This window comes from Symphodus melops (assembly GCF_947650265.1).
Source record: "Symphodus melops genome assembly, chromosome: 18".
In the NCBI taxonomy this organism is placed as follows: domain Eukaryota; kingdom Metazoa; phylum Chordata; class Actinopteri; order Labriformes; family Labridae; genus Symphodus; species Symphodus melops.
In genome coordinates, this window is record NC_136708.1 from 8,619,880 (window position 1) to 8,731,302 (window position 111,423).

The 111,423-nt window shown below is 40.6% G+C and overlaps 2 protein-coding genes across 3 annotated transcripts; one reads left to right on the forward strand and one right to left on the reverse strand.

Moving 5' to 3' along the window:
- The first annotated feature begins 4,550 nt into the window (after positions 1 to 4,550).
- Positions 4,551 to 76,322, forward strand: col16a1 (collagen, type XVI, alpha 1). 2 transcript variants are annotated; one of them, XM_079367429.1, is made up of 68 exons: positions 4,551 to 4,678; positions 17,271 to 17,339; positions 17,421 to 17,538; positions 25,435 to 25,558; positions 26,241 to 26,522; positions 27,107 to 27,187; positions 29,828 to 29,896; positions 32,690 to 32,722; positions 38,809 to 38,859; positions 39,114 to 39,146; positions 39,313 to 39,348; positions 39,765 to 39,803; positions 39,939 to 40,001; positions 41,008 to 41,052; positions 41,162 to 41,257; positions 41,527 to 41,565; positions 42,107 to 42,151; positions 42,260 to 42,295; positions 42,376 to 42,498; positions 43,218 to 43,244; positions 43,647 to 43,682; positions 43,888 to 44,013; positions 44,271 to 44,315; positions 44,654 to 44,689; positions 44,792 to 44,845; positions 46,402 to 46,452; positions 46,529 to 46,672; positions 47,582 to 47,617; positions 48,478 to 48,585; positions 48,972 to 49,094; positions 49,181 to 49,234; positions 49,335 to 49,376; positions 49,772 to 49,807; positions 49,886 to 49,939; positions 50,045 to 50,113; positions 50,205 to 50,258; positions 50,649 to 50,675; positions 51,502 to 51,558; positions 51,872 to 51,916; positions 52,077 to 52,148; positions 55,904 to 55,957; positions 56,132 to 56,251; positions 56,521 to 56,562; positions 56,644 to 56,715; positions 56,810 to 56,854; positions 57,958 to 58,002; positions 60,490 to 60,543; positions 60,635 to 60,688; positions 60,825 to 60,878; positions 60,963 to 61,007; positions 61,088 to 61,141; positions 61,224 to 61,259; positions 62,495 to 62,557; positions 62,640 to 62,711; positions 62,804 to 62,857; positions 62,974 to 63,018; positions 64,531 to 64,575; positions 65,135 to 65,188; positions 65,329 to 65,382; positions 65,478 to 65,528; positions 66,593 to 66,682; positions 66,816 to 66,851; positions 66,967 to 67,011; positions 69,926 to 70,120; positions 70,323 to 70,386; positions 70,575 to 70,748; positions 70,845 to 70,922; positions 74,773 to 76,322. In XM_079367429.1, the coding sequence occupies exons 1-68, from the start codon at positions 4,603 to 4,605 to the stop codon at positions 74,964 to 74,966; spliced, it is 4,743 nt and encodes a 1,580-aa protein (XP_079223555.1). In that variant the 5' UTR covers positions 4,551 to 4,602; the 3' UTR covers positions 74,967 to 76,322. The 2 variants fall into 2 exon arrangements, with proteins under 2 accessions (XP_079223555.1, XP_079223556.1); XM_079367430.1 differs by lacking the exon at positions 32,690 to 32,722.
- Positions 76,323 to 77,535: 1,213 nt separating this feature from the next.
- On the reverse strand, positions 77,536 to 96,717 carry col9a2 (procollagen, type IX, alpha 2). Its single transcript, XM_079367668.1, has 32 exons — positions 96,586 to 96,717; positions 95,364 to 95,438; positions 94,250 to 94,285; positions 94,076 to 94,138; positions 92,255 to 92,308; positions 91,687 to 91,722; positions 88,983 to 89,006; positions 88,796 to 88,849; positions 88,606 to 88,659; positions 87,025 to 87,075; positions 86,878 to 86,934; positions 86,723 to 86,776; positions 85,041 to 85,094; positions 84,883 to 84,936; positions 84,353 to 84,406; positions 84,185 to 84,238; positions 83,991 to 84,044; positions 83,839 to 83,892; positions 83,697 to 83,750; positions 82,602 to 82,646; positions 82,431 to 82,484; positions 82,275 to 82,328; positions 82,138 to 82,191; positions 81,963 to 82,034; positions 81,573 to 81,608; positions 81,367 to 81,411; positions 80,935 to 80,967; positions 80,658 to 80,804; positions 80,506 to 80,560; positions 80,175 to 80,363; positions 79,216 to 79,293; positions 77,536 to 78,829 (listed from the first exon to the last, which is right to left on the reverse strand). The coding sequence occupies exons 1-32, from the start codon at positions 96,655 to 96,657 to the stop codon at positions 78,624 to 78,626; spliced, it is 2,076 nt and encodes a 691-aa protein (XP_079223794.1). The 5' UTR covers positions 96,658 to 96,717; the 3' UTR covers positions 77,536 to 78,623.
- Between the last annotated feature and the right edge of the window lie 14,706 nt (positions 96,718 to 111,423).

Genomic DNA, 111,423 nt, shown 5'->3' on the forward strand with positions numbered 1-111,423 from the left:
GGCCCTGCATCCGTACCACACACTGGCTAAACACTTTTAGCCTGTGCTATGGGCCTGCAGCTAATTGCATCATCAGCTTCACTTTTGTGCTCAATCTGGTCAGCACATTTATTAGAAATGTAAAGTCTAGAAAAACAGCAGGGCAAAATGCATTCAGAAGGGCGACTCAAGTAAGCATGAAGGCATCAACTTAAGTCATTACTTTGGCTGTGGAAATCTTTTTTTTTTTTTGAAGGTTCTGTGACTGCACTGACCTGTCTCTCATTCACAACTATTCAAGGACAAGCCCAGAACACTGCCCAGAATGTAAGGCTAGTAAAAACTTGCCTCAGTGGCTCTATAGTGTCTTACAGTATTGCCTTCCCTCGTTTGCAAATGTTCATTGCCTCTTATAGCTGGATATCTGGAGAATCCATCAAGGCCTCTGGACATCTGCAGTGACTTGTATACTCTTAGTTTCCCGCTGTAACAAGCCTTCACTGTGCTCTCATGCTTAACCTGTAACACAACTAAAGTTACAGCAGCCAAGAGCAAACCTGCACATCTTGTGTCCACTATGGATACTACATATGTACTGGAAATGCTTTGAAACCTCCTTGGAAAACATTACTCCAGAAGGGACTAAATACTGGCCAATGTTATCACCCATCTACTCCTTTTTGCACTTTTATTTTTATTTTTAAACAAAGCAAGCGTCATGGTTGTATTGATGTAAAGTTAGTAAGTTGGTACTTTTCAAGTCATCACATTTGTATAGCCATTCATGTTTTATAAGAAGATGACTCTTTTTTTTTCATCAGCTCCCTCTTTCTCCATCTTCTGCTGCAGGTTAAATCTTTAATCTTTGTTCCCCTCTCCATTAGTTGTTGTTGTAATACCAAAGACTGTATACGGTATAGTTTAAGTGACTTCACTTATTGGTTTTGAAGATATTTTTTGAAGCCATAGTGGTGGCAGTCGTTGTGTTAGAAATGCTATTCCAACTTTCAAACACTAGAGTAACTGGGGAAAAGACTTAAGGACTTAACCCTCCTGGCAAACGGCTCCAATCTGTCAGTCACCTCAGCCAAGCCCTTAGTTATGCACACGTATTAATAACTCTTTGGCCTAAAACAGCCAATTTGCTTTTTTTTCCCACTTTTGCATTGGCTTCATGTTTCAACAGAGGGTGCTGCATGAGCCAAACTCTTTGCTCCATAGATTGATTTGACTGATTATCTGAAACGATATTCACGTTCACAGATTCAAACATGTTCCACTGAAAATCAATTGATACCAAAAACCTATCACAACATATAACACAACTTTTGTTTGTGACTAAAGCTTGCAAAAGGAAGTTACCATTAGCACTACCAAGATACTATGCCCCAACCAGCGTGCAGGTGTTGGTATTAAGGCTGAAGCAATGCTGTGCAAAAAGCCCTTCCAGGATGGACATCAGCCTGTGCTTCTTATAGATGGAAGCTTATTTGTATGAAGACATTGTAAACAGATGAACTAAACTCTGGTGTTTTCCTGTCCAGAAGAGCTTCACTTTTTGTTCTATTTGGCTGAGGTCTTCTGATGCAATATAGCTAGTCAAGTCAAGTAAGTATTTGTATAGCACGTTTAAAAACAGCTTGAGCTGACCAAAGTGCTTTGTAGGCAATGCATAAGAAACAAAACCAAAAGTTACAGTATACAGTCCAATACTTAGTGTATAGTTGTCTTTTCTAGCACATGAGTGATTGAAGACAGTTAGATTACAAGTCTTGGGCTACAATTAGATATTGGACCATGGGAATTAATTTGCTGGATGCCTCATTGACATCACACTGGCCCACGTTGACTTACGCAGGAATGGGAATGTGAAAATTACGACATGGCTTCCAGTACTAACTCGAAGACCTGCAAGCATAAACTTAATGTTTTTTTTTTCTAATGGATTGGAGGCATGCTTGTCTTGTGCATCTACTTTCTTGTTCTGCACACCATCTGTTTTCTTAGCTTCTTTCCAATCAACTTTTTGTGAACTTTCCCTCCAAACCTTCTGCACAGAGAATACTTTCTCTGAAGGAGACAAAAAAGTCACAACCTCTCAGACAGATCAGGCGATTGTTTTCATGGCACTGCACCCAAAGCAGTCCTCGCTGTGTGTGTGAGACAGAACTGGGTAGACTTTAAGTGGATACACTGTGAGCGAGCTATCCATCAATCTTCTTGTTGCAGAATGCTGGCAGAGACAGCTGGAAAGGCGGTGAACCCTCAAATAATACATGACTGGCACAGTTATGCTCAGTTCTCCTATTTTAAACAGACGCAAAGCAGTCTAAACAGTGGGCTTCTGGTTCACTGTTATTTAATCACCCGTGGCTTGGTGGCTAATAAGCAATTCTGTTGTCAAGCCATAGAGAGGACATGTTTCATTTAACTCTATTAGAATGTGTTGCTTTAAACAGACTTCTGTTGGGGCTGTTGTTCCATCTGAAAGGAATGGCAATGGTGATAAAATGTGTGACAACAAAAATTGCTACTGAGCACATATTACCCTCTTCCATTGTACGGAAGATGGTATCTGCGCCCTTTTTTTGTTTGTGTATTGGAGCCATAAAATAACTGGCACTGATAGCTTTACTGGGAGTAGAAAACAGGCACTAGTTCAGGACTTCAAACCAAATTCAATTCAATTCAAAAAACCTTATTTGTCCCGGGGTGGGGGGACTCAAGGTGACTCCTGGAACTACTGAGCATTTGTCTTTTCAAGGGAGACCCATTTTTATTGTCAAAAAAAAAAGAAAGAATGGAGGCTGTGTTGTGACTGTCAATGTTGGTAACCACTTCTGTCTGGCATTTGTCCTTCGGCTTGTAGTGCTGGAAGACTTTCAGATTGTGTCACTGCGCTCCTTCCCGTATTTGCTTCATACTCAGTCACCCAATCACTTGCAGGTCCGCTTACCGGGCTCATGGCCAACCCAGCGGCCAAGCCCAGTGTCCTAACCCTGTGTTGCCTTTATCTGCTCTCTCCAGATGGGCGGCCATGAAGCTGCAGATGGAGTACAAAAAAAGGAGAAGAAGAAAAAGAGTAATCCATGGAAACACATATTAGGAAGCCTTTTAAACTGTTTTGGATTAAAGCCAGACAATAATAGCAATGAGCTGTAACTTTTCCTTCAGCCTGTGCGCTCTGGACTGTGATGCATTATGGATTATGTACTGTGTGAACTTTATTATTATTGTGATCATGTGGCATGAAGCCTGTAATAATGGCTGCAGCTTTGGAGTGCTCAAACTCAGCTGTCTCCAGCTTTGATTAACCTTTCACCCAAACAATGGAATACTATTTCTTGCTTGCAGCTGCATATGAAAGCATCAACAATTGTGCATACAGGCAACATGCACAAAAGAGTGATCTTGCTAACCTGGCCTTCAAAGCTAGAAACAAGCAAAACACTAAATAATTTACAATGTGGGGCATGTTAAGCTGCCCCTTTTTTATTCTTGCAGAACACAAACATCCAATATTGTCGTCCACCACATTATCTATCAGCAGCATGCTAAAACCAGTCAGGTCAAGCTAGCTGCTATTCACACCGTGTCCTAAGCCGAGCAGGAAGCGCCACATTGTGAAACCCCCAGGGGAGCGTGAGAGGTCATTTCTCTGGGCAGATGGGACAGGTGTGTGTGCGCAGAGATGCAGTCTGCTCGCCTGACCGCCTGTCTGCCTTGAGGGCCCCGCTGTACCTGTAAACACTGAAGAGTTATGGGGTCCTTGCACATGCTGGGGGGCAAGTCCAGGTCAGCTGAGATGTGTTTATGCGAGTCTGAGTGGGCAGTGTGGGTGTGTTAATGCGTGTGCATGTGTGTATGATAAAAAGGCTCTATGCCAGGGGTCCTTGGAGGCTGAATAGTGATTATTTCGACGTGGCACATATTTTGATTTTTGCAGGGGTGTGTGTGGTGAGTAATTTTTGTCGGGCCACGTGGAAGCATCTGGTGCAACACAAGCGCGGCTCCACTAGTCTCCAGATGTGTTTGTATTTTTTTTTTTTTGGTGTTACTGTCTCTTTGAGTCTGGACCTGGCAGCCTGCATGTAAATGTGTTTACTGTGCATGTATTCGTCTCCTCTATTTTTACAATAGGCATTTGCTTTGTTATGTGTTTCTATTGTCTTAGTGACTTTGAGTTCATTTTCTGCTACAGTCATGTGTGTCTCTACGTAAGTGTACTTTCTCTGAGACAATTACACGCCAGTGTGTGTGTGTGTGTGTGTGTGAAGCAGCTGCCCAGTCAAAGGCCAACCAGATGGACAGGGTAATGACTATGATCAGACTTTATAGTGTTACACTCCTTAATGAGGGACATTCTGCTTAATTCATATGCCACTAACAAAGCCGGCATCATACCACATAATTAAGACATCAACCATGACTGACTCATAAATATACATCAACGTCTACTTAGGAGTCAAGCATAATGCGCAGCTGTCAGCACCGTTAGCAGACTGGGTGGCTTACTGACAGAATGTGGGAAGGATTTGACTTTTTTTCCCCCCTCTCTTTGTTCATCCATCAGCCGGTGGTAGAGGCGAGGAGAGGTGAGGTGTTTATCCGAGGAGTGAGACCATGTGGCTCCTCTGCTCCAGTCTGACGCTGTTGGCCATCAGCTTCGGATCATGTGGCACGCTGACGTCAGAGCAAGGTGAGTTTCCCGTTCGCAAGTGGATTTCCAAAAAAAATGCAATCTTTTGTGATATTTAGAAATAATATGGTGTTGTTATAACATAAGGATTAGTTTGAAATGCTAGGAACTACAGGGAAGGAAAAGGGGAACTACAGTGAGCCACAAGACCACCTTAGCTCTTGGTGGAACTCTAACAGTGCCTAGACAGTGTTCTTCATTGTTTCTTATGAACAAAAAGTAGCGCTTTTTGTCAATCTTGCATGCATGATCAGGATGCATTCAGTGTTGTTAAATCCCACATGTTCTCGACCCACGTGATCCTTGTTGTTTGCATTCAGAATACACAATGAGAAATCTCTTTAAAATCTTAAAAGATTTCCGAGCTCGCTCCCAGCCCTCTCTGGAATAATTAACCAAGGAGACAGAGACGCTCTCCCCGCAGAACAAGCTGGGTCAAAGCGATCAGCGTTCTCCCTGCGGAGCACGCCATTTGCCAAAACTTTCATTAAAGCAGGATGAGCCATGACACGACATTCCAAATGCCTGTCACAGCTGTACATGTTTAACGGTTTTGGCACCAATCACATGCATTGTCTTTTTCAAACTAGACTAAATTACCAATCGTGTGTTTCTCAATAAAAGGAAGGCCAGAGTACATAATGGAGGTTGAGTGTCTAATTCATGAAAAAAAGAGTGCGATCAAACTGCAGATAAAGAAAGATTCAATGTAACCAAAAAGGGCAAAACACTATAGAGCTTATTGTTTCAAAGGTTTCAAACAAAATTATTTAGTATGTAAACACAGGGAAGCACGTTCACAGGAATCCATGCTAGATACATGAGACGTGGATGGTAATGACACATGACAAGGAAGAGAAAGCGCACAGACACTAGCGGTGATGGGACACGGGTTTGACAAACAAGACAAGGGTGAAAGTGTTGAGGGCGATCAGACAAGGGGAGGAAATCTGAAAAGAGCTTGCAAATAAAACAGGAAACACAAAAGATAAGACTAGAGCAGTGCACACAGGGAGAAGAGAAACAAAATGATACAAGAGGGAAGATAAAACAGGCACAATAAAAGCTTAACCCAGGAATATGAAGAGAAAAACACACCAAGGGATTAAAGCAACACAAGGAAACAGACAACAAACACAAGGATGAATGATGACTAAATAAAACTGGAAATTAAATCTAAACACTGAAATAAACTAAAGACAAACAAAAAAAAGCACAAATACATTAACATTTCTAAATGTTTGCTGTGACACTCATGTGTTGTATGTGTAGTTTCACTATTCTACATTAAGAATCGGGACCACGGGAGATACTCTGGCAAATTAACGCATTCTAAAAAAACAAACCAGTCAAATCGTATACAAGCATGCCATACAATGTTTAGCTGTACTATGCCGTGTGCTAACTATCTGGCTGGCATATCATGTGTAGACAAAGAAGAGAATCAAATAGATTCTTTACAGATAGAATACAACAGCTGAAGACAGAAAGGAAAGACGCAGGTTGCACTGTGCACTTTCACTTCTATCAGGATGCTGGATTACCTCTGCTGGGCTTTCAGGTTTTATTTAAATAATTTGATGTACCTGGTGTTAATGTTAGTCTGATTGTTTTTAGTGTTGTCTGTGTATTCTGTGGGGACAGAGGGGATGACAGACAGTAAAGGACTGAGGTAGAATTTGAACCCACGGGCGCGATGAGGACTATAACCTTTAACCGCTATGCTAACGTGCTGTCTTATTGCATCAGACGCGTCTGGAATTAACAGTTCTTACAAATTGGATAAAAATGGAAATGTAAAAAATATATAAAGAACAAATTATATGTATAGACACTGTAATAGTTTTTTACCAAACATAATTATATACCATTAATTTCTCAAAACCCACTTCTTATCAGAACTGTTCTTTTGGAGGCTCAAAGACAAGTCTGAAAACTTTATGAGTATTGTTAGTATTTCAAATGTTCAGTCTTGAGTTGTACAATATGCTTGACTAACTTTCACACTTTGAAGCCCTTTGGAGTTTGACGGACCTGTGTGTGTGTGTGTGTGTGTGTGAATTGTATTCTTGACGGAGGCTGAGTCTACAATGAAAGCAGACTTTAAATTACAGCTTATATCCGTTTGATGCTGGTGGCTTGTGGGTGGCAGGCTGCTTAGTCTGTGGCGGGGAGGCGTATGTGTTTACCATAAGCGGTTTTGTACCTCTTCGTGAACCATCAATCATACTGAGTTTCTGCATATGTCTGAAGAAGAGAAATGAGTTTTTATGATTCCGCTTGTGCGTATATGAGATTGCAAACTTTTTTTTTAAAAAATGATTTAGTTTTTTATCTGTCTGGGTGCGTTTGTTGAAAATGTGCATATTTGCGACAACAACAAAAACAGACAAGTCATCAAAAGGTAGAAAGGTGAAGAGAATGTCTTTCATTGTCTTGTTTTATATCTTTATTTTTGTTCTCTGTGAACTGTCATACTTTTTCATCACACTGTCAGGGGGCCGGCTCTTTAATATCACTCAGGGGGCCGAACAATCCTCTGTATCCCCTGGAGCTCTGAAGGGAGTTTTGTGGATGTGGTGGTACCTCTTGGGAGATCCTTGTCAGAGATTTTCAGATGAGACTGAGTCAGCTTGCAGCTCCCCTGAGTCCCTTCCCCCCGGTGGTTGTAGGAAAGTGCTTTCTCAAGTGCAGCTGTAACATTTTTGTCACACCAAGCACCACACACACACACACACACCTACAGACACACACACACACACACACACACACACACACTAGTGGTATTCCTCTGACTCATCCAAACCGCTTCTCACTGATAATTTGCTGACATTACAGGAGGATCGTAGGTTTAAGTAAAACTAGTGTTGAGCTGGTTGATTGCGCTGCAGTTCTGCGGGGAGACTGGTCTTCAAAGCTGAATTAGATTGCAGAAATTTCCCTCCTTTGGAAAAGTTCTGCTGATCTGGATCTTCCTAAACAGCATGCACCCTTTAAACACAATTCTAAATGTGTAGTTAATGTATTGATAAGTTTGGACTTTGTTTCATGTATCTGTTTCAGCTGAAGTGTGTGATTTGTGGTTGCAGTAAAAAGTCATGCTGTAGTTTGCACAGAAACAGATATTAGAGAAGACAAGAAGCTTATTGCAAAAACGCATTACAGTCCGAGGTTACACGCGTGAATGTCACAGTTTAAAGGCGAAAAAACAACAACACTCGACTCAGCTCAGTAGCAGCAGTCTCTACTCACAAAAAAATACAAAGATACAAATCCAGGCAGACAGTTAAATGGATCAGGCTGAGGAAACGTCCAACATCCAGACTTGGTCAAAAGACCAATATATTGATGAAAAACATAAAAAAAAGCTAAGGGAACATATACTGAGACAGTCTGGCAGAGGGTAGGTGAAAGTGAACTGCTTATTTATTTATTGACATTGGAATCCATTAGTTGTTACCACAGTGAGACCTAGTCCTCCAGGGATTTATACAAGCAAAACATGACATGAAAAAAACAACACAAAAACATAATTAATCCAATTCACAACATAAGTGAAGAAAATGGAAAAACAATCAGACAAACCAATGACTGACAATCCGTACAATTGATGTCATGAGCACATAGATAGTATGTATTAAAATTAGGCTTTTCCTAACCTTAGACAATCAAGTCTCATACACATTCATTAAGTTACATGCAGACCAAATGGATCTGTTTTTTCAAAACTGCATTTCTTCATCGTTTTTTTTAAAACTGATCTTGTTGGTCATCTGTGTTCAATGTAGTGGCGCTGTATTCCAGTTCAACATTTGCCCTATACATAGCAGTTCTCTGTCTAGCATTGGATTTAGTCAGGGTTAATGTTAAACGCCTAAAGAACGCTGGTCTTGTGTCATAATTATGTCAGATATTTGTGTTTAAGCTGGGAGTAGAAGTAAGTCGGTTTTCTTGATGTTCCTTATAAACTGGCCAACCAAGCCTCACGCAAGTTCTCTTCCACGCCGATCATGGCAGCCTTGCATGCATCCATTCCACGCCGTCACCCATCGAGCATCGAACACGACGTGGACAAGACTGTTCTGAGTGAGCTGGATCTTATTTGGCTTCTGTTTCGAAGCGTTAGACCAAACAGTTGAGCAGTAATCAAGGTGAGATCAAACTAATGACTGCATCACTTGTGTTATTGTGATTTAAGTTAATTAATCTTCTAGTTTCTGCAACTATATTGTTCATGTGAGTGCCCATGAAAGTTTTTTATAAATTGTTACCCCCAACAGTTAAGCCTCTTTAACATGCTCTATGGGCCCCCCTTGTAAAGAGATGAACAGCATTATCTTAGAGCATAATGCATAATGCATAACGCTATCTTAAAGCATATCTGGAACCAAATATCAAACTCTTTGTTTTTGAAGTGTTTCACTTAAGCCTGTTTCCCAAAACCCATTCAGAATCCAGCATCAATCATTCATCCACACTCCTTCCACAGAATCACAACGAAGTTACTTGACATTACAGACAGGCACACACACAGCCCAATGACCCACTAGCTTCCTCCTCTCCTGCTCTTTATATCACAGCCCCTGAAGTTGCCACAGGTGTGTCTGAGCAACCTGAGGCTGAGGAGCCACACCCTGGGGAGAATAAAGGATCGAGGGGGAGCACGCCTGACCAACGTCTGACACTACACCTACATTTTTCCATAGACTTTGAATGGTCACACGGGCACAATGCACAAGTCGCGTTGCATGTAGGCATGAGGCGCCTTAACACGTTAATGTGTGAACGCGTTTGCAGACGCTACACCTAACGTGGCAGGCCTTAAAACCCACAACATCTAATGCGGTCTATGCCATAAGATGCAAGGCCTGGCACAGACTATGTGAAATGACATTACAGCGCAAATAAGGCATCATTTTTATCAAACAAATAGCGGGAACTGCACCACTGTCTTGTATGCACATTTTAAACTCTACGGCCGACATAATGTTCAGAGCATGGGCCTGGAGAGTAACAGGGACTGGGCCACTGTTCAGAGACGAGCGGCGGAGAGGAAATGGATCCACTTATTAACAGTAGACCCAACAGGCCTTAATGAAAAATACTAGAGTGGATCCATTTCCTATTTTTTTTATATAGCTTTGGTGTTTTTTTAGAAATACTGACCTCCTGACCTCCCTGGGCCTCTCCTACAGGTTTTAACAGGTCGACCCTCTGAGGGCCGGGCTACCCTCCTTCTTTTAACTTCGGTTTTTATCTTTTAAATACTGATTTTACAGCCTACCCCGCCTCTATGGGATCTTAATTTATTTATTTTACGATTAATGTGTCTCATGCTGCGCTCTTACCCAAACCTAACCCATAACAATTAATCATGAAACTCGTTTCATATACTTCATAATCACTGTAAGTTGGTCAGGACCATGTGTATGCCATGTTCACAATTGTCTTCAAGACGTTTTGAGAGAATTTGAAGTAGCGCAAGTTGTTTCTTCTCCTTCTTTACTGCTGTTTAGCAGTGTTCAGTACTGACGGGTAACCTTCAGACTACTTCGTATGTTATAACAAGCATGCGGTTGAACATCACCGGCAAGAAATGAACTTGAGTATGACACTTAAATGTGGAACTGCTTCAGGGTGAGGGCTGCTTCATGAATGAACCTGTCCTGTCATTTCTACTCTCTAGAATGTGGCGGCATGAGAACTCCTCACAAAAGCAGAATGAGCACGCAAGTGCTCAAAGAATACTGCAGTACAGAAAATGAACAACGTACATACACAGCACAGGAAGCACTCAGCGTTATGAGATGTTCAATCTGAGTTCATTTTGAAAAGCTTGTAAATGTGTGTGTCATGAGTGCCGTTTATGTGTCTGAGCTTTTGATCGTGTAGTGAATGTGGGCCAGAGGCCTGCAAGGGGAAAAAATGGGTGAGCTCATCCTTTAGAAGAGAAGTGTTTTAAGTATTTCCACTGCTGTGTACTGCAATTTTATCTCTGGAAAACGACCAGGAATGTTCTCTCTTGTCTCTTTATTTTGGCCGAAAGTGCAAGTTAGAGAGAGACACACGCTGTCTCCCCCTCTGTCTCGATCCCTCCTTCTTTTTCAATATGTCCCGCTCACTTTGTTGCTTCTCCTCGTTTGTGCCCCACATTTGCTACATGACTCACTTCACTGAAACGTCTACTATGTTAACCAGCATTCCCCTCACCCTCCCTTACATCGCATGTGTTTAATTACTCTGGGGACCTCCATTTCTTTCGCCCTCTGATTCGGACTTTTTGCCGATCGAGCATCCCACTTTAATTATCTCGGGATGACACCTTGCAAAGCACATTCAATACCGAACATACGCCGTTTTAAAAACAACCCACAAACCACTGTCTGACGCTGTAAGCACACCTCTGACCTCTTCTCCCTGATGACAGGACTTTGCCAAGTTTATGCAACAAATAAAAACAGACTAAAACCTCAGAGACTGTTGGTTTCAGGAGACTCACACCACACCAAAGCACTTGCTTATTCATACACGTATGATGTTTCTTGTCATAATGAATGCCTGCTAAGAAGATCTTTGTCATAGGCCTCATGAGAGATTCTATTTCAAGGTCTTACTTTCATGATCCCATCATCCAAGTTTCTCCCTCTCTAATACATTTTATGTGAACACCCACCAAGTCTCTTTACCCTCAAAAGTAACGTTTTTACTTCTTTAAAGACCTGAAACGTCCTGATTATGTATCCTTGGCATGGTGGAGACTTAGGGAGGGGAAACACTCACAGCAGTGTGCTGCATGGCTGCCAGTGTAGCATCATTACCTGCTTTGGCAAGATTTAAACACAACCAATCAAAGAGGAAGTGAACCCAGCCAAGACCATCCAATCTCTTTAATGCTACACGCAGCTAATACCGGGATCCTGGAGTTGCACGCATACTATGTGCTAATTAGCTTGTCAACAAGCAAACACTTTCCTTTGATCACAGCTTGAGAGGGAAATGGGGTTCAAGTTCTGCAGTGTTTCTGCTGCCAAAGTGCCTGCAGTCCACTAAAATCTCCTCCTCACTCCTATAGAAAGAGCTTGTTCCTTTGATAGCTAAAGTTAGACGTGTTTCAAGTTAATCGATCAAGCTGCAGTGCTTACATTGACTCACTGAAGTGGTTGCACAATAGGGATGACATATTTTTGAAATCCCAATTATAGTCAGAGGAATAATAACGCTTTCATGATTATCACAAGTGTTCTGCATTACTTCCACATTTGGGATTAGAAAACCATGAAAATTAAATGTACAGCTGCTTTAAAAAAAAAAAAAAAACAGAAATAAGAAATTCATGAAATAGTCACAGCAAAAACAATAAAATAAAAAGTAAATAGAGAGTGTATTTCTGAATTAAAAGCAATATGGAAAAAACATCTGAAGTTGACTCGCAGGCAAATTGTTTGGCTAAACACCACCATTGGTTTCTGCTAAACATGAGACAACAATGACACAAACGCCAAAACAGCCAAACTTTACATCACAATCTGTAATTATTAATATCTGCAGGAATGCACTCTCTGATTCTGGTTTGGTCCCCCTTTGTGCTCTTTTTTCTTCTTAGCCCTGTTTCTCTTCTGTCACCATCCTCTTCATCTTAGTCTTAGGCAAACCGAACAGAGACGAGCTGTCATGGTTTGGTTTCATCTTGATTTAGTTTTCATTCTGTCCTTAGTGTTTTGTTTGTTTCCTAGTGTTGATTGTTTCCCTTGTATGTTTTAATGTTTCATAGTCTCGTGCTTACTTTAGTCTTTAGTGTGTTTCCCTGTGTCCTCCTATGTTACCTGTTAGTTTATTTCCTGTCTTGTGTTTTAAGTCTAGTCTTCGGTGTTTCCTGTTTTATTTTGTATATCTGGTTTTGGTGGTGTCAGTGTTGGGTTTTACTTTGTACTTGTCCTCAGTGTTTTGGTCTTGTGTTCTTTGTTCCTTGTGTTTCCTGCCTTTGTGATTACCCTGATTGTCCTCACCTGTCTCGTTAGTCTCACCTGTGTCTGATTACCCCTCGTCTATTTCGTCTCTGTGTTTTCCTCAGTTTCTTTTGTTGGTTCATTGTCTTTTGTATGTCGTCGTGGCCTGTCGTTTTCTTCACCCTGTCTCCCAGGATTTTCCTTGTGGTTTTTGGATTTTCTTTGATTTTGCTGGACTTGGTTTTTTTGAGTAAGTTTTGTTTTGCCTTTTTGTTTAATAAATATTTCTGCACTTGGGTCCTCCTCCCCTGTTTTCGTACTTCCGAACGTGACACGAGCAAGCATATTGCTTTTTAAAACTGAAGTTTGTGAGTGAACTAGTGCTGTTTAGTCCACACGTCTTGGTAGATGACCGTGGCCCTTTGCCGAAGAAACATACTGCATTAATGGGAGCATTGGGCTGTGCTGTTGACATGGGGGAGACACCGTTCTCCTTAACTAAAAGTTATCAGACTATTAAATCTATTCTTGAACATGCCATTTTTGGTCCGAAAGTTGCACAGTGTTGCTTTAACAGTCCATCAGGCACAAAACAAATTTGCCAATAAGCTTTTCCAAGGCAAAAATGTTTCCATCCCAATCGGATCGACGACAAAATATCCTTTTTGTTGGAGGGGTCACTTTGTTGGATTTAGCTATGTTTGGTTTGCATGTGAGGATACTAAAGCTCGAAGTCCACTTCCACGTGACCACTATAATTCAGTGTGCCATCTTAGTATTTTTTTACTGAAGTGCTAATTTACTAAAGGATCTTGTAATCTGCAGTTGTCCGAAGAAAGTCGTGCAAAATCTTGGCTGAGTACAAAAGGTCCTAAAATTACAAAAAGTAGACGCAACGCCGTGTTTTTGGTTTGAAATGTGTGAAAAAATGGCTTTAAAAAATGTTGAGTTTCTCTAAGGACATGGGTCCTAGAGTCATGCAGACTTATCACCTTGCAGAGACAACCTGAAGGGTGCTCACCAGAGTGTAAAGGGCAAGTTGGTTTTTGTGAGGCGACAACTTTCTCACCTCCCATGTCCTTCTATTCACGCTTTTCTCATCTTTTTCCATCTCTTCTATTTCCAAACTTCACATGGTGCTGCCTGCCTGCCTCCAGCCAGGATTACTCCTGACAAAGCCTTCATCTCAATTCTGTCTGATGAAAATGGGGTGGTGATGAACAACAGCAAAAGAAGTGGAAAAAAACAAATTTGAAAAAAGGGAAGACTAAGCCCAGATAAAAAGGTAGATCCTTGCATATCTTCACTTCAAAAAAATGAATAAGCTCTTGGTGTATACTGTGTGAATATGCAAGGGACTTTTTTTAAAGGCAGCACTTTCCTTTTTAAGTCTGCAGAGTGTGCCTTTTGTGCTGAGTTAGCAGATATGATTTCAAGATGGACCAGTCAAGTTATAAATATACGTTGACTATGTATGAGGAGAGAGAGAGAGAATGGGGATGAGAAAAAGAGGATGTAAGATGGAAATGTGCAAGCAGCTCAGAACACTTGTACTCTCCCTGCAACTGTTCAGATGTCACATTCAATTCACACAATTTCTTCTTCAGTTTCTCTTGCTTCCTACAGAACAGCTGCTTGACATCACTTTTCCACACCTTGATTTGTACATGCAGACAGTAATAAGCGAGTGGTAAAATATACAGGCTGACATGTGCTGCACTCTGGAATAACTGTGTTTTGAGACCGAGATGAGCCAAAGCTGCAGGGTGTCAACTAATGAACTTGATAATAGGTGCTGAAGCGCTTAATGTGATTCAATTCTTTCTTGAGCCGACTTGCGTGAAATTAAATTCCTTACTCTTGATTAAAGTCAGTTGGATTTTATTGTTTTTGTAATGACATTAGGCCTTCTCCGCTTGTTTTCATGTGATTTCCGCCAAGATTAAGTCAAATTGTGGCTGGCTAAAAACGTGTGGTTCTGTTGTGTACTTCAATGCGTTTCACTCACTCTTATCAAACGTGTGTTCTGAATAACTAAATCAGCTTGAGTCATGATAAACTCAGTGAAATTATTTGACTGTTAGCAAAGCCCCTCAGATATGTTTCTCTTGTACTATAAACCACTCCTTTCCCCCACAGTGAAGTGAGGTCATGAAGAGTCCACACACTGTCGTTTCTGGCAGTGGTGAAGTTAGTCATCTCTTAATCCAAAGGTTGGCAATTCAATCCCCAGCTCAGTTCTACAGGTCAAGTTGTCCTTGGGCACGACACTAAAGCCAAAGTTGTTCCCAAAGGCATAGCCATTGGGATGTGAATGTGATCCGCACTGATTGGCAAATCAACTGAGCACTTAACATAGCAAACATTGCCATCAGTTTTGGGAATAAGTGTGTGAAATGGAGATATATCATGAAGTGCTTTGAGTGGTCTACCAGTTGTGATTCTATGTTTATCTTATTCTGTCTTTTATTCTCTTGTCAGTTTCAGTGAGTTCTCCCTGAAAGAATGGAGCACAATAAATTAATGATTAATAATTAGCTGATTCAGCAAACTAAACTGGTAGATATACTTTAAGCATTATGTATTTGTTTTGGGGCTGGACCTGAACATATTTGGCTATTTGGCAATAAATCATTCATTTTTGGATATTGCTTGTTTTTGGGGTATCTGATGTTCCTATCCTCACAGCGGTCAGTGAACGTCACACTTTAGTTCACCGTGTGCGCCGCCCCCACTTGGTATTGACTATTTAACTACCAACTCTGGGCCCAAAGAAATGGTATTCAGGACAGCCCTGGTTTGTTTTCAGGGAGGTTAACACAAAGGCCATTATTCCTGGCCAAAGTCAATGCTTCTTTTATCTGGGCTTCAAAATGAAATACTGTTTGCTGTTTCTTCTTCATTGAAAAAATTGAGGCTAAGATGTGAAATAATAATAATGTAAAATGTCTCCAAGTGGCTTTTTTAAGTGTCCATCTGATTTAAAAAAAAAAAAAAACTTATGCACTGCTAAGTTTATTTTGTAAGTTTGGTTAAACTATCAAACAACAGTTAAGTAATTGAAATGTTATTTATTGAACATGTTAAAAAGGGACATGTCTCTTCTTGGAAATGATGGGCGTTTTTTTTTTTTTTTGGTTGCTTTCTAGCCAGACTAACGTTGAACAGCTAACTGTCTATAACGAAGACATTTTTATAGGATGTTGCCAGATTAAGCTAGCTAGCCTTTGCTCAGGCTAACTATTAAACCCAATGGCTTAGTTGAAGATGTTCTCTCTGGTTGATATCTTAACCTTTCCGGTGGGATACACCAATTGGGTAAATCAGGTCTGATTCTGATACAACGTTTTTAATTGTAAGCATCTGTGGTTCAAATGAGCCATGAGGTTTTCATGTGTTTCAACGGTTGTTGGAGATCTTTCCTCTTGAAATGTCACCTTGTGATTTCTTACAAACTGCGTGTCTTTGACATTTCCAAGGGAAGGTGTTAGACTCCCACACTGCTGACATTTTCTCACACATTTGACTCTGAAAAAAAATATCACAGTTTGTTCATTAAGTGTCTTTTTCTGTCAAATAAAAACCTATTTTCTGAATCTGCAGTTAGGTATATTAGCTTTCTAGAAATAAACTAATGCAACTTAATTGTCTTTTACTGGCTGATACGTTCAACTGATACATTGGTGCATCTCTGATTTGCCTGTTTTGTTGCGTCTTGTTGAGTGGAAGTAGTTAGTTCCAAGATTATTTTTGTGTTATAGCCTATATGAAGTAAAATGAGAAATTTCCTTTTTTCTAATACAGCAACCCCACTTGTTTATTCCCTCTGGAAATAATGCCAGGTTACATTAACTAACCTTAAGCTTCACCATGAGGCACACATGAATGAATTCAAATACTATACAGATAGCCACATAGCAAAGACAAAATCATTAGGTTGTATTTTTGGCCAACACAGGACACCACCTGCTTTTGAAATATCTGCAGTCGTATTGAAAAAAAAAAAAACTTTTTGAAAAACTGTACCCTGTAGAATGTCTTGCTTGGGGCCTGTCGGTCCTTGGCCCCAAAGAGATCAATTAACTTTGGATCACAGTGATTCACAGGGTCTGTGTCTACCTGGCCTGGTTTTTCAACACATCTCACATCTCGCCCCTGTAGTCAGGCAGGCCGCTCTGACAGGCAACACTTTTCTCTGTAACCTCCCATGACAGGGTGAGAACATATCCATCAAACAGAGGCTACTGCGACTGACAAGCTTGGTGCTAGACAGCCTGTCAGACTGAGCTTTGTTACTTTCTGCACAGTTTTACCCTCATTTTTATCTCACACAATGTGTTTTTTTACACTCCCTTTTGGCTGTCTTTCACCCCAAACGACTCACCTTCTTTTACTTTTGGATCAATACCTCTGTTACTCTCCTGCTCATGTGTGTATATGAAGTTGTTTTTTTCTTAAAAAAAAAAAAACTAAACAAAACAACTCAGTCCGCATCACCAATAAAAACACACATTCTTACATTTGGGATAACTTCTCTAAAGACTTGCATGCTATTTATGTAATCCAATGCAGCTTTCACGTTTTCTTTCATATCTTCACATCCGTTTACTTCCATAACCCTCTGTGTTATATACCCGTCTCCACAGATGTACAGTGCCCAGAATTACAAGTGGATGAGTGGAAGTTTCCTCCATCTGCAAGGAACAATATCACAGGTGAAGAGAATGTGAAAACAGGCACATTTCCATCTCTCATTTTTATGTATGTGGGTGCTGATGAGTGCCATTTCTTGTCAGGTTTCAATCTGGTGAGGCGATTCTCACTGCTCAAGAGTGCAGATGTCAAAAAGATCCGTAACCCCCGTGGACCAGTCATCCTCCGCCTGGGTAAAACAGCACTCCTACGCCCAACAGAGTAAGTTAACAGTTCATGCATTTCACTTGCTTTTTTTTTCTTAGCAACTACAGACAACACACATTTTGCACATACACGCTGTGTAGAGTTGTAGGAGGTACAGCTATACTGTATAAGAGGAACTAAAATACAAGCAAATGTTCTGCTAGATTTTTTTCTGCTCTCATAGGATTATGTGGACAGTGTATTTTTTTTTCCTTTATGCCATGTCTGAACAAAGAGTCCGAACAGCTTCCAGCTACTTAGCCTCTGAACTGACTCAGCCTGTCAGTTCAGAGGCTGCAAACACATGGCAAACCAAACACCAGGGTCAGTCTCTGACTGCATTTCCAGAAGTAACACTTCATTCCCCTCACCACTGACAGTAGCTCGTAAAAGGCTTGTAACAGCGCTTTGGTTTTCCGGTTTTGACCTCCTGTACTTACTGCAAGTAGTTTCCATTCTTTATGAAATGCCTGGTTTAATTGCTCGAGCACTATAGCTATAAGAGTGATGACTTAATTTGCTGACATGATGAAGTTCCTTGTAAAGAACAGCTAAATTAGTATGAATTTAGCTGCAGCATTTCAGAGCCTGAGCTTGTTTTTAACGGAGAGACTTTCAGCCCTAACATCCAACAGGGCACGGCTTCCTTGCACAACATGGTTTTTGAACTTGACATGGTTTAATTATGCTTTTTCATGTTGTTATTATACTGTTGTTGTCTTTAGTTCGTTTTTTTTAGGATTTCTGACAAGAGCTTATTATAGGGGTTATTTGCTTTTCTCAGTTCTGTGAATTCAAGCTGATATTTCAGGCAGTCAAACTTCTTTCTACACCCGTGTTAAAGCGCTTTTCCAGAACTTCTATTACTGAGTCCAGCACTGTGATCTCCACTTGCTTGAAGCCTGTTTTTTTACCCCCCCCCCAAAAAAAAAAAAAACAAACAAAAAGAAAAGAAAACACTCTTTTACATTGGAGACATTTTGTTCTAAAAGTGTCACATATTGTTTGTCACTGGCTCAGAGAGAGGTTGTCCTGATAAAAAAAAGCGAGGAACACCAAAAACTGTCACTTCTCAGGAAATCAGTTTCTTTGGAGCTAAAGAGAAAAATCCAAGATGTTATTGTTTTGCCTCGAACCATACACGCAGAGAGAGAGAGAGAGAGAGAGAGAGCGAGAGAGAGAGAGAGAGAGAGAGGACGGGAACAGGATTCTTTGTCTCGTTTTGGCTAAGGCTTGTTTGGGATTTTCTCACGGCGTTAGCACTTATTAAAATTTTTATCCCAGCGAGAGCGTTGCTGTCATTTTTAATCAGGGAACTATTCTACATTGGTAACTTCTTCTTAACTGAGACGAACGATACTGTTCTGTCTGTTTATTTTGCATCTTTATATACATAGAACATAACTGCCTTATAATTCCCCAAAATGACCGAACAGAATCTAAACGGGTGCATGCTTTCTGTCTCGCTTTAAAGAACACAGACTCAGAACTGCGTCCTGTATTCATAATGGTCTCTGTCTTTAAGTACCTGCTGCAATTTTTGGATTTTTCTTGACTTTTCTGTACTAAACATTTACTGTATGGAGTTTTAGGGGGATTTAGAGAACCGAAAGAGGCGGAAAAACAGATGGAGGATTAAGGGATGTTTTGTAGCGAGGAAGCAAGTGGGTTAAAGGTTTAAATCCAGACAATAAGCGAATGCATCAGGACGAGCCCTCAGGCATGTTCTTTGACTTTTTTTTTCTCTTAGACAGACTGAGAGTGTGTCTGTGTGTTTGTTTGGCATTTAAGCATGTTTGCATTCATTTGTGTGTTTGTGCCTGTCTGCTTACATCTATCTCTGCTTGAACATTATGATTGCAGTTGTAACATCTCGCCTCGGATCTCCCTCTTTTTCCCCTTTTATATAGCATGGACAGTTTGTCCGTGTAACTGTACAGTGCATGGCTCCCATCCACCTCAGGCGCTGTCACTCAGAGAGCCTTTTTTGTAGTCAACGTCAGTGAGGTTGACTGAAGTGTGGGACGTGTGCGCGTTAATTGGAAACCAGCGGTATGCTTTGTATTAGAGGCTAATCCAGTCAGCTAATCCAAGCTAACACAGCAGAGTGACAGGCAGATGAAGCTGCTTCTCTCGCCTCTGTGAGCTTTACGCCAATAGTGAAATGGGCCCCTGTCACAGCAGGAGACATGCGTTTTAATTTCAACAAGAATTTGATTTGATCGCTTCGAGCTTGTTTCTTGTTCTACATCTAAAGGTTTGTTTTGACAGACAGGAAGCTTTTGTTTGATTTAGTGGCATGAGGTTGAGATTACTCGCGTTTTTGACAGAATTTAATTCATAAAATGACTCATATCACACAGCCGAACATACACTATATATAATATGTGTTGCTGTTCTTATCAAGAAAGGCATTGCAACTTCAGAATTATTAAGAAGAAAAAAAGATCACAAGCAACCGAAGATTAGGAGTGCAAAAGATGAGGATGATTTGTTCTGTTCCAAAGTTTGCAGAAAAAATGGCAGAAAAAATCATGTAAGATAAAAGATGTAAGAAGGTAGTAAAGGAAAAGAGATCACAGGGAAGGGATTTTAGGGCTGACCATGTGTTGATGGGGAGTGGTTCACTTGATTGCTTCTGTAGCGAATGCTGAATGCCTGGTACAAAATGTTCAGACTTAATGCACTGGCCCTACAAAGTGACCAATTTTGAACCATTAATAATAATCACAGTAATGTTGTCTAAGTGTTGATGCTCTTTTAAAAAAATGCTTTTGACTGAATCTTCAAAAGCTGCACTGAACATAAAGTTCAGAAGCTCAGTGGGTAGATTGATTGCATTCGGGCATGTTAGAGCACACAGAGCACTTTTTTCTAAAAATGATGAATGTCGTGGTTTCAGGGGTGACAGACGCAAATGCTTCATCCGCTTGTCAAACAGTTTAGTCCAAAACCAAAAGCATACACGATGTAAAGTCTGCGAAAGGATGCAAATGTGGACCCTGGGTATCTGAATGTTATCCCAGAGAGATAAGCACTAAAATTGTAAGTGATTTATTGTAGGGGACAAAAGGAACAAAAAGTTTATAGCCAAACAACAAGGCTTATTTTTTTCGAAATAAAACCAAGACGAGAAACTGAACCACCGCTACCGAGCGGCTGATGAGAAATTAGATTAAAGGGGAGAGCTCAGAAACAGCTGAAACAAACTTTCCAGCACCAGATTTCCAGCACCAACAAAGTCCACATGCAAACGCATAAACGGAGAATTCGCAAATCTTCACTTTGGTTGGAAGTTTTTAAAAGCTTCGTTTTTGATGCCGTAAATCTCCGTTTTCATGTGGATGAGAGGCCAAAATGTAGAAAAATATCTTCATTTTGTGAGTCAGGATGCCTGTGACTGAACTCTCTAATAAGCCCTGGGTCCAGGATGTCCCGAGCAGGTGGAGGCCTCTCTGCCGCTGCCAATGAACTGGAACAGACTGCTTTAAGGCGGGAAACATGGAGCTTGTGGTGAATCTTCATGGAGCGGGGGAAGCAGGAGACGGGCTGTTACACATAAGTTGGATGGGATAGCGTTATGTTCAAACAGAGGTGGCCCCAACAGGATAAATCCACATTAAATTTATGATAGCCAGACTTTTCTGTTAGCAATACCAGCAGGTTGATATTTTTAGGCATTTAAAAGCGAACAAAGGCTGGACACAGTATCATAAAGACATTCCACGTGCACAGAGTATGACTCCTAGGGACTTTAGTAACTCCCTTACACCCTAACCACCATCATGAAATTGACATTTGTGGTTTTCTCTTGCACTGATTAGTTTTATTAGAAATCATGACACTTCCCTTCACATGAACCTTACCCTGCTTTAAAAGGAGTTATTAAATTCTCTCAATCACTAGAAGAAGAGCCTGTTAGCAGAAGGCTGATGTTTAACTCAAAGCACTGCTCTGTTCTAGTACAGGAAAGTGCAGCCTTGCACGGCTCGTAGGATAGATGCAAACTATCCTTGTTCAGAGACTGGATCACAATTTAGCTTAAGGAAGAAGTTCTGTACACTTGTTTTAATGCCACAAAAAGTTTTAAATCATCACAATCACAACGTTTCAGCCAAAGGGTCCAGGAAACAGGTTTTTGATGACTTAAAAGTTGCATTTAAGCAAGTGTGTGGGCCCAGCATCTTCCTCAGTCTGCAGTTTGTGGACTACGTGATGTGTGTATATCTACCTCCTTTTTCCACAAGCCACTCTCCACAGTATTTGAAACCTGCACGATGCTCCAAAAAGAGCTTGAGGGAGAGCTGATTGTGCTGGTATGAATCATAGCAGGGTATCATAAGCAACGCAGTATTACAAAATTGAAATGTTCATGAACTGAACATCCATCCATACTGTTTTTGTGAGTAGGATACGACAGGAGATGACTGTTTTTTACTTTTTCCAAGTAGGTCAAAAGTGCACATATTGTGACAACTCTGAGAAACACTTTTTTTTTTTTTTTACTGATCCTCTATTTGAGCCCCGTTTCTGCTTAGCTTTCAATCATGGCACAAAATGTGTTTGGAGGCGATAGCTTTGACATGATGGTGGTCAAAGGTCTGGGTCAGGTCAGGTCAGTCTCATTCTCATGAACTTGATATTGGTTAAAGTTATACTGTCACTTTGTGGAAAACTAGATGGATGTAGACCTATACTTGACAAATTGGCAGAGGCATACAATTGCAAGGCAGTAAATCTGGTTTATGAAATATGTCAATGTATTTGGCATAATGTAAAAATAGCCATAGGGGAAAAAATGCAAAGTGTACCAACCTTTGCCCACTATAGTTTGTGAAACTATATTTTTGTCTATCAGTTTGGAGCTATCCGCTTTTTAGAATTCCTTCCAGTCAGGTATGTATAATTCATCCAGTGATAGAAACTGAAGGCAATTGATTTGAGCACAGGTAGAACCTTAGTGTAAGAGATCCTATACACCTCTCCAGGTGATAAAACCACATGGGCTTTTTCAACGATAGGATTTCATCTCCCCCTCTTCCTCTGTGCATCTCTGTCTTGCACTGACATTGTTCTTTTTCTCTTTTATTTTAAACAAGAGAGGCAGAAGTAACTTTCTCTCTCGATGGTAGAGGAGATCTAAATCTGTCTGGCCCATACTGAGTGATTTATCTCCTCATTGCATGTTTGTGTGTTTGTATCTATAGAGAAACAAACTATCCAGGTTCTGAATGTAATAGGTCAAGGTGAGATACTTTCAACTCGAAGGTGCTTTGGCGCCCTGCAGCTCATGACCCTTATCGACAGTAAAACAACACAATCCTAAACACTTGTTTTGTTCTTTTTTTAATGTCTGCCTGTCTGTCCATCCTACACACAACTCATCTCCAGTTTCCTATTGTGTACCTTCTTTTCCATGCTTTAATCTTTTTCTCACAGGAGTGCTGTTGGTTAGACATACAGTAGCTGGTGTTGCTAAGTCATTGTATAAGATGTTGTCATACTACGTTGCACTAAATCACATTTTATTAATTTATTTGATATTATGGATATTAATATTTAGAGGTTTGACAGCAATTTTAGATTATGTCTCCTCACTATGATATGATGTTTTTATCCATTCCTTACTCAGAGTTGCTCCATTCTTGCAAGGATTTTTTAAACTAAGTTAAGAGCTCTTTGAGAGGACTCTCAGAATATGTGTGATTATAAGTCTTGATGTCTTTGATTAACTTATTAAAATGATCGCCGATAATGGGAAAGCTCCAGCCTGCTGCAAGTTGTATTGCTCTGCAGGAAGCACCACACAGCAGTCCGGTACGGATCGGTACAGTTTGATTCGGTAAAGCCTGATCCCGTTTGCGTTTCCACAGCCACCTGTGCCCCTTTTGGTAGACATCTTGTAAGCCGGATGCTGATAGCTATGTAATAGCGTCACATGATAGCAGCTAACCACTAACTAATAGATTCAACAAAGGAGAAAAACATGACACAAACAAAACGAATGATGAAGACATCCAGCTATTCATCTACTTTGTCACTGACGTGGCTCATTGTTACAAAACTCAATGAAGCTGTATTTCAGAGAAGGCTGTGTGCCGAAAGGAAAAATAAACGGATGTAAACAATCGGCTGTGTATTTAAACACGATGGGATTGTGTTTACCGCTTTCACACGGGAAGTGACTATTCTTTCGACCAATCGTCGGACAACCGTCGTGTTTAGCTCCACCTGTTAGAGTCTGCTCGATATTCTTGGCACCCCAACGGAAGGGTCCCAAAAAGTAGGACGGTAAGGGTAGTTTATTTTGGGATCTTTCCCAGGATTAGACTATGGAAACGCCAGACCTCTATTGACACATTACACACTACTAGAGTGACTGGACAAGAATAACTGTCACACGCATTGGTGTGCTCTACATTTAAATAAAAGTGTCAAACACAAGTTTAATTCTTTAAGCTGATGATTTTAGTTGTGCCTGATTTACAGTGGTGCTGCATCACCCTCAACAACCTTGAATCCTGCTTCTACCATATGTAATGTTATGCTTTAGATTTAAAGTACACAGATATCCAGAGACAATCGAAAACTATAGTGAGGGACCCAAAACTTCTCTTTCCCTTCCTGTGACTCTCCAGGTCTCTAATGTTTTCTCTTCCTCACCTTTTCTCAAACTCATTCTCTGTTCTCTGCTTTGACGTCTTGTAGTTGGCTGTTTTCCCTTGGATCTTCTCTCAGTCATAAATCACTGTCACACCACTTCCCCACCCCAACAGTGGGAAACCAGCTGCCAGCTTCAACAATTCTGTGTGTATTTGTTTGTGTGTGTGTGTGTGTGTGTGTGTGAGAGAGAGAGAGAGAGATTGTGAGTGTGCAATGAGAGAGAGAAGAAATGGAGCAAGAGAGGATATTTCAATGTTCAAAATTTCGATGAGCCTACATTTCACTGGGTTTGTTTGTGAACCCTTCATCTCCTAATCCATCTATGGTGGGCTAAAGCTAATATGCTTGTGTATTTTATGTGCTTAGATGCCCTTGAACAAAATTGAGGGATGAGGCTTGTCGGACTGTATAAGATACGAAAATGAATGCCAGGAGGTTATACATACTGTTGATGGGCTTTGCATTGTAAGGCAGACTTTAGGCACAAAATGTGGGGAGACAATGCCAGAGGGAAAACAAATACTAACTGATGCTTGCATATGACACAAAAGGATTTTCCAAACACACATGAGATTGCTTCGTCAATGAAGTAACAAGGAAATAAAAGTATTTCAAACCAACATTGGTCTTAATTTTTCAAAAGTGCAATCACATGCATTGTTAGCTCTTTGGCTAATAACTGCACGTCAATATAGAAAGTTTTCACTGTGAAAGGTATCTTCAAAGCCAACACTCGGCGTGTCTTTAAAGAAAAAGGACCCACAAGAACTTGCAATATACACATTTACATCCAATATCTCCTACATCCTCCTATTGACACATTAGTGGGCTCATGCTCAGTTAATTTCACTTTCTTGTATGTGCTAGCTTGTTTAGTCTTGTTTAATGATTGGAGTTGTGTGACAAATATATATTTTTTACATCTTTAAAAGAATACATATTTTTTGTGAATAACGACGCATATTGTTCGAGGGAGATCTGGAAACAGGAGTTGCTTAATAGCTTACTCTAACTGCTATGTGAACATAAATCTAGAAATTAGAAATGAAAACGATTTTATATATATATATATATATATATATATATGTGTGTGTGTGTATGGTATAATATTTAAAACTGATATGGCTTAAACCTCAAACCCAGACCCTTGTTGCAGGTCTTGTAGGCTATCAGAATAAACACAATGTTTCCCAGCTGCCATATGATGGTGTGACGTGTCCCTGACCCTTCTGTTTTCTTGTGTTCCAGTCAGGTATTTCCTCATGGATTACCTGAGGAGTTCACTCTGATCTTCACCCTGGCATTGAAGAAAGCTGCCCTGAGAGACACCATCTACCTCTTCCAGATCTCTGATGAACAGGGGTACCCACAGGTGCAGCTCTCTCTCTCGCTCTCTCTATTCATGCTAGCTCTTCTCCTTTATCTGCTTCTTCACTTTCATTCCCTTCTCTCGCTTTCTTCATCTCTCATCTTTTATCCATCATACCTTTTGTCTACTCATTCTTACTGTGTATTATTTTTCGCTCGCAAAGTCTTCCACTCTCCCTTTCGATTTATTTCCCTTTCGTGACACCTTTTCATTTTTCTCCCCCTTTCATTCCAAGCCTCTTTTGTCCTCTCTTATTCTACTTTCCCTCTCTCGCTCACTGTCTCTCAGTCTCATTCCCTCGATCATCTTCTGCTCACCTCTTTCAGTCACCTTCATTGTTATTCATGTGTGTTACATGATGAAGCACTGGAGTCCCTCCGAGTCCCCATAATCGCTCAGAGTTTGAGAGCAGATTTAAATACTCAATGTGTATGATGGATGGGGCCAAGTTGCCTCATTAAGAGTGATTGATTGGTTGTATGACTTGCGTAATTAATGTCTTTTGCCTTTACTCTAACTCTGCTTATGTGTTCTACAGCTTTTTTAGCCGTTTGCAACGTGTACACATAACTTTCTGTTAATGCCACAGACAGGCAGACTTATTTCTAGGCCTTTAATTAGCCCTCTTCTCCCCTTTTATTACCCTGCCCTTTTAAATGTTCCCTCTCTCATATCTCCATCCCAGCTTTCTGTAGACCTCAACGGCCCTGATGGCACCCTGTCTCTGCGTGCCAGGGGGGCAGAGCCTACCGCTGACCTAGTGAGCTGCGTTTTCTCCGGGGAGGGGGTGGAAGCCCTGATGGACTTGCGTTGGCACAAGGTGGCCCTGAGTGTGCAGCAAGAAGCAGTATCACTCCACGTGGACTGCAGCTCCACTGAGACCAAACCAATAGACCCCCGTGGACCTGTGCCCACTGATGGACACACTATGCTAGGCGTTCGGGCTGCAGACGCTGGATCTGTGCAAGTATGGAAAGTTGTGAAAGAACATACTAAAATAAATGAATGAAAAAAAAGAATACTCTGGTGGTTCTTTGTTTCACAGTGCATTTCAGATAAGAATTTAAAAAAATCAAAACAATCTGTATTCTGCATCTCCTATAAAACCAATATGACCGAATCCAAAGGTTTTTGTACTAAAATCCTACATTCTCCCATAGCATCTTTGCATCTATTTATATTTCTGTGTATATATGTATGCATTAGACTGACGAGTATGTGCTTTAAGAATGTATTTGTTTGAGCCCCATTCAGTTCTAATTTAAAAAAAAGTGAGTGTTGTAACAAGGAGAATGGGCCTGAGGAAAGCCAGGGCTATAAAAAGAACAGAATAGAGCCAGTTAACTAGGCATTTAGTTTGACGATCAATTAACTGGCATACTTGAAAAAGCAGGCAGGGTTTTGTGTAAGCACAGGAAGAGATGTATATATGAAAGCATATGCACGTAAAACATAAACCCCCTGACAAAGAGCTTTCCCAATGCTTTATGAGAAATGGCTCATAGACACATCTATGAAATAACAATCACTCCTTATCCATCTTCTTCCTAGATGGACATTCAGCAGGTGATGCTGTATTGCGACCCCTCGCTTGCCATCCAAGAGGCCTGCTGTGAGATACCTGGGGCACGGGTGAGAGATTGGCAACCTTACTAACTATTTTTGAACCTCTCCTTTATTATTCTATATTATTCAGACCACATTCAACCTGGCGGTAAGGGCAAAGGTTTACTGTTTGGGGAAACAGATTTTTATTTTCACTGTTGTTTCTATATAATTCTTTGCTCAGCTAATTTATGGTTAGCTTAGCATAGCAGACCAAAAGGAAAATCCCTCTACTGACAGCTCAAAATAACATGTCGTGTCAGGTTTGCTTATTGCTTAATAAATGGAAGTAAAAGTAAACAATTCTCCCTTTGTGTTTAATTATTTATTTGCTGGAAGCAGGAACTTTTGAACTTCTGAGGGTTGCCTGGCAACTGGTCCTGGCAAAGAATGAGCCCCAAATAATCCCTCCAAAAAAATGGGAAAATGCCTGCTCAACACACACAAATGTACAAATTAAAGACATAAGTTACAATGTTTTAATTGGAGCGTGCAGGGAGCCAATCTATTTTATCATAAAGATACCAGAGCAAGCTTGATATTTTCTCTATGCTCTTCTCTCTTATGTACTGTAAGATCAATGTAGATTTCTTGATGGAGGTCTTATTGTCAAAATGGGTTTGGCACAGGTTTTAATCAGTGAACCAATCCAAATTATTGGCCTAACCTAGTTCTGACACATAGTTTTGAGTTTGCAAAAATGTTTTTCTGTTGTTGTTTTTCTTTTGAAATTGTGCCCTAAGAGGTTCCCGGGTCCTACCAATTCAAAATAATTCATACTTGCCCCTTTTCCTCTGATCCAGTGAAACATTGTGTTTCTAGCAATCTGGACCAGCTTTAACCTTGGTTAAACCAAATGTGTAACCAATCCCTCTAACTATGACTCACCACTTGTTGCAGCTGCTTTGCAATAAAAGTCATTGAGGCTTGCTGTGTGACAGCTGCCAGAAAAGCTGACTTCGCAGAATCACGATTGCAGCACTTGCTCTGCTTACGCTTGTTAATTAGCGGCACGTTGACTCCATAATTTGTTTTTTCGGTCTTCCAACTAATGTCAAGGGCTCAGAAAGAAAATTAAAGATTACCGGCCATCTTGGATACTGATTTTTAGAGGTGTTTTACTTACCTTGTTGTTAGGAAATACAGCATTAAATTAATATGCCTGTCCTATGTGAGACAAAAGAAATCCTCTAGAGGCATTGTTTAACATAGGGTATTATGTATACAGACTGACTAAGGCTTAGCCTAATCCTATTGTGTGCAAATATGTTTTATCAACTATGGTTTTCTAATTTTGTTTGTACTCTGTGACTGTGACTAAAAGCCTAATTGAAAGTGAGGCTTGCTGCTTCTTGCAGCTTAATTCATTTTCCCTTTTCCTGGGTGTTTATTTTTCCTCTCTCTTTCTCGTTCTTGTCCTCTCAGTCTGTATTTGAAAGGTATTGTTTGTGGGCTTCAGACAAAGCCTTATCAAACAGAAAACACATTTATTGGACCCAAATACAGCAGCAGGTTTCTGTTCGACAGGCACAAGCAGAGCGGGTGATCTTTTAGTTATGGGAAGAATTTCAAACAGCCAGTTCTCTGGGTTTATTTTGAAGCTGCTGGTATTTTTGTACTCAGCCAACTTTTTGTCTAGAATTCTCTTGAGTATCTTCACTGACTTATGTGTGTGCAAGCAGATGTGTTAATTTAATTTTTTCGAATGATTTTTTAAAGAGGGGTACAAATAGGGTAAGATGTTCTCTCAGACGTTTGAAGGTTTAGATTCCTCTGGAGAAAGGACTGAATGTGACAAAACTGAAGAAGAGTTATTCGAGGGTTGGAGGCATACCTGCTGCAGGGCTCCCTCCAAGCTGCATTTAAGTTTGAAATAAGAAGTTTGGGGGCACAAGTTCACATCTGTTGACACTCACTGACATGCTCACACACCCATGAAAGCTAGAGCTTCTCGGAACAGGAAGAAAACAGTTTGTTGTTACAAGCTCTGACATTATTTCCATTCTGCTTCAGTATCATGTTATATGGTGAAGGATGAAAAGCTATGTTGTACAATAATAGCTATTTGAAATTTGACATTTAAGCTAGTTTATCATGCCATACATCCTTCATTCTCAAAGCAAAAAAAAAGTAAACACCAATTTCTCAATGGATGCCACCTTTTACTGTTAGCATCTTAGCTAACATATTTTGCCAACCTCGATGGTAGGCCAAACGTGTGCCATTGCTAATTTGCAAATGTTGGAATGCTAGCATGCTAAACTAAAGATGAGCATTATAGGCATTGTAAGTGCCAAATATCTGCATTTAAGGATTGTTTTCAGTCTGTTAGCATGTGGAAAATGGTATGTAGGCTCGCTCAAACAACCACCTGACAGCATGACAGGGAGCCTACAGCTTGGCTTTCTTTTGTTTAAGAGGTGTAATATGAATATAAATTAACACAACACATACATGATCTACAAAAAAAATAAAAATGTTATTTAACTACCTTTTCTGGCAAAGATTTCAATGTATGGTCAAAGGTGAAAAAAGGAGGATTTTTAAAAGTCCAAATGATGTAATTTTTTACATAATGCCCAATGTACAATTATTAGAGGTTTCAGATAAGAAAACTAAGTATTTTTTTATCCGGTTTTAAATTTTGTGTCTATTCCATTTTTCCAGTGCCCACCGGACACTCCCAAGAACCGCCGTGCCGCAGAGAACGACCTTTTGGAAAACACTTTTAACCAGGTAAATCTGACCCCATCTTTACCTAAATGCACACGCAAGAAAAGATACATACACTAAGTGGTTCAATCAATGAAAAGCACTTTAATCCGGCAAGACTGTGAGGTATAATGTTCAGGAATATTACCCAGACATTCTGACTTCCTTGAGAATTATCAAAACATATGGTCCCCATCAGGCACAGACATAGCATGTACAGACGGAGAGCAGTTGGCCTCAAACACTTTTGAATCTGAGACAGTTTGAATTGTCTCAGACTCCTGCTGTCAAGCAAACACTGGCCTGCAGGACTTATACCAAATGGTGCCAATGTTTTTCATTGAAACGCTGGCTAGTAGAACACTTCTGGTAGCAATTGTTTAAACTGTCCACACACATCGGCGAATAGATGACAAATAGAGCCTCATGCAACACATGGGAGTTGTAATTCCAACAAATTTCCATGGTGTGATTTTTATGGCTGCTTCAACGCTGTTTGATACATGAAGTTCGCCCTGTGTTATGCAAAGGCAATTTATTTTTTGTTTCCATACCCGCTTGTTTCATCATTCATATTAATGGGATCTATATCCAATTATCTATTCATTAGGGCCTCGTGTTTGTCTTGTGGAGTGCTGGTGTTAACTTAGAGCTCTGGCAGACTTCAGGACACAGTCATTAATCCTGCAGATGGTTTCAGCCAGACACACAGTTGCAATAACTCAGGAATGCCACCTCTGTGTTTTTATATCTCTCTCCTACCTGTCATTCTTTTTTGTCCTTATCCTTTGTTATTCTCTGCTGCTGAATGAATTAACAATACTGCATTATGGTCTTTAGCCCATGCACATTTAAGTCCTAATTTCCAATTTAACAACTGTACAGTCTCTGTCTATGCTTAAATTCATATCATGTGAAACAGATGTGACTAAGTTGAGTTATTTCTATTTTTATCTATGTGTTACCTCTGTATGCAGTAAATGAACAATTTAATCCAAGGTTCCAGTAAGTACTCCAGATGTTACTGAGCCTTAGCACTCCTTTCATTAAACTAAGCCTCATTGAGTGATAGCACATTAAGGTCGGCCTACACGGAATGTGACTTGATTTGTGGAAAACATTGAGTGAGCAGAGGGTTAACTGTAGTCATAGTGGGTATGCAGTAGAATTGTATATTTTGTTGTCAACCAACCTGCAAATAGTTTGTCCCCCTTCGATGACAAAGTTGTCTGGTGTTGTGTGAGTCTAAATGTTTGAAAATGAATGAAGTAAACTTGTTTGACCCACAGTATTAACCTTGCTTCTCATGTGCAGTATGCTTGTAGCTAGAAGCTCTGCTTACATAAGCTGCTACTACTGTAGCATGGCACACTTAAACCTCTGTCTCGATTGTCAGTCTGATCAAACAGACCACCACAGCTAACCTAAATGTTAGTTGTATCCCAATACAATATTAAGTGTAAAAGCTTTTTATTGTTATAAAGGGGGTTTGTGTCTGACTACAGATATTTCAAACTCTTGACTTTGCGTAATTGCGTGTGTAAACAACAAGTGTGTTTGTATCCAAGATTCAGTGTTAGCTAATTAGCTTGAATGAATAAATGGAACTAAAAGCTTTCTGAAAGCTTAACTTTAACATATGAGCCCTGTAATGAGTATTTTATCCTAAAACATATAAGAAAGCAAACCTGGATCATTTTGGATCCCTCGTTGGTGTCTAACATCGTCTTTGCTGGCCGGTTGAGTAAGGTTTGGTGCAGAGGTGTTTGTTCCATTTGTGTCGGTGTTTGGGTCACAGCAGTTTCTGCCTTCCCGTGGTATGACAAATCTCACCCACACAGTTTCTTATCTTCCAACACAGAAAATGTATTTTTTTTTCTTGCTTTCAACTCAGCTCCCAACTGAAAGGTCATCTTAGTCCTCAGAAGAACCACGGGCGTGTTTGCCTCTAGTTTTTCTAGTCTGTGTGTTTCTACTTCAACTTTTAAGTTCAAGTCCAAAACCATCTTTCAAATGCCTTCTGCTTTTGCCGAAACTCTTCCTCACTTCTTTTCTTATTACTTGCCACCTTGAAAAATTGTTTACGCTAAGCTTTCCAACCCCTTTTCCCCCTTTCTTGTTGTTAAAATTTTTCATCTGTTTGTAACTCTGTGCACAGCCGGATCCGTCTCTTTCTTAGCCTCTGGGCTCCTGAGGTACAGTAGTTTCTTTCTCTCTCTCCTCTTCCTCTTTCATCGCTGTTTTCTTTATTTACGAATAGAAAATAGCTCTTAATGACCTGTGTGTGAAACCAGTATGGCCCCTACTTCTCTCTGTGCATCTGATGCAATGAAGTGAAATCGAAACTTGGTTTGAAAGTAGAAAAACAACAACTTGCCGATGCCGAAGATGTTGTATAATGTGAATATTATCGAGACTTTCAAATGGTGTTGCTGTCAGTCCTGGAAACATCCTCAAGAGATTTACTGACTGGCTGCCAGTGAGTGTACATATAAAGTAAAGTTTGGAGAAAAATATAGCAAATACATTTCTTGTGTGTTAGCAGAACGAAAGGGATGAAACAAGAAGTCGGTTACAGTCATGCCAAAATGGAAAATTCCAGACTAAGTGATATATTTTTTTGAAAGACCTTCAAAGTTATTGGATTATTTCAGACAGTTTTGGTCATGAAATCCCCCCCCAAAAAAATATCCAATTTCAGACCCATGTGGAGCCAAAAATAGTCGTAATATTTGGGTCATGTTGAGATATGATGTAAAAGAGAGGTAAAAAAAAAAAAAAAACAGGCCTAAAGTTTGAATTTCTTTATGCCAACAGGACATTTTTGCATCCAAGGATCTGGCAGAGAAAGTAAGAATCCAAGTTCACACCAACACATGCACTCATTTGATTGTACAGCATGGAATATAGTGAATTGTGTCAAGTAAGAATAGATTTCTAGGCCAGTGGATCGCACAGTTTTCTTATTGTGACCCCCAAAATGTATTTGCCAGAGACAAAGGACCTCCCCTGTCACTGCAGATGGTTAAAGCCTTTACTGTGGCACAAAGCTGCACACAAGCAGTAATGGTGCTATCCAACAACTGTAATTAGAACAACACAAAATAAAAGCGTTATTTTACATAGTGATTATTGGTTATCGTAAGAAAGGCTCGAGGCAGAATACAAGCAATTACCATGTATAAACTTTAACTTTAATCCTGGCTGCACATCCACATTTATCATAATTATACACCCATGTGCATCATCTTCTGGTGTTGCGAGCAGCAGACACCTTTTTTCTCTACATACTTTTTTCTTTTGTGTTATAAAAAAAAAATGCTTTTTTTTATTTTAAAATGTGTAAATGATTTTGGAGAGCATCGCACATTATACCCTTCACTGAAAGTGTCTCGGGATCCTCACTTTGGCAACCACTGTTCGAGGCATCTAATAGTCACTAAGGCCTGGGAACTAACTCACAGTTTGAAACATTGTGACCTGATGTGTTACGATGCACAATACACAATGATCAAATATAAAATTCCCCTTAAAGGGAAAGTGCAGAGGCAACGTACCTATTTCCTGCAGTTTGTTGTCAGATTTACCTGTTTTAAGTCATCATTCTTATCACCACAGTCTGACATGTTCCTGCCGTCTTCCTCTTCATTTATCAACCTTTCTTTTGCTAAGAAACTTCTGTTCACGCTACCTTTACTCAGGTCAAAAGTGCCACCTTGAGGAGTCATTAGGAAGTGTCGCTGTTATTCAAAATCGGAAAGGGAATCTGAATAGAGAGCCATATTTTTTAAATTTAAATATTCATTTTTGGCCCATGTCTTTCAGTTGTTGTAACACACTAGTCAGGACAACAACATATTTCCAGATTGATGTTTTATTTCCTATCTCCACTGGTAACAGATGTGTCTCCATGTCATTATATCCTTCACATCCAAATAAAGTGAAAAGAAAAACAAGTATGCAAATGGATGGGATTTGTGTATATAAAATAAAAATGTCTCTATTTCCTCCCACCTTGCTTCCCACCCAGTTTTCTGACTGACAGAGGACTGAATTACACCTCATTATGCTCCGAGGTCTCAGTGGGGAGTTGCATGCTGCCTATTAATTTTATCATTCACCCACAATAGGCAAGTTCTGTTCACAAATAGAATACAGAACTCAAGACGCTTCATTATGCTGCTCCTGTGTGCTTACTAAAGCAGCTGGTCGCCTCCCCTGACTTTCTCAATGTAGGTTATTACATGGGTTGTAGCACGCAGCATGCCCTGCCACAGGGGGCATACACTTGTAAAGAAACAAAAGTGACTTATTTTTCCAGAGCTGGAAAAAAAAAAAAAAAAAGGTGAAAGTATTTTTCTGGGCCAACATAGCCATGCTTCCCATTGTAATCCATGAATAGTAATATAACCTGATATCATGCACTTCAACACCAATACCCACACATGTGACATCCAGGCCAATGCATTAATAGTTTAAATGGAGTGAAAAAGAGAAGATTCAGCTTCTCTGCCCAGTCCTAAAACTCAGTCAGAATCCAATTTTCATCACAGCTTTCATGTCCTGCTGCCTCAGCTATTCCTCCATAGCTTCCCGACACATCAGTGGATCCTCTGTTGTGTGAGTCAAAAGGCTCAGCTTTGACAAGCCGCAAGGAATACATTAACACCAAGGGCTATTCCAGACCCACAATCCTACCCTCTTACACCCAGCATGCATTTGAGAAAGTAGCAATTACACAAAAAAGGACATATATATATATATTGCAAATGGAATATTTTAGAAATTACAACACATGCAATGACTAATTTGTGTCGACACTGATATTTCATTAGTGTGCGCTGGGTCTCGCTGCCCTTGTTCTGTCAGTGCTTTTAAGCCAAAGAACAAGGATCACCAACAGGATGCTACTGCCATGAATTCAGTCTCTTTGCAGATAAATTGAACACAGAAGAATACCTACTAAGCTAAGACTAAACTAATCTATTTTAATGACTAATCATACATCACTAATGGCTATCAGGACAAATTTACAGGAAAAATAATTACGACTGATAAATCAATCATTCTTTATTTGTATTACGCCAATTCATAACAAATGTTATCTTGAGACAGGTGACGGAGCTTACTCATGATGGATTAACGTTATCTATTTAATTTAATTCGCCACTTTGCTAACATTTAGCAAAGTGGCGGTGGCAAAAAAAAAAGAAAAAGAAATCTGCACCAAACTGGGCTAGTGTAGGAGTCTTTAGTGCTTTCAGAGCTTTCTGATTAAAAAAAAAAAAGGTTTAAAAATAATCCAACCTGGAAGTAAAAAAAAGCATGAACTAGTTTTTTTCTGCATGCTTTGTATGAGTGGATGTGTCTGATTTGAGAGCTATTAGGAGGTAAAAAATAGGCTGTTCTTGAATGTTTGTTTGAGAGTTAAAGGACATATTTTGACCAAGTAGAACTCCAAAGCCCAGTTTCCAACAAGCCGTTCAGTTCAGTTTGTCTCGCTACAGCATGCATTTTTGTCCCGTTTCCAAAGACTACGCTGGTAAAAGATTGCCAAATTACCAACCCGTACTTTCCTACTTTTTGGTAACCTTCTATTAGGGTGCCAATTACATCGATCCAACACTAAAAGATGGAGCTAAACACTGCAGTCCGTTGATTGGCCGAAAGAATCACCACTTTCCGCACAACAGCAACAAACACAACCTCGTCGGGATTGGCTGTATTTCTCCTCATGGCACACAGCCTCCTCTAAAACAAAGCTTGATTGCGTTTTTGTAACATTGAGCGACATGCCAATGACAAAATAAAATGAATTGCTGGATGTCTTCCATCAATGGTCTTGTTTTCTGTCGTGTTTTTCTTCTTTTGTTGAATTTATTAGTGGGTTAGCTTAGCTGCTATGATGTGATGCTATTATGTAGCTGACGCGACTATCTCCATCTGGCTACCGATGGGTTGGGTTGCTTGTGGAAACGCAAACAGGATCAGGCTTTACCAAACCAAACTGTACTGATCTATACTGGACCGCTTGGTGGAAATGATGCTCAAAATTCCTAACAGTTAAAAGGACATAGGGGGCAGAGATTGAGACGCAAGTATGGACCATGGGGTATCTTACAGTTATCTCAGATGGATAACCAGGTCCAGGTCTCCCTTGGAAAAGAGGTTTTTAATCTCAATGGGACCAACCTGGTTAAAAAAAAAAATAAACCACTTAATCGCAAGCGTTAGATTGGAAAGAAGGAGAACCACATTACAGGATAGAGCCACAACAGGCTCCCTTAACTAATTAATGCACCAAAAATGATCAACTCGACCACTTTGACAACACAAAAAATAAAACTAACCAGCACCCCAAGTTACACACTGGGCAATTGGAATTTAATACACAGAGAGCTCTTAGTTGGTATTTATATGTACACACTGGCAACTTGAGAAAATGCAGAGATAATGAGTCGGCACCGAGCACTGGAGACTCCGAGTATATAAAAGCTCCCCACACCTGGGCTTAATCAAAGGCAATCAGCGTCACACACACCTGATTGCAGTGAGCTGATTCGGTGCTGAAAAAGTGAGTGCCCTCACAGCAGTGGATGCTAGGGCTGATGCCATTATGGACAGGTCTATCATTACATAAAGCCTCTCTGAGGTTTTCTGGGCCAAGCACAATAAGTTCAGTCTGAGTAAGGCAGGCATACGGTGCACTGTGCGATGTTTTCGATCATTTTGAAAATCTCAGATTCAAACAGCACAAGTTAATCGCATGCGATGAAAAGCCAAAGCTCACGATTTATGATTGCCTACACTATAAGAGTGAAATAAACACGTCGGGTCATCAAATCCAGAAGACGACTGGAGACATGCTTTATGTGACCTAACCGCAATATGACTACTTGATCTGTCCCTCTTTTTGTATAGATTTAAATATGCATACCAGCAGAAAAAAAAACAAGAGATTCCCAGTAAATTAAATACAAAAAAGGATGTCAGAAGAGATCATATTGCGCCAAATATAGTTACAGATTTGGATAGTGACAAAAAATGTGATCATCCTGGACCTGAAGGCATGTTATAGTTCATATAACTGATTGGTGTCATCAGTCCTTATTGATTCGTATGAAGCTCCCCCAGCCCGATAAAGAGTTCATTACATTACTGATGACCATAATGGATCATCTTACAAACTAAGAGCAGACATGTTGCTTCAATGAAACCTGGATTGAAATGAGTCACCGGAAACATGCCTGCAACTGAAATCTAGGGTAGCACTGTGGCTGCTTCATGTGCTGTTGGCAATAATGTTGTTTGAATTAAAAACTATGAATTAAGCTGTACAATTACTGCGTTTAGAGCTTATTTTGCTTTAAAAGCAGGAGTGCTAACAACATAATGAAATGCATAAAACTGTTCCAACCTCAGAATAAACCTTTGCTTTTTGGCATCCACATATTTAAAACCTTCATTCATTACCATAAGTCAGTGATGCACATGAGCATGTTTACTGTTCTGTACTAAAAATAGCAAAGTACAAAATTGTCACTACTGAATCATAAGCAGAATAGTAATAATTCACTCATACAACCTTTATGATCAAGTGTATGACATAGTGTAGTGTGTGTTTTTTGGAACAGTCTGAATTTGCATCTCAAAGACGGTGGACAGAGTTTATATTCACTATGTGGATCTTTGTAAGTTTTTACTTGGTACGGTACATGATGCAAGTTGTATTTTGCAACATATACATATAGAACATAGACATATAGAAACATATCGATCAATCCAGCCATTAACTATACCGCTTATCCCTTTCGGGGGCTGCAGTTGGCTGTCAATCAAATGAATTTTCTTTAGTATAACTACATATCACAAATGAAAAATTGGTTTGGGAGCCAAACTGCTCTTTCTTTCTTTCTTTTATAGAGTAAGAAAGAAAATAAACATTTTACAGCTTTTACAGCTTTTACAGCAGTCCAGCATTTTCATTTCCAGTTGAATGTTGGGAATAAACTGCTTAAGTTTTAAATGGGACTACATTAGGTCTTGACTAAGCCCCACGGTCAGACAGGAGCTCGGAAACACTGACTCGTCACTGCAGCCAGCCGAGCCAGCCATTGATAGATTTGTGGCAGTGTGGGGGAGTGAGAGAGAGAGAGAGAGAGAGAGAGAGAGAGAGAGAGAGGAGACAGAATTACACGTTTTCTCTGTGCTGTTACTCGCTCCCTTTGGTCGACTCAGCAGGCTCGTAGTCATTGCTTCAGCATGTACAAACTTTCTGGTGTGTGAAAAGCAAGACTCCCAGAAGCAGCGTGTGTGGACAGGGGCTTGAATTACTTGCATCCACTAAAACAAAAAAACAAAAAAAAAACATGCTTCAGTTATTTATAACAGTTTGGTGTAAGTGTGGGATTTAATGTGTGTGTAGATGCGCTCTCCTGTGAGGAGCAGCTGGCCTTCTCAATCCTGTGCTGTGGGGAATCAGACATTCCTATTGATCTCTATCACCCATGGGAGATGGTGTGTGTGTGTGTGTGTGTGTGTGTGTGTGTGTGTGTGTGTGTGTGTGTGTGTGTGTGTCTACTTGTCCACTTCACATCCTTTTTTACTGTGCACTGTAGCAGCTTGAGATTCAGCACAGCTTAGTTTTATGTTACAGTGCCACCACTTGGTGAAAGCGGATATTACACTGACATTTAAAAAAAACTAATTTTGGCTCAAACACACAGCTCCTTCTGTGAATTTTAAATGCAGTCAACTAATTTGTTTTTGTTTGTTTCTTGTCTGTGTGTGGCTGTCTTTAGTGTGCTGGTTGTTTACTCCTGAATAGGGAAGAGAATGTAAGGATCCTTGATCTTTACGTTTACTTCTTTCCATTGGAACGTCTTCATACAGTGTGTAATCACGTGTTTGTCTGTGTGTGTGTTTCTTTGTTGCAGGTTGTCAATCTCGGTGGTGTTTCTGTCTTGAAAGGGGAAAAAGGAGACCGGGTGAGTGTTTGAAAGACATGTACAATATAAGTTAGTGAGACTAATATCACGGGAATGCTTGATGTCATCACGTGTCGAGACATGACCTCGCACTGAACAATGAAACCCAGCCACATCCACAAACACACTTAAACCTGCACACTTTGATGTGTGCTGTAGTCTTAAGTGATACTGGCTGTAGACCAATCCACCATGTAGCTGAAGTGCATTTTTCAGCGCTCACCCACTGGCAATCATTCTTCTCTCCATCTTAGGGTGATGACTGTTCTGGCTCCCATTCAGGCCTTGTAAGTTACTTTCCCATTGCGTCTCTCTCTCTGTATTCTAAAGGTTTCTTCTTCTGCAGAACTATATTTTTTTTGTCAATTTGGCATGGATGCAAAACACAGAGCTGTAATCAATCCAGGAAGTGGTCTGTTATGAGTCATCCTAACCAAGTGTCTCTAACCTCAGTGCTCACATGGACCCAAGGGCCAGAAGGGAGAGCCGGTGAGTGCCAATCTTCTGCGACAGGTTAAGGCAACACATCCCACTGCCTCCCAAACCAGTGATCCCCACCGGCTATTTAGTTTGATCTTTGTTCAAAACATCCAAGCTCAACATTAATTATGCAGGGGGAATGAGTGTGTGTGTGTGTGTGTGTGTGATATGTGCATGGATTTGCATGTACAAGCGGTTTAAGCAGGTGTGTCTTTTAGTTTGATAATTAGATTCATGTAGGAGAATCTGTATTATTGGAGTATTGCATGCACAATATCGATTGTTTCTAGTGCTTCCTGCTGTTAGCCTACGCTGGTTGCTCGCTAGTCACTGTGTTGTTTGCCATGCTCCACTGGTGTGTGTGTGATGTCTCTTTAGAGTCAGGTCATTGATCTGGTTCTTGTCTCCATTCACTCTCTTCACAGGGATCGCCTGCCAACTGGGCTGAGGCAGCTGGGTACAAGGTGAAAGGTTTAAACTTGCTATAGTGCATAACCAAGATATGACCTCTCAATCGATATCAAATTTCATTTCTCAAACGTATTATATCCACATCTGTGTGACTCACTTTTTTTTTTTTTTTTTCTGATTCTGTTTAGGGTGAAAAGGGTCAGAAGGGAGAGCTAGGCACACAGGGTCTCACAGGTGCTCCGGGGAAAGATGTAGGTGGTTTTTTGTGTGGTTTTTTTTTTTTTTTTTTTTATGCATTCCTTTTTCCTCCTTATTGCTCTTAAATTGTCAAAAAAAATGTCTCTCAGGCATAAAATTTGATTTGGGTTTTCATCAAACATGATGCTTGAATACATTTCTCTCAATTCCTCATATGCTTAAGCGAGCATCCTCTCATAAACACACCAAAAAAACCTCTCTCTCACACACACACCCATAAATATCCACTCACACAGCTGTTTCTTTTTTTTTTATCAAGCTAGGAGCAGATATTCAGTAGACTTACAGAGTACTACTCTTTAAGCATCCCATTGATATCTGCTCTCCCCTCCCTCCCTCCCGTGGCGTTAAGTCGGCCTGTTAATGCCTGTTAGATTAGGCTAGAGCAACAAAGCTTGCACAATCAATGCTGCCTCATTGACTGTTCTGTTAGTCTCGCACACTGGCAGGCGCCTATTCACGACGACTTAAACCTCATAATCTTCCCTGTTCAGCGCCGTGATCCTGTAGACGCATGAAAAGTTTTTGAGGAACAAATTACAACGTGTGTGCTCTCGGAGACATTCCCCTCTTCTTCTTCTTCTTCTTTTTTTTTTTTTTTTTTGGTATCACACACACTCACGTTTAGCCGTTCACCAGGCTAAGTGCTTGTTGGGACAGATGGATTTGGTGGAGCATAGATTTTTTCTTAAGCCTCTCATCCATCTGACAGTGTGAATATGAATGTGCTTGTTGATGTGACTTGAATCAGGCAGGCAGCAAATATTGCATATGCACCACTGAAGATAATACATCTTACTGACTTCACAATCCTTCCTATTTCTGTTTCCAGTTATGAAATGTCAAATAAATGAGGGAACTCTGATGCAGTGTATGAACATGTTACCAAACAGATTTCTCTCATGCTTGTTTGATTAGTCTGTGCTGACACTGGGGAGATCCCTGACCCACACTCATTTTGTTACTTGCCCCTCTCTCTCTCTTTTGCCATTTCCACAGGGTCGAGCAGGGTCAATCTGTGTTGTCGGACCCAAAGGACAAAAGGTCTGTCTGCATTTGGTGGATGAGTTTGGTTTTTTTTGCCCTCAAACTGTCTGAACTAGAACAGTCCAGGTTGGATTCAATCGATCTGTTGCTTCACTTGTTTTCTCAGGGTTTCCCAGGTTCGGTGGGTCCTGAGGGTTTGGCTGGGGAGCCAGGGAAGCCAGGACTTCCAGGCCCACCTGGAATTGGAAAGCCGGGCTTACCAGTAAGTGTTTTTCTGAATTAAAGAAATCTGGAGGTAATGAATGTGCCACTTCATACTGATTGGATGGTGTCATTTGCCTTATTATCTTAATGTCCTTCCAGTCTTCTTAGAGATGGTGTCAGTTTGAACAAAATAGTGTTATTAGCCAGAAAGGGGCACAACTTGGCAGGACTCCTTCTATTGCTGCAGCTCTCATTGTCCTTTACAAAAGCCTGAAAGCATCTTAAGAAAGACATTTAAAAAGTTGTCTGCACTTTTTTGACTCTCAGGGCCCTCCTGGAGAGCCGGGTGGTGCAAAAGGAGAAAAGGTAAGCTCTCTGTCTCAGTGACTCAAAACATCTCTTGATGCATGTGAACATTATCTAGACTGGTGACAAAAAAAGGAAAAACCAAAGGGGAGTAGATAGAATAAACTTAAGAATCTTAATATAGAAATTAAGATTTCATCATGAACTGTTGACTCAGTTTGGAGGAGAATACGCTGATACATGAGATTAATAATTGTTGTTGCTATTAATCAAGAATATGCACAATAACCAGCATTCAACCAACCAACCACTTAGCGGTTTATGAGCCTGTGTCCGTTCTAAAACCAGTGTCTGCAGCGTCTCTAAGTGAGATCCGTCAGCAGCTCCGGATTGCTGTCGGATGCTCCGTTCAGGATCACTGCCCATGGTTCAGGCCACACGTGATCCACGGACACACAACGTCACTGTTTCATCTCACCGCGGCTGTATTTACCACGCAGGCATCGGCTGGTGGTTATGTGTGACGACGGATTAAGGAGGATTTGATGAGGACGTGACTCTTACCATACTCTTATGATAATGCAGCAATCTGTGTTCACAGGGAGATTCTGGATCTAAAGGAGAAGATGGATCACCAGGAGATCCAGTAAGAGACTCCTGAATGTCTATTGATATTCAGGAAGCTTTGAATCTACAGTGATCCAACTGTGCGCTTATGCATCAAGTTTTAATTATGGTTGTTTTGTTTTCGTAGGGCCCGAGAGGACCAGGGGGGTCTAAGGGAGAGAAGGTGCCATCATTGTTTTTTAATCTCTTGATCTGCATGCCTGTGTGCTGTTTAATCCACATTTTGCCTGTTTGCATCTTCAGGGTGACCCATGCGAAGTGTGCCCCGTCCTGCCTACAGACTTAGTCAACACAGTGGCTCTGCAAGGAAAGCAAGGCCCAAAAGGAGAGCCTGGATCACCAGGGACGGGAGAGAGAGGACCCCTTGTTAGTACAACAGTTTGACTTTAATGTCATGCTGTAATGTGTTCTGAACCTGCCCCGAATGTTCGCGTTAACATTTTTACAATCTTTCTGCATGTTTTATTAGGCAGTTGTCGACACAGTCTGAGCTGTAGCTGACGATTAAACTTCCAACGCGTGTTTGATAATGCATACTTTTTATTTTTCTTATCTCTCCGAGGGAAGGTATGCAGTTCAGTTTTACATCGAGCTTGTATTTTGCCCTTGTAATTCTCACTACACTGCAGCAGTTCAAGGATGCTGTCAAAAGTTTATCCTCAGAGGCAAAGGTCATTTTATTAATGTAATCTTCACACGCATTTCTCCGTCTCTCGGTAAGGGCTGAAAAAAAAACACTGTGCATTGTATTTCTCTTTCTGTTCGCTCTGCATCTCTGCATTTACCCCTTGCAGTTGAGATGGGGAATGATTTGTGGTGGTGGTGGTGGTGGTGGTGGGGGGGGGGAGAATATAAATCTAAAGCCTTATGAGATTTTCTGTGCAACGATTTCCAATAATGTCAGCATCCATCTGTCATACCTGGTTAAGGCCGAAGGAGAAGGAAGGTAGAGCCACAGAGAGAGAGAGAGAGAGAGAGAGAAATGACCTCACTCTTAACAAAGTTGAACTAACGGGACTCTTTCTCCTGGTTCACCTCTGCTCTTCTCTTGTCTTTTCTCTCACCATGTATACCGTGGGCCCCAGGGTGCTGAGGGCAAAGCAGGACAGAAGGTATAGAGTTCCACCTCGATCATTTACAGCTTATGCTTCATTCATATTCTGTGGAAGCGTGACCTATACACACACTTATCTGCATTGCTACACATTCAGATATGCTAACATCAGCAGTGCAGAAGGCTTTCCCCTTAAGCAGATGCAAGCTGACTTAACTTCACAAAGAAAAGAGGCCAAAGTGCACTCACACTCAGGCACATTTCGCACTACTACTCAAAGCCATACCCAATATGCCAACATGCTCAAGCCCATGCGCTGGCATTCACTCCTACATCTGCTTAATAGCTCTGTTGTGTTTCCAATGCCATGTCAAGACACGACATCACAAATGAAACATGTTCATCAGACTAAGCTGGGGCTAATTAGCTTTCTTGGATGTCTCTGTTTTTGTGTTGGCAGGGAGAATCCGGATCAGATGGCGCCAAAGGAGAAAAGGTCACCAGGGAGTCTCTATTAGGCTTGATATTGAACAATTTAGATTCCTTAATAAAGTTGTCAAGTAGACTCTAATTAGTGAGCTAAAACTTTCTTTTATTGCAAAACCTGTACACATGTTTTTAAATATAGCATAAGTTGCAACATGTGGAGAAGTATTTGGAGACCATATTTGATGAAGCCCTTATCTCTCTTTTTGCTTTAGGGAGAGGCATGTTCTGTGTGCCCCACTCTCGGAGAGTTACCCCCTAATGTCCCTGGGGTGGTGGGTCAAACCTTGAAGCAGAAGGGTGAAAAGGGAGAGCCTGGGATTGGTCTGAAAGGAGAGCAAGTAAGTGGTTTTTTGTTTTTGTTTTTTGTTAAAAAAAATAAATAAATAGTAATTTTGAATAAAAAGCGCAACAAAGAGGAAATTGTAATTCCTCTAAACCCTTTTTGAAACAGAACTGCTCCGTTGTCATGAGTTCTTTTGTTTGACTCTAATGGTAGAAAAAAAAAGATCCTAAACTGGACACTTTTGTGATTTTTTTTTTAAACGTCAGCGCCTTCATTAAAATGATGAGTGATTTCATTTTTCCCTCACCACAGGGGAATCCAGGAAATGTAGGACCACCTGGCCTTACTGGAGAGAAAGTAAGCAGCATTAAAAGAAAACGGACTGGGAGGATATGCTCTCAACAGCAGACTAGGCTAAGAGCATCTCACTCAGTAGGTTGTTAAATGGGGTTCTTAACAGACTTCATAGGGAAGATAATCACAGCAGTGCGCTCATTTTAAGGTCCAAAACTGTCTGCCACAGGGATTTTACTCAGTGGGGAACGTATTAGCAGAAAGCTCAGGTAGTGAAACACCTTATTCATCTGACATGACTGCCTGTAGGGCACTCCTTACAATAAAATGTGAATAACCAATTTGATCAATTTATGAAATTCACACACTGCTGTGATTTTTCTGTGTTCACTTGTCTTCAGGGTGATGGAGGCAGAAAAGGATCTGATGGTAAAACGGTAAGTTCAGATTTAGATTTTGGAAATAGAATGTAACAAGTTACACCACATACTGTATGGATTTTAAACTGTGTTTTTGACAAAATGTGTCTCATATGACAGGGAAAACCTGGACCAAGAGGACCAAGTGGCAAGGATGGAAAGACAGGCACAAAGGTAGTCGATTAGAATGGCACGCTTTGAAATTAAGTGTTCCAAAAAGCTCCGTAAATTTTTCTTTGAATAATTTTTTAGAACAATTCCTGATGTTTTGTTTCCAATAAGGTCCTGCAATAGTTAGGAGAGCAAATGCCACATTTTCACTAAGAGTTTAGAATTCAATTGCTGTATGTCATTACAACTATGTAATGGTAGCTTATACACTGGCACTTAAATTGATGAGTAAGTCGGTCATTTTCAACAACATAGCTATAGGTGAAACTGTAATTGTCAATTATCCTAACTTTTATCGTCCCACTTGTCATTTTCAAGCTAGCTAACATGATAGCCTTCTTGGAATTGGTCACCAATACGCTACATACAACAGCTTACTTTCTTTTGTGTTTAGTAAGTCATAAATGACATTTCAAATTCATGCAGCTATTTGCGGGAAGCATGGTACTATAGTGCCGTCACACAAGTTACCTCAGCATAATACTTACACTGACATGTTTGGTTGCACAAGTAAACGCTTTGCTTGAAGTGAGCTAGCTTCATGTTGTTTTAAATTAGCTAACCTTTGTGCTATTATGGGAATCAAAAACATGCTAAAACCGCATCGATCCATTGAATTGAATCAAAATATCTGCTGCATCTTCAGTTTTGTTAACTACAGCGGGACATGAAAAGTTTCTGCTGTGACAGCTGTAGATAGATGTACAGTTTGCTTATTGCTGTTGTCTCTTAAACCAGGACTTTTCTTCAGGCTCTGACCTAAATGTAAAAGCTATTTTTTTCTCTTTAAACTGAAAATGGAGTCTACATTTTCGGATTACCCAGACCAAATGATTCATGGGCATGGATTTTGTGATTTTTCCAGTTTAATATAGAAGTATCTAAAAGTGATGTTTCCTGTAGGCTAAAGTCGAATTTTAATATCTCCAGTTATCCCAGTCTTCCAAAAAATAAAAACCAAGCAGGAATTGAAACTTAGCTGTGAGAGTTTTTAAAAGGACAGAAAAAAAACAAAAAAAAGCAAACAAACCATATTACTTCAGTCCTCCATGACCTTTTTTGTTAGTAACCTGTTGTTTTTAGAATATAATTGTAAGTCCTCCTCCTGGTTTATGAAGCTCTTGCTGTCCGTCTCCACAGCACATCACAGGCATGGTGTCAGTTTTTAACCTTCTGGCTACAAGGTGAAAAATAACCCCATATTTGAAGAACATTAAAGTCTTTTGGAGAGGAATTCAGTATTTATACACTTAAAGAAACTAAAGATCTCAATTTGATTCAAACAACTTCATTAATCCAGTTTGATGCATCTGCTTTTGGAACGGTTTGTACATACATAAACACAGAAAAAGACACATTGACGCACAGACATCAAGTTAAAGCAGAGAGCTGAAACACAGAATAGGACCTAAAAGGAGATTAATGTTGAGCACACTGATAAGTAATCAACCAGACTCAATTTAAACAATGAAATAAAATGTTTTTAATTATGTTTAGGACGTTATGTATTTCTTTGTCTAAGTCCATATCACTCAGGAGTTGTATCTATTATCTCACAGGGAGAGCCAGGACTGCCTGGTCTTGCCACTCAAGGAATTAAGGGTGAGAAGGTAAGCATAGATGTTCGAGTTGAAATTAGCTTCTCTTGGATTGATTGATTTGCAAACTAACTTTCTTGACTCCCAGGGCGAGTGTGGCGTGTGCCAACTGTCCGAGGTTGGAAGTGGACCTGCAGGATATAAAATGCCTGAGGGAAATACCGGCACACCAGGCGAACAGGGCCCTCCAGGTCCACCCGGACCTCCAGGTTTTGGATTTGATGGCAAACAGGTTAGAACACAAAGTTTGATTAGAGGATAACAACAAGCACAAAGATGGCTTATTTAAATATGCTTTTTAAGTCAGGTTATACGTTTGCTTTGCTTGCATTGCGTGCTATGGAAGTAAGACCTGGATGTTGATTGAACGAGCTAAACATTTTTTCTATGAAACTTAACTTAATTTAACTTGTTTTACTAGGTGATGTTTTAATTATAACTGAGGGACTGCAGATGTAAACTAGCTCTGAGCTAACTCTGGTGCAATACATTAAATGGCAATATTTATGTTTAAATTGTACATGGTCCCTTTACAAATAAAGTTAATAATGATAATAATAAATTGTTTGTAATTCAGATTAGATATGAAGGTTCAGATCAGCTCTTAGTGTATCAGAGTGGTACACGAAGCTTCAACTCATTACTTCTCGATAAACATGCCAAATGACTGTGGCTGATAACCAAAACTATTGTAGAACCTGAAAATGTTAAGTGATAGAACCCTTTTGATGGTTTATTTAACGTGATGTATTTATTGATGTATTTATCGCTTACAGTATCAGAGTGATCAGTCTTTATCTGAATTTAAAATATATGGTAAATGTATGCAAAGACACAAATTCCACAAAATGAAAGGAGCTTCGCTGCTTTTTTCTGTCACCAAAGAGATCATCACCATAAGATTATTAAAAATATCCGAGATGCTGAAAGGCAATGCACATTTTTGGTACAGTATATAGACCCATGGGGATTTTCCTCTTACCACTGAGTTGTTTGTTGGGCCTCTATGGTTAGCTTTGTAGCAATACTTATTTTTACCTGAATGGATAGAGGATTGCACATGACTGTCAGATAGCTTTGGGTGTGTGCAGATTCTGAATACCTGTATGCATTTAAAATTGCCTACTGTTTGTTTACACAGGGTCCACCAGGAGCTGCTGGGGTTCAAGGAGAAAAGGTAATTTTTTTCTCTTTAATTTTCTCATAGATTTTGCAAGGAAACGTCAGGTGTCCCTGCGTTTGCCTTCCTTGATCAAGTCATACACAGTCAATACCACAGTCAGTCTGCTGAGGAATTTTAACCATTGCTGGAGCATTTTATTAAAAAAAAAAAAGGGTTATCTTCCAAACTGTCTGCCTTATATAAACGTTTGGATAACAGGAGGGACCAGGCTATTTGGAGTCACCAGTGGCCTTTAGAGACAGTCAGGTCCTCTTAACTAATTTGACATCTACTAGGGCCAAGCATGTCTGCTGAAAAGGAACCCTGCATCTCATCCAAATATATTTTCAGAAAGCCTGGGTACTCTGCTTTATTTCAGGTCACCAAGTCCATCTTTGGGAACACTCACATCCCTTTACCGAAATACAAGAGAAATAAATCTGCCATCAACTGAGCCAGGCTGCTTTAAATCAGAGCCAAGCTCTCCCACAATCACACTGCTTGTCTGGTGCTTGAACTCCAAAGCAGAGCTTGACCTTTACTAAATGTTTGAGTCTGATGCGGTTATCAAGTTCTGGAAGTTAAAAGAAATCAAGTTAAAAAAACTAAAACTTTTAATCGGAGAATACAGCGGGGAATTGAGGATACAATTCTTAACAGAACGTGGTGTGTGTAAAATACACACACCATGTTCTATCAATTCATGTCCTGGTCTATATGCTTTATTTTTAGTCTAGTGAAACGTGCATTGGGTCACCTTATTGTACTATACAAACAAAACGGTTCCAATCTGCTAAACAACGACTTTATAGCACTTCTAATTGTGTAAGCTGCAGTATGTTTACTCGCTTTGCTTCCTGTCATCCATAACCAAGGGGGATCAAGGAGATAAAGGTGATGATGGATTAAACGGAGCTCCTGGAGAACCAGGACTACCCGGAGAGCCTGGTAGAGATGGATTAATGGGTTTTAAGGGAGAGAAGGTAAACAGTGCCTAAAGTGTTGGTCCAGATCAACTACTCTGCATCATATGTTTCCTTTCGTGACTGATTTATGCAAATTACTTCTATCAATTGTGAAGGGGCCTTATTTTTAAAAAGCATTGGTCATGTTTTCTGCACACTACTTCCCTCTTTCCACATATCAATGAGGAAAGAGATCTTTGTTGGTCTTTATTAAATTGTTGGGATTTGGTTTTGATATCTTGTAAATTAGAAGAGATGTCTGAGTAAACTGATCACACCAAAATAAATGGCTTCAAGGCCAAGACATTCATAAATGAAGAATTGCCATAGTCTATCCACACTTGAATTGTTCTTAAAAGGCCCAGGAATCATGGTTTAGATTTATTATTGGTTTTTTTTCCTAGGGTGATGCTTGTACCAGCTGTCTTTCTCAGGGATCTTTGGGGGGTGATGGTGTAACTGTGCCAGGCCCCAAAGGAGAGAGAGGAGAGCCCGGTCCCCCAGGAGAAGGAAAGCCAGGAAAAAATGTGAGGGGAATTGTGTGTATTTACTAATTTATTTACTCTATGTGAAATGATAATAGCTGATGTTTAGTTACATGTTTTCTTCTCAGGGAAAAGCTGGCTTACCAGGTGTGCAGGGGCCTGCAGGTCCCAAAGGAAGCAGGGTATGAATATCATTTCATTGTATTATAAATACATGCAGAGGATTGTGTAAACTAATGCATCACTGACTATTTTTTGTGTGATGAACTGTGCCCCCTGTAGGGAGAAAGTGGATCTGCAGGAATCGGGCTTCCAGGACCAAAAGTAAGGCTGACGTGTCCTTAAAACAACAAACTGCATATTAAAAGTTCATTGTTGACAGCTGATGCAGCTGTGTCAAACAAATAGGCAAACAGCTCCTAAATGTATGCTATCCTGCTATGATCTCAGTAATGAACACCAGGTGCTTCCATGATAAGAGTTTTACTGCCCCTGAGAGGGAAAAAAAAACAAGGTTGTAAATTTGAATCTCAAACTAATCCTGGAGAGTTTTCTCTGATCTCTCCTCTGATTCACTGGGGGATTTTCCTTGTTTAGCTGACATGGCAACCTAGGCCTTACTCCTCAACATCTGTTATAGTGAAAGCTTTATTAACCAAATCCCAGCTAAACATCCTGCATTCCATTTTTTTGTGTGTCTTTTGTAATGAATATCATAGGGTGAGGATGGACAAAGAGGAGTCCCAGGACTTGCGGTAAGTTACCGTTCTTTTTCTGCACTTGATTTAAGGATTTTTTTTTTTTTTTGGTCTAACTTGTGCGTTTTTGTTCAGGGACCTCCTGGAGCCAAAGGATTGACTGGGCCTTTTGGCCCTGCTGGAGAAAAGGTAGCAGAGAGGTCAAACTGGAAATTTTTGTGGAAGTACACAATAATAATATGAACATAAATTATTGTAAATAATGAAACCATGTGACTCCTGCTGCCCTTGTAGGGCTCCAAAGGAGAGGTCGGGCTTCCAGGACCACAGGGGCCTGTCGGCGTTGGAGTAGCAGGGCCACCGGTGTGACATGAATGCATATTTGTGTTGCATATGTATATAAGCATACAATGTCATGCTTTGATTATGTCAAACACTGTTTTTCCCCAAACAGGGTAGAGATGGAGCCCCCGGCGCTAACGGACTGCCAGGAGCTGGTGGCAGACCTGTGAGTTGTCTTCTTCCTTTTATTGTCTGAAGCTTCATTTGCATGTTTTCAAACATTTGCATCCACGAGAGCTGTTAAAGAAATTCCACTTGATGACTTGAGTTGTGTTAGCATCTGTGCAGAGTTTTAATTTTCTTTGAGCTTCTTTGGGAATTGTCCTTGATTTAGGCATAATTTGTAACCAAGGATGTCTGCCTCGATCCATAGCAGAGGCAATGTCTGCTCTCATCTCATCCTCTGTCCCCCTGATCTACACTCAGCCCCCCCCCCCTGTTCTTCCCGTGAGCTTTCTACAAGAACAACAAAGCAAGAGTAACTAAGTGTTTATGTGTGTCTTTGTCTCCTTGTGTGTCTGTGTGTGTGCGCTGTGGTTGTCTCCTTCTCTTGCAGGGGCTTGATGGAGCTAAGGGGGACAAGGTAAGTCTACCGTTTTGTTTGGATGAAGGGATCTGGAGGGGTTTGAATAAATGGGGGTGGAACAGATGGTAATCGCAACGGATGGTTCAACACACACACACACACACACACCTACACACACACCTACACACACACACACCTACACACACACACACACACACACACACACACACACACACACACACACACACACACACACACACACACAGCTCCCCTCAGGGCACAGATAGAGTAGTAGCAGAGGTGACGAGGGTGCTTTTGCTGGCTGACAAGAGTTTTGGGGGCGCATTAAGAGTGAGCATGTGTGAGACTATTAATTACTGCATTTATCAGAGCCACCGGACCACACTGTTACTGAGAGGGTGGGAAACGTGAAGACGAGGTGTGGAGGGTTTGCTTAAGGGTCGAAATACATGTGTTCATTCTGACCCTTCATTAAGAGATGATGTATTCTGTGATTAGCCTCGCTCAGAAACTGAAAGACGAGAAGAAGAACAACCGTGGGCTTCTGCTGTCACACATGTGAATTGAAGTACACCTTACTTGGCATTCATTATAATTTGCCTCAAGTTAAAGTTGAACACTCAGCTGGACTTAACAGACCTTCGCACAACATCGTCATCTCTGCAGTTTTGAGTCTCTTTGTGATGCACTTTTTTTTTTTAATTAAGCAAAACTGCACAAGAGTCCTGAAGGCTCAAAGAGTTTTTTTTTTTGTGTGCAAAAACGAGTTGAATGAGAACTTCAGTTCATGTGCTTCAAATTGTGCAAAGACTACTTTGTCTCTCTTTTTATACAAGCCTTTTTTTTTTGGTTTACATTTTAGGGACTACCTGGGGAGTGCAACTGCATTATCCCAGTGCACAACAACATAGGAGGACCTGTGAGTATACATATCCACACGCCCTGAAACAAACACATGTTGGCATGCAATTAGTTGAATGTAGAGAGTTGTAGCCTCACAACAGGAGTCTGACAACACATTGACTTTTAAACACACTCTCTGAGGGTTTATTAGGACTCCACAGGGGATGTATGGAGAGAAAAAAACATTCATGCCAAGTTATTTTGTCTCTGTATCTTTTGTTGCTTTGACATTTCTTGTGTTATTTTTAGCTTAACACTTTGCAATTTCGGTATATTCTGTTTGTGCAAGCACCACGGCTGCTCTGATTTTGACTACTTTTGCCTTCCAGGGAGCTCCGGGAACTCCAATAAACACTTGGCAGCCCGGGCCTCAGGTCTGATCTGCCAGCCAACAGTCCTTGTCTGATAAGGCTTGGCTTCGTTTGTTTTTCCAAGCTTTGTTTCTCTTGCAAAGTTTGCAGAGAAAAATGACAGAATTCTTAATTTCTGTTCGACTGAATGTGTCTTTTGAGGACATGCATTTGTGTTGTGCAGGGTCCACCAGGACCTCCTGGTCCTCCTGGCCCACCCGGGCCTCAGGGTGTTAACGGAATCCAAGGACCACAGGTAAGAGAACGGGGCAGTAGGCATGTAAGGGGTCTTACTAGATTTCAGTTCAAATGCTGCTCTATCTGCAAAGATGCAGGTTACAGCTTGGGCTTTTTGGGTACTTCCTGTTTAAAAAACAATCAATGCTTAGCAACATGATGGGTACATAAAGTGCATGTCAAAAATTGAGCGATATGGATTTTTGCAGTTTTGTTTAGAATAAAACAGGCCTATAACAGGTTTAAATGATCAATGCACTAACCCATCCACGGCTTCAAGCTTTGGGAATGTTTGTCAAGACATGAACATTTATTTGAAGGTTTGTCTTGAATATTAGAGCCAAACAATTTGTATGGTCGATGAAAAAGTACCAGTTGGATGATCGGAAGTTTTTAATGAGAGCGGACCTTCAAATAAAGTGTCATAGGGACCTCTGATGCAAGAGTTAAATGTTGAGGAAAGGTTTCAGAGATGGTGATGGTGTTTGGATGGAAGAGGTCATGTCTTTGACAAAAAAAAAAAAAGAAAAAAAAAAAAAGGTGCACAACAAAATACTGGCTTCCTTTGGATTCTTGGTGTTAACATTGGCAGTAGAAGGAGCAGGCTTGAAGACTTTTGACCCTGATTCTTTGACTCTGGCTTGACCGCTGGTGGAGGTGTGAGTGGCTCGCCTTTTGATTAGCAGCAAATCAGTTCAACCTCAGTTCCTTCTTTCAGGGTATCCCGGGAAACGACGGGATACCGGGGAACCCGGGTTTGCCTGGCTACAGTGTAAGTAAAATTAGAGAGGAAAGGAGAAGAGTTGGCATATTGACAGACTAAAGATATGAACTAGTGATGCAGAAGCACAAAAAAAAAACTGATTCATGAGACAAGGAAGGTTTTATTAATTCTCGGTGGTCTTTATTGAACATGATAACCTTTAAGGCCACTATTTTATTCATTTATATGAATCATACAAAACTAGTTTGTAATAGAATTTGGTACTTATTCGACCCAATCAAAGCACAGGTCCATTTCATTTTAGTTGAGTAATTCCTAAACAGCTTTTTTATTAAGTCTTGATTGAAGGAGCTAACATTTCTGTGACTCCCCAAATTTGACAGGAATATGAATGAATGCTGCAGACTGCAGAGGAAGGATACAGTGATTCATTTGTAGATTACAATGGGGATGGAGATGAGGCTTGTGCATATGCCTGTATGTGTCATAATAATGGATCTGTACTACTTGAAACATATACTGGAGTTCTCAGACACTGTTTGCATGGACAAAGTTGAAGCCAATTTAGCGTCTGACCTTCGGTCTGTCTGTAATCTCTGAGGATTTTCGGTGTTCTTTTGGAAAACTTAATTTACTCACAGCGAGTGCAAGGACAACATCAAAGTGAGAAACAAGTTGTTGTGTTGAGAAGTTATCTGCGGTTGCTTTCTTCTTCTTTTTTTTTTATATGGTGCCAGTGTTGTTTCTTTCAAGTCTGCAGATGGCTTAATTTCATTAAGGGAAACATCGATGCTGATCTCCAGCCAGCACCCAAGGGGAACTTCACCTTCAACAAAGGAATTAAAGTAGAAGTTTCGAGGGAGGTCCTGGGAAATAAGATTTAGATGGCTCTTGTTGAAAATATGCAGAAAGGTGCTGCTTGTTAACATTTGAAGCAACATTTTAATGGTTGAAGTAACCACAAAATGAACTCTAATCCTTCACAAACTTTGACGCCAATAGAAAAGGTTAATGCCGGAATATAAACCAATCAAATGTGTCCATTTTCTTTTATGTTTCTGCAGCTATTGTGTTAACTCCAAGCGTCAGCATAGATGTGAGGACTCTCAAGAGCTGCTCTGTCTTTGAAAATAACACCTTGGAGTTCAGAGAAGTCAGCCACTGGGACGTCGAAATATAGAGAAACTTGTTTTGAGAAAGGCCTCGTCCCCAATCATACAAGAGCCAATACTTTTCGGCATAAAATAGCCTTTTAGGTGAATGGCCTCAGTTTGAATGATGTCAAATGGCTTTTTAATGACTGTGAAACCAGGCCAGGTGCTATTGACAGGCTCTCTCAGGGGAAAAAGTCCCACTGCAGACCCACTTTCATAGCAAATGTTATTGGGCTTGTAAATCGCACAGTTTTATTTCAGAACTTCCCATAAATAGACAGCTGAACTCCATTGTATTTCCCCCCTTTTTCAGTATCCGGTGTGTGAGTGTGTTTACAGAGTGGTCAGAGATGATTTGGTCTTCTTCCTTTGTGCTCCATTTTTAAGCTCTGAGTTGTAAACATTTTTGTTGCAAACTCTGGACAGAAGTTTCTTTTCCATGAGTTGGAATTCTGTAAAAATTCTGGTGACTATCTACCTATTTGTCAATCAATATTTGTCACAGTATTCTAGTTTAGTGTATTTGTTTATTGTTTCGAGGACAGTCCCCTTCAGTTAACTGTTCTATAAAAAGGAGCAGCTTTAGCCTTTACGGCTAATTTCAAGCTGTGATTGGCAGTAGTCAGCCTAAAATGCATTAGTTAACAGTTAAAATACGTATTGCCGAAGCAAAAGTGAGGGAGACATATGTCACACACAATTGGAGCAAACACAAACAACAACTTCTTCTCTTTTTTCACTGGAGAGCAACACTGAGCGCAAATCAGGTAACCTCCTTTTTGAGCCAGATGTGTGGACATGCTGAATGGCTTCAACTAACAGACAAGAGTTGTCGGGTGTGAGGGCAGGAGTGAGGTGAGAGGAGAGGGAGTGAGACACCTTCAGGCCTTCAATTCAGTGTAAGGAAGACAGCAGAGATGCCATTGGTTTACAACTTCCTAAAGCGCCTGGTGGATTAACAAGTATTGTGTAAAAATAAATGCATTGGAAAATGTATCCATGGAAAGGAGTTTGAGTTGTAAAGCGTCGACTGTGATTTTCCATGCCGGTTCAAGTCAAAGAAACACTGGAAGAAAAGCACACCCAAAGACTTGACAAGGGATAAGAGATATTTTTAGCCAGACGATGTCTAATTCACAGTCAACATTAATTCCCTTAAGAATTCCCATGGCTAATTTACTGTAAGTTTTGAGCAAGGCTGTCAGCAATAACTAGATTCTCACAATTAAGGTCTAAGAATGAATGCTGTTTTTTTTTTTTTTTTTTTTTAAATCAAATTACTAGCATATTATTGTCTCTGAGTTCAACCCTGGATAGGCCTCTGCATTGTCTCCCTGTATCCACAGATGGTAAAGAACGACACTGCGGTGCCTTTGGATGGCTCATTCTATATTAAAAAAAAATCAACACAGCTCAGTTGATGAGTCCAAAGTTATATCCACCTCATGATATCACACACACTTGACTTTTATACATTTTTTTGTTATTTTTATTTACCTTTTGGTTTGTAACAGGTTTCTTTTTCCGTGCTTAAGTTAATTTCGTAATCTTCTATCTACCAGAAGCTCCTGACTTTATTTCCAAATAAAAGCAGGTTTGAATTCAATTGCTTAGAAATAAATGGTAACAGGATATCAAGAAATGGTGGATCTTCTTCTTCAAGGACTTGTTCGCTGTACCTGGATCACACAGAATCATCTGTGATTAATACAGTATGTTTCATAAGAAACTAAAATATTCTCACAGAAGCTTCCTTGCTTGGCAACAGTAAATTGGGAAAAGAAACAGCAAAAAAAAACCTTGCACTTTAGTTTGTCAAATTAAAGAGCTTAGCTGATTTTGATTTTTTATACTTGTGGTCTTAAAAGTTGTATCCCGCCCACCCTTCCTTTCTAGAACCCCACTGGACCGTTTGATCTGCCTCGAGACTCTACAGAAGGACCTGGTGATGTAAGTGCATGACTATGCCTTTTAGGAAAATCTCTCTTTTTTTGCATCTTTTTACATTTTTATGCATGTGTTTAGCCAGTTTTCTGCAGTCATCTTTTGACTGGTGTGTGGATGTATATGTACAAAATGTGTAGATATACATTGTATCTCTCTCTGTGTGTACTACTCACACAGGAGGGCTGTGGTGGTGACTGCTCCAAAGGGTTGCCGGGGGTTCCAGGTAATGCTGGTGCCAAGGGAGAGAAAGGAGAGGAGGGCAAGCCTGGTGTTCCCCCATTGGAGAACTGTGACAGGGTGAGACTCAGCGGGACGGGGAGTCTCTTGTTGGAATGTTTTCAGTTTCCCATGGTTCTCCGAATCCAGAAAAAATAGCCACTGAAACATACAGTGACTGAGTCTGATGTTGTGCTTTGATAAATGCAAAATGGCAACCCCTCACTTTGCATTGAACTCAAGTCTGCATGGCTGGGTGTGTCTATCCGTTCTTTCAGTCCGACATACTGTAGTACCAGCAGTAAAGCATCCGTCTGAAGACTTACTGTGTGGTCTGTGTTGTCTTTCAGTGTTTGGAGAAACTGAATAGAGAGCAGGCAACACAAGCAGCGGTAAGTTGAAACCAAAGACATACATCATTCAAAGTGACGACGTGTTCATTTATTCATTTATTTTTCCTTCTTTCCTCACAGGGTGATCGATCCTGTACAGGAAGTCCTGGAATTCCAGGAACGCCTGGCTCACCTGGAGTAAAAGGAGAGCCAGTGAGTCTGTCACTGTGTCATCTCAATTTCATATTGTTAATGGGAAATGAGAAAGTCAGACCTCATCAACTTTCTTTGTTTTGTTTCAATGCAGGGTACACCAGGAAGTCGAGGCCCATCTGGAATCCCAGGAAGCTTGGTGAGACTTTAGGCCTTTTTAGATTGAGAGCTTCTTTAAGACGATCTTAGCTGGTTATGAAGAGGACTGAAATGAAGTCTCTTTGTCACCTGCAAAAGCAAATGAGTCCATCAGCAACCAGATGATTTGTTTTCAGATATGTTATAGTCTTTTTTTAATGCCTGAAACTGCTGCTGTGTGGTAGTTGCAAAGAGTAGATAATTGCACACTTCCAAAACCGCCCTATTTACATTCTTACGACATACATTTGACTGTTTTCATTTAGTTTCCTTCCTTCCTCAATCAATCAATCTTTATTTGTATCGTGCCAGTTCATATCAAATGTTTTCTCAATACAACTTAGAACAGAGCAGGTACAATACATTACTGATTGTTGTATTATAAGACCCAACATTAATCCACCAGTGCCAAGGAAAAACTTCCTTTAAAAAGCAGAATCTTAGAGCAGAACCAGCTTTGTGTTTAACAGTCATCTGCCGAATGTGTGCGAGACTTTGAAAGTTGAATCGATGTGGGAGCTGCAGGAAGAAGGAGAAAAGTGTGGACAAACAGGTCAGCAACAATGGGTAGGGTAGCTTTATGTCAGTAATAATGCTGAAACTATGTGTAGTATTCGCAGTAACACCTCAGTGCACTGATCAATGTAGCATTAACGCTGCCACTGTAAAGATGATGAAAGGACTGATTCTGTTACATCATAGAGGTTAAAGGTGAGCAGCTCTAATATTCTATTTAAGCATAACAGTCTCATCTTGAACAGGCAACTCAAAAGAGGCTTTTGTTTAACACCAGAATTACATAACCGCTCCTTCTCCTGGAGTACCCATGTCCAGATACTTGAGAGGAGGAGGTACGTTTAATCATTACACAGAGCCCTCCGTTGACACGTAACAAAATGTGGCTCCCACACTCTGACCTCTTAAATACTCATTCATACACACACTCTATATCAAAACATGTACTCCTATTGCAATGCAGGTAGTATTCCCTTCATTTAAATATATTTGATTTAAAACTTAACAGCTTAAACCATTTTAGTAAAAAAAAAAAAAAAGAAAAATCAGCTGTTTTAAACTGTTGTTTTTGCTATTTTTGCTCTACAGGGACCTCCTGGTTTCCCAGGTCCACAGGGCTCATCTGGTTTACCTGTAAGTCTTCATCACACTTTAATCCTCATTTATTGATTTTATTTTGTTCATCTTTTTTTTTTTTAATTTGAGTGGAAAAGTGCCAATATTCTGCTACATGGCAAAAGTCCCAACAGCACCTGAATTCAGATTAGGGAACTGAGTAACAAATTGAAAGTACAGGTTCTGGAATTGATGTATAGTTTGACTCTGTATGACACTTGCAGAAAACTTCTGATGTTTCCAAATGAAGCTGTACGTGTGAAAGCAAGCAGCCACATGGTTCTCCTGCCAGACCCCTAGTATTTTTCTGCAGCACGTCCGAGTGAGCTGATGTGAGAACTACAGCAGGATATTATCGGGAGAATTCAGCTCGAGTCACAGGGAGGAGGGAGTGATGATTATTTGCCGCTGTAATTAATCGGCTACATTGCGTCTTCTGATCTCCAGTATGATGTTCTCTGCTCTTTTTTTGATGTTGTGGTTCCGCCGTAAAGCCCATGTAGCATACCGTAAAGCCCATGTAGCATACCATACCATCTCATGATGATATCGTATTAGAGGGCTCTGTTGCTCCGTCCACATCTTTAACAATATGTGAGTTCAGGAGAATATCCGGAGCAGTCCTGAAATGATCTACAGGAGACATTTTAAGGAATGCATATGTGAAAAGGGCTTTAGATATTTGCTACAAATAAATCAACGATGAACTATGTGTAGTTATATCTCATGTATGTCCGATCTCATCTTTGCACCCTCCAAAGGTGATGAAATGGTCTGAAAACTGTATCATGCAGGAAAAAAAAAGGATATTTATCGAACTGTAGTCTTGAGTTTTCCTCATAATTGTGAGAGTTAGCTTTTGGTCTTAAATCCAGGTTAAAGTTCTATGGATATATTTTCTTCTAGTTGGGTTAAACAGCTCATACAAGGTTGGAATAAATGCACAGTAAATTATTTTTACGTGGCCATTTAATATTAAAATTCAAAACTGCAGCCGTCAAGTATACTATTCTAACAGGAGCATTAAATATGATTAGTAAAGCGCCTCCAGTACTTCAGAATTATTCTAATAACACCACTTGAGAAGTTTAAGCAAGAAATACCTAACTTTGATTGGATATTGCTTTTTATACAGCCGCTTTCAAACCACACAGCCCTCGATCGTAATGCTTTTTTTTTTTCATCCTCCCTCTTTTCATGAAACTTTTGCCACATGATTAAACTGTTTTGTTCTCTCTCTCTCTCCAGTTGTTCAATTATTCCCCCCGTCTAACTGACGAAGAGTGGCACTGCTCTGCGGTCCGATCCCACCCCGTCTTTCCGCCTCCTGTGGAGTTATTGTTTTAGGAGCAAAGAGATGCTAAATGGATGAGCAGTGTGAGCGCTGCATGGAATCCATTTGCAGCGTAGTAGCACTTTACAGCAGCTGTTAGCCTCTGCTGTGTGCGGCGACGTATCTGTTTGTTCTGTTTGTGAGGGACAGAGAGAGAGGCCGTGCTGCTGAATGTATTACTCGTGTGTGTGTGTGGCGGGGGACTTACAATAATCAGCATCTAATTAGTTTCTCCTCAGTGAGATCAGTTTATAATTACAGTCTCTAAATTACAAACCTCAGTAATCACTCTAATAACCAATCACACAACTAAATCTTACATCCAGCAGAGATATTCTCCCTCTTTTGATATTCAATTTATTATTTTGTTCTCAAGAGCGGATTTACATGAATAAACTATTAGCTAAACAGCTAATTATCGCTCTAGGTCGACTCTAATTTCAAATCATGTGATCTCCTCAACTTCTAAAAAACACCCAGCATCCATTAACATCCTTTGATTCACTCACTTACCAAAAGAAAAATGTGTTTTTTTTCCAGCACTCGTGTTCCCTGTGCTTGCAAAAGCAGTTGCTAGGCAACACATCACACACACTCACTCATGTGTAATGTATCTGTCAAGACAGCCTTCAGTTTCGGGGTGCCGTTTGGCCTGGCCGCTGTGCCTTGTGCCCCGTTTTTTTTTCTCAGAGACGAGGGTCGTTGTATCTGGTGTAGGATCTGGTCTGGACTCTGACTTTGAACGTCCTTCCCCTCTCTTGCTCCTCTCTTTCTTTGGCTAATAGTGTGTTGCTTAAAAACTACTTGTGCTCAATTTATGCACTAAAGAGAGATTTTAACTGAATTCGAGCATGATAAAAGGAGAAATGATAAAGAATTAGATGGTGTTTTTTTGCTTAGAAATAAAAAAAAAGGTCTCAAACAACCCACAATGGATCAAGCAGGCAATGTTCAGCCTCAGGATATGGTCAGAAACGACCTAAAGCACCATTAGGTGTAAAGCAAAAGACTAAATCAAACATAGGCAGTCCCAAATGGTGACAGTACGCGCCTGTTTCCCCTTTTTGATATTGACCACGCTGTGTCCTTGGCTCATTTCCACCTCTCCCTCTGGTGTCCAATCACATCCTCTCCTTCATTTTCTAATCATGCCTCATTCCTGTCATCCTCAGGGTCAGCAAGGCGAGCGAGGGTCACCCGGCCTCATCGGAATGAAGGGCGAGCAGGTAAGCATCTGCCAATCAAATTCACAGAAACTATAACCATAAGTTGATTGCTTTCCCCTCTGTTTGACTGATTCTCTGATCTTTACCTCAGGGCCCTCCTGGGACATCTGGGTATCCAGGAACTATGGGACCGCCTGGACTGCCTGTGAGTTGCTCTCACCGCCTCATTATAAACAAACCGTGGCTTTGATAACAGCCTGACAGCTTTAATGGATGGCTAGCTGGGTGCTTTGATTTGTGAAGAAACACTGATTAACTGTCTATGGATGTGTACTTTATAGGGTCTGAAGGGCGAGCGTGGGAGCTCAGGAACAAGTGGTCAGAAAGGAGAATCAGTAAGCCATTTCCATCACTGTAATACAGAGTAAAATCTGTCTACTTGTTAGTATTTTAAATCAGCATTTCCTGCCATTCTACAGGGTTCTCCTGGAAACCCCGGGTACCAAGGATCAGCCGGCTCACCGGTGAGTCACGATAATATCATTATTCATTTATCAACTAGCTCTTGTAACAGAGAATAATGTGAGACATGGTGCGTCTGCAGGGCATTAAAGGAGACACAGGACCAGCAGGGCCGGCTGGTGCTAAAGGGGAATCGGTATGTATAAACACCTTTCCTAGAATCACGAAAAGCAGTTTTAAGAAAACAGATTCAACATCGCTGTATTTCTTATTTCAAGGGTTTCCAAGGACAACCAGGCTTTCCAGGACCACCAGTATGTACATTACCTCTTATGTGTGTTAAATAATCAACCAATTAGGCTTCATATGCATAGCAATTTTCATACAACAACAAAAAATGTAGCACAAAGTGCTTTACATAAACAAAGCGGAAGTAACAAGTTGGCCTCCTAACCCACAATCCCTGCACAAGGTGAAAATAAAACGGTTGTAAATTAAAAGGCTCGATAAAAACAGGAAGGGGTCAATTGAGGAAATGCTTATGTATTAGAAGGAATCACTACAGGTAGATTATTTTACAATAGCTAGAAAAGACGGTAGCATTAATTTAGCTTGGAGCCGCGGTATGATTACAGGTTTTGAGTTAGCTTTTTTTTAAATACTGATAGTCCGTGCTGCCATCTTGATATAATGATGACTTACTATGAGTTTCTGTTTTTACTGTGGCCACAATTACAAGATCACCGACAGAAGACCTGAGGGATGGCGCAATACCATTAAAGGAAGAATGAGCAACTTTTTGATCCACTAGCTAGCTGGATAGCCTTTGACCACCAGCACTGAAAAAAAACTGCTGTTTGGCGACGCCTCAGCTATTCTGAAGCCTCCGCTCTCCTCCACCGGCACACCTGCGACCCCTCTCCACTCGCACAAAGGAGTAATGAATTAGAACGCACGATAATTAAGCACCATTAAGAGCAAGTGTCTGATATAATGGTCCTCCGCTCGAAATGCATTTACCCGTGGCCTGCATTGTTGTGTTAGCAGGCTAATGTTAGCACAGTTTGGTAAAATCATAGCTTGACATTGCACATAAATTGACACTAAATGACCGTGATCTAAAGACACTTAAAGGATGTGACATCCTAATAAGCAGTGAGAAGGCTGTGTTATTCTTCTTTTCTTTAGTCCTTGATTAAAACAGCTTTATACACAAGGCCATCCCTTCCGTGTAAACACGACTCTACATCAGTACAGCTGGCCGGATTCTGAGGTTGTGATTCAGAGAGACATTTGCAGAGGATATACTCTAATTATGCTCTATATACTGCTGATTTCTGCTGTATTTATGAGTTAAATGCTGCACACGTTCTTTAAGAGCTTGATAAACCAATAAAAGCACCCTGAAATCAATTCTTAAACAAACAGGTAGCCAATGTAAATTTAAACTTTGTCAACATCGTCAACTATTTACTTTAAAATATATGTGATGGCAATTTTAACGTCTTAGGAATAGTTTCGGTGATTTTTTATAAACGTGTATTTTTAGGGTCCTCCTGGTCCTGCTGGCAAATCAGGAAGGGAAGGTGTCCCAGGGCTAAAAGGTGAAAAAGTGAGTATTGATCGCTTAAATATCTGGGAATTTGTTGCATCATAAGTTATCATTTTTTGTACTAAAATAATGTTTTTAAAAGGGCAACGATGGCCATCAAGGCTCTCAAGGACCAACAGGACCCCCAGGTTCTCCAGGCTCACTAGGGCCAATGGTATGTACATAATTTCCACTGCAACATACATATCCATGATCTGTATCCTGGCCAAAATCTACATGCGGCCTTTTCTCTATGTGCATTCCAAGGGCCCGCCTGGTATTGAGGGAATGGATGGAAAAGATGGAAAACCAGGGCTAAGGGTGAGTGGTGTGCACACACGGCAGTAGAAGACACATAAACACACTGAAGGAGTATTTACTCATAAACGTGCACTGAAATATTTGACTTTTGACACTGTTTATTCTTTCACGATCAGGGTGAAGCAGGCCCTCCAGGCCCAGCGGGACCTCGAGGAATCCCGGTTAGTGTCACCTCTAACATGACCTGATGTGATTTTCTATCCATGCAGTGTGAAACATGAGAAAAAGACTTGTATGTTAGAAGTACTTCATGGGCACAGATTGTAACATGATGCATATCTTTTTCTTGTCTTTAAGTTTGTTTTGGAAAATAATATGTCTGTGCAGGAAAGTTCAGTGAAGAGTTAGGCAGCTTCAAAAAAACACATTTTTAAAAACATTATCTCAGTTGTTTTTTTTTTTTACATGGACTAAAACGTGTGAATGATTAACACCGAGGGGTTCCAGACGCTGTATCCCTCAAGCCCACGTGGTTCCACTCATTTTTCTTCCAGTGTACAAGAAGTGTTTTTATTATTTGGTACAATTTAACATTTTTTACACAATGGCTTGGCATGAACTTTGGTATATGCATGTTTCCCAGAGGATGAATTTAATAATAATTTAATGAAACTTCAACTTCTGTGAGGCAACACTGGGGATAAGATATTTTGGTGTGAACAGAAATGTGCCTGTGAATATCAGAAGGACTCCTGAGACATTTGGTCCAGATACTCGTGATACCCAGACGATCAACTGTACAAAAAAAAAAAAGAAGAAAAAAAGTGATGAACCGACTATTGTTAAGTGCCACCAGCCGGGCACTAATTCTCAATGTTTCCTTCCAGCACAAATATAAGAATAGCCTTTTAATTAGTCCAATCATTTTGTAAAATATCAAACATTTGAAATACCAAAGACTCCCCCACAGAGTCTGTCTACAGGGTCTTGTTAAAACAGGAAATAATGACGATATTGCTCTAAATATTGGCGTTTCTTTTAGCTTTCGCATCAGAAATGTCCTCATCTTTTTTCACATTCAGTATCTCAGAGAAAACAATCTATAGGCATGCTTTCTGATTAGAATTGTATTGCCATGGCTCACCTTCACTTCCACAAACAGGAACACAGTATGCAAATCAGCCTGCATGACTAAACCTTTTTCGTTCCAAAGCTCTTTTTGAAGGGATGGATTTGCAATGCTCTTTGAATATTCTGAGCACTTGCCCTTCTGTTGCCAGGTTTAAGGACAGATCACAACAGGTGTGATCATATTCACCCGTTCACTTTTGTAGACGATCAAGCATAAAGGTTACATTTTAATGGGCTGTTCATGATATTTACCACTTGTATCCGTGGTCATTACCGACTCTTGTTCGTGTCATTGGTGTGGTGACCCCATTTAAACTTCTAAGCTTCCAGTCCTCCTCTCAGATCTTTCAAACTTTCTGTGGTTTTGCACAGCAAAGGCGGTGATATTCACACCCAGCTTCAGAGGAGAAATGAGAAGCTACCTTTCTCTCTTTATTTCTCTCTCTCTTATATCTCTGCCTCGCTCTCTATATCTCCGTTTGTGTTGTACCCAAGAGCAGGTGTTCAGGATTTCAAACACACGTCTGCCCGTTCCTTGGCAGCCTCCACTTTGTGAATTTTGATACTGTACCAATCACATTCTCTTTGATGTCTCTCCTCAGGGATTCAAAGGGAAAACTGGCCATACTGGCTTCCCAGGACAGAAGGTTAGCCAACAACTCATTGCTTTACCGTCACAGTATGTCCATCTGTTTGTCTCCTCAGAGCTATACTCTATGTAGCTCAAGCATCAGGCCAAGTGGTTTTATTGAACTGATAAATATGAAACTCTTATTGACACGTGTCTGCAGCTTTGAATTGTGTCTCTACCAGGGCTCGAATTTAATCACACTTTAATAATCATGACAAAGTGGTTTCCTCCGTCTACACATAAACACATTAAAGTGAGTTTCTGAAAATCTTGGAAACCTTTAAGTAGTTTTCCAATAAGTGCTTTTTTTTTTTAACGACCAAAAACGTAATTTGAATGGAAAAACACATGACACGCTTAGGTTTTAAACAGTAACACCTGCATGGGCACTTGGCCTTAGTTGTGAAAAACACAAATACATTTGATTAACTTTGGATTCAGGAGGGAGGTGTCACAAACAGAGGTATTGTGTAAAACAATAGAGAAACATGAACTGGGAATTCTAGCTTCTGTTATTGCACATTTTAATAATAGTGACTCTTTCCACTCATTAATCTGCTGCTGCATCCATTTAGGGTGAAGCTGGACCATCAGGTCCACCTGGACCTTCAGGCAGGCCGGGACATGAGGCGAGTATTTTTCCTCTCAATGCTTTAATTCCATTGAATAAAAACAAAGGTGACACACATCCCAGCCCAAAGCATGTACATGTATCATCATCAGTACTAATCTACTGAACTCTAAAACCGTCTATTTCTGACCTTTCCAGGGGGATCCAGGTACCCCAGGAGCTCAGGGACGACCTGGACCTTCTGGCCACATAGTAAGATGTCTGCCCTTTTTAACCTATACCACGTCGACTTTGTCATCATGGTGCGTTGGTGTGAATATTTGTGTGTGTTCACTTTCCTCATTCAGGGTCCTACAGGTCCAGCAGGCCCACCTGGACCTCCTGGTCCCTCAGGAGTGGTGAGACAAACACTCAAACATGTCACCATCATACCTCAACACTTGTTGAATGTGTTGTATGCTGCCATTGTTGATGATTTGAAATACTAAATATTCTCCCCTCACCCATATCCTACTTCATATGCAAGATATATTTATGATTCACTCTTTTATTGCACAGAGCTTCTAGCACTTTTTTTCTTGCAGTATTTTATATTTGTACTGTTGTACTTAATGGTGAATGTGGCTCAGTGATAGCTGTCTCTTAATTGGGAGATTAGTGGTTTAACTTTAGCTCATGGAGTCCACACGTCAAAGCGCCCTTGGGCAACACACTGAACCTGAAATTACTCCCAGGTGTCATAGTTAATACAGATAGGCACTTAGCACAGCATCAGCGTATGAAGGTGTGTTTGAATAGATGAACGTGACATGAAGTGTAAAAACGCTTTGAGTAGTCAGAAGACCAGACAGTACAGTCTATTAGTATTTTCTTACCATTTTATATTGTTCACCCAAACCAGGAGCTAAGTACCTCCTTACCCTTCCTGTTCATGTACAAACATGGCTCTGGAGTTGATACTTGAATTAACTTGTTTTTATATAAATATGGAAATATGGGGAGGGTAGACGTAGCAAACATACACAGACGGGAAGGAAGAGAGAAGTACACTCTGGAGTAATCAGACACAGGTGAGACTCATGACACAGATGGAGATAATCAGGGCAATCACAACTGGAGGGAAACAAAGGCAGGGAGAAACACCAGACCGGATACTCAGAGGCAAAAAACAAAACCAAACAAAACACTACAAAATAAAGGGGTCGAGAAACATGGGGGATAGGAAATTACAGAGTATACAAGGAGATAAAAAAACAATACAATCTTAATAATCAAAAAGAACCCATTAACTCCAGTTGCAACATATACTGAAACAGATAAGGGAAGGAGCTGGTGAGAAATAAAGATATGTGATGGGCCTTAAGAATAACAAGAACACATTTTTATATTATTATTATCTTGTGTGTTTCCGTGTGTATGTAAAAGGTTAAAAAAAACATTTAAAATATCTTCTATCTGCAAGGGAATTAAAGGAGACAAAGGTCAAGCTGGTGAGAGGGGTATTCCAGGAATGGGAGGAGCCCCAGGACCACCAGGACACCCAGGGCCTATGGTTAGTACCACTTAACCTCCATGTGTGTCACCCATTATGAAGCACCTTTAATTAAATATCATTCAAGCTGCTGTCCTGCTGGAAATATCTCACTCTCTTTTTTTTTTTCCTTCCTCCTTGACTTTGTCTTCAGGGTGAGCCTGGCAATGACGGTGCTGCGGGTAAAGATGTGAGTAATGTCTGGGTGTGGTGTCTGTCCCCATTAAAGTATAATAGCGAGAGATCGATGTGGTGATGTTTATATTTCATTCCTTTGATGGATATTTCTTTGGTTGTTTTGACAGGGAGCGGCGGGCCTGCCAGGGGACAGCGGGCAGCCGGGTCAAAAGGTACTGAATCAGGGTGGTACGATGTATTATGTGATAGTGTGTCGTCAAGGCGAGCATCAATCATCCATTACCTCTGAATTGAGCAAGACGCTGCCCTCGTTTCGTTTCTTCGTGCTCGTGGAGGTCGACACACCGCGGTGCTGAAATGCGCGCTTTGCTCTCTCGCCGTTTCTGCCTGTTCAGCACCCACACTTAACACAGTCATCAGTTCACGAACCCTCCCAGACCCACCCACTGACACCCTCCTTCCTCCTCACCTCACTTCACCCCTCGGCGAGCTGGCAGCCAGCCGCCTGCCAGACCTCTGCAGCTATAGAGCCTGTTGGACCTCTCCTAACAGCACTTTAGGTGGATACAATGATAAAGTTATTCTCTGCCTCTGGGATAATGCTATTAAGCAAGAGGAGAGACGCTAGATGAGGCTATTTGTCACGCTGACAGGATGGCATTGTCAGGGTTTTAGCTGCACAGAAGAGAACAGAGGAGAAAGACATAAACGGACTTCTCTATTCTCCGTCCTCTCTGTTTCGAGAGCCACTTGTCTGACGCCGACATGTAAACATTAGACGTCCATTATGGGCTTCTTCATCCCCGATAAATCACTGTTTCTAATGTTTGCGCGAGTGTTCAGTGAATTTAAAATTCCAATGATGGGCTTTTGTCTGTGGAAGTGTATTACAGATGTGGCACAAAGCTGCCTTACAGTACATGCTCACTTCTTATGCTCTGAAGTGGGTAAATAAAAGTCTTCATTACCATCTCAGAATAAGCGAACTATTTGAACTGATAAGACATTTAAGGAGAGAACAAATAGTTGGTCAGTTCTTGTTTCACAGAATAAGATACAAGATTGAAACCACTCGTGCTGCACGTCTCTGTTGAAAAGGAAGCTAGCCCCATAAGTCACTTATCCCCGGCCGTGTCCGAACTCACTCCCTCTTCACTGTATAGTGAACAAGTCATTGTGTAGTGCTGTCCGAATTCTGGGTGAGCGTCGTCATATCCTTTATAGTCCAGCCAGTGTATCCCGCAATGCATTCTGAAAAGTAATTTTCAAACGATGGTCATTGTCCAAGCAATTTTATATACCATCATGCATTGCAGTTTCACGGGCGGAGTTCAGCGGCGTTCGACTCTCTTGATCTCACACTGACGAGACGAGTGACCGGCGTGAGCAAAGAATCACAGTAAAGTTAATTTTTGGAGCATTTTTAATGAAATCTTTGAATAAAGAGTAAGGATCTTTATTTTTAGTAACAGCAGTTTGTCCTCATGATGACGACAGAACAGGACGAGAGTCTGTGAGCAGAAAGAAATGAGTTTTGGTCCGAAAATATGCTTCATCAGTGTATGCAAATGTTTTTGTGAAAACACACATTATAGAAGTTACCATCTCGAAGGTACCATAGAGACAACAATTTCATAAAAACTGGAGAAAGATGTGGAAAGATGCTGAGCACATTTTTCATGAAGGATAATTGAAAGAAAGGAGAACATTGACTCACCAGTGACTCACTTATAGAAAAAAAGAGCTTGGATGAAAACCAGTTTGGGTTATTAGAAACTCTTTGTACACATGAAGCTTTCAGACTTAGATCCAGGGCTGAAAGGCTTTTTAAACCCAAAGCTCCACTCTCACGTTATATAAATAGGTTTTATTTTTTCTGGTTTATAGTCCCAAAATAAAAGAGAACATTTTCTTCTCATACGTTTTAAAGAAAGCAGCATCGGGAGAGGGCAAACGCAATATGTGAACTGTGAGAACACTAAGGAATTGATCATTTCAATTTTACCATAAAGAGTTCAATATTTTCCCTTCCTGGCCCACGAAGCACTAAGAGTTGCTCATATTGACAAAATTCTAAGAAAATTCTCAGAATCATGACATTTTCTAAGAATTTCCCCTCAAAATTCACACTAGAGCCTTTTAAAGTTGAAAGTTATCCAAACAGTGTCTTAGTCCTTTAAAGAACTCTTAAAGTGTCAAACTGCTAGGAGATGTGAGGAGGACTTCTCACAGGCAGAAGAGAAAATAGAGAATTGTTCTTTCAAACATGTCATGAAGATCGTTTTGACTCATAGTTGGGCAGACACAAATGACTTATGCAGACATTTCAATCCATCTGTCTTTTTTCAGTACAAAGTGAGACATGCATGTTGAGTGTCCCGACATGTAGTTACCTCCACAGGTGCATCCAATCAGTAATTAAGGCTCTTTACCTGCTGATGTAATGATCAGCAGGTGTGCAGGCATGTCATTTCAAACATCTTGTGGGTTGTATACTTTTAAAATATATCTTGCTAATTATCACACAGATGATAATTAGTAATGTGTTTACAATCACGTCTGACCAGATTCTGTCATTGACTTTTTATTTGATCCTTCAATGATCCAAGTTTAAAAATACAACATGTCCAACAAGAGAAAAATCCATACATTTTATTACCTTCCATTGTCCAGTCAGAAGGAGTCTACAGATCCATTTCTTCAATCTGAGATAACAACGCTGGTTGTCCAGTGATGGTTAAGTTATTTTCTGCCGGTGTTCCCATTTTAACAGATACACGCATGTCATTATCTCAAGAGCATAGCTTGTTGTGACAACAGAGTCTTTTTCTGGAGATCCAGGAAACAAAACTGCCAGCCATTGCCCACACTGACGAGGTAATTAAAAGCAAAAACAACGCAATAGAACTGGTTATTAAAAGGAGGGTTGAGTGTTGGATCCCCAGCTCCTGCAGCTACGCGTCTGACGTATCCCTGGGCGAGACACTGTCAGCGTTAAGTGTGTATGAATGGGATTAGCAAATACTGATGGCCACTTTACGTAGCAGAAGTGTTTGAATGGGATGGGACAACCTCAAGGACTGTAAACATTGAATGTGTGAGCCTGTGTTTGTTTATCTCTTATAGGGTGAGCAAGGGTCCACAGGCCTTAAGGGTCCTCCTGGAGAGAGAGGTAGACCAGGGCCTCCAGGTGGTGGGGGTTACCATTCAAAGGATGCACAGCCCATGATTGGCCCCGCCGGACCCAGAGGAGAGAGGGGAAGCCCGGGCTCAGACGGCTCTCCAGGAGTCCCTGGAAGTCCAGGGTCACCAGGAAATGACGTGAGAAACACTTTGATAACTTTCCACGCACTAAAGCTGCTCCTTAAACTTTAACCAGCTTTCAATGATTGACTATCTAGCTTAGATTTGAGAGGCGGTAATGACAAATAGTACGATCGGCTCTTGTAAATAATAATTTTTCTAATTATCTACCTTGATTAACGTTTGCCTTTTTGTTTCTCATTTCTCTGCTCTTGAACAGGCTGTAGTCAATTATGATGAAATCAAGAACTTCATCCGCCAGCAGGTCATCAAGGTCTTTGATGGTGAGGGCATGTGCTCGTCTCTGCAAACGGACATTGATATGGGGGATCGTTCACTCTGCAGTTTAAGACTCGAGCTACATTTTCTCCTCCGATGAAAATCTCTCTGTGAAAGACTTATTATATGTTGCTCCTCTGGGACACCTCTGCTCCTGCTGCATTGTTTGTTATTGTGCCTTTTTCCTCCCCAGAGAGAATGGGCTACTACATGTCTCGAATGCAGATGCCAGAGACGGTGGCATCCCCAGGTAGGCCCGGGCCCCCAGGAAAAGACGGAACACCAGGTAATCCTGGATCCCCGGGAGCACCAGGGATGCCTGGACAAATTGGCAGACAAGGTCGGCCAGGAGGCCCGGGACCCGCAGGTCTGTTATTTCGATCACTATCACAGTTCTGCGCTCGTACCGTACTGTAAACTGTGAACACTCAGTGGTCAAAATGTGTGACTCTTATCTTTGTAGGGCCACGAGGACCAAGTGGAGAAAAAGGAGATAAGGGTGTGGGTGAGATGGGAGATGTAGGACCACCAGGAGCACCAGGTAATCTACTGTATACCACTGATCATGGATCCATCCTTTTACCTAAAGCTTTCATCGATAGCAACTGGGGAAACTTGAGTACATGTGTTACACACGCTTAATCAACACAACACACAAATAGAATCTACAAGGTTTGACAACCTCAAGCTAAACCTGTTGTTTGTAGAATAGATCAAATCATTTCTTTAAGTTACACAGAGCTCGGTTGAAGTTAAGTTCAGGGTTCTGTATTCACAAACATTCTCGCTCTGTTGGAGAGGTCTGATGGAAAAATCCCTTTGTGTGTGACAGACATGCGCAATGAGGATTATTTGACCCCAGGCAGGCAGACACGATCAGATCGAGCGTGCACATGGATCCTGATCCAAACGACGATCGATATGAACCACTCCTCTCGATCGGAATGACATTTATTTCTGAATGTGCCCGATCCGATCAGTGACTTGATCATTCGAGCAATCATGAAAACGAATGATCTGTTGGAGGAGAAATGTGCAGACAGGCTGCATTTGTTTTCTATAATGATTTGACTTAGAATTAGTTTCTGCCTTAGCGTTCCTTTTATTTATTTTCATTGTGTGTGTGAATAAGCTATGGTAAACACGGCTATTACACATTCCTCCATCATGTTTCGTGGAGACGCTTTGCTGTTAATTGACGTTGATTTAATACGAGACATTGTAATATAAAACCTTTTTAATAAAAGAAAAAGAAATGCTGATCATGAAAGTTAGCGCTGCAATAACTTTGAACAATCTGAAACCCAAGTGAACTCTTAACGCGATGCAGATGTCGTCAAACAATCAAAGAGAAGCCTATACCTTATATTTTTATTCACACCTGATAATTTCACCTGCTAGAAGGCACAGAGTAAAGATTTTTAGATTAGCTTTTTATAGTCCATTTTATGAACATACGTAGTTTCACCTCGGCAGACTCGCGTCACAAACCTCCGCCGCCGTTGCAATATTATTACGTCGCCTAGTGGAAATGCGGTTTGATTGTCAAAACGAGGCGACCGCCATTCCCTAAGTTCTTTATGAATTCTCCTAACACCTTTCCTTAACCCCATGACGTTTTCCCAGGGTTACGGTAAAGTGGATTATTAAAAGTAGATCAGGAGAGACAATCCAAACATCACTAGTCTGAACTTTCAGAGGAAAGTCTTCGAAAAGATTAGGATGATTTGAAGAATTTTGTCACTTGGAGCAACTTGTAGTACTTTGGAGGCTTCTTGAATACGGCCCAGATTTTTTTGGAGTCTAGATTGTTGTATCTGCAGTTATTTAATAGAGAGCAGATTGTTTATTTTAGGTTTATAGGTTTTTAATGGTTGAAAAAATAATTGTTTTATCAAATGATTTGAATAGGATTCTGATGGTTATATAATGATCCCCTGTGTTCCCCTGACAGTGGGTATGACACAGCATAATGAATTACTCGGTTATTGCACTTTAGCTTCCAACAAAAAGTCTCAGGCCTGTTTTCACAAACTTTCTGAAACTCCTCTCAGAAACCTCTTAACTTCACTTATAAATCCTTGAAAGGAGTCTTCGCTGAGTAATTCAGGAACATTCTTAGCAAGGAAGAGACAGAAACTTTTAACTTAGTGAGGAGAGTTGACTCCACGTTTTTTTAAGAAGCTCTTATTGGTTACTCTAAAACAAATGTAGCTAAAGCCAGTCATAAAATCTCGTCAGACATACTTTAATTATAAATCATTGAATTAACATCTGGCCGATAATTTGTAAGACATGCTTTGAAAATATGTAACCTACAAGATGTTTGAAATAACACGCTTGTCACGTGAAATCACCTGCAGCTGCCTCTTCATCTGCTGATCGTTACATCAGCTGGTAAAGGGTCTTAGTGATTGGATGCACCTGTGGAGGTAACCGCACGCATGTCTCAGACGTTTACTAAAAAATGTCTGACGGACTGAAATGCCTGCACAAATCATTTGTTTCCGTTTTCAGTCAAAAACACTCTTCATGTAGTGTTTAAAGTACATTTCTCTATTTTCTCCTCAGCGTGAAAAACTCTGAAGCCTGTCAGTCTTCCTAACTGCTCCTAATAGTTTGACACCTTCTGAGCTCTTTAAAGGGCTTCAGACTTAGATTCTGAAAGGCATTTTAAACCCAAACCTCAGGTGTGTTATATAAATAGCAGTTTAATTTTGTTCTTGTTTATTGTCCCAAATAAAAGAAAATTGTTTCTTTTCATAGGTTTTAAAGAAAGAAGCATCAGGAGAGACTAAAGACAATATGGGATCTGTGAGAATACTAAGGAATTGATTTTCAAATTTACCAACAGTTTAACACCTTCAGAGCGCTTTTAAGGGCTCAGACAATTTGTCAATGATTTTCATCTTTAAAAAGAATCTAGTCAGAACCTTGAAGGGAAATTGTTCAACAATGAGAGTTTGTCACAAGGTGCAACTTTTAGTACTTCATGAATATGGCCCTGTGTGTCCAACTGCACTGTTGTAAAACACATTGCAGTTATGTCTCCCTATCACACAATGTGCCATTTCTCATAAATGAGAAAAACACTGCCCACACTAACCCTCACATTACTGTTGAGTGGAGAAGCAAAATGGAAAATAGGAGCTTGGTTACTGTCCATGGCTGAAACTTTTCAAGGACAAAAAGAGGGCACCGTGTCTAGAGACATCGCAGTACATCCTAAAGGTTCATTCCACAGTGTAAACTGGGCTTTTGTTTGTGATATTATAGTGGGTCTTTTTAAAAATCCGGCAGCTCAAGAGAGAGCGGAAGTGTTGACAGGAGAGAATAGTGGAAGACACGCAGCAAAGAGCCGAGATCGGATTGGAACTCATGGCCGCTGTGCTGAGGACTGTACACTGCAATCATAGGGCGCTAGCATGATGACCGCTAGGCCTTCTGGCTCCTCAACCAAAAAAAAAAATAAAAAATGGTTGAGTAAAAACAAACTCCCCAACACCGAGAGAAACCTGCAATTGTGAGTGAATATGCAGGGACTCTTGGTTTGGTGTTTTTGCAGACTGACATGAAAACCCAGTGGAGCTGCGCTCACTACCTCTGAAGGTGCGATAATGAGTTAGCGCTGAGCACTGGAGTCCAGCAGTATATATAAGCTGCCCACAGCTGGTCTTAATCAAGCCAATCAGCCCCACACACACACACACACACACACACACACACACACACACACACACACACACACACACACACACACACACACACACACACACACACACACACACACACACACACACTCAGTGAGAAGAAGCTAGAGAAAGTGCACTCCAGGTAACGTTACAATGCAGTATGGGTAATATCTGCAGGAATGCTTTTTGCTTTTCTTGTCTTAGCTTCAATTTATCAAACAGGATCAACCAGACTAACAGGTGGAACAGTTAGACACTTGTTGCTTTAAAGTGCTAAAAAACAATTATTTAATTAATTAATTAATTATCTTTACACAAAAGTTACAGTTCACAAATTGAAAAAAAAAACCTTTGAAACACCAGTAGGAAGAAAGTCAAGTGTCATCTCAGTCTTCCAGGCTCCCCACTCCACATGCAGGTTTTCATCGGTGTGGCTACTGCACCTGTTGTTCAAATTTCTGACATTTGAGAGTTTACACACCTACGCACAGGCAAACGTTTTAAGAATAAAACCTTTTTTCTTGTTCTTTTTCTTTTTGACAACCATGTTCTCTAAAGGGCAGCTGAAAATGTGACATGAACGAGTGAAATTAATCTGTCATTGAACTGCATGCAAGACAGATAATAAGGAAAGTAAAAGGAAATAATAGGAAAGTGCCACGATTAATACAATCCCTCCCTTTTCTGTTCCTCCTTCAGGTGTCCCCGGCCCCCAAGGTTATGGTAAGATTGGACCCCCAGGTCCCGTTGGCCAGCAGGGCGTTCCTGGCATCCCCGGCCCCCCTGGACAGACAGGTTCGAAAGGACACGATGGCCGCTGTAATCCTGGTGACTGTATGAGCCGTCAAGTAGAGTACAGCCCTAAGGGCCCACCTGTCAAGGGCCCCTGGTAAGAGGGCTGGAGGTGATGCAGGAGAGGTGACTGAACCAAAGGGACAACGAAGAAGACAGGAAACCACAGACCCAAAGATATTAAACCTGGCCACAAGATGTAATACAGAAGCCCTTTGTTGTTGAATTGTAAAGATTAACCTACAGATATGTGAGCAAAACCCTGTTTTTATTAAGCCCACTGGAATGAGGCCTGCAAAGAAGCACCAGCAGCACATTTTTATTGCATCATTCTTTTTGCGAGTACAAAATCATTGCTACATTACTGCCTTTGATTGTTGTCTTACCTCTCTTCTCCCTGTGTTTCACTCTTTTTGTACATCTTCAAACAACCAAGGGGAGGTGACAAGAATCAAAATCTATATTAACTTTTCCTTGATTCATTCTGGTCTCTTCGTTGTTTTTCCTTCTCTCTTAATCTGTAGGAGGAGAACATACACAATTATTCTTGCACTTTTCCTCCACTCAAGTCTTTTTTCCTCCTATCTTACTGAATCACATTTAGGACGCATCTCATGCATTTTTAATGTTCTGTCTCAGTGTGATGTGATATGTATGTGAATTTGGCCGCGGGAATTTCCCATAGAAATGTATTTCAGTTCAGTCAAAACAGATGTCAAAATTGCGCATTCAACCCTCTTTGATGGAATTGACTGTCTTGTATATATTTATATTTATATATAGTGGCTTTTTATACTTTTTCAACAGATTCGATAAATGACTATTGCATGGTCAGCCATTTGTTGTTTTATTCTCAGTGGATAGAGTGCAACACAAAAAAAGCCAGAGGGATATGTTTTCAGATCTATAAGCTTTAAAAAGGGAAAACTTTGTTCAGTAACAGACACAATTATTTATGGAAAAAAGATGTTTACCCAGGAAATCCTATTGGCTTTTTTAATTATGTTGCTTAAGTGGATTTTTGTCTAATTTTAACTCCACTCTTTCTTTTGGAAAAGCAGCCATTCTAAAACATTTCATCTCATTGTGTAAACCAAAGAAACTGTTACAGCCATATGTCCGCTTCACCAGGCATTTGTTTAAGAAGATGATGTTTAATTCAGCTCATTCTTTATGTACTGTGCTCCAACTCACTGTGCATGTCCTCACAACTAGAAAATATTCTGGAAAGCTTTACAAAACAATTTTGTTGTGTTGTCATATGACTGTATATTAAGGCTCTTTTTTTGTTTTGTTTTTTTAATCAATGTTTGTACGTGGAAGTATATGGAGTTTTAAATCACAACCACTTTTCGTATCTCTAGTTTAATCAGCAGTTTGAACTTTGACCTTTGTTTATCACAAGCCCAACCATTGGACATATTGACCTTAAGCTGAATAAATGTGCATTTCAAAGATGCAGTATCATTTTTTAATCATTGTCAACCTGTTGAAACACTGGAATGCATCATAGAGAGAATAATCAAACAGTCTGCATGGGCTGAGACAAGTAAAAGGCCAGAGGAGTTTGTAGTTCTTTCTTGATACTTTGCAGGTGCTGTTTTGCAGGTTTTGTAGTTCTCTTTGTTTTGCATCAGTTTGTGGTTGCAGACAGTGGTCTACATTTAGAAACAAAATATGTGAAAGGAGCCGCTGGTGAAAGACGAAATCAGGCCGCTGTGAGGATGACAGCCTGCCCACAAGGTGTGAGACATGCAAGTCCATTCAGCGCAAAAACATGTTCATATTAAGTCGTTTTTTAACACTTTAAAATTAAGGTAACAGTATTCACCATTAACTATTTGCTTATTAGCATGCTAATAAGTAACATACTGGAAGCATATTTTCCATTATAAAGCACTTATTAGTATTGTAGTAATAGTATTAGTATGACCATTATCCAAAGCTAATAAGCTAAGAGCCCTAGCCTCATTCAATGCATGTTCATGCTAAATTAGAACGTTTTTGAACATGAATTATAATCTTAAAATGCTTTGCTCAGTTAGCCCTTTATACAGTAGGAGTAGCATGCTAGTAACAACCTTGCTAATTGTGAACATGGTGAATAGTTTCTAGATTGTTTTTTTCGCATCAGGTTGTTTTGTTCTTTCTTTATGCTTTTGGTTATTTTTGTCCAACGTTGTCATTGTTAGCTTCACACACTTTTGTCTGAGTCTATACAAGGTATCATATCAAGTAACCAGTCATATGTGTTAAGTAACAGTTGGCTGTATTCGTTTCCTCTCTATTATCTCAGCCATTATGTGCCTTGCACACATTGTATAACGGAAAACTTAAGAAGAAAACAATAATTTGAAATCAGAATGATACAAGTTTTTTGTTTCATTATAAGAAACATGCATTTTGAATTTAAACCTATATTATAATGATGTTTTTATTTTTTTATACTGACACTTTCTGGCATCTTTTCGCCTTTGTGATGGAAGACTATGATAAAAGCTGAACATGAGCATGTACTGCTGTGACAGCACAAGCAGGAGTTTATTTACATGCATAATTGACATTTTAAATATTTGGAAGAATAGGTGAAAAGAAAGCAAAAGAAGTTGAAAAAGGTAAGTCAAACTCGAAAGACTGATATCAATACCCCACATGATACAGGAGAGAATGCCATTTTATAAAAGATTCCTCTTTATTTGTCTGGGTTTACCTTAACAGCCAGAAGAAAAAAAACCCTCTTTACAGATGATTATATGAAGAACAATAAATAGCTTCTGTTAATGAGAATAAATCAGTCATAAAACTGCTGACACCCTGTGAAAAGTTGACAGTGGCATAGGAAGCACATTCAGACTGATCCGTCTGGAAAAAAAGTCATTTTATCTGTAGGAACTTTTTATTACTCACTGAATTCATTAACACAGGATTTTTTGTTGCCGCATATCGTAACCCATTTCTTTTTCTCTACATAATAATCAACACACATTTACAAAGATTTACAGCACTGCATTGTGGGAGATGGGAGTGCCCGACGGGATATGCTGTTGCCAGGCAACAAGAAGAACTGATAAAGCTAGTCGTTAGTTTCTAAAATGAGACTTGGGTAGAAAGCGAGGTGGCGAGGGGGGGAATGTACACATGAGGTAAATCAAAGATTTCACTCTAGCTTACACGTCATTTTAACATACAGTACAGTACTGAGTGTCAATTCCAATCATTTATTGTTTGCTTTTGTACACTTTTAAGGCATCAGGTGTATTTTGATAAGAGAGGCAGGGCATTTAAAACTCAAAACATGTCTCAAAAAAAAAATAAAAAAATGCATATGTAAAAGCACAAGTTACCACTTTGTGAAAGAAAAGCACCTTTTTCCCAACACGTTGTTCTCCTCTTAGCTCATACATGCTGAAGTGATGACAAAATTAATCTGTACCTCTCTCACTGCTGCAACAGGGCGGGGATATTTGGATGGGACTGGCACTGACGTCATCCAAAAACACAAGAGAATTCAAAAATATGCGGGTGGCTGTGAGCTGCTGTTGTCATGGTGATGTAGAGGATTAAGATCAGAGTATGTCCCGCCAGTCAAAACTTCGGGGTTCTGAAGGGGGCTGGGGTGTCACTTTTACTGTCCCCACGCCTTCTCGTTCTAGATGTTGTCCGACTGAGAAATGTGGTCTTTCTCCTTTTCTTTATCTCTCTCTCTCTCTCTCTTGGTGTCCCAGGAGATTATGAGCTGGTGATGGAGTGACAGCTCCCTAAACATTGGGTCCTTTGATTGTGCCCGCCTCCTGTAGTCTCGGGGAGGTGTACGCCGATGCGGCCAGACACATTGCTGCCTCGCAGTAGCCTGGAAGACCTGGTGAACCCGCCTTACCTGGACGACCGGCCTCTCCAGCTGCTCCCTGAGGTCCTCTCTCGCCATGACGACCATTCCGAGCTACACCATCAACACCAGGAGGCCCTGAAGGAAGTGGACATTTAGCAGTAGTTTGTACAGTAGATCCATGGTAAAAAAAACCCAAAAAAAACATCTCTGGTTTTGTATTTAAGATTTGGACTGTCATATTATGTACGTGTGCAGAGAGAGAGAGTGTTGTTGTGTTTTTCACATTTGAATAAATGTGTACATTCGAGAGCATCTGTGAAATGACTGGAGTTAATGATGCTTTTAAAATGCCTTTGAACAGCCTTCCTTGAGGTAAGAGCTGTAATGCCAAGTCTTTTAGTTTCTTACTGATTAACCTTCGGTCACTGTTTAATGCTGTTTAACATTCCATGTTTGTGCATTAAGCTTGCACAATCCCATGGTTTTAAAGTTATAGCCTTCCATAACATCCCAGTTCCTACCTTGTATTCCTGGGGGTCCGGGCAGTCCAGGATGTGGTTTACCGGGATCTCCTCTTTCTCCCTTTGCTCCTCTCTTTCCTAGAAGAGAAAACAAAGAGAGTCTCAGCAGAACCGTAAAAAGCTATACTTTCTTATTTACATAAAACATTCCTCGAAACAGTAGCATTAAAAACGTTGTTCCACCCCCAACACCATTATCTTTTAAGCGACTGACAGTCCCCATCACCCCTATAGGCAGGACTAAAGTTTTCCAAAGTATGGGAGGCAAATCAAAGGTGGCTCCAAAGGCAAATGGACTTGGTTGAAGATCTCAAAGTTGTCAGATCAAGTTTCGATGGACCATGCCCTGGAGGACTGGGAACCGCCACAGACATGTGAGGCAAAGCCTTTTTCAGGCGCCTGTCCTGTAGAATAATCTACTAGTTTGGGTTTAGGAGGCAGATACCCGATGTACTTTATGGAGAATGCTTTCATAAGCTTATAGTCACCATTCAAGTCTGTTTCTGTTCAACGTTTCAGTCTATTAAGAAAAAGCTATTATACCTATTATAATAACGGGACAAAAAGTACCATTTAGAGCTGCTGTGCAAGTACAATGAGAAATAAAAGCATTTAAGGAATTCTTTAAGGACTTTAAGCATTAAAGGAAGAAGATTTCGTAAGGATGCACTACAAATGCATATTTTATACTATAATTAAACAGTATTTTAAAGACTTAAACAGTAAATCAAATAAAAAGCCACCAAGAAGAGGGTTTTTAAAAAGTGGCAGTCTCTGATTTGAGAAAAAAAAAAAAAGCAACGAGTAAGTGCAACTCCATTGATCTAAAGGTTTACTCAGAAACTAATGTGTGAAGATTACGTCCATGCTTTTAACAGTCTATTATGTTCTTTAAGAATAACAAAGATGAGGCCTTCCTCTTCTTAATGCATGCTTCATGCTTTACTGTCTAATCCTACCTTTCAGTCCTGTGTTTCCAATCTGTCCTGGCGCTCCAAACATGCCTGGAATACCACGTGCACCAGGTAAACCATGTGGTCCCTGTGGTCCAGGTGACCCTGGAGGTCCAGGAGGCCCAGGAGGTCCCATCACACCTGCTCCACCGAGCACAGCCCGCTTGGCGCTCACCGCTACTGCTGCCAGCCTCTCTGTAACGGAGGAAGCAGAGGCGTCATGTTGATTGAATTACCTTTGATAACAGGAAACTGATTGCTCAGAAGATGAAAGTAGAGAGCTAATCTAATCTCCCATATGGACATCAAAGGCGACTATTCCAGTCTAGACGCTCACCCTGCAACATCTTCAACACCACTTCAATAATATGCTGGTCTGATGCATCACGTCCCTGGAGAAAAAAAAAACAACCATCAAGAAAACACAGTAGACAACCAAATGCAACAATTTGTTTTAGTCTATTTGCATCACTAATGTGATCAACTCACAGAAACTCCATGAATGCCTGGCATGCCAGGTACTCCTCGCTCTCCATTGAGTCCCCTCGGACCAGGAAGTCCTGATGGTCCCTGGTCTCCAGGTTTACCTGGGTCTCCAGTGGGTCCATTGTGACCGCTGTCACCCCTTATTCCTTGCTGTAAGACAAAAGCAGTAAACACCGTAAGAGTAAATACGAGATTGATGGGACAATGATGATGTGGAAAAAACTATCGGAAAAAATAAGGGGAGAAAAGTTTTATGGATGTTTGGATAAGACACTCTCACCTGTCCTTTGGGCCCAGGCTCGCCAGACATACCCTGTCACAGCCAAAAAGAGAAGTCATCATTTTCACTTCATCACTCCATCGATCATGTCCGCCTCACAGACGCTCATTGAGCAATAATTCCAGAATGAATTTTGTAAATGAACGCTGAGAAATGCTGCTTTAAAGAGCCAACGTGCATCATTGCTTCACTGTCATGTAAATAGCTCATCTGCCATCTGGATTATTATGGGGATTTGTATGCAAATTCCAACGCTGACTCTTTCTACTTCTTCACTTCCGAACAGTTAGAACATTTTCTGCTTTATATATCACTTTGCTTTGATGCCTCAGGAGCAAAACGTTTAAACCTTTCGCATCTAAAGCCTGTAAGTTTTTGTTCTCAAAGAAAAAGTTTGAAACCGCTTGAGGCGGTGCCAGTAATGGTTTTTACCTTTTCACCTTTTTCTCCAGCCAATCCTTCAACGCCGGGGTCACCCTATAAGCGACAGAGAAGGAAGAAGATCAAGAGGGGCCGAGAGAGAGAGAGATGACTGAAGGGAACACTTGTTGGTATGGAGCTGGAGAACCACACAAAAGCAATTTAAGATACAAGTCAGACAACCATGTTTTGAAAGGGCAAGGGTTTTTTCTACTCACAATGTCTCCCTTTGACCCAACCTTTCCTTGGAAACCCTGAAAAGAAAGGCAGGTTTAGTAAATGTGGTCAGATTTAGATTTTAATACCATCAAGAAAATCTAAATATACAGTCCAGCTGGTGACACCACATATAACAAAGGAAGAAAGATGTTGTGTCCTCTCTGATACATAGAAAATGAGGACGCTTGGATTATCATTTATATTGCTTATTTATACTGCTCGCCCCATTCTGTGACTTTCTGTGTTTCATGACTTTTATTCATAGGTAAACGCTGCCCCCTATAAATAAGTCTGGGGAACTACATTTTTATGAAGTGTGTTTGAACAGGGGCAATGATGCTCATGTTTGACATTTTACATGTTTTTTTCATGTAATCACAATCACAGACCTTGTCTCCTTTTGTTCCACTAAGACCTTGGGCTCCTGGGACACCAACTGGTCCTCTCTCTCCTTTGTTTCCCTAGTAAGAGACAATTTTTAAGGGATAGTTTTCCTGCGGATCAGATTGTTTATTTTTATCTTACTTGTTTTTTTACATGAAAAAAGTACAAAAAGCAACTTACAGGTTTGCCAACTACTCCCTGTGGTCCGACGGCTCCCCGCTGGCCTCTGTCGCCCTGTTAAAATCAGTTGAGGTAAGTATGTCTGGTTTCACAATTGAAGTTTTTGGTACTTTTATGCAGTGAATCTGTATTTGTACCTTTGGTCCAGGAACTCCTTCCATACCAGCCTCACCAGGAAGACCTGGCTCACCCTTGAAGAAGCCATTTTAAGTACAATTACAAATCTAACCTATTAATGAAATAATTGCAATATCTGAGAAAAGTTGTATTTGGTATATATCTTTATGTGTTACCAGAGGTCCAGATGCACCCTGCAGACCGGCATGACCCCTCGGCCCAGGCTCGCCCTGACAAAGGAAAGGGAGATGCATACAATAAAGGAGTGAAAGAAAGAACAGAAACTTCAAAAAATGATCTGTGGGAAATGAAACATTGTGTCATATATGAGTTGGAAAAAACCTTACTTTAGCTCCAGGTCCACCTTTGGCCCCTGGGCTTCCAGGCAATCCCTACAGACAGACATAAATGGCAAGGGTGAAATGAGTGTGAATCAAAAAAGTACCCATATCAGAGTCTGATCATCAGTGGGGAGATTTGTTTCTAAAAACCTTGGTTACATGTTTCTCTTCTTGTCTTCCATACTAAATTCAAATAAGGCAACAACTCTAAAGACAACCCTGCAAATATGCCTGTACTTTCAATTCTAAAAGTTTGCTTTGTTGTTCATTACTGCTTGGAACACAGAGAGCGATCCTGAATCTATTCAGGTAAAAATTAATGTAAATATTTGTTTTGCGAGCTGGTTGTTGAATGTTGTATTGTTGATGTCTGATAGAATATTAAGAATAATGAATGCATTGTTCACTGCCAGCTGGCAGATACAGACATACACCTTGCAACAGATTTCCTTTGCAGCACATGTCGTGTCTGTGTGTGTGTGTGTGTGTGTGTGTGTGTGTGTGTGTGTGTGTGTGTGTGTGTGTGTGTGTGTGTGTGTAGTTGTGTAATATTATATTGCAGTAGGTTACAAAGCAGGCTAAGTTATGGTGCTTGAGTTTGCAGCAGTGTCACTGCAATGACCACACAGAAGTGTCCATCTCATGCTCCATTACTCTTTGGTTACAATGACATGCACACAAATATACCCCCCCACACACACACACCCCCCCCCCGACACACACACACACACACACACACACACACACACATACACTCACAAACACACACAAGCATACCCACTGGTTTGATTGTGATAAATCACCCTTGGTGGGAGGGAAAACGCTATTTCAAGGTGGTTTAAATTTTAAAACAGCGAGGGTCATAGGGTTGTTGTTAACCTGGATGAAAGCCCAGAAAACAAAACACACCAAGATTTACAGGCGACTTCACGCTGGTTTCCCTCGTCTGCGCTCAGAATTTTTTAAATTGGAGAGGAGAATAGAATGACCCCCTACGTGGTCTGAGTGGCAATACAACAGCCTTATTTGGAGTTGGCTCTAGTTTCATTACAAATGCTCAAGGAAACACATTTGCCTCTACTACACTGAAGAATCACTCACAGCTGCACCCTGAGGACCAGGAGGACCAGGCATCCCAGCTTGGCCAGGGCCACCCTAAGGAGAAGAGCGCAGAAGAAGAGTGAATTGCCATCTTTGACCAAGATGGAAGTTGTTCATAATTTGCATGGCTTGCATCCCCTACCTTGATTCCAGGAATGCCAGGTGTGCCATCCTTTCCATCAATGCCCGGCAGACCCTGGAAAAGTAGGCAAATGAGTCAATGGGCTTCATTTGGCACACTTTCTGAAAATTGACAAAACTGTGCAGGGCACAAACAAAAGTGCATTCACTCACATTTTCTCCCTTTTTGCCAACTGCACCCTGTGGGCCCTGGATGCCTCGACTGCCCTGCAGAAGATAACCAAACCAGCATCAGTGTATTTGCTATGCAAAACAGGATATGTGCCTCCATTCAAGATCTAAGAAAAGTGCCATCTTTTTTTCCTTTTCTATGCTACTAAAAAAAATACATTGGAACAGTCACTTACTTTGTCTCCCTTGTCGCCTGCCTCTCCAGGTGGTCCCTGAGGTCCTTCCTCACCCTGAAGAAAAATAGAGAATATCCAAGGTTCTGTTGGTTCTTGTCTGTGTATGTGCGCACGTGCGTGTGTGTAATCAAGTCTATTTGTGTATGTGAATGTGTTTGTGTCACCTACAGGGGGCCCAGGAATTCCTACAGGTCCGGTGATGCCCTTGTAGCCACGAGGGCCCTACAGAAGAAGAAAAAATGCCATCAATCACTTCAGATCAGAGTGGATGCTAAGTCACAGTAGCTGACTTTTCATTGTGATAAAGGGGTAATTAGCGCTTAACTCACTCCACTAATGGGAGCTACACAGAGAGCCAGCCACTCTTGTTTTGGCACTAAGCCGGGGCGCTAACTTGGCTAACACGGCTAATGTTAACAGTAAGACGGATGGTTGCAGTGGATCATTAACTACAGATGGAAGCACTGCAGACCTAGACAACCCCAACTCATTAGAGGAGGGGAGAGATGTGTGTTAGCATCATTTCCATATGTCCCTATTGCTGGTAATGGATGGTGTTTGTATACTAGGGGCAGGTCTGGTTGTGCCTTCTTGGTGCTCACCTAAGAATAAGAACTACCTTGTATCCAAAGAGAAATAGAACAAAAGTTGTAGTCTGACTATGAACGAAAGAAAAGACGAGTAAATGTTATACTCACAGCTTCTCCTTTAGGACCCATCATCCCTGGATAACCCCTCAGACCCATTGGACCCTGAAAAAGGAAGAAGGTTTAACAGGTTTCGACAAGAGAGACAAGAAATTAGCTCAAGTTCCTAGCTGTGTCGTGTGACCAAAAAAGTTGAAATATCAGCATACCGGGGGTCCTGGAATACCCTGTTCCCCAGAGATGCCCACTTCTCCCTTGAGACCCTGGTGGAGGAAACCAAATGGAACATTTTGATTAGTTATTCCCATTTCTCATTAGTAGAGATGCTGACTGCTCCCAAAAATGTGCACATTCAAACTCTTTTACAAAGCTATATTACGTCTTGGTTTTGTCTACCTAGAGGCTACTCAGGTTGAGCTCGGTCACCCCAAACTAGACAGTAATTTCCTTTCTTGAACAAGTTTGTTATGGTTTCTGCTTAAGGTTTGATGTCTAAACTTGTCTGAAATGGTTACATACAGGTATGTCTTGGGTCACAGTTGTTAAAAATGTAGCTTATGGCAGGCTAAAGCTGGCTGGTTTGACAAAAAAATATAGATATATTTTGAATATATTTAAGGTCAAGCTAGCAAGTAAACAAAACTAGCTGATCAAAAAGCTTTCAAGGTCAAACATAGAATCTACCAGCTCGGCAAACAAACAATATCCTGGTTGTTATGGATGATGTACCAGCTTGATTCGCTTATGATTGTCTTGTGTTATTAATGGAATGGTTTGACTTTGGATGAACCGCTCTAGCTTTTAGCTCAAGTGTTTTGATTAGCTAGTTTGGCATGGAACACCGAAGGATAACGTCTCTGACAATGCAAAATGTTCACAAAGAGCATGCAAGCTATTGATTTTTCACCTATACTAAAATCAAAACTTCAAAGCAATATGGTGATTCTTCTAGGAAGCTATGTAATACAACTTCAACTTGTAAGATTCAAGAGACCTGGTATCGAGCCAGGCAAGCTATTTCCCCCCCTTCTTCCAGTATTCATGTTAAGCTTTGTTAGCCTACATGCACAGTCTGAATACCTGACAGACACAAGGGCAGTCGTTTTTTTCTGGATTAAGTTGGATGGCTGAGAACCGACACAGACTGATGAATCTACAAGTTTATACTATTCTAGTTTTATTTCTCATCCAGCAAAAGATAAATGCTATGTATTTGGGGGACTAATTTATTTTGTCTTGTGTTATCAGATAGTCAGTATTAAGCAATCAAATATACAAAAGTGCCTTCACCATACAATTGGTGATATCCGAATTTTCGTTTCAGTTAAGTTCTAGCAAACAGCTGGTTGCGATGTAAACACCTCATGCTGTGTCTTTGAGGAGAATAAAAGAGAGAACAACCCCACAGTGCAAACTTGAGTCAAGGCAGGTCTCTAAAAGAGTCTGCTGATCTCCCCTCTCTGGGATGAATAATGTGTTGCTTTGAGTGTTTTGAGTGCCTGAGATGTCTTTTGTGGGAAGATCAGAGGCTAATGTCTGAAGCCTGGCTAGCCGCTGTCTTGGAGCCAACTGTGTGCTCATTAGCTCTGCTTAATGCAGTGAGGTGAGAGGGCTACGTGAACCCTGACTCTCTCATTCTCCCCTTCATGTACCTGGCTCTTCACTGCCGCATTCATCTGGCTGTCTGCATGCTGACTGCAGGGCCAAGGCCAGGCCTGACTAATCGCAGCCAGATTAGTGCCAGTCATGTGCCTCGAGGGGCTTCATTAGAGCTAATCCTTGCCTCTGCTGGTCTTGAATGGTGGGTCGGTGTGTGAGACTGTACAACAAATGCATATGCACAGGTGTTTGAGTCTTGGTATTTGTTACTGGTGGGTATTTAGCAGCTCACCGTTTTTCCTATGCTGCCAGGCTCTCCAAGAACACCGGAACGTCCTTTGTGTCCCTAGAAGGCAAAAGTCAGTTGGTTGGGTGTCACAACAATTTTGCCATGCAACACAACCAGTGGTGCTTACTCCTACGGGCCCCTAACAGGCAGAGTCTCACCTTGACCCCCTGCAGTCCCTGCGGGCCTTTAGGTCCTGCTGGACAGTTAAGGGGACACTGTTGTGGAGAGGAGGACATATATGGATTAGGAAAAGAGAAGTCGTGTCAAAACAGTTCAGTCAGAAATAGCATGTGAGGAAATCTTACCTGAAATTCAGCGCTTCCCTCTTCTCCACCAAGGAACTTCCCTGGAGGACCCTGAATAGACAAATAGGTTAATAGAGAAAAATAAGGAAGAAAGTCACCTGGTCACAGATGCATTAACTCCCACAAGCTGAGCCAGCATTCTCTCTCTCTCTCTCTTTTTATCTGCTTTCTTCCATCGTTCCTTCTCTCCATCTCCAGTATAGACTGAGTTCGAGAGTAAAGTATTTGGTTTTGATGTATTTCTGCAACAGTGGGATGAGACATCCCACTGATCTAATGGGGGGGGGGGGGGGGGGTATTTACCCTAGGACAGCACTTAAACTAAACAAATACACTCCCCTGGGTTGGGAACATCACTCTCAATGAGGACACATCCCTGTTCTTAGAACCACTGATCCACACAGGAGAGCACATACACCATTGGACTTGAAAGCGCACAGCTGAAAACTGTTTGTGCTTTTTTTACCACTCACTTTCAGCTGGGACCTACCAGGAAGCCCTGAGCTCCAGCTGTGCTCGGTGCTTTGTTGTTTTGCTTTTCCGCTTGTTTTGCAGAACAGCCACATTTGTAGTCACATTAGTGAGTGTGATGTTGTCTTTGCTTTAGCTTTACACTGTGATCCTAGTCAACTGTTAACTAGATTGATGTTTATTGACAGTATTAAGTCATAGCTTCAGGTAGCTTATAATATAATATTTTTCAAAGACTGACTGTAGATATGAAGGATTTACTTTGAAATGTATTGATGTAAACATAATTATGTTTAAAGTAAACCAGAAGCAGTGCTGCATTGTACGTCCACTATGAAGAACTTACAAGTTCATTTTCAAAAGCTTGCACACAGCAGAAAAAAGAGCCCTTTGGGAGTAGCTTCCTTGACTGACATCATATAATTGTTTATGTAAAATAAATAGTTTTGAGGTTGTATGAACTCTCAAATTACAATGTTGTACATTATTGTTGATAATCTTTCTTTACCCAGTATTATTTGGAAAACTGAGTCTTAACAATGAAACAGTTTCGATCTGTTGGCTGGAAAACATAATAAGGTCTAAATCTTCAAATATTTGAAGCCTAGATAAACGGAAGTTTGACAGATATTTTTGGCTCCTCATAAAGGTTAGCACTACCATGGTGGAAGTTTGAGTTTTTGACATCCCTTTAGGACTGAGTCACCACAGTTGATGGCCTGAACATACTTCATTTAGATCAACGTTGAACATTGCACACTGTTGTAGCTCAAAAAGTCACGTTTTGCTCACTGCTACGTTAACATGTACAAACTCTTTTCGTGCAATAAAAACCTCTCTGTCAAGTTATTGTGATTTTCTCTCCATTTATATTGATGCTTTAATCGATTTAAATGTATTTTCAGAAGTAGTAGAGTTGCTGTTCACTAAGGTTCCTCATTCTGTGTATTATCATTCATTCCTACAACAACAACAATATATTATACTATATAGCAACCCAACCTCTTTGTCTTATGTTTTTCATGGGAATGTTAGGTCTCATTTCATCTTTGTTATACATAGGCAACAAAGCTGAAAGATATAAATTACATTTCCTGAGTGGGCACTTACAGGCTTGCCAGGAGGTCCAGGAAGCCCTGGAGGTCCAGATGCTCCCAACACACCCTAAATGAAGAGGAGATAATAATAATAATAATAATCTGGGAACAAGAAGCTGAAAATATAAATGCTTGAGTACCTGTTTTAAAATGTGCTTGTATGTAATGAATACAGTATCATAAATTAAAGCTTTGTATAATACCTTTGACCCAGTTGATCCAATTTCACCTGGAAGACCAATTGGCCCTGGAATGCCCTATTCATTGACAGCAAGAGGGGAAAAAAATTAAGGCGTGCACATCCCACCAGACATAAAATGATTTCCACACCTCAAATAAAAACCATTAAGGGATACAGGCCTAATTGTATTACACAAACAAGCTACTTACAGCCAGTCCAGGAAGGCCAGGTCCCTGTATGGACAGAAGGGACAAGGGGTTAAATTACTGTAAGACAAGTGGAACCAATCTGTCAAAGTATCAATTAACGAAAGCCAATTAATAACGGCAGCAGTAATTCAGTAATGCATGGGTACAGGGTCAGAGTAAACAGTGCTCAAGAAGTACAAAGACACGGAACGCAATCAGTTTGTGTTTGCTGTGTCTTTTGCTGGGAGAGTTAATTATAAACAAAGTAATGAAGTAAGTAAGCCTTGTTGGAGGGAGTGCAGCCCACGAGGCCAGATCTCCTGTCTCTGTGGAGCGAGGCAGCAGGGTGCAGGAGCAGAGCTCCCAGACAGCACGCCTCCTAATGCTAAACAAAGGATTTAACTAATAGTGCTGCATCCAAGCATGACATTGGATGACTCTGAACTTAATGCTGAAGTACATTGGAGGATATCTGTTGGGTGGACAATGAGCTCCACCAAGTGGATGTAAAAGGTATATGCTTTGCATTTCATTGGATGCATGGAGTCACTGCACTTAAAGATGTGTTGCTACTTTACAATTAGGATAATTGTACAGATTTCTTTAAGGACATTCATAAGTGTTTACTGCAGCAATTAGGCTCATGTCAGCTGTTGGCGAGGCAGGCATTTTTGTTCCAATAAAGCAATACATTGCTTTCCAGAGTAAAAAACACAATCTTTTAGACATAAATAGTTTTCAACAACTAATGAGAGGGAAAAATAAGTCATTAATAGACAAAATAATACCATAAAGAAATAGGGAAATATGATATGAAACAAAAATCTAACTTCCTCGAGTTTGGCAATTAATGATTCATCACTTGCTCTGTCTCAGTCAGATAGAGATTTAACTATTGTTCTTATTGAAATGGATTCTGTAAAAAAAACCACCGAAAAATATCTTCCCACAGATTTTGAATTTGCTTTGTCTGTGACAGCCATCGGCTGCTCCGGAAACCCCCTGCAAGGAGTGCTGTTGTGGCTCCAGCAAACCCCAGTCTATTCACCTTACCACTTCACCAACTGTAAATGAGATAGTCCAGACCAAACATATTGCAGAATATATCCGTATTTGTTTATCTTGCGCTTGTTTTAATATTTTCTTGAGTTTTTTTGTGTGTGCATAAAATAAAGGCCCTTGTCTGCTCCCTTTCACTTAATGTAATACACAATTAAGCTAAAAAATAATCGTTAAATGTATTTATTACTGTAGTGACTCTAAGCATTAAATATAAGATCAAAAAATACATCAATAAATATAACCGAAAAAGAAAAATCAAAGGTACGGTCAAAGTCTGTTTTGTTTAAGCTTGTACAGCCCCCTTCTCCTGCTCATCATCCAAAAAGTACATACTCACTATAGCACATACTGTTCACATACATATGTTCATCTATATCTACACTGTAAGATTCTGCACACTAGCACAAGCTAACCACCGGTGTTTGGCACCTGCCTGTCCAGCAGAAAGCAGATCAACTCTGTGTCCGTGGGTAAAAATTAACACAAGGTCCACCCTTATTTAGGAACAAGCTTTAAACGCCCACATTTTAACTGTAATTATATTTCTCTTTTTAGCCATGACTGCTAGCCATGACTAGCCATGACTGTCTATAGTCATCGTGTTGGACATGTTCCACTCATACAATCAGATATGTGCTGTCATCAGCTGGGAAAACAAAGCCGAGTCAACCAAAACAAAATAAAACTGAAAAATACAAGCAGAGGACATGTTTGTTTTTCTAATTCAGCAGGAGTAATTGAAGGCACATGTTTTATAACTGGTACAGGTTTCATCTTACCCAGAGTGGAATAAAAGACTGTCTTATGGTCTGAATTTCCTCACTGAAAAAGATGCAAAGTCGTTTCATGACGTATTAGGTAAGCGTTCACGAGTGGCTGATGCTGAGGGGTTTGTCAGTCTGTCAGTTATGTTGAATAAGTGCAAAAAGTTATTGTTATTCATATGTAGCAGACATATGCCACATCTGGGTAAAGTAGACCCAAAAGAGGGCACAGCTGGTCAGGCATTCAGGCATGAAGAAAAGGGGACTCGGGAGGTTGCCATATGAAACCAGCTGGGTTGCAATATGTTTGTTAGGAAACTGACAAGGTTTCAAACGAAGCCTAATAGAGCCCGCCATAAGTCATTTTGAAGTATCATGTCAGCCTAATGAGGTACTTTGTTTTTAAACGGTGATACCGCCCCCCCCCCCCCCACCCCCACCCCCAAGAAAACTGACAGTAATTAACTTAAGTCTTCTGCTTAAGTACAATTCAAAGCTATGTGTATTGACATTACTTGCTTGTTAATAATTCTGTCAGCTTTTAGAGATCCTTTATATCCCTAATTCTGCTAGATCTATTTGGAAGAATATCACACACAAAACGATTTGTTATGATGTGACACCACACGACGTAAAAACATAGCACAGCCATCAAATCTTGTCATATCATTTAACAATAGCCTATAATGACATAAGGAAAATTAGTACATAACCAGCAGCTCCCAAAACAACATCTTTTATTGGGGTCATTTTATCAAGTTATAGAGTCAGTGTGTTTAACCCTGCCTTCAAATTGTCCCTCTAAAGTTCTCCTCTGATCTCTGTTTGAAAGGCTGCAAAATTATCCAAAATCAAAGTGAAGAAATCAAAGGCGATAAACGATTTGTTGTTTTACTTACAGGAGGTCCAGGTTCACCACTTGGTCCAGGTTGACCCTAAAGACAACAGGAAAAAACACAAAGTGTCATTCTATAGCCTAGTCTTGCACAAATAAATAATGGTAGCATCACCAGGGCATGAAATGAGCAAACATAACCTCAAAGGTATATTGATGCTATAAAATGTAGAATTTTTGAAACATCATGCCAGTTATACTTGGCTACATCATCGGTAAACATACTCTCTTCCTCAGGTCTGTGCCTCCCGTTTGTTGTGACTAAGGTATAGTCAAAGTTTTTCACGAGTTTTCTGCAAGTATGAAATCCCTAATTCTGTTTATTAAAGGTAAAATAACTTAAGGACTTTAGAAAGATATGTTAATGGAGGCAGCACACGTGTACTAATTCATTTGGGTTTTGTGTTATGCTCAACATCCTGTTGACAAGAAAATAGGAACATGAACCGGAGGCCTTTTTCTGGTCATTTTCAAGAACACCATTACAGGGGGATGTATGTTTTAAATGAAGGTTATTCACAAGATATGATTGTTAACATGGTTTCTGAAGGTCTTTTCAGGAAGTCACTTACCTTAGGGCCAGGCCTTCCAACGGGACCTCGATCCCCCTTTGCTCCAATCAAACCCTGGAGACAGATAGAGAGAGAGGTTTTTTAGGTTGACATGCTCAACATGTGTACAGAAGTGGAATGGTAAAAGTAAAAATAAGCAAATGGCCTCCGAAATAAATCCATCCTATAAGAGGCCTAATCACACATTTGATCGAAGTTGACACCGTTCTTAGAGGTAATTGGGAAACAAAACTGAGGTCAAGATTCCAGAGCGGATTACTGGATAAATCTCTGAGGAATGCATGTGAGTGTATGTGTGTATGTGTGTGTGTGTGTGTGTGTGTGTGTGTGAGTGTTAGCAATGTAAGCATGTGACCACTGACACTTATTACTCCTCAAACGTGGACTGAAACACCAGCTATTATCATTCTAATAAAGAACAAAGAGGCTTCACCAGGTTTACCATTACATAAACTGAGAGCTTAAGTATGGAAAAGCTGTCAAATCTCTTTAAATGACCACTGTTTTCTGAAAAACACTCTTCCTTATTGAAGCTTTACAGGGTTAAATCAACAAGAAATAAGAGGCTTAACATAAGTGTATTAAGCTAATCACTTTTTTCCCCCCTGAAAAACCCATTTATATGACTGTGTTGACAATAAAGCAATAGCTTCAGCTCCAAGGTTCAATGCTACAGAGTCAAGGGAATACTTCTGCCATTGCAGACCTAAACCACTGAGACACGTTATGAATAATTACGAAAACTACTATAACAATTTGAAAAAGCCCAATAAAACAGAACATGAAGAAGGATAGTTTGACACTAAAGGGTTAATATGACTTTAATCTAATCTTTGGTGACTTTATTTCATTTTGTATTTCTCTTTTTTTTTTTACATACTTTTTAAATCCCAAGGCGAAATTCTGTTATTTACACTCTGTTTTTGAGAAATAGGCCAAAATCACACACACATGCACGGACTGGACTGGTGGACATGCATTAGTGCAGAGATGTTAATGCGGGGACGCTTCACACTGCTACACAGGGAGCATGTGACAGAGCTCTTAGGGGTTTGATGCAGTACTCGAGAAGTGACCCGACCCCTCTCCTAAAAAACAGACCAACATCCATACTTTGGTTCACACTGGGAACAGTTTTGTTCCAGACACCACTTGTAATCAAACCCACATAAACCCACACAAACCCTTTAAGGTGACTATAAAAAAAATCAGCCTATATTCTACTGATAAATTGAGTTGGAAACCTTTAAACGTTCGGATAGAACGGATATTGGTAAATCTAAGAGCCAGTAAAACGATGTTACAACTGGGCACACTGTAGGCGCAGATATGGACTAATACAGGGCTGTAAATGGAACAAAAGTTGGAATTGTTCAGTCAAATCTGCAGATTGATTAGAGTGTTTTTGTTTCACTGACAAGCTCTCTGCACTCAGTAAGAATGTAGAACACATGGGGCTCCAAACTCATGGCATATGTGCATTGACGTTTGCTCTGACGCATCTTGTTTACTACAAATCACAATCAGTCCTTATTTCCTTCAATGTAATGTTCAAGAATTCTTTAAAAACGTGCTAGTTTTCCTTGCATATTTTACTTGTCCTGTAACAACTCAAAACACAAACACACATTTTATTTCAAAAGATCCCCATGGCTGCTTTTTCTCCAATTCTTAAGAAACCTGTTGCTTGAGCCCCTCATAATGGTTCCACAACACCCCCTTAACTGAGAAAGCTGTTGTGAAGCCTTACTGACTGCTTCTCTGGGAAAACCATTTTGGATGTCATTTAACTCGGATTTAAGTCATCGTCAGTTTACTTACATCAATGCCATTCTCTCCTGGGACTCCATCAGGACCTGGCTCTCCTGGCTCTCCCTTTTGTCCCTACAATAAAAACAGATGTCTTTTTATGGACAAAACCAAGTCTAATAATTAATAACATGTAAAAAAAATGTGGTATCCTAAATTCTAACAAACAGTACATAAAACACTTACTGGTGGACCTGGGGCGCCAGGGGGTCCTTTATCTCCCTGCAGAGACAAAGATGAAAGATGTTTTCTTTGGCATTTTATACTTCTTAATATATTCAGTCATTAATGGACCTCATCATTTTCTCCTTCATCTGTTTCTATCTAGATCAACCTATTGCCTTGATCATATATGAATTTCAGAGCTGCTAATAGATTCTTTTTTTTTTATTTATAAAAAAACATGTGTTTCACATCACAATACAATAATAAATCAAAGATATGTTCTCATATTTGCTTGTTTTTTCTAATATTGGGAATGTCTTACCCCATGTAAAATATTATGTTCAACACAAATTAAAAATGAAATAGTTGGACAGGTTACAGGACGTTTTAACAATTAGCCAACAAAACAGAAAAAGCACAAACTGCAGTTCTCTTATGTACGACTTGGGGTAGTAACACCATTTGAAAATAAAAAAGCCAGTGTGTATTTTGAGTAAATATACCTCAGAAAAAGGTCCTATTAGTATTTCCATGGCAACTCTGCATTAATCAGACGCAACCACAGCAAGCAGCCTCTAAATCCCTGCTTTCCTCAGGCTGAGAGATCTACCTTCATGTACGGACCAAACAACCTCCATGTTTCCCCTGATGGGCGATGTTATTGCACGACCTCTTCACAGCTACATTCAGGTGACAATCTGCAGTGAACTTACTCAGCATTTTTTTCAATTTAATAGTATGAACATATTTGGTGATCTTAAGAGATCAAAACTCCTTTTTGGGGGGATTTTTGATGTTGATTTTGAAACACATTCCCCATGTGCATGCTTATGAAGTTTGTTTCCTGCTCCACACACCCAGAAGACTCCATTTCAGTATAATGGTACAACCTGTGTGTAGTTAACCCTTGAAATATCTCAAATGTATCACATTACTGTGACACGCTCAGCACTGAGGAGAGGGTCCCCACTCAAAGACCCCTCTCTCTGCAAGAAACAGAGCTCTTTTGTGCCTCTCTATTTTCATTTGCAGTGCCCTCCGATGGTAAGACCGTGGTACTGCAGTGTTGGTATTTCTCCAGCACAATGATGCTCTTTGTGTCAAATCTGCTGGGCAAACCTGTGTGGATACTCACATCAATGCCGTCTGACCCAGGAGTACCAGAGGAGCCTGGTGGGCCTGGCTGGCCCTGGGGTCCAGGTGGACCCCTCTGAAACACAGAAAAATGAAATAAATGAAACACTAAAGCATACCATAAGCAATGATTATAACACTTGACATATATCAGAACATGTTTTGAAAGGGAGAAAAATACTGATTTAATAGCGGATAAAGCCAAACCAAAATGTTCATTCAAATCAAACAAACTTGAAATCAGTTACTTTAAAGTCACATTTTATTTCAATCGCAACATGTTTAAATTGATTGTTATCAATATTGGTTAAATTGTCATGGGACACTAAGTAAACTGAAATCCAATTGGTCTATGCACAAGGTGTGTCTGTTTGATGACAGCTTGTACAAAGAGAAACAAACATCAGGATAAACAGCATAAAGTAGAATAAAATCAGCAAAGGAGAGTGGTAAAAACAAAGTCTTGTGGAGGAATGTGGCGGGAGGGGTCACAAGACTGGCACTGTTTGCCCTCAGCCCCCCTCATTGGATCCCAATACCTCCATATCCTTTCTTTAATTTCATTTTAGTTGCTCAGCCAGTCCATGAGGGACACAAAGTGTTTTCGATCCTACTTTGTAAAAAATACAAAAAAAATAAAAAGTACAATCCTTTAGGAGTGAAGACTGTAAGCAATCCATTTGATCACATTTTGGGTGTGTGTTTGAACAGCAGCTTTCACGCTCACTGGGCAAAGTTTGTGTCATTGTTTGTGTGTCAAAGCACACTGATTTCCAGATTTCCCATCTCTGTCAGGACTCGTCTCTGGGAAAAAAAAGATATGTTCTTCTATTCTAATCCAAAAAAAAAAGTGTGCCCATGTAATACAAACTCCTGCCTTCAATTGTAGCTTCTCAGTCAAATGTTCACAAGAAATAAGAGTCCGCACAGGATAAGCATGATAATCCACAGACGATGGACTGGCATTAAATTCTTTCCACGGCAAAAAAAACAACAACTTTAAACTCATCTTTCTTTTACATGCATGCGATTTAGCCCGATGGTAAACACAGTTTTTGTCTTCCACCTGCAGCATCAGGATGACTTCAAGCATCTTCAAAACCTATTACACCATCTCAAGACATCCAGTGGCCCTTCCCCAGGGGCCCTTATCCCCTCTCAACCCCAGAATAAAGCAGCTAATCCCACACAGAGCAGGTCTCAGCCTCCCCATGTCCACTCACCACTTGAGCCAGAGCCAGGCACAGGGTCTGCAGTATCACCCAGGTCTTCAGCAAGGCAGAGAGAGCAGCCATGGTCCCTCTCCCCTGTCTGTCTCTCCTCGGTTCACCAAATCCTCTCTTCTGGCTCCTCTTTCCGCTCCCTTACTCCTCTCCGGGCCGGCACAGTGCGGAAAACTGGTGGAGCAAAGCTGTCTGAGAGGCAGGAGCGGTGTGGGGCTGGGGGGGTGGGGGGGATGTGTGCACTGCCCTGAAAAAATCCACTCAGGAGGAAGGAGAGAGCTAGAAGCTAAGAGTGGGAAGGAGGGGAGGAGGAGGTGTAAGAGGACAGAGGTAGAGGTGTAATCCTCCCCCCAAAGACAGCCTCTGAAAGCAGAAGAAAAATACACACATACTAAATATAGCTACAGACAGTTCCTCAAAACACCTTAGTGATCTTACTCATATAAATATGCAGGCAATACTGTGAATTAATAGGCACATTGTGTTCAAGCTCTAGAGCCTATTGGACAAATAGGTTAATAAGCTCCTCCCAAAACTGCAGGAGAGGGCCAATGAATGAAACCTGAGCATAAAACTATGTAACACATTTCAACAGAGTATGTTCGTGTGTTTGTTTCTTTCTGCAAATTAAAAAAAAAAAAAAACGTGTTGGGGGCGCTGGTGGTGCACGCATCCCCAAGTATTAAAACTTTAGTCCTCAACAAGGGCAGCCTGGGTTCACATCTGGCCTGTGGCTCCTTTCCCGCATGTCAATCCCCATTTCTCCCTCCCTGGTTTCTGTCTCTGTCCACTGTTCTATCTCTGTTGTAAAGGCACAAAAAGCCAAAAATAAATCTAAAAAGACTTGATGATTTTTTTTCTGCTGTTGTCTTGAGGCTACCATTAGCACATCTGTGTAAATAACCCTAAACATCCCAGGTCAGTATTGAAGGTCACAGGTATAATAACTAGCTAACTCCTTATAGGATATCATTTTCTTTAAAATCAGGAAATAGGTGGAGAAGGGGATAGTAATCACTGTGTCAACAAAAATGGTAACCATTGAGAGCTCTGGGACAAAAAAGACAAAGCGAAACCTTCTCAAACCACCTCTCATTTAATGTTTTTAAGGCCCATGCAAGCTGGGTCATTTGCTGACATCTAGTGGTCATTTCGATAAGCACAGTTAATTCCCACACTAATCCAATTGGTCTTTTAAGGCTGAGCCAAAAAGAAAAAAAGTCAAGAAAAACAACTACATAAAAAGGTGAAAAAAGACTCTACAGTGACCTCCATTGTACAGACACTACATCGCACTAAACACAGCATTCACCTGTGTGACCACTAGATGGCAGCAGATACACATAAACAAGCACCAGAAAGCAGAGACTTGTTGTTTTGGAAGCTTTCAATGTTGCCACTGCATACTGTACATTTGTTGTGCTTGCAAAGGAGATGCAGAGTGGTTCCAATGATTTTAAAAAATTGAGATGTATTGCATACAACAGGGACTCTCAACAGACTCCATTATATAAATTAGGAGCAGCTCAGTGGTGGCTTTGATTCTGAATTTGTTTTTCACATAATTGCATCTGCATTCATCACACTTAAACTCAGAAGTGTCCTTGCCTTTTTTCCTACTATGCATAAAAATATAGCATTATTGTTTTTCCTCAATTACACCGTCTTCTCTTTAAAATAAATGTGTACGTACAATCCATTTTAGCTATCTCGTTTATGAACACGATATCCACCTTTTTTGTCTCACCTAAAGAGTCTTTGCGGAGAGATTTACACATATGGGGAATTTGACTTGGTGGTGCAAGAACACTGAACACAGAAGTGTTCAAATGTGCAAAGCCGTGGAAAAAAGCAGCATTACCGCTGTCAAGGATGTGAAGTATAGAATAAGAACTAACTTAATAGATAAACATAAATATTTACAGTATTTGTAATGGAAGACTTAGAAATGAGACAGATCCTTGTTCCTGATGTGTTTCCATTTACTGCCGGTGTATGCTACTTAAAAAGAGCACAGTAGAATAACACTGTGAATGGACCACAAGCATACACTGTTAAAGGTGTTCAAAATTAATTTTGCTTTTGTGAACTGTGGAGCTCTTACCTCAATCTGAAATCTGCTTATTCTGCCAAAACAAGTGTTTTCAACTTCTGCGATGTCATCAGGTTGTGCAAATCCAAGTGACGAAATACTGTTGGAATTCTGAGTCACTTCCTGCAGGCAGTTTAAAATTGCAACATCAAGGAAGGGCTACATACAATACATCCCATTAGAACTTTAAAGCAATCAGTTGAAATGAGAAAAAGTGGAATACATTTTAGGGTTTTATGTTGACAGAGGCAGGCTAACTGTCTAAATATTTAGTCCTTATGCTAAGCTAGGCTAACTGGCAATAAAACTTGGCTATCTAGTTGTGTTAAACAAACACAGAGGCTTCCAATCATGGAAAAACTGAAAGGGAACAAAAAGAGGGAAATGGAAACTGTATTCATCAGTTCTGTCAGGTCACCTTCAGTGATCGAATAGTCTTTCAGGTAGCTGTCAGACATGTCTGCTGAGCCTGGCTTACGAGTGCTGCTGCAAAAAATCTGTCATAGAGCACCCAGCTTGTTTGATTTAGCATTTTCACGTCAAAATCCCTGACATATAACTGCATGAAACAATGTGAGCGCACAATTCCAGAAAATTGAGAGATCACATGCATGGAAATCCTTCAATATACAAAAAACCCACTGTGCTGAGCTTCTCACGACTGAGAGCTGAAAGGAATCATCATCCAGTTGTTGTCTTTCTCATTATAAACCATTCCCCTGTCTCCTCAGACTTTGAAAAACAGACAAGGAAAACAGTGGCTTCCCACTATCCCTCAGAATCCTTCCCTCTTGGTCTCATTTTCCCTGCTCATGATTAAATTGTCAGAGGGATTTGATTTTAAAGGTTTTGTTCTTATATGAAAAAAAATCACACCTTGTTTCATGACACATGCAAGAGGTAGAATGCCACCCAAATGTAGCTTATCCTTACCTTATATTGGGCCTGTAAGATAATGTACAAAGCAGAACAAAGCATGTACATGCTCTTGCATTTAAGTAGTGGCAAATTGAAATATTATGAGTTACCAGGGAGAATTTCAAGCCAGTCTGTCTCCCACCACTTTTCCTGAAAAATATCTGTTTCACACAGACAAGCTGCATCCATTCCCTCACTGTAATAAGACGCTGGAGAGAAGGGGAGAATGGAAGTCATCATTAAAGGCACAGACAGGAAGGTACATAAAAACACCCCCCACCCCATGATGATGACAGACAGGGCAAATATTATTCTTGAGTGCAGGTGTGAGGAGTAGCGGCAAAGTGATAACAGAGGTCATTAACAACTCAGCAGGGTATGAGGCCGGCCCCGAGGCTCGTTCTGTTTCAGGCCTCCAGGTCAGAGCAGCTGGAGGAGAAGCCCACACGGCAGGCTGATGATATACAGGCTGAGGAAATCAGTCTGTCTGGTATGAAACATTCAGAAGGGTGTGTTTCCTTGTCATTCTCTTGGTGTGAAAATCACACTTTTCAGTCTGAGGCTTAAGTTTCTTTGACATGTAAAATGATTGGAGAATTGAGCAGATGAGGACAATTTCTGGTGAGCTTTGTACACTAGCTGAGGAGGAAAAACACATCAATTAGCCCCAAAAGATTTCATAAGAGGAAATGTGCTGCAGATTCACAAACAAAAAACAGTTCAAAAACACATTCAAGCAATGAGAAGTTGCTGAAAATTAAAAAAAAAAATGCTTCAGAAAGTCAATAGAAATACACTCAAACAACCATTAAACACACAATGCAACATCAAAATATACATTCACTGATAGAGGAGGGTCGGAATAACCCAAGAGTGTGTTTTGTTTTTCCCCCTGGGAGGGCTCCTCCTTCATTTGGTTTAGAGTCATCTTCTTGCCACTTTGTCACCCTCGCAGAGTCCGTCTGTGAACATGGCTATAGAAGTAAAGCATATTCAGTTTTGCTCAACTCAAAGCACTGTGGATTAAAATGGACCAGATGTTGAATGATGATTCACATTAAAATGTCTTGGCAACTCTTTAAAACCCCGAAAATGATTTAAAGATACATCCCCTTTTCTTCGGAAGGACTGGCTGGAAAAGGGCATTGTTTCACTGGGCTATCTGTAGCACAATGGTGTATAGTGAAATTTTGTCAAGACCTACAACAGAACAATGTCATTCTGCCGTACTATTTCTTTGAGGTACTTAAAACCTAGCCTTGTACTTTTGGGAATTTTTGACCATCAGCTCCAAAGGTTGCCGAGTTCTTAGATTGAGTAAATTCAGATTACATAATTTACATAAGCAAAACTACATTTCTGTTGGGCAGTGGGCCCATCAGAGAATAAACCTTCATACCTTCATGTGCTATGAGAAAGGCCATGAGCCATCTGTGTGTTATTCCAGGATGCTCCATTCCTGTAGGTCTGCTAAGTTACATTTGTTTTCGGTAACTCTCCGTTTCTAAATTCCCATATATTTGGAATTAATTTTAATTTTTTTTGCTTTTTGAATCACTAATCTAGTATTTTGCTCCTGATGTTGATATATCTAACAGAGCCAAACTTAAAAGAGTGTGCACGTGTGGGCCATCGAGATAGACAAGTGTTAACACATGCCTAAATACATTCTCACCTATTTGTTCCCTGACTTCAATCCAAGATGATGTGAGATCTTCATCCATTTTCACACTTCTACCAGAAAAAAAACACTTTAAAGTAGCATACTCGAGGTGCATTGACAATGTCAGAGAACGTCTTATCAGGTGTTTCACTGAGCCCGCTACCTCAATTGAACCTGATGTAGTGGCGAGCCCCAGCTGTACAGTGAGAACTGACCCAGAGTCCCAGGCTGACAAAGCGACGGCTGCAGCGGAGATGAGAAAACACAGCGTTTAGCAGCTGCTGACCCCAGTCTGTGCTCGTTGAGGTGTTTCTAGGCAACAAGGCATGGCACACATCACGTCAGACCACAGCCCTGCGTAGCACTACATGTGCGTTACAACAGTAGATCAGAGAAGTATAGGATTGTTGTAATTATCTCTTTTATGTTTTCATCGTAGACTGTGTTATATAGGCTACATGCTACAGTATTTCAACTGGCTTGAATATACACATACATACTTTGACCGTATCACTGTAGCTTCAGTAGATCGGCCTATAGCTCCTACAGTTGCATTCAATAATGTTTCCCAGCCTCTCTTTAATCAAATCAAGCTTTTTGGGGCAATGAAATGTTTTTTTCAGCAAACATAATTTGGTATATTGGCCTGTGGAGGTAGTCTGGCGTGAAGCTATGTGGTCTTAAAATCCTATTTGAGCTCTTAGTGTGAGATTCCCAAACTTCAAACATCCTAAATAATGAACAGTAAATCCAAGTTGTCACAATGTGTTGCAGATTTAAACTGGAATCAAGCAGATTATGTCTAAGTGTGTATTTTGTTGATTTCAGGGATTATACTTCCACATGTGATACACATTGAGAAGTGGAACTATGTGTCTCCAAGGGGGTTTGCGAGATATTTTTTAGAAAAACACTCTCGCTCTACTGTCAGGAATTAGACGAGGAGATTGATAACCTACCACTCTCATGTTTGTACTCTAGATATTGATAGAATAATAGTTCTCTTTCTGCTTATACTCAATGTGTTCACTGCAATAAAGTGTTAAATAAATCAGATCATCACCGGGTCCAAAGGAATGGTTTGATATCCACAGTATGAATGATTTTTGCTTACGTTAATATCATACCAGTTATTTTATCATGTTTTATTCTAGGTTTGTGTGTTTTAATCTAATTGTCTGACTTTTCAGTGATAAATGTATTTTGTGAAGAGGGCTTGCAGAAGTGAGTGCACATTCCAACATGTGTTTGATGTGGCCCTTCACTGCCAATCACTCACAAATTCCAACATAGATTTAGTTTAAAGCCCTGAACAGCTAATCACTCACCCACTTTATATAGCTTCAATGAGCCTTGATAGTTAATCACCTAAATGGTCTTCTCCTTAAAAAGAATTGGTTACTAGACTAGATGTACGGTTATGATAAGAAACAGGTAGGAAGTGTCTTCACCTACAGTTTGGAGAAAGGATTCGGGAGTATGATGCACCAATGAGAGAAGTGGAACCAAACATCAGGAAACGCATAATTTGGAAAGCTCCCCCAATCGGAGGAAGGAAACGGCACATTCTTGAATGCATTATTTGGAAAGATATTCTCTGTCTAGTGTATAAAAGGGTTCAGGGAAAGATAGTCGGGGCTCAGACTTCGCAAACTGACCAGGTGTCTCTCTGTCATCAGGGACACGTAGTGCTGAACCCAGAGACTCTGTAACTTATATCCTTGATTCATCAGGTTAATAAACTCTGTTAACCTGAAAGAGACGCCTCCAGTCATTCCTCTCATCCCATCAAAAGAATGCACAGAGAGATTCAAGGTAATTATTTAAAGGAGTCAGATTTTTATTTACAACATTTAGGAAAAGGATTAAATAGCCACATTGTATCCAACAATGTGCAGCTAAAGTCAGCAGGGGTGTTCTAGCTTAAGGAGCAGAAGGAACTAGACAGGCTCTTTTACAAAACAAAATTAACAAGAGCTACTACTCTCGTTCTTTGTTTCCCTAGAGCTGTCAGCCAGTCTCTTAAGCCCCATTTCCACCAAGTGGTCCGGTATGGATGAGTACAGTTTGGTTTGATAAAGCCTGATCCTGTTTGTGTTTCTACAGCCAACTGTGCCACACCTGGTAGGCGGTGCAAACCAACGACAGAAGACATCTAGCAATTCATCTTCTTTGTTCATGGCATCTTAAGAAAACACAATCAAGCTTTCTTACAGAAAAGTCTGTTTGCCGTGAGGAGAAATACAACCGAATAAACAATCAACTGGGTATTTAAACCTGGCGGTGCTGTGTTTCCCGCTGTTGCGCGAAAGGTGACGATTCTTTCGACCAGTCAACGAACTGCAGTGTTTAGCTCCACCTTTTAGGGTTGGATCAATACTGGCTGTATACTTGGTAGCCCAACAGAAGGGTAGTAAAAAATAGAGAAGTACGGGTCGGTAATTTGATGATCTTTCCCAGCTTTAGTCTAAGGAAATGCCACAAAATGCATGCCGTACCAACCGAACCAAACTGATCCGCTCGGTGGAAACGGGGCTTAGGGGCAAAGTTTAGTGACCAATGACCAGATTTACTGCCTTGTGCGCTCTGGAGTGAGTACATAAAGCGTTTGTGTGCTGAAAAGAAAAGCGCAGCAGGTCCATCCTGTCTCCATGACAACAGTTTGTTGACAAATGTGTGGCAGTCACTGCTCTTTAATGTTTAACTGCACATTTTATATTTGAGATTGTTTTTAACCCAGCAGACACGGAGCAAAGACAACGTGGGTACAAGATATGATCCGTCGGAAGCTAAAATATGGGGAATATCACACATTTGGAAAAGAGCACTCGAGAAGTCAACAGCCCTTTTCTGAAAAGAGGAAATAGCTTGGAGTGGAGTGAGGCAGAGGAACGTGCAACTGCACAAAGTAAATGGCTCAGCTCAGGTTAAAATATCCTCAATTGCATCAAATAGTTTACATGAAAAAACTATGCAACTAGTTTTGCAATTTTCACTTACTGCCACAACTTAATTGCAACAAAAAAAAGAAACCCATCTAAAAACATTGCAACATGCATTGCAATTTATTATCTTTTCAGCAACAATCCCCCAAAAGTTTGTAAAATGGGGTTAGCTTAACTTAAGGACAGGAAGCAGGAAAATAGCCTTGCTTTTACCAAAGTAACAAATTCCAGTTACAAACACCCCTTAATCTTACAGCACTTGCTATTTTTAACTGCAGGGTTTTTTAAAGGGAATTTGACATGGCTATGCTCGCTCTTTATTTGTTTATGCTGCCGGTGCTTTGGCTCAACTAAATTCCTATGTGTGTTATATCATGTATAAATGTTTATTTTTCTATACTTTAATTTTACTTTTGTGTAAAGAACTGTTGTTATATGAGGATTAATAGTTATAAAAATGTCACTTACCAAGCCGAGATTGACTACCCTCTTCACTTTAAAATTCTACCACAACATAAAGTACCAGTAAGCTTTCCACCTCCTCTCAGCACTGCTCATGCATGACAGAGAACTGACACCTCGCCGTTTCCAGTCTACACTATTTTCTACACCTTGCCGAGAACAAGTCATGGGATACAAAATGTACCCTCCTCTCATAAACACAGTGAAGAATTGTTTTTGTTAGGCTACACTCATGCAGCACAGACACTGTCAGTGCACTGATGGAATGCAAAATAAATTAAAATAAATCCCCAATGAGGTACTGGCCAATATTGTCATAAGAAGCCCTGCACTGAAAATGAGCATGGACAACTGAACAATGGTGATAAACAGCCCAGCTCTGTGCCCGCTGGATGATCCAAAAGAATGAACAAATGATACATGAGAATCCGGCTGCATCTGCTCAGTTCCAAATATTTGGGACACATAATTTTTCATACTTAATATTGAACCACAAGGCCGTGTTTTTATATTGAAATGAAGTTTATCATTTGATATGAACAATCTTTACGGCTATATTTCTTAAAGAAGAACAAATATATGATGTTACTGTAGTGAATTTGGGGCATGACGTATAAGAAGGCAGGAAGATTTCATGCAGGATTGCTGCAATCATCCTCATTTCCTGCATTTAGGATTGCATTTAGGAAGAACTTCATGTGTTCTCTGTCTCTTTTCATACACACACAGGAACAAAGATACTTAATAAATATAATCATTAAAGAAGATATAATTTGTGCAGTAAAGCCTTAACAATGGCTTGTTAATGAGAACTATGATTCAGTTTAATGTTAACAGTGCAGTTCTAACAACAACTCTGAATAAGAACTGGGCAAACTTCTATCTTTCTTGTTGATGTAGTTTAGAAGAAATTATACACCTTGGTACCAAGTGAAACATATTCATTGCAGTTAGATATAGCTTATTAAATAAAGAGTTGCTGACACAGCAAACTTTTTTACCAGGCATGATGCTCTGTCAGCTGTCTTCAAGCCCAGGGCTTCTATTCTGACCCCCCTCGGTAACACTTTACAATAACTGTTAATTAACATTAATAAGCATTAGCTAATGGTTACTAACAGTTAGATAATGTGTCTAGTAATGATTTACGAAGGGCAAGGAAAAGTTGTGATGCATTACTCCGTGAAATGCCCCGGGAATCACTTCTGAACGTAAACTGTTGGTGGGAAACCAAGGGGTGGGGGTAAATCACATGCAATGAAAAGCCAAAGCGAACGATCTATGTGCACACACTCTGCGGTTCGATGCTCAGCTGCGACCTCATTGCTCACACTATAAGAGTGAAATAAATGCGTTGGGTCCCCAAATCCAGAAGAAGACATGAGAGATGCTCACTAAGGAGAAACGTGCTGCTGTGGCCATTTGTGCCATTCTATGCGCTGAAACGTCAGGAGTGTGTCTGCCTCATCTCAACAACAGTGCTTCATTTTGCAACCCTGATGTCCCGGAGCACAGATAGAGTGGTGTACAGGCACGGCCGTAAGATGAGCAAAAACACAGACATTAATGCGCACTTATTGCACATTGGAGCTGTTTGGACAGTGTCTGTTCATAGAGACTACAGTCTCGCGTGTAGATCCCACTATTATGTGCTAAACTGAATTACATTAGAAACGACGATTGAATTTTCTGTTTCATATCTCTCCATTTCTGTCCATAATAGCACACTTACACATCTGTCACCTAAAATGTTAAAATCTACGATAACATGTAGTTGCTGCTCTGTCTGACAGGAGGATAAAACGTCTTTCGTTTATTTGATTATGTTGAAACTTCTCTACAACACTTCAATGTGCGTGCAACAACATAGAAGCTCTGACCAGCTGGGAGTTGTAGGCCCATCACTCCATGAAACTATTAGTTTGTAAGTTTATGTTTTTTAATAACCTGGTGCTTTAAAATGTGCCTGATTTAGGGGATGGTGCTATTCTAAACAATTATAACAGTAGCACAGCAGAGAATAAAATTAAAAACCTGTTCCTGTCTGTTTATTTGGACAAAACAACCATTGATCCTTAGACATTGACAAAATCTCTAAGCTTTCATGCACATGCCTGCTTCATGTGTCCCTTCTTGACCTGACAGCAATCTGATCTCTCGCTCTGCTTTTTTAAAAATTGTTTTTAATAGATTTAAAAATGCATACACGCAGAAAAACAAGAGATTCTTAGTTATTTAACCCTTGTGTAATGTTCATATTGTTGTTACTCAGCGAGTGTTTGTGGGTCTGATGGACCCGTTGCATTTTGTGGCTTTTAATGCGAGGTAAAAAAAATTATCGCATGTGATGTTGCATCCACTGAGTCCCTGAGACATGTCGAGGACAACTCTCATTCCTTGGTTTTTCTCGGGGGCTCCTCCATCAGGTTTCCCTGTGTAGACTTCCGTAAGTTCCAAGCATATGAGGAAGTGGCATCACAGGCAGCCCAGATCTTTATACCATACTTTGCAGTTTTGCAGGTCTGCTTCTTTTGCGTTTCTGCACCTTCGGTTCCCACACAAGGTTGCAACATTGTCAACACTGTCTGCTCTCATTTTCTCGCACATTTGACCCTCTGATGTTCTGTGTGGTACACAGAACATCAATTTCCACACAGGCCCCAGGTCCAGTGGACGCGGACATATGTAATAGAAATGTGTAGGGGGGGTGTATGGTGTGTGGTCATTAAATATGTATACTGATATATGTTCTTCACAGAAAATGAGCCAAAGTCAGTAAGTCTCAGTTTGAAAAATTAATTAATTGTATCATTTTTCTTTTAGTAAAAAATGAAAACGGATCCCACAGACCCGAACACCACACAAGGGTTAAATGCAAAAAAGAACGTCACAACAGGTATTTTATTGGGCCAAATGTAGTGAGAGATTTGGGCAGTGACAAAGGGGGCTGACTCCAAATCCAGGTGTCAGTCCCAATCAGGTAAGAGCCGGATCTTGTTCTGGCAGGTTTTGCAGAGTTTACAGCATCGATACAGCCGCAAAGCTGTGAATGCAGTTTAGAATGTCTCACGTCCCACTATGCGGTCGAGGCAAAACTACATGATGAACGGCACATTCCAAATCAAAACAATCAAGCATGGATGAGAAACTGTGAGTTTAACTGAAAGCAAAGATTAAGGAAACATTTAGTATTTTTACAAACACTAGGCAGTTTGGAGTTGGACATGAGCCATTCAAGATTCACAAAAACAAGGTAAAACACAGCAGCAACACGACCGTGAACATATAATCAGGAGTACTGTGATCAGTACGTTACATTCGTGGAGAAAACCTTTTACGTTGATGACGGGTTAGTCAGCGTCCCATTAGTATAGGAAGCCCAGAAATTCATGACTGAGTCACAGGAACTTTGCAAAAGAGGAGGCCTACACCTTCATAAATTCAACACAAATGAAGAGGCAGCCCTCACCTGCTTATATCTCTCAGAAAAAGCAGCGACTATCGAACCTCTTGACCTGGATCCAACCCCATCAGAGCATGAACTTGGCATTCAGTGGTATATTACAATGGACAATTTCAGCTTCAATATCAGTTTGAAAGACCAGCCATCAACCCAACGTGGTTGCCTGTCTGTCATTGCATGACCCACTTGGCTTCATTGCTCCATTCAACGTAACTGGAAAGCTTATCCTTCAAGAGCCGTGTCATAGTGGCATTGGATGGGATGAGCCACTCCCAGAGAATATAAAGCCGCAGTGGGAGGAGTGGATAAACGGTCTTCAGAAGTTGAAAGAGGTCTAAATTCCAAAATGTTACCATCCACATGAATTCTATAACATTGTCAGAGGAGAGTTGTACCATTTTGCGGATGCCAGTTTTTTGGGACATGGTGCATATTCTTACCTCAGGTACAAAGATGACACAGAGAGGGTCCATTGCAGTCTTTTGATGCTGCAGCTCGTGTTCTGACGAGAACTAGGAAAAGGGACCACATTACTCCTGTATTGGCTTCTCTCCACTGGCTCCCTATAAAATCTAGAATAGAATTTAAAATCCTTCTTCTCAATTACAAAGCTCTAAACAGTCAGGCACCATCATATCTTAAAGAGTTAATTGTACTGTACTACCCATCGAGAACCTTACCTTATAAACCTTATAAATCTTGTAGTTAGGGCTGGCTTTGGTATAGACCATCTCATAGTTATGCTGCTATAGGCCTAGACTACTGGGGGACACCAGCCAGAATGAATGAAGCAAACTTGCGTTACCTTTGGATCACTGCAACATCAGAACACCAGTCACTATTGACATAGAAACAGATTCCTCCACCCTTTTATTCCCCCAGAGAGTTGTCTTTCGATCCGCTCTGAGGAGTTGGAAACCTGCCAGCTACAGTGCAAATTCCAGTATCAGTCCACACAGCCACGTCTCCGTGAAACACAGGACACAGTATGATTAAAAGTCTTTGTCTCTCCCCATCAGTAGCTGAAGTTTGTCCAGTTTGTTGTCCAGTGAGCGTACGTTGGAGAGAAAGAAGCCTGGTAGAACGATGCGTAGTCCGCGCTGGCAGAGCTCCAAGCACTCTGGCCCTCCATCCTCTTCTACGTCGTTGTCTCACAGCGCCGACAAAGGTGAGGACACCTTTGACCAGAATATCTAATAATTACACCAAAATAAAAGAAATAAGTCAGATGGAATTGTAGCTCTCATATTTAAAATGATAAATAAAAGATGTCAAAGGAATATGACGATCATATCCAGTGTGCAAACAGCACATCAATCACTTCAGAGTATTCTACAAAGATACAACTGTACGCAAATATATTTATAAAATTAATTTAAACAGAATTTATTAGTTTGCAAATTATTTTGTGTGGGATGAACCGGAGCACCCGGAGAAAAAACCCACACAGACTCAGTTGGAAGAGGGAGAGTCCTGACAGACAGGTACCAGTGGATTCCTTTCTGTCAGGACTTCATGTGCCTCTGTGCTACCAGGCTTGTTACAGCCTGGGGGTGTTTGAGGGAGTTTGGTGGTGGGAAGTGGTGGGAGGAGAGGCTGGGGCCATCACTTTGGGTCCAGGTTCTGCCTCCTCAATCGCTTGTATCGAAAGCGGCTTTCACTCTGCAGGTTCTCTTTTATCGTTTTACGTTGTGTGCATCGATGGCGTCTTTCTGAAGCCCAGACCTTCCTCAACCTTGTTATATCCTCACTGGTGATACATGGTAGACTCTCTTCCTCCAACTCTTCCTGAAGGCGTTCAGCCCTCTTTGTTTGGGGCTCTTTGTTCTTCTGAAGACCCTCCACCTCCTTCTGCAGAACAGAATTGATCTCCTGTCTTTTAAGTTTGGAGACGAGCTTGATACTGCTGACCAAGTATGTCCTTGGTGCTGTCTTTGAAAGATATCCAGCTGCTCTGCATGTCGCAAGTTGCTGCTGAAAACTTCTTCTTTGAAGACCTTCACCTCCTGCTCCAGGGACTCTTTCTACTCTGTCAGTCTCTCTACCAGCATCTTGTCCTTTTTGGCTGACTCCAGATACTGACTCCTGACTTCCTCCATTTCTCTCTGCAGGTTGTCTTTCATCATTTTATGGCGCTGCCTTTTCTTTTTGGAGTCTTTCAACTCCTTTTGCAGCCCAAGATTGCCCTCCTCCTGTTCATCCAGTTTGGAGGCAAGATGTTGCCTGCTTTGTTTTACTTCCTCCAGCTTGTCCTTTAAGGCCATTATCTGCTTGGCGATCTCAATGTCGCTGCTGAAGGTATCCTTTTGCATGACCTTAAGCAGAGCGTCATCTTCATCTCTTAGATTGTCTTGCATCGTCTGGTCACTCGAGGCTGTCTCCTGGAGCTTCAGTTCTTCTTTAAGCGCACTGATCTCCTGATTGCATTGAAGTCTCTTCTTGCTCCATTTCCTGGATCTTTGTCTTGATGATGACTTATGCCTTGCTCAGCCCTTTCTCCTTTTTTAGAAGAGCCTTCCCTTCAACTTATGTCTGAGACCTGCAATTAGGGTGGGCATCTCAGAGACACATCAGTTACATGTTGGTTCAACTCAATTCAATTCAATTCAAGAAACTTAATTTATCCCCGAGGGGCAATTGAAAGGCACAGAGAAGCCCCACCGTTCGACCACAAGTGCAGCAAACTGGTTTTTCTTCACTACATCAGAAACTTGGTGAGGGGGGGGGGCATAAAAAACACCACTTCCATGCTATAGCTGCAGAGGGAGGCACAGATTGAATGCAGGGAAAAACATTACCCTTAACGCAAACATGTACACAGTAGCAGTGAGTGCAAGGGTGGGAAGGACGACCAGGTGTCTGTTTGGGGGGGCACAGTAGCGTGAGGAGCGCGTCGTTGTCCTTGTCAATCCATGGAGGAGAAATTTCATCTGGGGGTCCGTATTAAATCCAAACAAACTTCTTTTCAGGGCGAGGGGACACAGTAATGGCTGTCCCCCCTAAATTTCAAGTCTGGCTCTCAACAAATTCAACTCACCTTGCATCGCAGTGAGCTTTCCCCAGATGCCATCCATCCTTCGGCCGAGCTCTGCCAGTGCCACAGTCTGTGCTCTAACAGCTTTGCCCATCTCAATCATCATGACCGGCAGCCTCGGTGCTCCCGCCAGAGCTGCTGTCTTCCCAATTTTCCGGTACACCAGTGCTATGCCAAGGCCAATCAGTACAAGATCGGTGAACGCTTAATTCCATATTAGCTATGATGAATTCCGGAGAGACAAGAGAAAAAACACTTTAG

Coding starts and splice junctions, on each gene's coding strand:
- col16a1 (XM_079367429.1), top strand. CDS start 4,603: ATGTGGCTCCTCTGCTCCAGTCTGACGCTGTTGGCCATCAGCTTCGGA. Junction 50,259..50,648: donor CAGGAGCTGGTGGCAGACCT/GTGAGTTGTCTT, acceptor CTTCTCTTGCAG/GGGCTTGATGGAGCTAAGGG. Junction 62,858..62,973: donor ATGGAAAACCAGGGCTAAGG/GTGAGTGGTGTG, acceptor TTTCACGATCAG/GGTGAAGCAGGCCCTCCAGG.
- col9a2 (XM_079367668.1), bottom strand. CDS start 96,657: ATGGCTGCTCTCTCTGCCTTGCTGAAGACCTGGGTGATACTGCAGACC. Junction 84,239..84,352: donor TAGGAATTCCTGGGCCCCCT/GTAGGTGACACA, acceptor ATTTTTCTTCAG/GGTGAGGAAGGACCTCAGGG. Junction 81,412..81,572: donor TTGGGTCAAAGGGAGACATT/GTGAGTAGAAAA, acceptor TGTCGCTTATAG/GGTGACCCCGGCGTTGAAGG.